At 37.0% G+C, this 127,902-nt stretch overlaps 8 protein-coding genes and 1 long non-coding RNA gene across 20 annotated transcripts; 4 read left to right on the top strand and 5 right to left on the bottom strand.

Annotated features, from left to right (window-relative positions):
- The first annotated feature begins 17,119 nt into the window (after positions 1 to 17,119).
- Positions 17,120 to 43,768, top strand: LOC127790055 (alpha-L-arabinofuranosidase 1-like). Of its 4 annotated transcripts, none has more exons than XM_052319317.1 (18): positions 17,120 to 17,259; positions 18,027 to 18,230; positions 18,763 to 18,817; positions 21,667 to 21,878; positions 22,770 to 22,891; positions 23,002 to 23,149; positions 25,486 to 25,555; positions 26,238 to 26,383; positions 26,461 to 26,506; positions 26,620 to 26,672; positions 27,258 to 27,402; positions 28,721 to 28,839; positions 28,970 to 29,041; positions 29,165 to 29,268; positions 38,956 to 39,012; positions 39,105 to 39,303; positions 41,194 to 41,340; positions 43,474 to 43,768. In XM_052319317.1, exons 2-18 carry the CDS (start codon positions 18,063 to 18,065, stop codon positions 43,621 to 43,623), a joined length of 2,013 nt encoding a protein of 670 aa, XP_052175277.1. In that variant the 5' UTR covers positions 17,120 to 17,259; positions 18,027 to 18,062; the 3' UTR covers positions 43,624 to 43,768. The 4 variants fall into 4 exon arrangements, with proteins under 4 accessions (XP_052175277.1, XP_052175275.1, XP_052175276.1 ...); XM_052319315.1 differs by lacking the exon at positions 17,120 to 17,259 and adding an exon at positions 17,266 to 17,445; XM_052319316.1 differs by lacking the exon at positions 17,120 to 17,259 and adding an exon at positions 17,481 to 17,611.
- Positions 43,769 to 46,223: 2,455 nt separating this feature from the next.
- Positions 46,224 to 47,757, bottom strand: LOC127790395 (50S ribosomal protein 5 alpha, chloroplastic). The gene is made up of 2 exons (XM_052319898.1): positions 47,568 to 47,757; positions 46,224 to 46,856 (listed from the first exon to the last, which is right to left on the bottom strand). The coding sequence occupies exons 1-2, from the start codon at positions 47,686 to 47,688 to the stop codon at positions 46,501 to 46,503; spliced, it is 477 nt and encodes a 158-aa protein (XP_052175858.1). The 5' UTR covers positions 47,689 to 47,757; the 3' UTR covers positions 46,224 to 46,500.
- Positions 47,758 to 48,669: 912 nt separating this feature from the next.
- LOC127790394 (aladin) lies at positions 48,670 to 73,794 on the bottom strand. Of its 2 annotated transcripts, XM_052319897.1 has the most exons (17): positions 73,565 to 73,794; positions 73,368 to 73,423; positions 73,091 to 73,267; positions 69,322 to 69,436; positions 68,859 to 68,958; positions 68,556 to 68,729; positions 68,021 to 68,079; positions 55,965 to 56,052; positions 55,802 to 55,877; positions 53,225 to 53,324; positions 52,640 to 52,691; positions 50,338 to 50,475; positions 49,993 to 50,080; positions 49,679 to 49,746; positions 49,473 to 49,598; positions 49,312 to 49,402; positions 48,670 to 48,987 (listed from the first exon to the last, which is right to left on the bottom strand). In XM_052319897.1, the coding sequence occupies exons 1-14, from the start codon at positions 73,620 to 73,622 to the stop codon at positions 49,684 to 49,686; spliced, it is 1,344 nt and encodes a 447-aa protein (XP_052175857.1). In that variant the 5' UTR covers positions 73,623 to 73,794; the 3' UTR covers positions 48,670 to 48,987; positions 49,312 to 49,402; positions 49,473 to 49,598; positions 49,679 to 49,683. The 2 variants fall into 2 exon arrangements, with proteins under 2 accessions (XP_052175857.1, XP_052175856.1); XM_052319896.1 differs by lacking the exon at positions 49,473 to 49,598 and having other exon boundaries at positions 73,565 to 73,793.
- Positions 73,795 to 74,975: 1,181 nt separating this feature from the next.
- On the top strand, positions 74,976 to 78,718 carry LOC127789870 (protein ROOT PRIMORDIUM DEFECTIVE 1). Of its 2 annotated transcripts, none has more exons than XR_008020679.1 (2): positions 74,976 to 76,467; positions 78,408 to 78,718. XR_008020679.1 is itself a non-coding variant. In XM_052318923.1 (2 exons), exon 1 carries the CDS (start codon positions 75,028 to 75,030, stop codon positions 76,306 to 76,308), a length of 1,281 nt encoding a protein of 426 aa, XP_052174883.1. In that variant the 5' UTR covers positions 74,976 to 75,027; the 3' UTR covers positions 76,309 to 76,340; positions 78,408 to 78,717. The 2 variants fall into 2 exon arrangements, 1 of the variants encoding a protein (XP_052174883.1); XM_052318923.1 differs by having other exon boundaries at positions 74,976 to 76,340; positions 78,408 to 78,717.
- A 654-nt stretch (positions 78,719 to 79,372) lies between these two features.
- Positions 79,373 to 85,577, bottom strand: LOC127789869 (uncharacterized). Of its 4 annotated transcripts, XR_008020677.1 has the most exons (5): positions 85,396 to 85,577; positions 81,266 to 85,277; positions 80,976 to 81,049; positions 79,849 to 79,926; positions 79,373 to 79,766 (listed from the first exon to the last, which is right to left on the bottom strand). XR_008020677.1 is itself a non-coding variant. In XM_052318921.1 (3 exons), the coding sequence occupies exon 2, from the start codon at positions 85,137 to 85,139 to the stop codon at positions 81,303 to 81,305; it is 3,837 nt and encodes a 1,278-aa protein (XP_052174881.1). In that variant the 5' UTR covers positions 85,140 to 85,277; positions 85,396 to 85,577; the 3' UTR covers positions 80,430 to 81,049; positions 81,266 to 81,302. The 4 variants fall into 4 exon arrangements, 1 of the variants encoding a protein (XP_052174881.1); XR_008020676.1 differs by lacking the exons at positions 79,373 to 79,766; positions 79,849 to 79,926 and adding an exon at positions 80,430 to 80,747; XR_008020678.1 differs by lacking the exons at positions 79,373 to 79,766; positions 79,849 to 79,926 and adding an exon at positions 80,430 to 80,742.
- A 4,387-nt stretch (positions 85,578 to 89,964) lies between these two features.
- Positions 89,965 to 115,134, top strand: LOC127789997 (protein sym-1). 4 transcript variants are annotated; one of them, XM_052319188.1, is made up of 8 exons: positions 89,965 to 90,472; positions 93,251 to 93,338; positions 105,057 to 105,151; positions 107,883 to 107,955; positions 108,063 to 108,155; positions 108,305 to 108,391; positions 110,366 to 110,446; positions 114,032 to 115,134. In XM_052319188.1, exons 1-7 carry the CDS (start codon positions 90,081 to 90,083, stop codon positions 110,444 to 110,446), a joined length of 909 nt encoding a protein of 302 aa, XP_052175148.1. In that variant the 5' UTR covers positions 89,965 to 90,080; the 3' UTR covers positions 114,032 to 115,134. The 4 variants fall into 4 exon arrangements, with proteins under 4 accessions (XP_052175148.1, XP_052175147.1, XP_052175150.1 ...); XM_052319187.1 differs by having other exon boundaries at positions 114,026 to 115,134; XM_052319190.1 differs by lacking the exon at positions 114,032 to 115,134 and adding an exon at positions 113,793 to 113,995.
- A 72-nt stretch (positions 115,135 to 115,206) lies between these two features.
- On the bottom strand, positions 115,207 to 116,094 carry LOC127789998 (calmodulin-binding protein 25). The gene has a single exon (XM_052319191.1). It carries the CDS (start codon positions 115,936 to 115,938, stop codon positions 115,207 to 115,209), a length of 732 nt encoding a protein of 243 aa, XP_052175151.1. The 5' UTR covers positions 115,939 to 116,094.
- Positions 116,095 to 118,684: 2,590 nt separating this feature from the next.
- Positions 118,685 to 122,670, bottom strand: LOC127789996 (probable serine/threonine-protein kinase PBL7). The gene is made up of 10 exons (XM_052319186.1): positions 122,553 to 122,670; positions 122,267 to 122,455; positions 121,974 to 122,116; positions 121,695 to 121,792; positions 120,415 to 120,614; positions 119,885 to 120,298; positions 119,637 to 119,776; positions 119,320 to 119,541; positions 119,078 to 119,227; positions 118,685 to 118,833 (listed from the first exon to the last, which is right to left on the bottom strand). The coding sequence occupies exons 2-10, from the start codon at positions 122,451 to 122,453 to the stop codon at positions 118,762 to 118,764; spliced, it is 1,626 nt and encodes a 541-aa protein (XP_052175146.1). The 5' UTR covers positions 122,454 to 122,455; positions 122,553 to 122,670; the 3' UTR covers positions 118,685 to 118,761.
- LOC127789999 (uncharacterized) lies at positions 118,818 to 119,891 on the top strand. The gene is made up of 4 exons (XR_008020709.1): positions 118,818 to 118,963; positions 119,070 to 119,240; positions 119,329 to 119,521; positions 119,709 to 119,891. It is a non-coding gene; the product is annotated as an uncharacterized LOC127789999 (long non-coding RNA).
- Positions 122,671 to 127,902: the final 5,232 nt, after the last annotated feature.

Genomic DNA, 127,902 nt, shown 5'->3' with positions numbered 1-127,902 from the left:
AATATTAATTTAAAATATATATATACATAAATATTACAAATTTTTAAAATTTAGAGCCTCAAAATTTTGGGGGCCTAATACCATAGCATACATGGCTTAAGGGTTAGGTCGCCCCGATAATACCCAGCTCTAGTCACCAAATCTACTAGAAAAAATTTATGATGTTTTTTATATAACATGACTTTAACCGTAATAAATTACTATTCTTAAAAAATAATTGGTCCCACTACAATTGCTATGAAATTAAAAGCAAATCACTTTATACGATTTGCATGTGTCAATTTCTGAAATTTTCTTTTATAACAGCTCAATGTATTTTGCAGATAGAAACAGATAGAATATTAAAAGTCATTTTTTCATTACCACGGATTCACACATTTATAATAAGCATGTTGCTTTTAATAAAATAACACATCTAGTCGTAAATAAATTATTTTCCTTAAATATACACATGTATTATAGTGGTGTCTACCAACTTTAGTTTTTAGTCAAATTAAAACTTCCCATGTAACATTTAATTAAATACAAAATCTGTAAATAGTTATTACCGTTTATAAAAGATCATGTCCCTTGAAGCATAATATTAATGTTTTTAAGACAAATTTCCTCAATTACTAACACTTTCTTCTCCAATTTAATAATGTAAGTCATTCCAATTAAGTCTTATAAGATCTTTATGATTTATCTGTTTGCCAGATTATTCTTTAGCATGTAGTCTTGTTTCACACACATTGTGTGCAATACCCGAGAGGCCAGAGAAATTAGTATACATCGAGAATAGTGTAAGAAAGAAAACAATACCAGCTGGATACCTTTTGGACTGAATATTGGCAAAAAACTCATAAATTAAATGTGCTTGACTTGGGGTAATCCAGGGATGGGTGACCCCTCTAGGAAGTTCGTGTAGGCCCATCAGGATAAGTTGTTTCGGTCCTTCATATCGCTCGATACGGGATGTTATAGGTGATATCAGAGCCGACTCTTAAAGAAGGCGGTCCGATGAGGGCGGGGAGTGGCGCCGGGGCTCGAGGGCCTGATTAAGGAACGGCTTCTAGCAGGCTTCTAGGATGGCAGCCTCCAAAGGGGATAAGGTCTGGGACCAGTTGTAAGGTCGCATGATGATGACGTCATGTGCTTAAGGAAGGAGAATGTAATACCCCAGAAGCCCGGAGAAGAATAGTATATATCGAGGATAAGTAAGGAATGAAACAACACTAGCTGAATACCTTTCCTGTAACATCCCGCTCGAGCGATAGGAAGGACCGGAACAACTTATCCTGATGGGCCTACGCGAACTTCCCAGGGGGGTCACTCATCCCTGGATTACCCCAGGTCAAGCACGCTTAACTTAGGAGTTCTTTGCCAACATTCAGCCCAAAAGATATCCAGCTAGTGTTGTTTCCTTTCTTACACTATTCTCGATATATATTAATCTCTCTGGGCTCTGGGGGTATTACATTCCCCCCCTTAAGCACATGACGTCCTCGTCATGCGACCTTACAACTGGTCCCACCTCTCCCCCGTCCAGTGTTCCCGGTCCAGTACCCCCAACCTTGGGCTAGTACACGGTCCCCAGTCCAGTACCCCCAGCCTTTGGCTAGTACACGGTCCCAACACACGACCAGGGTCGGCTCTGATACCAACATTGTAAGAACCCCCGCCCGGATATCCCCAACTACCAAGACTACCCGAACGGGAGCGCCTACGGGAGGAGAAAGAATGAACCACAAGACAAAAACCACCCTGGCATGCATATACGAAAATAAGGACAGCGAAAGCAAAGCAAAACACATGCATGCACTACGGGTACCTCGCTAACACAACGGTCACATGAGAAATAAATAAACACAGACTCCTGTGTCGACATACACGAGACTCGAAAATGACCTGGTACAGTAAAAATTGTAATACCCGAGAATGATTTGAGGTCATAAATAATATTTGATGAAGGGCATAAATGGACTTTGTGGAAAATAAGACTATAGGGTACACTAAAGCAACTTTGGACGATCGAATTAGTCAGAGGGAGTACCCTGGACCCTAGATAGCCAAGGAAAATGGTATAGTATCGACAAGTAATACGAGTTATGATTTTAGGCATCAAAAGAAGTTAGATCGGGAACGGTTCCCGGTACAGCTAAAAAAAGGCAATTGTGATTTAGGCTGAAATACCGAATTATCGTACGGGGCATCCGGGAAGTCAATGGAACCCTAAGGAAGTTCATATTTGGCATATAGAGTAACCCTTCAGTAGTTTTTGAAAGAAACAAAAGGGTTTGTAGCTAAAACGAAGAGTCGGGCTTAAGTGCAATTTTTTTTTCCGAAATTGACAAAGGGAGATCAAAACGATATTTTTTCGGAATTTTAAAGAGAGTGTTTTGGGATATTTCAAAGTGTTATAAAGGTCTTTAAAGAGAAGTTCAGTTTTTGAGCTAGGAAAAAATCGTAATTTTTGAGGTTGGGGTAAAAGTGTAATTTACCTAAAAATTAGGGGCATTAGCACAATTAGTCCATTTTTCAGGGACTAAAATGCAATTAAAAATTAGCCCAGGGACCATGTTAAAAAGGGTCTAAGTGCAATTATCCAAAAGTTCGGGTCAAAGTGTAATTCTTGAAATCTTTTTACTATGGGCATTTGGGAAATTCAGGAAAAAGCTTCATAAATGACTTTAGAGATAAGGATGAAGTCTCATGATAACGTTAGAGATAAGATGAAGGCTCATGATGACTTTAAGGATAAGATTTGTATAAGATTTGATTGGATAAGAAAAGATTTGATTTGGATAACAATGATTGCAGAGAATCTTAGAAGATTTTGGAATGATTACAAACGATATTAGAAGATTTACAATGATTGCAGAGAATCTTATAAGATTTTGGAATGATTACAAACGATATTAGAAGATTTGGAATGATTATAGAAGATTTACAATGATTGCAGAGAATCTTAGAAGATTTTGGAATGATTACAAAAGATATTAGAAGATTTAGAATGATTATAGAAGATTTAGAATGATTATAGAATATTTACAATGATTGTAGAGAATCTTAGAAGATTTTAGAATAATTGCAAAAGATATCAAAAGATTTGGAATGATTATAGAAAATCTTAGAATATTTGGAATGATTGGAAAGATTTTGAAAGATTTGAAATGATTGCAGAATATATATTTCTTGGTGGCTAAGTTTCCTAAACATATAAATAGGGGCTCAAGGCTAAGGATTCTCTCATTCGAAGTTGTGATACATTTGTGCTAGACGAGAGTGCTTCGGGTTTAGTGGATGGAGGGTTTTTTAAGCATACGCGAAGCATCACACGCGCAGAGCACTTGGGCAGCACGTGAGGACGTGTAAGGAGGTGGTTTGGTTAAAAGACTCGAGGAGTTACATGAAAATTGAGATTTGACACAAGATTCGAAGTGTTCTGAGTTTCGTTCAAGGTGAGTGTTTTACCGAAAAACTTGGTTTTAAGTTGTGAGTGGTTCTCCTCCAAAACTTGATTTATTGTGAGTGTTCTACCTGAAAACTTGGTTTTAAGTTGTGAGTGGTTCTCCTCCAAAACTTGATTTATTGTGAGTGTTCTACCGAAAAACTTGGTTTTAAGTTGTGAGTGGTTCTCCTCCAAAACTTGATTTATTGTGAGTGTTCTACCGAAAAACTTGGTTTTAAGTTGTGAGTGGTTCTCCTCCAAAACTTGATTTATTGTGAGTGTTCTACCGAAAAACTTGGTTTTAAGTTGTGAGTGGTTCTCCTCCAAAACTTGATTTATTGTGAGTGTTCTACCGAAAAACTTGGTTTTAAGTTGTGAGTGGTTCTCCTCTAAAACTTGATTTATTGTGAGTGTTCTACCTGAAAACTTGGTTTTAAGTTGTGAGTGTTTGCCCCCAAAACTTGATTTATTGTGCTTGTTCTATCTGAACATATGGTGATTTCATGCAAAATGGTTTTGTGCATTAAAATGGTAACCGGTGACGGTTGGATTTATGAGGGAGGTTTGTCCCTAAACGTTTTGAACTGTGCATTGTATTTTATAAATGTTGTTTATACGATGCATTGAATTGTGAATTGTGGCATTATCTTGAGTTTTATGTGTACGTATGGAATGTCAGCCTCGGATGTTGTCTGGATAGTGTAGCCATAATTCTCCAAGGGCGTGACGGAATAATAGGGGTATCTGATGCTGGTGTGCATGTCAGGATAGCCGCCTTGGTTTCCGTGCCAGACCGTTTGGTCAGGGAAATTGCACTAGGACGACTAGGTGGTCCATACTGTGTTGTTCATGTGGGATGTCAGCCTAGGATGTTGTCTGGATAGTGTAGCTGTAATTCTCCAAGGGCGTGACGGAATAATAGGGGTATCTGATGCTAGGAATGCATGTCAGGATAGCCGCCTTGATTTTCGTGCCAGGTCGTTTGGCCAGGGAAGTTGCACTAGGATGACTAGGTGGTCCATGTGAAATTTTGGAGTTGGGATTGTATGGTGGTTCCTGGATGCTTAAGGTGGGAACGTATTCTGGTAAGATGCGTTGGCAACCCCATTTAAGCTAGAATCGCGTCGCGTCGTCGTGTCGTCGAGTCGGTGTGGTGGCATTGCTTTTAGAGAGATTGCTCTTTCCCTATGGTAGGGTTAAGCACGTGGGAATTCTCTTGAGTTAGGGCTTACCGGGTGTATTGGTTTATTTCATGTCTTGCATTATTCATGAAAATTGTGTTTTGAACTCTCACTTAGATGATTCATCATTTAATTTGGATTTTGTCCCTGGAATATTCAAACGTTCCAGGTGAAGGCAGCGGTGCAAAAGGGAAAGGAATCGTCGAGGAGTGATGGCGATTAGCGGATAGTTTACATTATGTTTTTTTTCAGTTATGTTATTTACTTTTGAAAACGTCATGTAAACGTTGGTGCAACTTTATATATAAATAAAGTGGTTTCGGTTATGACTTGTTGAGGTTTCGATCTAGCTTCCGCATTTGTGTTGGTGAACCTGTCTTGGTTTATTAATGGTTCATAGTTGATATACTGAGAAGGTGTAACGGGATCTTCGGGGAATGGTTTTTGTGATGGGTTTTTGTTTGAAAAAAAAAATTTATCTCCGGAATCTTACGTTACGTTAACGTTCCCGGGAATTGGGGTGTTACAAAAATAATAGAGTAAATCCTACTCAACCATCAGAGTTGTTAGGGATTGACGGGACTATTTGTACACTATACCGACTCTGTCGCTAAAAGATGACTCCCTTGCCATGGCCCACGCTGCCACTACCTAGAATGATGAAAAACAAAGTGAGTCGAGAGACTTAGCAAACATAAGGAAAGAAAGGCTGAAGACTGCACAAAACTAATAAATTTCTCCTAGAACACCAACCCCCAAATACATACAAGTCATGAGACGCTACAACACAATAGTATAGTATAATCATAGCACATACCGGTCCTTGGGGCCCACATAAGACACCTGGCACCCAAGTCCCATACCAACTTGTCGCTGCCCTAGACGGTAACAAATACCTCCAGCATTTTGTGCGTGTCATCCCGGGTCGGTGCTCCAGCCACCCGTATGTCCGTGTCGGTACTCCCGACACCCATCCATGTCGGTACTCCCGACACCCGAGCCATAGGCTCCCTCAGAATGGTACTCCCGTCCGAGAACTAAATACTACCAGTAACCATGCAATGCACATAACAATGTAATAGCGTAGTGAGCATCAACGTGATACACCGGCGCCCATACATCCAGGCATTAGGCCATGCTCCGCCCACATAGGAAACCACATGCGATGCATATGCTCGTGCTGGATGCAACCTAACCAAGCTAGAATGTCCGTGTCCAAGTATACTCAATAAATGAATATCCCAACATGCAACCCGTACCCATGTGCATATCAAATCATGAACAATCATATAATGAATCTAAACGTGCAGTAAATCACATATTGGCAGAGCTAGTCAGCAGTGCCCGGCACCGGTCAACGGTCAGTGACTAGGAGTGTCCACCCGACGGTCTACTTCAGGGCCGTACAATAGTCTACCCCAACGTCACCAACAACCGACCCATGTCCTACTGCTCGATAGCTCTAACCGAACAATAAATAAATTCGAGAAAAACTGTAAATAAACCCGATAAAATCGTAAATAGACCCGCACGTCTAGGAACCTAGTTCTCATGCTGGTTCAGCATCATTTCCAAAAGGAGTGGGGGCGGTACAAACCCCCATAGGCTCACAACGAATAAAATTTTAGAAGCCTTAGATTTAATTTAAATTAAAACAAATAAATAATAATTCAACAAAGAAAGCTAAGCGTCGAATTAGAGTAAGAGATGTGATAAAATACGAGAAATCACGGGGTCTTTCATGGGAATTAAAGAACATGGGAAGAGGGTTAAGAACTTGTTGTTATACGGTCGTTTCCTGCCTTTCTTGCACTCCCGCTGCGAAGTAAAACATTTAATAGCGAATAATAAAACCGTAGCTCGCATTAATTAAATCTAACCGTGTAATATAAATAATTTAACCACCTAAAATCCTACATAGGCGCACCTCAAATAAAATCTCAATAAACCTCATATTTATTTTAAATTAAATAATGCCCCAAAACATCCTTAATTCATATAATTAATATGCAAAATCGAACCGAATTAAGGGAAGACAAGGGATTCACCAAATGGAAAGAAATTGTAAGGGTAGATGAGAGTTTGCCTGTATCTAATCGTTTACGGTGTTTCCCCGTTTAAACACCACCAAATTAATACACGCTGTAAATTAGAATAACTCTCAAAATTAATAAAATAAGACTCAAAATAAAATTCTAACCGTAGAAAATGTTTAATATATATTTATTTACGTACCTGATTAATTAAACCGCGATTAAACACATTAGATCTTTAATTTTTTCCCAAAATTTATCTCTTTTATTCACTGCGCGACTGTTCCTTCTTCTCCATTTTTTCCTTTGTTTTTACTGCTTCGGAGATGCCCGATTTGGGTTTAAAAATGGCCAAAAATGAGTGGCCAGAAAGCAACCACGTGGCAGCCTGTGGGCTGCGTTGGGAGGCCACCGCCTCAGGGACGAAACAACATCGTTTCGGTCCCTTATTGACTGATTAAAATCAGCCCATTTCCTCTCCCACGTGCGCCTCCCTTCGCTCGAACCCACGACCTCACCTCAGCCCTCTCGCGCACGAATCGCCAGGCTAGCCATCACCTTCATACATATAAGTGCCTTCTATTAAATTTAAGGTGATTTGCGGCCACTTTCGCAAATCACGTTTCAACACCCTTAGATTCCTTTAATTGCACACATACCCTGGACTCTAATTTTCCTTTATTGCACTTACACCCGAAAACTTTCAAAAATTAACTAAATTAATTTATTTTCTTATTTTCATAAATACTCCAATTAATAATTATTTTCCTTAAATCCTCAAAAATTTAATAATCACATTAATTACAATAATTAATAATAATTAACCATTCCCAAATAATTTAATTAATTACCTAAATTTTCTATTTCCTCAAAACATCATAAATTACTATCTTACTTTAAATTAACCCAATAAATAATTATTTTTCTTAAACAATAAACACAAATAATCATCGAGATAAAAATTAAATCAATATTTCCTTTAAATCCACAAATATTCAATAATATCCTCAAATACCGGTTTGAATAATTATTATTTATTTCTAAATTTTGGGATATTATAATTCTCCCTTCCTTATTAGAATTTCCTCCTCGAAATTCAGGTTTAATCTATCTCCTCAAGATATGCTCTCAACTCTCTTGATATTATTCATCAATACCTCTGGAACATTCCATATCATCATTTTTCAGTTCCCACAAATCTGAGTCTACTATGTATCGTACTTAACTTAATACACTAGCACATCTCTGCAATCCATCACCTCTATTGGATCACGTTATGACCACTGATACTTAACCAACTTAAGGAACATCATCAATCATATTACACACACCAATATGGTTCGCCTATTACAATATCATAATCCAATTGTTCCCCAAAGCCATATCGCGGTCTCCTCGCACTTCCGTTTGGTATTATCTCGACTACATATCCACCTAAAGGCAGGGGTCGGTTGATTAAGGAGTGGAGATCTGGTGACATTTTAGATCTCGAGATGTATTGAGTGGGGAACGTTTATTCCTTGATAGTCCTGATTGACTACCCATATTTATTAACGGGACACCTAGCATACGCGACAAATTATGGGAGAAAGTACTGTCGAGAAAATGTTGTGTACCAGATTAAGAATCAGTTGAAAAAGTCAGACTAAATGATATTGTTGTTGAATTCATGATTGACTATGTCATATCGCTTCCATGTTCTCATGCTTTGTGAGTATGTGGCAGGTTCCGGTCGCGTTACTGAGTATTAGCCTCTCGTCACGTGCTTAAGGAGGGGAGAATGTAATATCCCGAGAGACCAGAGAGATTAGTATATATCGAGAATAGTGTAAGAAAGGAAACAACACCAGCTGTATACCTTTTGGGCTGAATGTTAGTAAAGAACTCCAAAGTTAAGCGTGTTTGACCTAGGGTAATTCAAGGATGGGTGACCCCTCTGGAAATTCGCGTAGACTCGTCATGATAAGTTGTTCTGGTCTTTCCTATCGCTCGAGCGGGATGTTACATTATGTTTTTTTTTTTTCTCTTTTAAGGACTATCCAAATTACAACAAATGTGATTCAATACAAGAACAGTGCTTAAATTATATTTTCATGAAAGGAATCACATAAAGGGCTATTGTCTTTTTCTCGTGGGTTTGCACAAAATCAATGATGCGTGTGATTCCTTCTCTAACTTTATCTTTTGAGTTATTTTTAAGATCGTTTTGATAAGTTAAATAAGATAATGTGTCTAAATATAAAAAGTTAAAAATTATATATACGTCCATATAAAAATGATATTAAAATTTTATTTTATTATTCTCTTATTATAAGATCTTGTTAAGAAAGATATCGGTGTAAAAGTTTTTCACGTTATTCTTTTAAAATAAATTTATATTTTCAACAAGACTTTTATAAATTATTTGACATTGTAATTGTACGTTGTGTACACAAAACTATACATATATATGAAATATTCTATTATTTAAGCCAACAAACACATTTAAAACGAAATCAATTATATCATTACATTCAAACTCATATTCATATAAATATTATCTAAAAAGAAATTAAAAAATAAAACTAAACTTTAACTATCAAATATATTTTTTAACTTACACTAATTATATAACACACACAAAAACTGATAAGGTTTATTACTTTATATATAATTAATTAAGTTACCAAATAATATAATGGTAAAAAAGTCAAAAGACGAGTTCAATTTTGAAAATTTTAACTAAAAATGAAAAGTAACATAGAAAGGGTATTAATTTGTCCTAAACTTTATAGCACCTATATGTTTTCATTAAAATGTATTAGTTGTCCTCTATTATTAAATTTCTTTTCATTTCATTCATTTTGATTACTATTCCAAAAAGGAACCATATTCCTATTAACTAATGCTTTCTTTTAACTGTATGATAATGTAATATCCCAAAACTAATCAATGTGTAAATTATGTTAACTTAATTTAAAATAATATATAAATACTCATATACATATATATATTCATAAAAATAATAAGTGAAATTAATTAAATTAAATTAAACTAATTAAATTGTGTATTTTTTTGTGGCTGTGGTGCACGAGCTTGGAGGCCAAGCTATCTACAGGGGCCAAAAAATCTGAATTGTTCTCTCACATTGAGAGTTGTGGCCGGAAACAGAGAAGGAGGGAGGCTTGATGTAGCTTCAACCATGGAAGCTCGGCCGAGAGAAGAGAGAGAGATCGAGATGGAGAGAAAATGAGAGAGATTGAGAGAGAAGGAGAGACCGAGAGAGGGAGAGAGAGGCGAGGTGCAGGGCAGCCATGGAAGCTCCGTGTGAGCTCGGCCATGGCAGCCGAGCGAGGAAGCAGCAGCAGCAGGGGGCGGAGCGACGCGAGCAGCAGCGGCCAGCAGGTGCGCGGTGGCGCGCGGTGGTGCGCGGAGGCGGCAACGGAGGCCAGCAGCTGGTTGTTGGAGCGCGCAGGCGCTGTGCGCGCCAAGGAAGAAGGAAAAAGAACAGGAGCACGCGGGAAGAAAAAAATGAAGAAGAAGAGGAAAGGAAGAAGGAAGGGAGAAGAAGAAGGAAAAGGAAAGAAGAAGAGAAGAAGAGAAGAAGAAGAAAAATGGTGCGCAGGAGCAGGAGCAGCGGCGCGGAGGAGAAGAAGAAGAAGAGGAGAAAAGAAAAGAAAAGAAAAGAAAAAGGAAAGAAGAAGAAAAGAATAGAAAATGGGGCGATTTTGGGATTTTGTCGTCATAGGAAGTGATCAGGTACGTGGGTAAAAATTAGTAGAAGCATTACGTGTTTAAATTATAAATTTTACGCAATTAAAATTAATTAATTTGGGTCCCGGTTGTGTTATTTGCTAGGAAATGATTTAATTTGTATCGGGAGCTCGAGTGAGGTCAGAATCAGCTAGTTTCAGGCAAGTTCCAATCCCTTTCCTCATATTCTTTAATTCCTGTGAGAAACCCTGTGATTTCTCGTATTTTATACCCTCCCTTCGTCTGTTTCGACTCGTTTATTAATTATGGAATTTTGAGTCGTTGATTTAAATTTAATTTATTAAGCTGGCTTCGAGGACTTTATTAGCGTGATTTAATTTAAAATAAATATGAGACTCGTTGAGATATTAATTGTGGTGCGCTTACGTGGGATTTTAGACTGCTAAATTAATTATATTACTCGGTAGATTTATTTAATTAAAGCTGCGATTTTATTTATTGCCAGCGAACGTTTTACTTCGCAGCGGGTGCGTAAGAAAAGCAAGGAACGGCCGTGTAAAGGCAAGCTCCTAACCCTCTTCTCGTATTCTTTAATTCCCGTGAAAGACCCCGTGATTTCCTGTATTTTATCACATCCCTTACTTTAATTCGGCTCCTAACCTTATTTGTTAAATTATTATTCATCTGTTTCAATTTAAATTAAATCCGAGACTTCTAGCATTTTATTTGTTGTGAGCCTATAGGGGTTTGTACCGCCCCCACTCCTTTTGGGAATGATGCCGGACCCAGCTTGGGAACTAGGTTCCTAGACGGGCGAGTTTATTTATGATTTCATCGGGCTTATTTACAGTTTTTCTCGGATTTATTTATGATTTGGTTAGAGCTATTGAGTAGTGGGGCAGGGGTCAACCGTTTGGTGACGTTGGGGTAGACTATGGTACGGCCCTGAAGTGGACCGTCGGGTGGACACCCCTAGTCACTGGCCGTTGACCGGTGCCGGGCACTGCTGACTAGCTCTGCCAGTATGTGAATTACTGCATGATTAGATACCTTGTATTACTGTTCATGATTTGATATGCACATGGGTACGGGATGCATGTTGGGTTATTCATTTATTGAGTATGCTTGAACACGGACATTCTAGTTTGGTTAGGTTGCATCCAGCGCGAGCATATGCATGGCGTGTGGTTTACTATGTGGGCGGAGCATGGCCTGATGCCTGGATGTATGGGCGCCTTGTATCACGTTGATGCTCACTACGCCATTGCATTTCTATGTGCATTGCATGGATACTGGTAGTATTTAGTTCTCGGACGGGAGTACCGTTCCGAGGGAGCCTATGGCTCGGTTGTCGGGAGTACCGACGGATACAGGTGACGGGAGTACCGGCCTGGGACAGCGCGCGCAGGTTTGTTGCAGATATTTGTTGCCTTTCAGGGCAGCGGCAGGTTGGTATGGGACTTGGGTGCCGTGTGTCTTGTGTGGGCCCCAAGGACCGATATGTGCTTTTATTTTGTTATGCTATTGAGCTGTTGTGTTGTAGTGTCTCATGGCTTGTGTGTACCTGGGGGTTTATTCTGGGGTGAGATTTCTGGTTTTGAGTAGCCTTATGCCTTTTCTTCCTTGTGCTTGCTGAGTCTCTCGACTCACCTTGCTTTCCATCATTCCAGGTAGTGGCGGCGTGAGCCACGGCAAGGGAGTCAGCTTTAACGGCAGAGTCGGTGTGGTGTACAGGCAGTCTCGTCAATCCCTATCCACTCTGATGTCTAAGTAGAATTTACTCTATTATTTCGTACTGTGCCAGGTGTTTTCTCGAGTCTTGTGTATGTTGGCACAGGAGTTTGTGTTTATTTATTTATCTTGTGACCGCTGTGTTAGCGGGGTACCCATAGTGCATGCATGTCTTGAGCTTTGCTTCCGCTGTTCTTATTTTTTTTGTGTATGCATGCCGGGGTGGTCTTTGTCTGGTGTTTATTACTTTTCTCCTCCCGTAGGTGCTCCCGTTCGGGTAGTCCGGGTGGTTGGGGATATCCGGGCGGGGGTGCTTACAGATAACATTGTCATTAACCTTTCAATCTTTTTAAATAATTGATTCAAAATAATTAACTTTTTCTTAATATGATTTGATCTTCAACTTGTGACATGACATCATTCATATCATATGGACAGTCTTACTATAATTTCCAGTTCGTATATTTGCCTTAATTTTCCATGCATGCTGTTATTGTTGAGTTGATTGGGCATTTACAATGAGGTGATTGCCCTTTTATTTTAACGAGACAGGCACAAATATGGTAATATAGAAACTGTTTTAATTTGACATCTTCTGCAGTTAATGAGTGAAAGTAAAAACTGTTTAATTCCAGAATCCTCGTTCCGTTTGCAGCAAGGGCTGGTAGGTACGGTCCAGGATTAACAATATTCTTACTCAATTATTTTATTCCTCTTTAGTTTTTAGCTTTCCTTTTTACGTGGAGAAAGTTCAGTTATAAGTTTATTTGAAGAAGGAACTTACAAATTTATCTTTGAAGATGAACCCATGTCTTTAAAAAGTAATTTAGATTTGATTTCCACTCTTTCTCTCTACGAGGCATGTATTCGCTTATTTTTAGCAAAAGACAAAAATGTCCCTTAATTTTAGGTTAAAAAAAATCATTTAGCCCCTTCAACTTCAAGCTCAACCTATTATGCCACTTAACTTTTAATTTTGAACATTTTGTACCCCTTAATTTTCAATTTTATAATAATCACACACTTGAGTTTAGTAAGTATAGCGCATGAGTTACACACGTAGTTTGACGTAGCCCCCACACTGACTAGGCCAATGAAAAAGTGCCACGTGTCTTGATGCTGTAAGAGAGGAGGCGAGGTCGATGGCGAAGGTCAAAGCTAGCAACCCTAGCCTTGTGAAGGTCGAAATCGATTACTATAGCCCTGCGAATGTTGGAGCCGGCAACCCTGACCCTAATATTCGTCATCGATTCACAACTCTGTTTGCTTGGTGTCGCCGTCGATTCACAAACACAAATTAGGCTAAGCTACCATCAATTCACGAACACAACTTGACGTTTTCATGCTCAATGCCACAATTTTTTGTGCAATACAAATCGTCACTACAGAGAAGTAAGGTGAAGACAATGGATAAGGGACGTGGTACTCAATGTTGTCGATTCACAACTCTGTTTGCTCGGTGTCACCATCGATTCACAAACACAAATTGGGCTGAGATGACGTCAATTCATGGACACGAATCGACGTTTCCATTGCTACCCATTGTCATCTTTGATTCACAAACACAAACTTCAATTGCTCGATGCCACCATTGATTAGGTGACAAGGAAGACGCGACCAAGGGTTGGTCGACGGCAAGAAAAGACGGATCAAGGTCGGTCAACGACGAAGAAGGCAAGATGTCACATAGAAGGTGAAAGGTTGCCAACAACAAAGAAGACGACAGGTTACCAACATTATAAATGAGGAAAAAGAAAATGATAGTGCTGCCTTCACGCACGTCAATCGCGCGTGTAACTCATGCGTTCTATTTGCTAGATCCGGGTGTCTAATAAGTTCAAAATAAAAACTTGAGGGACATGTTAGGTTCTCATTCAAGTTCAGGCCACAAAACAGCTACAAACCTCAACTTGAGGAGCATGTTTGTGTCTTATGCTTTTTTTTTTTTTTTTTAAAGGAAAGAGAAAAGGAGCAGAGATATAGGGGATAGTATTATGGATAAATTTGAAAATTTTTAACAGCTATTTTTGAATGGTAAGAGATAAAATGGTACATAATTTATATAGTTAATAGAGGTCTTTATAATTTTTTAAAAAAGTAACGTGTTTGTGTTTTTTTATCAAACTTTAGTGATGTTGCGTGTAATTTATTCAAAATTATAATATTATAATAATTGAAAAATAATAATAATAATGTCGATGATAATAGTTACTAACTATAAAAATATCATAATATATAACAAAATTGTGATTTGGTCAGCTGGCGGCCTTGTAGTAAACGCAAGGGATAAGTGTTATCCACATGGGACAGACAACATCATCTGTCATCCACAACTCTTAACAAATTTAAAACACAAACACTTTGTTGTGTATCGGTATCACTGTATCACACGCACTTGTCCTTTTATTTATTTATTATTTTCTGAAGATCCGAAAGTGTCCTTTGCTGTTAGCGTGTCAGTATCATCGGCATTCTTTGTACTCCAACTCTATCTTTAGAAAATAGGTTCGTTCAGATCAGTGGCTATAAATAGAGACGGAATAATGATCAAGGCACGCAAATTCTACTTTCTTATTTTTTTAATATTTTAAATCATGTTTGTTAAATAAAATTATATTATAATAAAATTAAAATATTTTTTAAATCAAGATAAAATAAAATTAACAAATATTTTAACATTTTTATCAAATTATTTATTAAATTATTTGAGATATACTAAAAGATAAATGAGTAATTATTCTTGGTAAGGAACGAGATTAATTTATTTAGAATGAGAGAAATGATAAAATTATTTAAAAATATCTAGATAATAAATTATGTGACTTATTTTTCAAGCGTCATCAAATAAATTTAATATAAAATATTTTTATCTATAATACTTTTTATATCTATTTTTTCTGTCTATTTATTGGTTAACAAATGCTACATAATTACACAAGCAATAAGTTAGGATATGCATTTCCCAACAATAAATAAAAGTTTATTTGATTACATACTTATGTAGCATTTGTTAAAATGGATAAGATAATATTATATCAAGATAGAGTTCGAATACTTTACGGAGTAAAATATGAAATGAGTAAAATAAGATTAAAAAAACATTACAAAATTTTTATCAGACTACTTATTAAATTTTTTTAAATAAATTGGAAGAGGCATGAGTTATTTTTTCTTATTTGTAAAGTTCAAAATAAATTTATTTGAATAATTCCATATAAGAAGTCACACGATTTTTTTTTCAATAGATAAATTTAACTGATACAATGGAAAGCACTTTTATCTAAAATTCTTTTTATATTCCACTTTTTTATACTTATACATTGGTTAACAAACACTACCATAATAAATTAGAATGAGAGTTAATCTACAATAAGAGATGCCTCAGATTGAAGCCTTTTTTTAAGCATAATTTTTATTTTATGAGTCTAATTAGTCACCTATCAACAGATTATTAGCGTTATTATTCAATTTTAACAGTAGTATTATCAATCTCACACACAAATAATGCATGAACATAGTAAAAAAAATATTCATTAAACTCGGTTTTCTCAAACTTAATGAATGTAGTGAAAGTTTTATCATTCCCTCTCTATGAAAATCAACAAATAATTTTTGACATTAAAGCTGAGTCACAATAATGATATTAAAACTAAAAATCCCATGTCTCAATATCTCAAAAAAAATAAATAATAATAACAATAGTTTAAACAATAATAGTAATGTGGAGGAGGGAGAGAAGTGCACATCTCAAAAATAATGAGTACACGTCTCAAGAACAAAGTAGGAGTGCAGGAGTGCATCTTTCCTGAGTTTTTGTACAAAATGAGTATAATTAGCTTATACTTCAAACCATTAACTGCCAAAAGAATTGATTAAACTAGGGTGGAACCATGATGTGCATGGGACCTAGATGTACAACTAAGTATTTTAAATCAAAGCCTTCCCATACTATGTTGGTGGTGAAAGGGTTTCAAGTTTATTTTATGAGTTTTAATTGTGGGTTCGATTTTTGTTCTTATTAATATTTAAATCATTACATGTTATTAATTTTATCAGTGTAACAGTTAATTATTACAAATTATTAAATTTTAATCATGTTTTTCAATTTGGATTGAGTTTTTATCTTTTAGTAGCTATATTTAATTATTATTTTTTATTTTCATAATGGACTGTCATTTATTTCTCAAGTGTTATGACTTGTAAGTTTGTATGAAACCAAATTAAAAATACTATTGACGGTATTCTTACTTGCCACCTCATTTTTCAAGTAATTTATTTAAGTTTATAATATTATCATAAAAAAAAATTATGAAGGGAACAAAGACAACCTAGTATTGAAATTAAAAAATAAGTTGAATGTGAGTATTCAAAATTTAAAATATAGTTAAAATTTAATATTTTTAAATAATTACACTAAATTTAAATAAAAAACTAGTAATGTTGTGAATAAAATCATACAAAAACACGATATTTGTTATAGTTACGCTTAAATTTATTTGATAACGTGATATTTAAGTCATTTTTTTGTTTTTCAATTAAAAGAAAAAAAAAAGGTATTTCAAAGAGTAACATTTGTTAAAATAAATAAAATAAAATTGTATTAAAATAAAATTAAAATACTTTATGAATTAATGAAGATTAAAAAAAAATTAAATATTTTTATCAACTGTTTGTTAAATTTTTTGAAATGTATTAGAGGATATATGATTTATTTTTTGTAAAGTCAAAAATAAATTTATTTACAGAAGAGATAGTCTGAATAATTCTAAATAAGAAATCACGTGATTTCTATTTTTAGAATTACTTGATAAATTTAATAAATATAATAAAAAATATTTTTCTCTCAAATACCATCAATTTTTACAACCCATAACTTAATTAACAACAATGCCTAGCTAAATTAATCAAATGCAAGAGATCCACAGGAGATATTATTTGGGCATGGACAATTGGCAAACCCGTGACGATGGCTCTGTGAGCACTGCAAACCGGCGGGAATGGAGAATCAGGAGATTGGGGTCGTCAGCTTTACAACAACCGGAAGAACCAAACAGAGAATTTAAAAAAAAACAAAACAAAACAAAAAGAAAAGAAAAGAAAAGAAAAGAAAAGAAACGGTTCCAAACTTCCAAACACCTCAACGTAGTTGTCGCTGTAGCAGCTTCAGTAAAAGCAAAGTAAAAGCGGATAGGTTCGCCGTTTTCTTCTTATCGGCGCCAAGCAACCAACAGAGTCAATCGGCATCCTAGTGTGTGTGTGTGTGTCTCTCTCTCTCTCTCTATATATATGTATATTTATATACGTAATTCAATACACCACTCATCCTAGCAGTCAGTCTTCTCTCTCTCCGTAGAAGACTATCGGTTCTTCACTTCAGGTTCAGTGTTATTTACTTAGCATATGCTGGAAATTTGTTATTTGCATCTTCAATTGTCGGAGATTCAAAATGCGTATTCAGCGCTTTCTGTTCTCTCTATTGATTCTCAATCTCTTCTTAATTGATCTTATCAGTTTCATCTTGAAAGTCAACCACACTAGGTCTTGTAAGTTACCCGCACAAATAGCTTTTATCCTTGGCAAATTACAGAATTTTTGAAGTGTCACTTCTTGCTTGCTATCTGTAATTGTTCGTTTCTAAGTAGTTTAATGCAATTAGTCGAATTAAACTCTTACCATCTCCGGGCAATTCTATTTCTTCCTTTTCCCTCTTTGTTTTCTTTTTCTATTTTTTCTGTCCAAAGATCATTTCCCCCTCCCCCTCTCTGTGCTGATGTTGCAGTGTGATCTTTTATACTGTAGCTGGGTTGAAGGTTAATGAATAAATTTACACCATTTTTTTTTTAATCAATGTTGCAATGGCCATCACATTAAAGAGCTAGAAGTAGATGACACTAGATTGTTGGGGGGAAGTCAATGCTGTTTGTAAATGAATTAGCTTCTTTTTCCTCCATTTGATAGGGCCGCGGAAATAATTTGGATGTGCTGAAGGTAGCAATGGGTTCTTTCCTTAAAGTTGTACTGGCCTTCCATGTTGTGCTATCTGTTCTATATCGATGTTCTGCAACTGGGGTTGATGCAAATCAGACAGCATGGCTGTTTGTAAATGCTTCTGAAGCTTCAGCGAGGAAGATACCGGAAACTCTATTTGGCATATTCTTTGAGGTGATTTTTTCACTCACTCTGTTACATTATCTTCCCATTAAATAAAGACTGTCATTTCTTTTATTTTTAACGTTTCACTAAATAAGGGGTCATGCTATTTTTTTGTAATGTTGGTATGCAAATTGCTTCTATATCAATTGTCGTCTGTACTTCCCATCCATCTCTTGTCCTATGCATCTCTGATTGAGATGATACTCAGTCACCTTTTTGCCTTAAAAACTGTTGCCCTGTGTTGCTATCAGATAGAGTCGAGCTCCCTATCCATGTTACAAGTCCATGTCATACTTTTGTATTATTTTTTTAAATGAAAAACATACAAATCTACAGGTCTCACAAGGTCATAGATGTTGTGACTTGGGACTAATCATCCAAGTATGGGCTTAGAAAATATATGAACCCAATTACATAGAGGTTCATGTCAAATGTAGAGTTACTTTGTGGTGTTTCTGTAGAGTTACTTTGCGGTGTTTTTTGTCCTTTTCCATTTTTGTATAATTAATAGTGGAGAATTCTCTGAAATACCTTCCTGCAGGAAATCAACCATGCTGGGGCTGGTGGGTTGTGGGCAGAGCTTGTCAGCAATAGAGGTCAATTCTATTTCCTGTTACTAGTTCTACTAAGGAAATAGAAACAAAGAAATAAGAACGAGTATCTCTTTTTCGTTTGTGGTATTTATTTGGTTGATAATATCATTTGCCAACTTCTCAAGGAGCATGAAAAAAGACTATGACTTAAGTCATAGACTGCAGGTGGAAATTTTAGAACCTTTTAAAATATCACCTGGTAAGGGTACCTGCCAATGCTCATGTGATTTGGTTCACTCTGCATATTCTAAAGTTATTATTTTTTATTTCGTCTCTGAATTTATTTTTTTCATATGACATATTGGGCAATCTTGGACTTTTATTTTTCCTCCTTGGACTTGGTATTTGTGGACATAAAAAATGTGGATACACTATGATGGAGGTCAGCATTCTATTATTTAAGAGCTTTATAATTTGTTGAGGAACTTTAAGGATTATGATTTTTTGATTTACTTTTATCTTAATATATTTTAGTTTTATCGTGACTCTTAATATATTAAATGGTTGAAATTTAATTGGTAATATTAGGTAGGAGTAGTTTTATATGAGTTCCAGGCATTTTAAGAGTTTCATCAAATGTATAAATATAGCTTGTTCATGTAACACACAAAATTATGGTTTTAACTTTTGAGTATAAATAAAAGTTAAGGGTCTATTTACTTATAGAGAATGTTTTCTGTTTTCTGCCTCCAATTTTCATCTTTGTTTCTATTTTTCCATTTCTACAAAAAGCAGAGAAAAATGAAAAACGTGTTCATTTCTACTAAATATGAAATCAGTCTTAGACTTCAAAAAATGAGAGAATGTGTTCAAAATCATGCAAAAGAAGAGATGTAGAGATTGAATGACAAGGGGAGAGGAGAATGGTGAGGGTGGCCTAAAGAAGAGAGGAGTTGTTGCCGTTGCAGTTGTAGAGGGAGGTGTGGTGGTGCTGGTCGAGGGATGAGGACAACAAGAGGAGAGGAAGAGGGTGGCGAGGTAGAGGATGCCAGTGGTGCTCGTCGTTGTAGTGGCGGGGATGAAGATGACAACAGAAGAGGTCAGTTGTGCTCGCTGTTGTAGTGACGGAGGGTGGTGGGGAAGAGGAGAGGAGCGTGTGGTGAGTGGATGGGTGGGTGTGAATGAAATGCTAGGAAAAAAAGAAGCACAAGGGGAAAAAATATTGTTGACAGAATTCAAAATGGGACTTAAATTAGAAAAGCGTGTTTTCTTTAGAGAACATCTTTAAGACGTTTTCTAAAGTCTAGTACAATTTTAGAAAACAGAAAATTTGTTTTCTATTCTCCAATTTAGGAAAAAAAACCATTTTGAATATAGTCCCCAATTTTCTATCTCTGTAGAGATATTTTTTGGAAAACTACTCTAGTTTTCCATAAGTAAATAGGAATTTTTGGAAGACCTTTGCACTGTCTCTCTTCATCCCCCTCATTTTTCTCCTTCCTCTTCTCAGCTGCATCTCTTTTCTTCATGTTCTTCTATTTTAGTTTATTATGACTCTTAATATATAATATGGAAGACATTTAGGTGGTATTGGGGTATAATATTAGGTAGGAGTAGTTTTAGAAGAGTTCTAGGCATTTTGAGAGTTTTATCAAACCTATAAATATGGCTTATTCATGTTACAAAATTATAGTTTTGAGAATAAACCTAAGTTCAAATTTTTGAAAGAGCTTTGAACTCACTCCCACCCATCCCCTCTTCTTCTCACTTCCTCTTCTTTGCCCCTTCTCTTTTCTTCTTGTTCTTCTTCTCTCACCTGCTCCTTATTTTCTCTCTATTTATTTTCTTCTTTCTCACTGGTTTCTTATCATTCTATACGTCTTCTGTAATTTCTTCCTCCTCTTTTTCTCTTCTTCTTTCATCTATATCACACTCTGGACACACAAAGTATTCCTCTGTACTTCTGTATCACGCGTTCTTTACAAGGCAATTGGTAGTGATGTTCTTATTAATGTATTTGTTATTTGATCAATCCTAAATATGGTCTATCCATTTTTTCACCAATACTACAGGAACATACCTATGATAAACCTATTTGATCAGTTTGAAGATTACATCGTAGAAATTCTTAGAACTTTCATATGACACTAACTACCTGGACTGTAGACTGATGAGACCAACTAGACTTAACTGCAATGTGTGAAGTACAGATTGTAAGTTGGGATGCAGGTTTTACATTCACTTCAAGCGCACCTCTGTATCGACTGAATCACTCTAAGGGTCTAGTCGGTGGAACCGGTGAACCACGCGAGCTGGTTAGATGCGTGGGTGTTATCTCTTTGTTTGTCGGTTTGCTTGAAACAAGTAGCATTGGCCCTTCATTTACTTTCTTTTTGTCCTTCTCTTTTTTTAGCAAATGTGAAGGACCTGTAACATTGCTTCATCTGTTGTTACATTACTTTGTTGTGCTTAACATAGGGCTTTGCATACTTTCATTAGATGGAACTTGAGGGGTGGCTTGTGCTATGTATGTGCAAGGAAAAACATAAGGGTTATAAATGAAGGCTCACTTTCAAGGGTGGCACTTAGTGGTTGTAGTTTAGTTTTTGTTTCTTTTTATCAAATTTTAATTGATGATGAACCTTGGTGTAACGGTAAGGTTGCTCTTGTTCTATTGTGATCATGGAGGTCATAGGTTCAAGTTAGGAAATAGCTTCTTTGGTTGTTATGCTTTTCTTTTTTCAAGCAAAATATATAAAGGGCATTTTGGAAAAATGAAAAAAGACTTCAGAGGTTGGTAACACCAAATCTGGTGTTCATTTATAAATAGAATAGATAGATATACTTGTCTTATGTTATGTTCTCATGGAATAAAGAAACTCATGGATTTTGATGAAAGTTGAAAAATTCAGGTTTTGAAGCTGGAGGCTATAACACTCCCTCCAATATTGACCCTTGGTCAATAATTGGAGATGAGTCATCTCTTATTGTATCAACTGACCGGTCATCTTGCTTTGATCGAAACAAAATTGCACTTAGAATGGAGGTACTTTGTGGTAGTGAAGGCATCAATGTCTGCCCACCTGGAGGTGTTGGTATTCATAACCCTGGATTTTGGGGCATGGTAAGAAGTTCCACGTATTGTACAAGAATGCTGCTGACTTTTCTCCTCATGCTCTGTCTAGAAAAGATACTTGTTAAGCCATCATTGGGAGTATTTTTCATACATAAAAAGAATATATTTAAAAAAAAAATGTCCAGTTACTAATTGCTATAGTGTGCATGACGTTTTATGGATATGAGGTATTTTTGAGCATCATTTGCCATGTGGTATGAGAGGGAATGTGGATGTGTTTGACTAACCTCATTGCATGGCCTTATGTTGAGCTTATGGAGGTTGTAAGTTTATACTAGATGAGATGTTGAGTGTTAATATGTTTTAACGTAGTTTCTTGTCAACATTAGAAAATGCACAAGTTCTTGTTCAATTTTGGATGCATATTTCACAAACAATCAGTAGATCACCCAGCAAAGCCATAATGGTTTCCAGCTAGGATTCCCCTCAATATTCCATCAAGTAATTTTTCTGTTATCCCTCAAACATGATATCTGAATAAGTTCTCTTTCTCTAGAAGACTATATTTCTTTTTCCTAAAGGGGGAATTCTTATTCTTCAGTTTGTTGTCTTGAAAAGAAAGTCTATTCATTTGTGAACTGTAGCACCATTACATTGCATTTTTGTTGCTGCAAATTCCTCCAGCTTGCAGCCTTCAGCCTACATTAAAGAAGCATGTTGAGTATTATAGACAATTTATCTATTCTAAATAAGTTGACCTATTATAGACAATCGTCCAAATCTGGTTAGTTTTACGTTATACTTGGTGTTAACGATTAACATATCCAATGAGTGTTTAGGTTACATTCTGCTCTCCAGCATTTTTTTTTTTTAAATCTTGTCTTGACTGTTCTCACTAATTTGTTGCCATTTCGATCCTTCTTCTTTTTATGTCTTCAGAATATCGAACAAGGGAAGGCCTATAAAGTAGTTTTGCACATGCGTTCATTGCTGCCAGTTAACATATCTGTATCATTGACTGACACCAAAGGGTTACAAACATTGGCTACTGCTAACATTCTGTGAGCTTCGTTTGGGAAACTTTGAAGTTTGGATTTTTTTTTCTTTTTCTTTTTTTCTTTTGTATGGTTATAGTTGTCTTTTTGGATATTTAGTCACAATTGTCTTCCAGAGCCACTGATGTTTTGAAATGGACAAAAGCCAAGGTTCTTCTAGAAGCAACAGGAACTAATCATAACTCAAGACTGCAATTGACAACGACCGGAAAAACAGTCATATGGTTTGATCAAGTGTCAGTAATGCCTTTGGACACATACAAGGTTTGTGATTTTTCTTTGCTTTGACTTGTTTCTAGAAGCTCAGATACTTTGGAAAAGTAGGTTTTTGAATTGTGTGATGTTAGTAGCCTTTAATTTCATATATTTAATCTTTTTATTCTAATTTTCTTGTAGGTTTATTGCTATATCATTTTCTTCTGAGATTTTTAAGTTACAGGTTACATCTCAGGGGCTTCATATATATCTCACAAGAAGTCAATATTTTCCCTTTTACTAGAAAATATATATGGTGTTTGGACTTCTTACAGCAATTTCTGCAGTTAACTTATAATTTTCTAGGCTTTTAGCAAGAAATATTTTAGGTTTGAATGTGGGGATGAAAGGAGGTCTAACAAAAGGAGCCATCTGCTAGCAAGGGGCTTTTGTTGAATGTTCCAATCACCCCTTTCTGCAACCCAATAGCATACTTGTGCCTCACAATGCACTTTTTCCTTTTGGTTAGTATTTCCCCTTGCAATGGATTGGCCTGCAACAGCCAGAGTAATAGTTGATTGGTACAAAGTTTTATGTCAAATAAAAAAGTTAATGGGTATGACTAACATTAAACCCAAGTGCTTATGATAGTAAGTAAAACAAATCATATATGATGTACCTTTCTGATTCCGGGCTTTATCATCCTTTGATTGAAAATAAGGTATATTTCCTTTGGGAGGACAAAAACAATATTCTCCTAGCTTCTATAATTCTATGTCATATAGCTTACAATGCTATAAGAATGAAAAGAAGTATGGTGTCTGCTAGAATACTGCAATGAAAATAAAGACATCCAAGGGAAGGGGTAAAATCATGGTCTTCTTAGATTCCAAGATTCACAAAACTCTGTGACAGCACCTCAGAGCCAGCTATTTCATGAGTCCTTATTCCTAACCAGTAACCACTTCCCAATGGTGCTTTTATAAAAATATAATCACCAGTGTGATGCCTAATCCCTTTGCAGCACTATCAGATCTGAAATCCATTCCCAATCACTTAACTTTCTTTAGTGGGTAGGAATAGTTTTAGTGTCTTGGACTTGGGGAATGCGAAAAGTGCCCCATCTGCATTATTGTGATAGGGAGCAGTGCCAGTTGTTTGTTTCCAAGTCTGATACTGACATATGGATTACATTAAGTTTAATGCTTCAAATTTTAATTTTTAATACTGCACTATGATTGAGAGTAATATTTTATGCTGATAATGGTGTTCAAGGCCCAATTTATGCAAATAATTGGTGGGCCTGTCCATTTATGACTTCCTCACTTCATTAGAGTGGAACATGGTGATTTAGCACAAGTAAAGAGGAGAGAGAAAAGAGAGGAGACTAAAAAATATGAGAAGTACATTAAAGAGAGAGAAGAAAAAAGCAGCAAGGGGAATAGAGAGAACAGACAGGAAGAGAAGAGAGAGAAAGAAGTAACAATCTAGTAAGAGAAGAAAGAGATGAGAACAGGAAATTATGGAAGAGCACAGAAGCTACAGATGAAATCAGGGTAAACCAGGAGAATACTGAATTCTGGACTCAAATCATTGCAACAAGACTTAGAAAATATAGGCATTATTGTACAAATAATTTATTCTGAACTGTTTATGTGTGTGTGTGTTTGAAATTTTTGGTGAGTCTAATGTGTAACTCATCATTGTTTATTGTCAAATACAGGTCCAGTAAAATTTGTTAGTGTTTCATCCATTCTATGGTACTGAAATAACATTCGCTCTAATTAGTGTATGTTTAGTTTAAGGCTGAACCCAAACAAACTGAAAGTTCGGTTGCACAAAATGCACATAGTATGGGTATGCCTATGAGATTTTCTAGAAAAGCCAATTAGGCTTAACCTCCCCTCTGAAACTATCCATTCTGATGTTTTATGTTTATGTCTTCAACTTCTCTGTCTGCTTGAGTATTTGTTGTTTGATCTTTGAACTCATTTTCCATGCAACTGGAATTAGCTCTAAACTGATACACCTTTTATTTCAGTTATATCAGTCCGAACTTCACTATTTTGATGAGTTTCATTTAATTAAAAAATTATTATAGTACAATTCTAGTAGAAGTTATTTCCATATGAGTACTAATTGTGGAAAGGTCCATAGTTGTTATCCTAGTTGAATGCTTTTTACATTAATTTTTTTTTAATTTGCTTTGAGGTAGCCATAAGATTTCAGCTAAGCACTTGTCAGAATCTGACCTTTTACATAATACGGAAATTCAGTTGTCACAGGCAATCTGACCTTTTACACAATAAAGAGCGTAACTTTTTAGTCCTAGTAGTACATCTATTTTCTTGAGTTTTACTGGCCTTTTGATAGTTCTTTTTTTTCCTCTTTTTATATCTTCACAGGGACATGGCTTCCGAAATGATCTTTTTAAGATGCTTGCAGATTTGAAACCCCGATTTATCAGATTTCCAGGTACCTGTCTTATTTGTCTCAAGACTGTAACTTGGTTGTTTCACTAGCACCTAAAAATATATAAATTTCTGGAAATACTTTCTATGGTTTAACATTTGTAACTCTTCTCATCATTTCCGTACTGGTCATGCATCGACCAAAGAGAACACTCCCAGATGCACCTCTTATCTTCCATACCAGAGGTTGAACTCTAAGCATGTTATTGTTGTACAGAATTTTCATCCGGCTGTGTAAAAGTTTATGCAAAGATCAGTCCTTCCTAGAAGTAAATTTATTGAGATGTGCATCAGAGAATGATCTGTTTTCTTGCGATTAGTGCAACTCAAAAGGCTTGCTTTGCTGATTCCTGTGAAAAAAGAGAGCCATCTGATCACTTTGGTATCATAATAGTGGGTCCTTGTAATTCACAAGCCAGATATCTTGTTTAGAATTCTTAATGCATATTTCTTGAATGTGACATAAACATTGAGTTGCATTGTGTTGGAAAACAATTGAGGTTTGATTGTTTATGATTTTATCCGACTTGTGGTCTTGACTTTTATGCAAGTGATGTTACACTTTGAACTTATTGCTTCATTAAATCTTTTGAATCTGTTCAATGTGGCCTCATTATATTTCCGTACGACTTTGTAATGTCAAGCTAAATGATGCAGAAAGTATGGCCTAATATATATTGCATTAGGTGGGTGTTTTGTTGAAGGTGAGTGGTTACGGAATGCATTCCGCTGGAAAGAAACTGTTCTGCCCTGGGAAGAAAGGCCTGGACATTTTGGTGATGTCTGGAAATACTGGACTGATGATGGGCTTGGTTACTTTGAGTTTCTTCAGGTGTCATTTCATGCTTTTGTGTGTTTTAAATCTTGGTTTTGAAGTTGTTTTGGTCCTTTACCTTTTTGCTTCTGCAGCTTGCAGAGGACCTTGGGGCATCACCAGTATGGGTTGTCAATAATGGTATCTAGAAATGCTTTCTATTGTCCTGGCCCCCACTTTTGGTTTTTTTATTAATCAATATTTCTTTTAATTCAATTTATTTTATTTGTTATTTTGGTTTCAATGTTTGACAGGAATTAGTCATAATGATCAAGTGGACACCTCCAGTATTTCACCTTTTGTGCAAGTATGTATCACAGTTTCTGTTTCCAATGTATGAGATCTGAATTCGTAACCAACTTGACATTGAAGTTATAGAAATTACTCCTTTGAATTTGATGAGCATGAGTGTTACAAAAAATTAAGTGATCATTTATCTAATTAAGGCCAGGAAAATCAATACATCCAATTAACAGAAAGAAATGTCAAAATTCCTGCCTTGTCAAAGTAGTACCAGAAGTTTACTTGTCATTGGGTTATATTAGAAACGAGCTTAATGCTCTTTAATTCATGATAATTCTCTTTTAACTACTGATAATCCAATGTAAAAACCATTTGAGTCATCTAAATTGGTTGCTAAACTTGGGTTGGCATGGGAATGAATACTATCTGTACTGATGATGGTCAACCTGCTATATTTAGTCATGTGGCTAAGCTAGTAAGCTGGAATCTTTTTAATGTTTAAAATCATGAATTCTTTTTCCTAAACTGTTGGTGAGGGAAATGTGATATATATCATATCCAGAAACTTTTAATATTATGGTATAAAAAAGATATAGTGACCTCTTCCATAACATATTTTATTCTTCGGTATCAAATTCTCTTGATTTAGGAAATCCTGGATAGTATTGAGTTTGCTAGGGGTGATCCTGATTCAGAATGGGGTTCTATTCGAGCTGCAATGGGACACCCAGAACCTTTTGACTTAAGATATGTTGCTGTGGGGAATGAAGACTGCTCGAAGAAGAACTACCGAGGTATGCATTTTTTTGTAGTCTACCATTATTATCTCCCAACAAATTTTAGTTGCCAAACCACATCTGTGATCCATCTAATTATGAAAGATAACAGCATAAAAGATCTTTCCAGCTTAGATATTCTTTAGAAATTCATGCATAAAGTGATGATATATGAAGATAGTTTCGCTTACACCCCCCACTGTTGTTCTTAATTCTCCTTCTCTGAGGCCAATTATTTTGTGCCAACTGTGCCTGGCTTCCTTCCATCACTTCCCTACAGAACCTCCACTAGCCTGGTCTCCCTCCAACTCTGCTCAAGGGTTGTGCAGATCTTTTAGCACAAAGTTTGTAGCTTCTTCAAGGATAGTCAATGCTTTTACTCCCATTCTTTCTTAGCCTGGGGAATGATGGAAATTGCCAAGAAATTAAGTACGCATTGGTAATGGATAGGGATGATTGGCAAGCTAGAACCCATGTAGCTGATCCCACTTAGTGGGATTAAGGCTTGGTGGTGGTGTTTGTTGTTATGTAGGTCAATGTGTCTTTTGGTTTCTGAGTTGGCTTATGCCTAAACACATTTTTATGGAACAGTTTGAGAGGTTATCCAGACTTTCTCCGTGTAAACAGAGACATAGATCGATTAACTTCTTCTCTCAGAATGAGACATAGATTGATTAGCTTCTTCTCTCAGAATCTCTCTTTGTTGGCAGTATTTTCTTTTTTCTCTTTGGTTATCCCTCTCTACCTTCTTTAGTTCTTCCTCTTCCATCCTCTCTCCCCCTTCTTGTTCCTATATATTACAAGTTCTTCAGATTGTGAAGGAGACACTTTGAGAAGATTCTTTTAATTTATTCAGGAATTTTATTTTTACAGGTTTGGAGTTTATTTTTGTTTTTTTTCTATTTCCTGATTTTTTGTTTTCTCAATTTTTCTCCTAGCTGGATATGGTTTTCATTCAGTGAGAAACTAAATGTGCTACACATTCTGGTGCCCCTAATTGCATAATTTTGATATAATCTTCTTCATGCCAATAAAAAAAATTTGTGTTAGCTTATATGATTTGTTACTGTATTCATTTCTCCAACAACCTCTTTAGTGGCCACTTTAGTGCCAATAATCAACCCTCTTTAATGGAATTTTTTTTAGCAATAACTTATTTGTAACAAGTTTTTGTGAATATGAGATGTTATTGTAGCCATTTCAATCGCATTGTGCCTTGTGCTCTAATAATGATTACCATATTCCTCAGAATCAAATCTCCACTTTAAACAGTAAATGTGCAAGTATGTAAACATTTGGAAGATAGATTTTTCTCAATGTATGGCTTGTGCGTCAGGAAACTACCTCAAGTTCTATCATGCTATAAAGGATGCCTATCCAGACATGAAAATAATCTCAAACTGTGATGGTTCCGCTAAACAACTGGATCATCCAGCGGATATGTATGATTATCATGTAAGATTTTGACTTTGTCACATATGCGATAATTTCTGTTTTGTATTCTTATAGTTAAACAGTTATTATTGGTTTATTGATTTGGCTACATGCAAGGGTACTAGTCTTATATTTTGATTTTGGTGGTTAGATTTACACTGGTGCAAACTCCATGTTTTCTTTGGCTCACACATTTGATCATGCATTGCGTAGTGGTCCAAAGGTATGTTGGTCTTGCTATTGTACTTCTAACTGAACTTGTTCTGAAATATATTTGAAAAGGGAAATGAAAAGTGAAGTTCCGAACAATGCTAGTGAATAGTCTTGGCATTGAATTGATTTTCAGGCTTTTGTGAGTGAGTACGCTGTTACTGGAAAAGATGCTGGTACAGGAAGTCTTTTAGCAGCAATTGCTGAGGCTGGTTTCTTGATTGGGATAGAAAGGAACAGGTCTATACTCTTCAATTACTTTGTATTTCTATGCTATTTATTAATGGGTGCCCCTTTAGCTTAAATTGTGCACATCTGTCATAAATTTCTTTTTCGTCTTTGGCTGAAAACTTGTTCATGAAACAAGATAAGTGGGACCTATTAGATACATATTAGTTTTAATGAGTAGGACTTTCATTTTTATCTTGTTTATGTGATTTTTTTTTTTGAATTTTAAAAGTTGTATGGTACACTTTAAGTAGCATTGGGTTAACCTTACATGGGATTATTTTGAAAAGTTACAGTTGTTTTAGGAATTTTTAGCCTATGGCTGATGGGTGTAATCTGAAAATATAGTCAAGTTTGAATAAAATTGATTTTTCCTCTCCCTGATTTTCTTTTCTATCCTGGTACTTTCTCTGTGTTCTTTCCTGTCTCTTTCCTTTCTTCCCTATGTCTTCTTCTTCTTCTTCTTAGTCTCTCCTCTCTCATATTTCTTCTTCCTCTTCTTCTGCTTCTTCTTGGTCTTTCATCAAATTTGGTATCAGAGCCCACCTTCCCACCTTCAATCCATTGTCACCATCTGCTTCAGTGATCTTGCTAAAAACCGCACCCAACATTGTCTTTCCAGCATCCAGATTATGTAAAGGTGTCAATAATGCATGAAGCTCCCTGCCATGTGAGGGTCGGGGAAGGATTGTCTTTATATGTGGCTTTATCCTTGTTTTGCATAAAGGCTGCTTTCATAACCCAAACCTATGATTAGTCATAAAGGAGCAACCTTACCAAATTTATGATAGACTTTAAGTAGTTCTTAAGGATTTTTTACCTATAAATTTGGCTGATTGGTATATTCCAAAAAACATGATTGAGTTTGAATAAAATGATTTTTATTCCACCTAATTTCTTTTCTTCTGTCTCAGTTCCTTCTCTGGATTTCCTCCCTCTTACTTTCTTCCTCCACCATTATTTTTTCTTCTCTTGTCTCTCTTCTCTCAGATTTCTTCTTCTGTTACTTCCTCTTTATCCTGCATCACTTGTGAATATTCCAATTGGACATTTTCATATACACTCAATACAACATCATAGATGACAAGACAGTCTATTATTGATTGTCTGTTCTGCAAGAGCAGATATTTGACTGTGTTGTACACCATGTTTTACTCCTGACCTTTGGTTTAACAATATTGATAGTGGTGTTACAAAGATATTGATGTTTTTGCATTTTGTTTTTAAGTATTCGGTATTCAGGATTAGTATTTGTCAAAAGGATGAAAAAAATAATCTCCAATCTTATTCATTAAGGCTGAAGCAACAGTCGATATATACACATACACTCCTATCATAATAGGCAACATTCCTAAGTCTAATTAGGAATTTAGATGATATCTAGATTACATTAGGAAACATATACAAAAGGAAAAGAATATACAATTGAACAAAGCAATCAAGCAAATAAGGAAAGAGCACCTAAGGAAATCAATCACATTGATCTTGCATAATATCTGTGTGCACTAAATTAGGAAAGAAGAACAAATAGGAACATATAGGTAAGAAGAACCAATAGGAAAGAAGTAGCTGTCCGCCAACACTCCCCCTCAAGTTGGTGAGTGTATGTCATACATTCCCAGCTGAAGGATCATGAACGAGGATCAAAAGCATGCAACGGAAGCGTTTTAAAATAAAAAACGATCCTCGTATTGGTTAGAGTCTAGGAGACTTACTTTTACGGCGGATTACCGGACGGAATGGAGCGATGGGAGCTTCTTCGCGTGGAGGAGACGACGGCTGTCCTGCTAGCCTTCGGCTCCGTCGCATCAGAACTCAAACGCCCCCTTTCGATCTTCCGGAGTATGACTCGAACTCGTGGCCTCTCTTCGGTGAAGAAGAATGAAAAACGACTTAGACGAAAAAACAACTAAAGAGAGATATATATAGGGAGAACCCTAGGGTTAAAACCCTAGTGGGCCAAACCCTAATGGGCCAAATCTTTTAATTAATTTCCTAATTGGGTTAGCCCAATTAATTAATTAAAACCCTTATGAACTATTATTTTATTTTAGCCCAATGGACCATTCTAAATAAAATAATTCTCTCTTAATGTAATTCATCCAACAAGCCAAATGTATTAAAAATACATGAGTTACATCGAGCTACCCCGGGGACCAAAAGACAAATTATTCACGGCTACTAAAATGACCAAAATATCCCTGCTACCTAGTAGCTATATTTTGTCATTCTAAGTGTTCCAACTATCACCATATGGTAACACTGACCCCACGAATAATTTTGCATATGCCATGTCTTTGACCTACTAGTGTAATGACGAAAATACCCCTCTGCGTAACACCCATCATTTAGAAAGGAATATTGTACTAACACCTTTCTAAATGACTTCTACCATCCTTAGATCACTAGTCCAATAATCCGTGACTACTCGAATGTACTTGCTTATCATTGGGAGCTACCCAGAAGCACACACTCATAAGTCACGTTCCCAGGGCCCTGGATTATTCGATTATTCTTGGACAATCACAAGGGGGTGAATCACAGAAACTATCTTGTATTAGTCTGTCTTAGCTAATTAGAAACCATACTCCCAACTCAAAAGGATATTGATCTTTGATAGACCTCACCTGCAATGAATCTAAGAATATAGCTCTAGGTTCACTAGACCACCAACTAATACTCAAGTATTAGAGTACTCGTCCACGTAGTAGCAGTGATAGACTAGCTCCATGATAATTAGTACTTTGTCATTAGCTTCTATCACAGGTCCACTCTACGCATTCCAAATGCGCTTGTACAATTAGAGTAAACGGACTATTTACTGGCTAAGGCAAGCCATCCTCCATTAGGATCTATTGCACAATGATCTTATCATGATAGAATGCCCAGTTCTATCAAAAGATCAAGAGTTATATTTTCTTGCTTATTAAGTACCCATGATTCATGCCTATCTGTGAAGAACGACCCATCACATGAATCACTTACTTAATAGCATGGACACCTTTCCAACAATTAAATGCAAATAATATATGTGCCATAAACTGAATAAAAGAAACATCATTACCATAAATTAAACAAAACGTGTCTTTAGGGCATACATTTCCAACACCAGCTTGCTCAAAAGTTTGTGAAACACTTGGCTTGATAATCCTTTGGTCAAAATGTCGGCCAACTGTTCTCCTGTAGGGACAAAAGGAGTACATATTATACCACTTTCAAGCTTTTCTTTGATGAAATGTCGGTCTACTTCCAGATGTTTAGTCTGGTCATGTTGACCCGGGTTATGGGCTATGCTGATGGCGGGCTTATTGTCACAATAAAGCCGCATAGGAGCTGTCCATTTAACCTGCAGATCGTTCAACACAATTTTTAACCACAATAACTCACAAACACTTAGAGCCATAGCTCTAAACTCAGCCTTAGTGCTTGATCTTGCAACCACATTTTGTTTTTTACTTCTCCAAGTGATAAGATTCCCCCTTAAGAATGTGCTATAACCGAAAGTGGATCTTCTATCCACAAGAGACCTAGTATAGTTTGCATAAGTGTAAGCTTCCAAAGTTAAGGCTGCGTTCTCTTTGTTGTTTTCAGGTCATTTTTAGTTTTCAATTTTCTAAAATAATGAAAATGTGTTTACTTTATCATTTTCAAAAACAAGAAACTTTTTTATAAAGGAAACTCAAAACAACAAAATGTTGTTTTGGTTGTTTTCAATCAAAACAATCTCTAAATCCAAAATATGAAAAACACAATTTATTTTCCATGTTTTGCCTCTAAAAAAGAAAAGAAGGAAGAAAAAAAATTTTATTCTTAAATTTTAAAAATAAAAAAATATATTTATTTAAAATTTAAAAAATATAGTATATTTATATTATAATTAAAAATATGGAATAACATATAGTATATTATTAAATATATTACACATATTATGTATAATAATATTTAATATAAATTATTACTCAGATATCAGTAATTTATTAATTTATTTTAATAGTAAAATTTTATTAAAAAGAGTTAATTTTATCATTTAATAATTAAATTCATTAAATAAAATATTATAAAATAATTTTTCTGAAAATTCTAAAATAAATGCATTTTCTAATGATGCAATCTTTTCATTTATAATCACATTATGTAATATTAGTTCACGTCTTTAATTTTTATTTTAATGCTTCTTATTTATAATCACATTATGATCGCACTTGCTATTTTTTTTCAATTTAATTTATTTATTTATTCAAAATTAAATAGTTTTAATTTTTTGGATAATTAAATTTATTTAATAAAATGTCATTAAAAAATTATTTTCAAAATTTCAAAGAAAACGTGTTTTCTAGTTTTCTGTTTTGAGAAATAGTTTTTTAAAATGACAAAGAAAATGCATTTTCAATTTTCTAAAAATAAACTACCCAAACAAAAAACAGAAAATGAATTCAAAACTCAAAATTAAAAATTAAAAAGCAAAGAGAACGCATCCTAAGATTTTCTGCTTCTTAAACAAAATTCCTTTACCTGGTGTGTCCTTTAGATAGTGAAGGATCCTTTGTACTGCCTTTAGATGACTCTCCCTAGGATTATGCATGAATTGACTGGCCACACTTACAACATAGGCAATGTCCGGCCTAATATGTGACAAATATATAAGCCTCCCAACCAGCCTTTGATAAGAGCCCTTGTCAACTGTACCTGTGTCAAGATCAACCCCAATCCTATGGTTTTGTTCAATTCCTCCAAGTAAGCCGATTTCTTTCAATAAGTCAAGTACATATGTGCTGAGAAATAAAGATCCCCTCCTTAGATCTTGCTACTTCTATACCTAAGAAGTACTTTAATTTTCCCAACTCCTTGATTTCAAACTCCTTTTCCGAACACACTCTTAACCGATCCATCCCTTCTAGGTTGTTTCTGGTTACAATAATGTCATCAACATACACAAGAAGCACTATTATCATACTTGTAACCGAGTGATGGATAAACAAGGTGTACCTTGACTTTGTTTGAAGCCTAACCCGAGTATGACTTTGGTAAATCTCCCATACCAGACCCTAGGTGACTACTTTAGCCCATAAAGGGCCTTTTTCAATCTGCATACAACATTTTTCCCTTCTATTTTGCAGCCCAAATCCCGGGGGAACCTCCATATATATCTCTTCCTCTAACGCCCCATGTAGGAAGGCATTTTTTACATCAAATTGATGTAATGACCAGTTATAGTGAGTTGCTAAGGACAATAATACCTTGACAGTATTCATTTTTGCCACAGGGGCAAAAGTTTTTAAGTAGTCCACCCCATTGGTTTGGATATACCTCTTAGCCACCAACCTAGTTTTGTACCTATCTAAAGACCTATCAGATTTGTACTTGATTATGAATACCCATTTGCATTCTACCGACCGCTTTCCGTTTGGCAAATCCACCAACTCCTAGGTCTGATTTTTCTCAAGAGCTACCATCTCCACTTTCATGGCATCCTTCTAATTCTCACGACTTAAAGCTTCAGACATACTATTACGAATAGGTATGGCATCCAGTCTGGTTAAGAATGCTTTATGTTTAGGAGATAAATGAGAATAGGTCATAAATAAATGGAGAGGATGCTTGGTACAATTCTAGGTTCCTTTTCTAAAGGCAATAGGGATATCTAGGTCATTAAACTTAGTTTTAGATTGAGAGTTAATACCTGAGTTAGAATCTGTCATGGCTACATTAGAAGGCTGCACTTGTTGAGTTGGTTCATCATTAGAATTCTAGGATTCAAAACTAGGTTCCAGTGATTCAACATGTGTAGGTTGAGTATTTGGAGTCTTTCTTCTTGAATAAACCTTTAATGGACAAGGAGGAGACTGATGTTGTTCTTCATGTGTCTTTTCTAGTGACTTGTGCGAAATATCCCGAGGGGAAGCAGGAGAATGATTCGAGGAAGAGGGAAAAAGAGGAAGAGACAAATCCCTATTTTCCTCTTCTAAGAAACTAGTCTCCCCCTGAGGATAAGACTCTCCAAAATAGGATTTTTCTTCCATAAAACTTACATCCGTTGAGATAAAAAAACGTTTAGATGGAGGATGGAAACATTTTTAGCCTTTTTGAGTAGATGAATATCCAACAAAAATGCACTTAAGGGCTCTAGGATCTAACTTTCCTCGAGTAGGTGAGTGATTGTGAACAAAACTCACACATTCAAACACTCTAGGACAAAGACCATTAGAAGTCATGAAATCTGGAAAAACTTTAGGAAGAAGCTGAATTGGGCTATTTGATTCAAGATTTCTAGATGGCAGCCTATTAATTAGATAGGTTGCTGTTAAGGCTGCTTTTCCCCAATATTGTTTAGGAACATTATTGTGGAATAGCAATGCCCTTGTGACAGCAAGAATATGCCCATTTTTCCTCTTAATAACCCCATTTTGCTGAGGAGTATACACACACAAACATTCATGAATTATTCCCTTTTGAAGAAAGAAATGAGAAAGGCTATGACTTAAGAATTCTTTGGCATTATCAGTTCTAACCCTCTTAATTTCAGCCCCAAATTGAGTTTTAATCATGTTGCAAAAATTGGGGAAAATGGAACATATTTCAAATTCAGCTTTTAGAAGATAAAGCCAAACTACTCTTGTACAATTATCCACAAATAACACAAACCATCTAGCCCTGAACAGGTTAGGGATGGGAGATGGGCCCCATATATCATAGTGAACAAGGTCAAAAGGAAGGGAACTTCTTTTATTAATAAGAGGGAATGAAGCCCTTTTATGTTTAGCAAGTTCACATACATCACATCTCAAATTTCTAACATCAAACCCCTTGAACAAAGAGGGAAACATAAACTGAAGTATTCTAAAAGAAGGATGCCCTAACTAGAGATGATGAAGCCAAATTAGGTCTTTATTAGGTTTAACTAAAAAAGATGTAGGAGATAACTTCCCTTTTCCAAGTTGTCCACTATAGTCTTCAAGATGATAGAGACCATCCTCAACCCTAGCACGCCCAATCATCTTCCTCAAGTCCTTTACCTGAAACTCACAAAACAAGGGGTAGAAGACAACCCGGCAATTAGTATCCTTGGTTAGTTTTTGGATGGAAATTAAATTGGCGAACAACTTAGGAACATGTAAGACATCTCTCAAGATTAGGTAGGGATTGATCAATATATCCCCTTGTCCAACCACTGTTGTTAAAGATCCATCAGCAAGAACAATTTTTCTGGTACTAAGACAGGGCTTGTAGGACAAAAAATTAGTTGGTAAGGGTGTCATGTGATGCGTAGCACCAGAATCAAGAATCTAAGTTTTCCTAAGAAATAAATCTGAAGCATGAAAGTTAGATGAGTTGAAAGTAATACCTGTGAAAGCCAAATTTGAACTACCTGTTCCTGGGATTTTTTCAAGAGATCCCAACAACTTTCTTAATTTTTCAATTTCCTCTTGATTTAGCCCCATAGAATTAGGCTATTCAGAGGCTTTCTCTTCCTCACTCTGATGGCTACTGGCTGTAAAAACTTGGCCTTTAGACTGTCCTCCAGGTTGTCATCCTCTAGCTGGTTTGCCATGAAGCTTCCAGCACTTGTCCACTGTGTGTCTGGGCTTCTTGTAAAAGGAGCACCATAAGTTGTCTCCGGTAGATGGTTTCATTGGATCTAAGGGCCTCATTTCTTCTTAAACCCCTCTCTCCTTCCCAAGCCCCTTCAAAGTCAGCAGTGCTGAACTTTCCATAGAGTTTGGTTCTAGCATCACTCCTCTTCTACCTTCTTCTACTCGGACTATTGAAATGGCTTCATTTAATGATAACTCAGATTTGCCAAGTATTTGAACCCTAACAACATCATATTCTACATTGAGACCTGCAAGGAAATCATATGCCCTCTCATTTTCTACAAATTTCTTTTGGATAGTAGTATCCTCACTACACTTCATTTGGATACACTGATAGTGATCTAATTCTTGCCACAAGGTTTGCAAAATACTTGCATACTCGGTTATAGATCGGGTACCTTGTTTAGTGGCTACTACCTTAGTCCTAATTTTATGGATTTGAGCAGTATCATTTACCTTAGAATATGTCATCTTCACAGCATCCTATATTTTCTTGGCTGTGGAAAGGAACATAACTGTGTCATTGATCTCTGGAATCATTGAATTCTAGAGCCAGAACATCACAAGGGAGTCTTCATTGTCCCAAGAAGCGTATGAAGGGTCTCCTTTTTCTGGTCCCATTCCAAGCAAGTGGCTGATCTTCCCCTTACCTTTCAAAAAAGTCTTGATTAACTGTGACCACTTGAGATAATTCTTCCCATTTAACCGGTAGACAGTTTGAACATTCTGCGACTCGCCATTGGATATAGTCCCTCCATTGGTACCATTTGTAGCAAAAGCCTCGCTAGAACTTCTAGACTCTAGGGTTTCAGACATGACTCAATTTGAATGAAGGAGATTGGATCAGTAGAAGATAGGTTAGGGCACGGGTTTTGGTTTCAAACCCTAGGAGATCGAACCTAGCTCTGATACCATGTCAAAAGGATGAAAAAAATAATCTCCAATCTTATTCATTAAGGTTGAAGCAACAGCCGATATATACACATACATGCCTATCATAATAGGCAACATTCCTAAGTCTAATTAGGAATTTTCCTAATTAGATGATATCTAGATTACATTAGGAAACATATACAAAAGGAAAAGAATATACAATTGAACAAAGCAATCAAGCAAATAAGGAAAGAGCACCTAAGGAAATCAATCACACTGATCTTGCATAATATCAGTGTGCACTAAATTAGGAAAGAAGAACAAATAGGAACATATAGGTAAGAAGAACCAATAGGAAAGAAGTAGCTGTCCCCCAACAGTATTCAACCAATTTTGTTGTCTAATTAACGAGAAAAAAGGCTTCTACTATGGATGCAACCAGGAGGGAAATGCTATGACCCTTTTTTCTCCTTGCCATTAGTTTTAGAAAATATTGTGTATTTGCAAGAAATCTATTCATTATTTAAGTTTTTGTTTAGAGAAAAAAAAATTCAAAATGCTTGTGGAGAAAAAGTTTATTCTATCTAGAATTCAATTGTAAGGAAAATAAAGAAAGTTTAAGAAGAAATTCAATTGTATTTTTCCATAAGTTTATCTGTGTCATCATAAGTCATATTGTTCAATATCCTATCACTGGCTTTTAACTTATATGATGCAGTGTAAAGATATTGAAAAATTGGAATTATAAAATATTTTGAAAAACATTTGTTGGTAAAATTTTTAATTCTTATTTCTAGAAGTTAAAATGATAGATAACCTTAGCTATCCAATTCCAATTTAATAGTGACCTTCAAAATTTCAAATCATTGATAAGACTTCATATTAACATCTAGACAAGCTAAAAGACTGGGTCAACTATGTGGCTCAGATGTTTTGGTCAATGAAGATGATTGATCTGAAGTTATCTTGAAATCTTATAACTTCCACTCTTCCTTTCATTTCATCCGTAAGAAAATTACTCTGCTTGTTTAAACTGAGAGTGGCCTAGTTGTTAGTCAGTAATTCTTGACCTTGTTTTTGTGACACAGTTCTCTTCCCCCCCCCCCCCCGGGCGCACATAATGTATGTAGACATATATATATAACATGTTTTCTTTTTTTGCATGCTCTCTTGTCTTGCTTGTAAATATATAGTGCTTTGATTATTGAGGATTTGAATTTTGTCCTCTCTGCAGTGATCTTGTTGAAATGGCAAGCTATGCACCCCTATTTGTGAATGCCAACGACAGACAGTTAGTGTTTCTTCTCTCTAGAACTTGTTTCTTATCTACTCGTAGATGTTCTATTTAATCATTTTCCTGATACGGTGATATTTCTACTTAAGGTGGAACCCAGATGCAATTGTTTTCGACTCCTTCCAGCAGTATGGAACTCCCAGTTACTGGATGCAACATTTTTTCAAGGAGTCCAGTGGTGCTGTTCTGCTTAATTCAACTTTACAAGCCAATTCTTCAAGTTCTCTAATTGCTTCTGCAATTGCATGGGAAAACCCAGAGGATCAGAAGAACTACTTAAAAATAAAGGTTTAACTTTCTTATATCAAACCTCTTAACCTCTAGTGTTCTATAATGACTGAAAAGTACACATTACCAGCTGATCTAGATTTGTCGGTCTAACTCGTAAAGTGAATCTTTATGAAAAATATTGCTAGAAGTCTGCTGGTATATGATTCTTCTAGATTTTTTTTCTTTTTTTTTTTGGGGGCATATTTTCATGGTCTTAAAAATTTTGAATACCTATTAGGATGCCTATCAAGAAATGATAGATGAATTTATCCCCCGATCCACAACTATTCTACTCCAATTGCCAGAAATGCCACAAATTTTTTGTGCCTGAAATCTAATTTGTCTGTAAATTTCATTCTTCCCGGTGGTATTTTTCTCAAGATAAAAGTATTTGATAACAAATTCCTGTATGTTGCATCTCTTTTATCAGAATGTATAGATACGCCAAATACACCTGTACAACATGCACAGCATATGCCTTACATGTCAGCTTAGCTAATGATGTGTCTCTTTCACTCGAATGAATAGATTTCCACATGTCAACATGTAAAAGGGACATGAGTGACAGATATGGACAACCTGGCATCTGAATTCTTGTCTGACAGACTGAGTGCTTAGACTGTGTTATGGTTCAATGCCTTCTTAACAATCCTAATCAAGGAGGATGGAATACAAGATTCATTAAGCACTCTGGCATAAGAGCAAATAAATTATTTCACCTACTCTGAGTAGGACTAGCACATCCAGGTAGAATTGACTTTCAGGTTTTGCCCTTTTATGATTTGGGGGCTCAGGATGAAGGTCTTACCACATCGAAAGTGAACAAAGCTTTGTTACTTATACACCAGTTTGATTAGAAGAGGGAAATTTTGCCTCTGAACTAGTTACTTGCTCTATCAGGAAAGAAGCCTTTAGAAAGTATCTTATCCCTGGAAGACTGTAACATTGGCTCTACCCTATCCTTAATAGGCTTTATCACAACTAGGCTCTATGATCCTGATAGGGCTATCCCAGTTGGAGAAAAGGAGACATTAATTTCTTCACCATTCCTTCTTTTTTCTCCATCATATTGTTTCTTCCTTCACCCCATCCTCAGATTGTCTGATCATTGTACTAGTGCCTGGTTGTCCAAAATGACTTTATGGAGAAAGAGAAGAGTAAGAATCAGTATCTCTTATTCAATATTATTTTGGAAGCTGCAATATAGTTTGTTCCTTGATGGGAAATAAGTTTTTTTTTTGCAAAATGCCTTTCTAGCTATTTGATGTCTGACTCAATTCTCATTCTGTCCTTTTAGTATGTTAATGCTGTGCCTATGGTTTCTTCCTTTATATTGCTTGCCTTGCAGATTTCATTTATTGCATTTAATGTGTACACTACTTGTGATGGGGTAATAGTTTTACTGCATTAACTTGTAATGTTGGTTACCTTCAAAGATTTGGCACATGTGCATTGCATGCATTATGTTTATGAAAACAAACATCATACAAGAATTTTTTTTTTTGTGGAGGGGGGGGGGGGGGGGGGGGGGGGGAGGGGGGGAGCATAGAAAAATGTGTAAGGGTACCCAATATTAAGTGTGAAAAGGAACAGGAGCATTGAGGGTTCATGGGCTTTATTCGCATTGACGGATTGACATGTTGACTAATCTCATGTGACTGCACGTCTCATGAGTTTTCGTGTAGGTGCTTGTTCTCTGTACTTTTGTTTAAGTAACATAGTCAAGAACAATTTTATGAGTTCAATTACTTGATTCTGAGTTTTTGCATTGTTAACATCCCTCTTGTATCTACAAATGAGAAAACAGTATGCCTGCCTTCATTTGTTATTAGTTAAAGTGAACAATTTTGGTCCAATCTTTCATTTACAGGCCTCTATATTTATCTTGGCCAAATATTTGTCTTCCAGGTAGTGAACTTTGGGGGTAATACTGTGATTCTGAAGATCTCTATTGATGGATTGGAAAAGAACTCGCTCCAATCATATGGCTCAACTAAGACTATACTCACGTCAAGCAATCGGATGGATGAGAATTCTTTCAAAGTGCCAAATAAGGTACCCGAGTCATCTTAATTTAATAATAATTGTACAAAAATTGGAAAGCAGAACCTTTTCTATGTGAAGGAAGTTTTCTGTTTTTTCTCTCTCTTAGACATGTTTTGTTTACATTTGGCTTGGGCCTGTTATCCTGATGCTCCATTTCAGGATACTGGATATCTGTAGAACATCAATGATACAAGTATACTGAAGCCCTTCACTATGTAGTGATTAAACTGGTGCACTTTTATTTCCTTTTATGGCCAAAGTGAAAGTGAGTAGGCCATCTAAGACTATTGCCCTTATGATAGTTTACCTACTAGTAAGATCTTGTTGACTTCACTGATGCAGGGCTGGAATATAGACAGCAATAACCAATTCAAGTCCGCAAAGCCTTGTGCTACGTTCTTGTGATTTGAGAAAATACGGATCATCAACTGTTGCTTGTTTCTTTAAAAACTTATAAGAGAAAGAGGTAAAGGAACCATGATGCTTAGATTTCCTATTGGGGAATGCAGAGGAAAAAAGAGCTCAAGTAGCAAGACATCTTTTAACCTTAGAAACTCATTCTTACCTCAAAGATAAAAAGTTCGAAGTTGTAGGAATGATAAATGACAACCTGTCTAAATGGATCCTAATATGTTTCTCACACAGCCACAAACCAGAACCATCTATGGTTGATGAAATTCAACTGATCGCAAGAAGACTCCATATCTTCCTCTTTGCCCTAATTTACTTCTTGTGTCCACCCTTACCCTTTTCAGAACCTGTTCTAGATCATTTGCTTAACCAAAAGGCAAATGTGAACTATGAAAATAAAGGCAATAAATTGCAAATTACTATGGGGTAACATCAGAGACATCTGTTTCATCTTTAATTGGCACTACTACTATTTCTATGTGCATATTCATTTCTAACACATTATTTTCTTCCATTTCTTGTCCTGTTACATATTGCAATTAGTATTTTCATTTTTAGTGTCACTAATTTGAGATGCTTATTAACCTTGTTAAGTTCCATACAGTAAAATATAATTGACCATGTAATCATGATTCACTTGTCTCTCATTTGGTTATGTGCTGACCATAAATTAATCTGAGTGCTTATGCATTTCACTGGTCTTCTCTAATATTCACGGTGTTCTCTAATGAATGGCTAGTGGGATCCTAGAAGCAACATTCTCCCTTACCTTTCTAGCATCCCACCAGCCATTCATTTCTATAGTTTTAACTAATTTTGATATTTTCCATGCCATTTGGTATTTGCTAATTCATCAAAGAGTGGATATATGTGCCATAAAATGCTGATTACCATCCATAGTCCATGTATATATTTTTGTTTCATAGGATTGATCTCACTTGGTTGGATACACTTAGATTTGATATTAATTATATAGACCTTATAGAAGATAAGACCATAGATAGAAATGAATGGAAAGTTATAAGTAGCCAAGTCCTGGGTCACATAGTCGGATAAAGGCTTAGTATGTTGTTGGTATAGGATGAATCGCACTTGTCTGCAATAGTTGGTCTAGTTTCACAAGTACTTTCCTTGGTGATACACCCACCTAATCTAAGAAGTTCACATAGAATTCAATATGATTTTCTCTAGGGCCGAAGCTGATACTCACATTCACTTGGATTACCTAGCTCCATCTCTTTTATAATCAATGGCATTCACCCTTGTGTTATTTTGTGCTAATACTGAGAACAGGCAACTGACATGTCTTTTTATTGGAATCAGAACCATGGTTTAATTAAAGAGCTTAAGGAACCATGAAAAATTGGAAATTCTATGGAGGTGGCTAGTAGGCTGCCATGTTACTCAACATAATATATCACCTAGCAGATGAATAGCAAAATTTTGAGCTCTTGACCTCTAGATGAATAACTGTTGAAAATTTAAAATGAGTAAGCAGAGTTGTCGCAAGTGCTAAATTTCAGGGACTAAATGAGTGATCTAGTAGCACCTGCATACAGAAACAGTGATTGAGAAAGCATATTGGGTAAATCATTCGCCTGCTTAAGCCTTCTCTTTTCCAGGGACTAAATGAGTGATCTAGTAGCACCTGCATACAGAAACAATGATTGAGAAAGCATATTGGGTTAATCATTCGCCTGTTTAAGCCTTCTCTTTTCTGATCCTTTGCAGGTAGCTCCTATCCAAAGTAATTTCGAAGAGGCTGCTGAAAACATGGAAGTCGTTCTTCCTCCAAATTCTTTCACTTCTTTCAATTTGTTTATAAAATCAAACAAAATCCGTCTTCCAGGAAATAATTATGTTGGGAAATCTTCAGATTGAGAATTTGAGTGATACGAGGAGTCAATTGTAGCGACTGCTAGAATGCTTTGGCGCCTTTGCCCTCGTTTCTAAGTTGTTAAAGCTATGTAATAACGTTCTCTGAAATTTTACTATTGTCATGAAGCAGCAAATCTTATTTTTCTTATCCTGATTTGGGCTGTCTCTAAGCATATGCATCTAAACTCTGAAGTACAGCATGAGGATTGCCCCTTCTTTTCTGCATCAATTTTATTATTGCATGTTGTTTGCAATCATTTATTGGTGGCTTCGCTCAGTGGTCAGAGTAGGAGGCTTGGTGGTAAAATATTGATCTCTCTACCCTTCCGTCACTGCAACAATTAGGCCACACGGAAGAAAGTTCACTACTGGCTATGTTTGGAATTACAGGAAGGGAAAATAAATATTCTTGTATCTAAACAAAATGATATTTTCATATAAAAAAATATTAAATGACATGATAATTGTAAATCTTCTACAATTATGAATTAGTCTGATGAGTGTCTTGTTTGTCAAATCATGTTCATTAATGAACTAAATTATTTTCTATAAAAGTTCCATACACTTGGGCCGCCCAGGGCATAGGCTGTCTAGACAGCTGTCTAAGGTCTATGGCCCAGGGCATAGGCTGTCTAGGCAGCTGTCTAAGGTCTAATTTTTAGTCACTTAGGTCATGTTTATTTTAATTTTTAATTTTTAAATTAATTAAAAATAATAAATTTAAAAATTGAAAAGACTTTAAGGCCATACACATTTCAAATTATTATAAATTTTTAATTAATTTCAATATCGTCTCTTTTTTTTATCAATAATTAATCTCATCAGTATTAATATAATTTTTAATTAATCTCAATCTCTCACGTTCCTTTATTAATAATCAATCTCATTCTTATATGCTTGGCAGTGACATCCATCCCCTCATAATTATTTTATATATTTTTAATTAATCTCAATCTTTCTCTTATATAATTGTATCACAATTATTTTCATGCGTCTGCCAGTGGTTACAACTCCATTGTCTTCCTTAATTCCTTTCCTTTTTTTTTTTTTTTTATCTATCTATTGTCACTAGCATCTATCATCAATTTGTGCAGGCGTAAGTCCTTAATTTAATTGATTTTACAACTACCTCTTCTCTTCAGCAATTTCATTTTCGTCTTCATCATCTCGTTGTGTGACTTATCAAGTATATCTTTTGATTTTTTTATTAGCCCTTAAATTATTAATTAATTATATATATATATTTCAATATTTTGTATCCCTAAGATATTAGTGAATCTATACTAACGTATTGACAATAGTATCTATTGAAAAATATATGTTAGAACAAATTAATTGCTGATTTTTTATTAAAAAATTGTTAAAAGAGTAAATTTAAAGTGAAATATTAAAAATTTTATATAATATATTTTTTTATTCATATTAATTTTATTTTTGAATATTGCCATAATGGCCTCATAAAAAATTTCATTTATGGCCCTTAAAATTTCAAGGCCGTCCTGCTTGTAGGCTTGAAAATTTGAGAGACTCATCTAGCAAGGCCAACTCATAGTACCAAATCACCAATTTGCTCTTGGTATGAGTTCATTTCTTCTTCAGGCTATCATCATATAGAACTTTATGCAACTATTGCGAGTGTGCGACTATACGTAAAAGCCACAAAATAAGAAACAATATCACATGCAATAAAGTTAAAATTGGAGTGTACTAAAAATAATATATGAGAATAATAATTAAAATGGTTTAAATATATAAAAAGACTGATAAAAACACAAATGGAATCTATTAGCAAAGAAATACCAAAAAGAAACGTTGAGAGGCAAGTGGATGAAAAGATGAAATAGAAAAAAATTGTAAAAAAGAAAAAGGAAGATGAAAGAGAACTTGATGGAAAATTCTTAAAATGCGAGAAAAAATAAATTGATTTTATAAAGAATGTGACCATCGATAGAGATGGCTAAAGATTTAAATTTGTCCAATTGACTCTATATAATGGGATTAAGATTTGTAATTGTTACTGTATTACCATTTACCATACAACCATTCTAGAGGAAGTTTCTCCCTCAAAGCAAAACCCTTGTATCATCCCATTCCCTCCACCTTTCTTTTGTAACGGCAGATCTTCCCCATCTTGTCAACCACTTCTCACTAGCTCCCCATCCCATTACCAAATCCCTTCAATTCATAACAAACACACATTTTTGTTGGGGTTTGTATGATATTACAAATCCTGTGATTAATTGAACAATTAGCACATGTTTAGATACTGTCAAAGATGTTCAGGAGAGTGTTGAAAGTGATGGAGACGGTCATAGTCTAAGCATCTTAATGAGTAATTAGTATATATGTGTTACCAGCTATGTACCTCTACGTTAAAAACTGAACGCAGGTGAAATTTCCAGAAGCAACATAAGGTTATGAGAAGGGAAACTTAGCCTATGTTTGGAACTGGAATTATTCTTACATAAAGGAAACCGAAAAGAAAAAGTATTATGTTGAAGTGTTTTTGCACGGTAATTCCTTCAACAAATCCAAGTTCCAAAAAATAGTATTAATCTGTAGCTGCTACTAGCCTTTGTGGGGAAGACTGGGGAAGCTGAAAAGGAAGAAAATGGCAAAGTGTGGAATAGAATCCAGAAGCACCACTAGCACAACTAGGACAAAGAGCTGCAAAGACAGTGATCTCTTTGATTCAATTTCTAACAAAATGCACCACCTATGACAATTCAACTGATATAGCAACAAAATGATAGGTCAATAGAGACTTGATTACATTCAATTCAAAGGAGGAGAGGTTGATTCAAAGTGCCAAAAACAGTCGAATGGTCAGAACAACAGATTTGTCTGCAGACCGCACCTGGAAGAGAACTTCAGGCTAAGTTACACATTTTTGTTCTTGCTCATCTTTGAAGGTGGCCACCGGCCCTTCTTCCTCATGCGGCGCTTCCGCACAAGCTTCTTCCTCCGATGTCTAATCTTCTTTGCCAATTTCATCCTCATCTTCTGCTCAAGCTTCAGTTGCAGCTTGGACTCCAAAGGAAGATTCTCAACCGACACGGCATTATCCTCGTCTTCTGAGGGGGGATCAGCAGCACCGTCAACCCCTAAGGATGATGATGCCTTAACCATCACTGGGCTTCTTTCTTTGAAGAAGATGGACTTGTGTCTAGGCTGAAGAAGATCCAACGATATTGGGCCATGCACGCTGCTGAATTCCTTGTGCAACCTCTTAAAAACTAAAAGGAAAATACCACAGTTACACTTGTACCTTGATGACCTCCTTTACAAACACAAGAGAGCAGCTAATAAAAAGGATTCTTCAAAAGAGAAGCAATTTATCTTTGATTAAAGGGGTTCACAAACAGGGAGATTACCTGTTCGAACAAATGCCTGAATGAAATCCAAGGCAGACTAAAGCTTAAGAAATTTTTTTTTTTTTTCAAAAAAAGTAATAAAAACCAAATAGATAGGTCAGAGTCAGACAAGCAGATGAATGAAGATTGGCGAAGGGTGGTGGGGAGGGCATGCAAGATGATGAAGAGATAAGAAAATGCAGAAACAAAAATGAGACTACAATTACGATTGTGTCATATGAAAGCAAGAAAAGCCTAGAAATAAACGAATGAAACAGGGAAACCGACAATATGCATCTGGAGGATATAAATCATAATGCACAGATAGAAAAGAGGATACATAGAACGAAAAAAATATCAGAGAGAAGAAAAGGGACAGTTGTTGACGCAGTCGGAGCAAAACCCCAAACGAGTGGGAACAACAGCCAATTAATCTCAATTAGGTCAAGGAAAGCTTTCAGGAAATGGGATGAATTGCCTAAAAGACAGATAGATTCCGGTGCATACATTCAGGAACGTCTGAGGTGAATTCTGTTATGCTGGATGGAGACATGGATACAAAAGGAGAAATGAGAAAGAATCGATCATTCTTACGCGGATTCGTGGAGATCATGGCCAAAGTTGATGATAGACATAGTGACGATGATGGCGATGACAAAGAAGAAAGAAATGCCGGATGACTGCCCGTGCCGGTGCCGAAGATCAGAAGAGCCATCTCACTCAGTTCCTCCGGCTTGCTGGCGCGGATAAGATTTTGCACGGAGGAATCCAACGAAAATGGGAAGGAAAAAAAAAAGGCTAAATTGACTTCACACCCTTATACTTGCATTATTTACTCTACATCCCCTTATGCTTCTAACTATAACACACAATACCCTTAATTTCTTGCTTACCGAAATTAAACTGTCAACTGTTTCCATTCTTTCAAAGTTATTTTTATATATTTTTTTAAAAAAGATCTAAAAAAATAAAGGCTATAATCCTCAAATATAGTCTTTCTTTTTGTGAATAATTCAACATATTTTTTCCCATATTTAAATGTTGTAGCCATCTTCATTTTCTATTTTTTATCCTCATTAACATTCTTATTTTATTGTCATTTTTTTTTAATATTTTACGCATGTTATTCATAACTTTTGAAAGATTGACAAAAAAATCCTTAACAAATTATTTTGTGAAAAGTTACTGTGTTGAATATTATTATTATTATTATACAGATATATAATTCAAAATTACATTTTTATTCAAAAATTAAGCAATTTTTCTCGAGATATCCACTTTGATTCATGTAAATTACATCATACAGTAACATTGATGATTCAAAAATCACAATATTACCCAACAAAAAGAGGAAATAAAAAAATCTCATTGTGAACGTTTACATTAACTAATCACAGATGCCCCAAACCCATTCATCGGTACGTTGAAATAAACTAACATTTGATGAAATGGTTGGTATATACAAATAAAAAAAGTGATGTTTTTTGCTGTTTTTGGAAGCATAATTCATGCACTAGCATAAAGCTAGTTGAGTCACCCATGGTGGTACCATTTATGGGTTATTTAAATGAATTAACAGTTGAGGGAAAACAGTATTTAAATTAAATATTCTTCTACTAGCAACTGGCTCTTATAACATATTTTATTGGTAAAATAAATTCTATGTTAGCTTCGCTATATAACTAAACCAAGAACATGAAAATATTTATGTATTGGATTGAACTCAGATATTTACTTGCTCTGATAAGATAATATTTTCTGTCCACCGATACAAACAAGGTAGATTGACGTTTAAACATTAAGAAAGATGGGATTGAGATCAACATGCAAACAGTTGGAAAATTAGAATATTTTTCAGTTCCGATTTAAAAAATCCTACTCGCTCAAATGGACCAGCAAAATTGAAATATAATGGGGCGACCTCTCAGTGACGTAACAATATGCAACATCCAGTAGGGCAGCTGCCAAATTTGTGTTAACAGTTGCAACATTGCAATCTCTGAAAATCATACACCTGCAAAAATTGCATTAATCCAACACAGCCTTTATAAATACAAACTCCTTTGATTAAAATAAATGTACGTAAGACAAATATACAATGCACACATAAAACTGCAAGCACATCCTTGTCTGAAGCTTCAAACAGAAAACCAGAAATATTCTTTATCCCATAAAACCAATCAAAAGCATCAGCTAGTCAAAACATCAATTGGAAGAAAAAGATGAATGAAAACATCAATTGGAGAACCTATCAAAACTACGAAAAAAGCATGCATGAGAGAGAAATAAAAACAACCTATCCATCATAAAGCATCGGTATTTCTATAACAGACTTTACCTGTCTTTAGACTGATACTCTTCCAGTCTGCTTCTAGTGCTCCAAGCAAATCACTGGAAGGTATTTTTTCGGCCTTGTTCACTAACAGCATCTACAAGTATACGTGATCATTTATTATTTTCAGTAAAGACGGTAAATATGAATCAAATCAAAGTTCTTACATTAGTATATAGCACTTTCTCCTTCAAAATGCAAGAAAAACCGTACTTCAAAAGGCCAAAGGCAACCTTTCCCCATTGAAATTTAATGAAGAGCAGATGTATTTCATGTGATACCGCATCAATATGCTTTGTCGAGAACAAAAATCACGATGATAAGAAGTAATTTGATTAAGGGACAAACAACTGAAAAAGATAGCATGAAATACCTTGACTAGGGAAGAACATGTGAACGAAATATAAGAGGATAGGTACAGCAAAAGCCACTGCTCCAACACTGCAAAACGGGACTTATTAAAATCTTGTAATACAATCAATGTCCATGGACACCTCTCATACAGAAATAAAAAATCATTTGCTGAAAAATGTGCAGGTCTCAGCACAATGTAATTTACAGTTTAACCAGTTTAATCTCTTTTTTTTTTTTTTTTTTGGGGGGGGGGGAGGTGAACGCAATGACCCAACTAGCCAAGCGAAAACATAAAAACATACTAAATACTAAAGAACAATGTAAGAGATTTACCACAGACAGCAATGGTCCCTGTTTGAACTTGTTATGAAATGAAAATGAGATTGGCTTTGTATTTTCTCCAGGCCCTCTAATGAAGCCACTGCAATAATACCACAAAGAAAATAGATTAAAGACAAGTTAAAGGCATCATTCAATTATTTATCAAAAGACCTATGAAACTAAAAAAATTGTGAAAATCAGTATCTGCATGAATATAAAAATTAAGAAAATAGATTTGGTGGGCAATTTTCAGATGTGTTAGTTAAAGCTGCCCCAGCAATAGGATCAAACTTATTTAAGTGACAAACAATTTGAAAAATACCGCTGTTAGTTACTATGGTGAGAAAATAGACTCACATTAAAGAGACAGAAATCAGGCGAGTTCTTCGAACATCATAAATGGCAATCAGGCCCTTGTACAATTCGTCCCCATCTTTCCATGACAAAGCCAACCTCTCACCTGAACCATCCCATGCTATCTTCTCAATGCCTCGACTGCATAAATAACAAGAAATTACAATTATAATGACAAAGCCCCTTCATATGATCCATGCCTGTGGCAATCTGAATAAAGATAACAAACATAGCTCCCTGCAAGAAATTGCTGACTTGCTGTTCTATATAATGGATTTACCCACGCACAAGACTAGTTATAGCATGTCAAACAAAACTGCCCCAACATCTGCACATTCAGATTCTTTCTGGAGCAAGACGAAGTTGTCTCATCCAATGATATAACAATTAAGTGCACTGCCATCAAAATGGAAGTCCTAACATTCACTATCTCTTAGCCCTAACAAATGAATGGGTGGAAACACTAGATCTAGTATCCAATGGGTCACTTATTAAAAAGCAGATTTTGGAGATGTTCATCAATCTTGTGGCTGGCATTAATGGAAGAAGGGCAAAATTGCTAAGCGGGTTGCTGAATAATCACAAGCGTAGATAGTAATAGATGTAGGGGTGCCTCAATGGAAAGAAAGATGGTAATAAAATGCCCGACTATAAGTAACAAGCAGGCACCTCAGTGTTTCATCTGTCCAGAGCGACTCCTTGAAATGATATACAGGGGAGGTGTGTTAGAGGATGAAAAGGGACCAACTATGGAACCAAGCCATTTTATTACAGAGCGATCATAGAATAGGATGCTGAGACACTAGAGGAAATAAGGAGAATGAGACCTGAATAGATTTTCAAAATAAAAGCAGCATTGCTAAAAACTCTTATTAAGCCATGTTGTCTGGCTTGGATTTTTTGCAGCAACGAAGTCCCAGTATGTTCTAGATATTACCCTTGATCACCAAATAGGCCCTATCTGATTCCTCATCATTTTCCCCTAGTAGAAAGACCCTCCTGATGGTCGTTATGCCTCACCAAGCAACAGAACAATGTCCAATGTCCTAAAAGCCACCGAGAATGAAACTACAGTTGAATCATTGCATGTTCCCTTTGCAGCAAAAAGAACCACCATTATAGGAACTGAAGGACAAGATGGCTTCCAGTCACCCTCCATGGTTTTGACAGAAAGTAAAACTTCAAGTCACTCAATACTTGCAGAGATGAACTGGTAACTCAGAATCACATAATTGAGGCAAAAGATTTTGCATATTCTGCACAGATAAGATAATCTCCACAAGCCCCTCCTAAAAGGGTCCATCCTCCATACCATACCCAGTAAAAGTGAAGAATCTCTCCACCATGACCCAGCCAATCCTGAGATACCTCTAAGGGATTCCCTCCAAATTAACTTACACAAGGTGTCAGTGTGTGGGGGAACTTTCACCAAGGTGACCAATAAATTGTGTTCAAGTAATAACTGTGCAAATCTATTGGTGGCTAGATTTAAGGGTTTCATCAAGATACTTGAGCCTATAATGGTGGTATGGCAGCATATATTACAGGGGCAGGATGGCCATTCCCTGTCCTCATCCCAATCTAATCAGGGATTCTCTGTGGAACCCCAAATTTAACTCTATCCTTCTAAAACTTCCAACCAACCTGTGCCAGTAGGTTTGAGTTGTGTGGGGAACCCACCAACTAAAGTTGTATTTCCCCATCCCATCTATTGTCAGCAGCCGAACACTAATCCCCAGATGGCTCCAGCATATATTACAGGGGCAGGATGGCCCTCCCCTGTCCTCATCCTAATCTAATGAGGGATTCTCTGTGGAATCCCAAACCTAACTCTATCCTTCTAAAACTTCCAACCAACCTGCGCCAATAGGTTTGAGTTGTGTGGGGAACCCACCAACTAAGGTTTTATTTCCCCATCTATCCTCAGCAGCCTATCACTAATCCCCAGACAGCTCTGGTAACTCTCTTAAACTCTCCATAATGATGTGAGCAAAATAACAAGGTAAATACTCACTTCTTAAGATCGTATGAGCAAATCTACCAAAAAAATAGTAATATGATGACTCCAAAAAAGTCCAAGAGAAAGAAACCAAATAATATCACATAGAAAATAAAGATTAAGTTAGATAATAACTTGCCAAGCACAAGGGGCTAATTGGATTTGCCAATATGTATGAACGCCAAGCCTTCCAACATGCTAGAATTTTCTCATTGACCAAGGTCTACTTTAAGAGTGAAGTCCAAAATTTTGAAGCATTGAAAACAATAAAAAAGATTAAAAAATTAAAAATAAATATAGTTCCACCTGTGAGTCAAGGATTGTATCTCTGGTAAATCAACTGGTAAAAGGTGTGCATCTGAGAAAATCAACAGGCATAAAGAAATGAATCAGAAAACTTGAGAGGCTACTTCAGTAAATTGAGTGAATAACCATGTGCACTCAGCTCAAAGTTCAAAGCACAGAATAACATTGCAGTACCAAAGAACAGTTAAAGAATTTTTTTTTTTGGGGAGGTGGGGACAGGGCAGGTTTCTTTCATTCAGGGGCATTTTTTTATGTCCACTTATTTATGTCATACTACTTAAGTGATGACTTCAATCATATAGTACATGTCTGCATGGGCATGGGCATGGGCATGAGAGACATAGAGAGAGAGAAAGAGCCTCCACATTTTACAAATGGCAGACTTTTGATCAGAACATCCCAGAATGAAAATAGGATAATAAACTTCTCAAGCCATATATTCTCCGCCCATTTTCTAATTCAATTACTTTATATAATGAATTGCAACAATCTCTCTAATTTATAGCTATATAATCTTTTCCAAACACGCACAATTTTGAATAGCAAGAAGAACTGTCACAAAAAACAAGAAATTTGCTCACATACCTAGTGATGGAGGCTTTGATGCAAAATGAATAGAACCCAATGTCGAAGATTCAGAAAAAGCAAGAAGTATCATATGCCCATCAGGATCCCATGCGGCTCCCTGATAACAAATAATATTGTCACCCAAAACAACTAAAAGACCTCATCAATAGTATGATTCTCAGATACTACTAAATCCATCAGTAAAAGGGACAGAAGCACTAAGAATAATAAAGCATTAACAATCATAGAAAAACAAATGTAATTTCTGCAACAATAAGGATTTAAAACTCCAACAACTCAGATAAATATTTGTTGTACAAAATAGAACAAACACAAATGTGAAGTGGAATAAACCATAGGCCTCCTTTTGATTGTAATTAATTGTACATGGGTGGAAAGGTACCCTTGGTACCTTTTTCATACAATTACTCACTTATCAAGGAAAAGCATAGAGTTCAAACAAAACATTTTGGCAACAGACTTGGAGCACATGAGTTCCAAGTTCCCAAAGTTATAGTCACTAGGTTAAGCAAAACATGGTAGGCTTTACTAGTTTAACCTTCCAAACTACATAATAGGAATGATATTGAACTACTAATTAATGCTTAGAAGTTTCTGAATGGCAACAAGTGTTAGGTGACAACTACAATGACAAAGAACTGCAATGAAACCTATTACACTCATCCTGTAACCAACTTCCTGGCGATGATTCTGCTGAAGTGAGATGATGACAAATGTTGACTACAGCTAGTTGGACAACCGTTTCAGTAACAGAAGCAGCTGCTCTGTAGTGGTTGGTTGTGTATGCAAGACAGTCTGCCATGACAATGCTGTATTGAAGAGGGTCTTCTTTTTTTTTTTTTTTTAAACTTTTTTTGACATTCATGTAGCCAACCACATATAGTGGAATAAAGGCTTGGTATGTTTTTTTTTTTTTTTTTGGCTACCATTTCTGTTTCATGGTGTTCTGTGGTCATCGTGCCAGATTTGAAAGAGTTAATGGCATAAGATACATCTTAAGTAGAGATGGCAAAATGGGCCCGGCCCGGGACTGGGCTAGGGCCAGCATTTTGCTGGCCCATTTAAGGCCGGGCCGATTTGGCCCGGCCAGCTTGGCCCGCTAATCGGCCAAACCCCCCCCCCCCCAACCTCGCCTCTCGCCCTCGCCCTCTGTCGCCCTCACCCTCGTCTCGCCCTCGCCCGCGCCCCTCTCGCCCTCGCCCTCGCCCTCGCCTTCACCCCTCACTCTCGCCGTTGCCCTTGTCTCGCGCTCGCTCGCCCTCTGTCTCGCCGTCGCTGTCGCCCTCGCCCGCGCCCCTCGCTCTCGCCCTCGCCCCCGCCCCTCGCTCTCGCCCTCGCCCTCGCCCTCGCCCTCGCCCTCGCCCGCGCCCCGTTTGGCCCGTCGGGCCCGTGTAGGGCCGGGCTAGGGCCAGCAATCTGCTGGCCCGTTTTTAAGGGGGCCGATTTGGCCCGGCCCGCTTGGCCCGCGGGCCACTTGGTGGCGGGCCGGGCCGACCCGACCCGTTTGCCATCTCTAATCTTAAGGCCTTGTTAGAGAAGACTGATGTTTGCATTTGATAGTAGCAAGATTAATGTGCAGTGACAACGCCACTGGTGATCGACTGTGAATATCTGGATCGAGGGTTGCAGAGAAAAGGATGGAACGAAGTTAGGCTCTATACCAAATTGGTGTAGGACAAACATAATGAGAAAATGATACAATAAATAGAAAAAAAGGAATTAAGAGTGACGGTGCAATGACCCCTTTTTTTTTTTTTGCTAGAAAAAAAATCTAAGTGAAAATTAAAGGTCTCAACCCCTTACTTCCGGTAGCTAATTGATTAATTAAGGGTGGTAATCGAGCAATGGGTCCTCACAGACCAAGATTTAATAGAAAAAAAAATAAAAGAAAAGGAAAACTCTGGGAGGAAGGTAGAGAGGTAGTAGACAAGGGAGAAATTAAGAGGCAAAATTTTAATTATTTTGCATTCCATTCAATTATCCAACAACTACATAAAATCTTTACATTAATGAGAAATTTATATATTAACTTGACATCATAAGCTAGGATCAAAATTAAAGTAGGGAAGAAGATCAAAGCTAATATGCATAATCCATTACAGGTTCCTAAATATATTAAATTCTAAAATAACTAGAACTTCTAAAAGCCACAAGAGGTTACCGCATAAGTTAAGCCCTTGCTTAGGAAGCCAAGGAGTAACTTAGTCTGGTCATTTAGATGGACCAATAAAGCACTAGTGAATCAGACTTGTACTTCAAACATTAATAACAGAAAAACCAAAAGGGCTAGAAGTTTTTTGGAAAAAAAAAAAAGAAAAGAAACTCACTTGAGTTTATTCATCATACTATATATGTGACAAAGAAACACTGCTTGATCTGTTAAAGCAATACAAACCTTAAAAATGTCAAAACTAAGCCTAATTGAATAAGATCACTATCAGACTTGCCAAGAGAAATTTCATGCTAATTGATGACTTCTCATAGGATTCTCATAATCTCGTCACTAAGATGTTACTTGGGAAAAAAAACAGCAAAGAAGAAATAAAGAAAGAACATTGTTATCCTCTTACTAACCGTGACAAGGCCACTCGTTGATGACCATGGCTCTGATGTCCATGTGTTTGTCTCCCAGAGATAAAATGTCCCATCACTGTAAAAGAGGATGGTTATCACTTAGATATAGGATCAAGGTTAATTGCATACATATAAAATGTGTTGTGAAAGTAAATCACAGTACATCTTGGCAGAAAAAAGATAATCCCCAGTTGGTGACCACTTTAGCATTGATATGCCAGATAATCCCCGTCGAATGGGGGTGCCTAGCCCTGTTAATTACATGAATTCAGATAAGCAAATTAGAAACAAGAAAACAGCACCTGAAAACACAGAAATTGCATATAAATTTTGGCATCTGTGACTTGATCCAATTAGAAAACAAATAACAGGTCTGCAAACAGGAACATATTCTAAGGCTCAATTGAATGCTGGCACTGAAACACTACAGCACTGAACCTGGAGATTTGTAATGCTTTGTTGTTATTATTGATGGAAAATTCAGAACAAAGAGAATATAATTGGGAAAGGCTTACAATTGAGCAGGAAGACAAGGAGAAGCAGATCACTTATTAACATGGAGATGCCATTTGAAGCACAAAAGTAAAGATGAATGAGGCCAAGACTATGAAGGTGCATTACATGCGTGTACAGTGGCAGGGATGACCATATTGTTCAGTGTGTGGAGATATGCATTTGCCTGCCTGAACAATCAAAAGGCTTAATTAATCAAATTCATGGTTTGTTGCACCGTGTTGAGTAAAGTTTAGCAAGCAATAATCAGATAGATGGGCTGTTCAGGAGCAGCCGGTGATTGTTGGTGTAAGGCTGAATCATACTCTCATAGTAATCAAGAGGCACTATGCGAACATTCGACCTCATGTTGATTTTGTACCTGATGAGATCTATAATGTTGAGATATATTCTTCCTTAGTGTCATTGTTTCCATGAATTTGTAAAGCTCCACAGCAAGCCAACTTTCAGATATGTAAAATTACTAGTATATGAATTGCCACAACAAAAGCCCACAGAAAAAAGGAGAGTGGAGAAGGGATGAAAAACAGAATGGTTATACTGAAGAGAAAGTTATACTAAGATGCTACTCACGAAGTCTGAAGTATAAACCCTTTGTTGTGGAAATGCACAATGTATAGAGCATGGCTACCCATTCCTCTCCTAAGATATGGTTTCCGGAAAAGATAAGGATAATCCCAACATAAACTGGTTTGGATTATTTAATAATATGAATTGTCTAAAACTTAACCAAATAGGATTGAAGCAAGAACTCCCTAGCCAGGTCAATTTGGCTGCCAACAACTGAACTATTTGTTCAGCTGACGTCCATGGTGAAACCCATCTCAAGCCTTTGAGTCACATAACCTTACAATTCCCAATTGGTGTGTCCTGAGGTGTTTGGTATACATGTTTTCAAGGGTAGGTTTATCCTACTCATCTTTGTATTCCGAAGCAGAGTTGTTCAACTGCCAAACAAAGTAAGACACTAACCAGGCTTCTTGGTTTCCCAAAATCCAGTTCAGATAACCCTGAACCCATGCATGCCGTTTCGTGGCCATAGTAAATATCCCAATTCAAGGATGCATGTTTGGAGTTGTCAACTCAACACATAATTTTCAGCGCAACTAGCAATCAAGTGCCTACAAACAAAAAACATACTTCTCAATATAAAATTTTAAAATCATTAAACCCCAATCTCTTCATGCGCTTTCTGAAAAGAGATTTGAATTTTTTTGTCTTACATATTTTTTTTGTTGAAAGGAGTCCAAATTTCTTATATACAAGTTACTAAAGACATGTATCACAAAACAAAAATGTGTGCTAGAACATGTGGAGGAGATACTAAAACTTTTTCAATTACAATTGGATATTCCATCAAGAATCTGCTCTGAGCCCTTTCTCTTTACCCTTGTGATGAATGAAATCACCAAAAAAATCACCCTTATCTCTTTGCCCTACTAATGGATAAACTCACTAAACACATCAAAGAAAAGATTCTTTCAGGTATGTTATTTGCAGATCGCATTACCTTGCTGCATGAGACAAAAAGAAGACATGAATACCAAGCTCAAGATATAAAGGGACAATTTAGAATCTAAAGGCTTTAAGTTGACCAAATAGAAAATCAAATATATAGAATGTCAATTTAGTAAAAATACAAGTATGGATTATATTATTTTGAGCATTGAAGATCAAGTCATTTTCCAAGAAAAGATTGGTCCAAATATTTTGGATTAATCATCCAAAAATATGGAGAAATCATAAAGAATGTATCATAAGATTAAGGCAGGATGGTTAAAATTGAGAAGTGCATCTAGCATGCTATGCAATAGTAAAATCCCATCATAGCTAGAAAGAAAATTTTATTGAAAAGCTATAAGATCAGTTTTGTTATATTGTATAGAAAGCTAGGAAATAAAGCACCAATATATGCAAAATATGAGCATAAAAAAGATGAGGATGTTACAATGGATATGCAGCCATACAAAAAATGATAAAAATTAAAAAAATATACTTAAGTCATAAGAACAAAGTGACTTCTATTGAAGATATGACGTGTGAAACATGGTTAAGATAGTTTGGTCTCGTGAAAAGAAGACCAATAAATGCTCTTCTAAGAAGAATGATAACACATAATAAAATAAACTTTTAACAAAAGAGGTGGGGCAAGACTAAGAGAAACATGGTGGGTAACCCTTAGATATGAAATGCGTTAGAAAAACCTAATAGAAGATATGGCCATAGCTAGAGATGATAGACGAGTAGTCTACCCCATCTAGTAGGATTAATGATTTGTTATTTCTGTTTATATATTTTAGGGCAAATGAAAATATCCTTTGGAAAAAGATGTCCTAATATTTGGTGTGCGCGTGTTGGAGAATCTCAAATTAGTGGGATTGACAGCAGTATTTTTAGTATTTATCTTCTGGTTCTCTTTTCCTATTGTATTCAATTTACAGCTTAGTATTTATTTCCAATTTTCCTTACAGTCAACATTCTAGATTAGGAAATGTATCCTGTAGATATTACAACATCTGTTGGGTTTTTGCATGGAGTTTTCTGTCTAGAAGATGAAGATAACAGAACCTGTTAGAGGAATGAGTGCTGCTGGTTTTGTCTAAGTTAGATTAGTTAATTTAGATGTTATATTTTGAGAGATATTTTAGTCTTTGTATAGGCAAAATAGTTGGTCTTGTAATTACCACCCCTATAGTTTATAAATAGGAGGCGAGGGCTGGAAGTCGAACATAACATTTTTCATTCACTCAAATTCTGTCTCTGAATACAAGTGAGACTGCCGAGAGGGAGAAAAGGCTTTAAGTGTTGGAGAGTCTTTGTAATCTCTAGAGGAATAGGCGGTGAACTTGTGTGATAGAGAGTTGAGGGTTTCTTGTAATCTGTTTCAAGGTTTCTAGTGGATTTGCTCTTGGGATTTGTTGCTGGATGTAGGACTGATCTTTGATCAGTTCGAACTAGGATAACTTCTTGTGCCTGCTATTTGGTTTGAAGTTTCTTACTTAATCTCTTTTACTGTTCTTGCATTTTCAGTTTTACATTTTCTGTTGTGGTTGTTTTCTCGGGTGAGGGTGTGAGAATTGGCAAGAACGATCCTATTGTGCACCTAATTTCTAACAACATCCTAGAATAGGAAACCAATTCTATATATTCTATAGCATCCTAGATTTGGCAATGTCTCATGTATATATTTCTTAGAGAATAATGAAATCGTGTGAAAGTTATTCACCTCCAAAGCTTATCTTGTTCAACATGTATGCATAATAATTTGTGATGACAAGAAAAAAAAAAGAAGTTATCGTTTTCATATATGCATAAAAAAGTAAATATTTTACTTGTTGACATTGTCATTACTATGTTAGTGGGCTCATATCACGTGTCATGTGGTGTCTACACATTGTGTCCATCTATAAAAGGTTGTTTCCTTGTCCTAGTCTCACAATGTCAAGTCAAGGAGAAGAACCATGGAACTAAATCAATGTTTGCCCTTCAATCATTACAATGTCTCTTGTATATATCATGGATAAGTTCCTTAAACCAAAGTTCCCTAAAGTTTTGAGTATGGAGACTATTGATCATTGTAGGTCACATAAAATTATATGAATAATTCTCCAACGTTTGGAAAATAAGCCAAAGCCCAATCAACAAAAAACCTAATCAAAGTATGTGGACCTAGTTAAAATTCAAACAAAGCAATTACTGGCCATCATCTCAAGGTCTCTTGTAGAAGCGCTACACTACAATCATCAAAGAATTTGGCTTTAATTGAGTTTGGCATCTTATGTGACAATAAATTTTCATTAAGGCTAAAAGGAAAATGTTATAGCACGACCAACTTTGTTCCATGGCATGACATGTTGGGCTAATAGGGTTGTAAATAAGTTGAGCCGCTACTGAGCGACTTGATGTTCGGCTCGACAAGAACTAGTTCGTATTCACAAGCCAGGCTTGAGCTCCAATTTGGAGCTCAACTCATAAACGAGTCAAGCTTAAGCAAGGCAAAGCTCAACTCGATTAAGCTCGCAAACAAAGCTCATGAACTGGCTCGCAAAATAAATATTTTTTTATTATTATTTTATGACGCAGCGTGAAACGTGTGTGTGAAGAAAACACACCAAAATAAACCCTTGAAAGAGCAAACTTCAATGGCCGAAGCTTGGCTTTCAAGAAGATGCAAAAACAAGACTGTTTTGCTAAGAAAACCCAAATAGGTTGCTGAAATTTGATTAAGAAAAACTTGATTACAAATTCTAGATCCTAGACATATTTATAGTATTTGGCTAATCCAAATCCATCTAATATTTGGAAAACAAAATCCAACTAGAATCCTAATAGAAATAAATCCTAATCCAACATGAAATTGAATCCTAAATCAAGTAGAATTCTAAAACTTAAGAAGTATTAAAATATTGTTCTGGCGTGGTCGGGTTGGCTTTGGGCTGGGTCTTGATTGGTGACTGCATCATTCACCTCCACTTGAGAAGAATTCGTCATCAAATTATGATCTGGGTATGACAACTCAACGTCTGGCAAATACAAAGAAAGATCAGCAACATTGAATGTTTTGGAAATACCCATATGATTTGGCAAATCCACAACATAAGCATTATCATTGATCTTCTTTGTAATCTTGTAAGGACCATACTTCTTTGGCTTGAGCTTGTTCTGTTGTCCTGTAGGAATCCGTTCCTTCTTCAAGAATATCATGACTTCATCTCCAACCACAACTACCTTGTGCTTCCTATGCTTGTCAGCTGCTGTCTTGTACTTCTTATTCGCCTCGTGCAACTTTTGCTTGACATCTTCCTGAACTGCTTGAACGTGTTCAGCTAAGTCACTAGTTGCAACACTGAAACCTGGTACCTTTGGCAATTTTACCAAATCCAATGCATGATTAGGAACTTTCATGTATACGATAGAGAATGGTGATCTTCCTATTGAGCTATGCACGGCGTTGTTGTAGGCAAATTCCGCTTGAGCTATGACTAGGTCCCATTGTCTTGGCTTGTCTTTGCAAACACTGCGAATCAAATTTCCTAAGGTACGATTCACCACCTCTGTCTATTCATTAGTCTGGGGATGTGTTGTGCTACTGAAATTCAAAGATGAAACGAACATTCTCCACAAGGTAATCCAGAAGTGACTCAAAAACCTTGTATCACGATCCGAAGTAATAGTTTTAGGGACTCCATGTAGTCTAACAATCTCCTTGAAAAACAGTTTGGCTGTAGCTACTGCATCTGCCGTCTTCTTGCATGGGAGAAAGTGCGTCATCTTGGAAAACCTGTCAACCACTACAAAAACAGAATCCATACCTCGTTGGGTTCGCGGTAGACCCAACACGAAGTCCATAGACAAATCTTCCCAAATAGCATTGGGAACAGGCAATGGCATGTAGAGACCGGCGTTAGAAGAGTGCCCCTTAGCTGTTTGACATATATGACACATCGCCACAATAATAGAAACATCTCTCCTTGCTCTTGGCCAATAATACCTTCCCATAACAGCTTCAATAGTCTTGTCTCTGCCAAGATGCCCTACTAAGCCACTACCATGCAAATCCCGAATAATTTTCTCACAAAGAGATGTGCAAGGGATGCACAACTGATTTCCCTTCATGAGAAACCCATCATGCACATAGAAATCTCCTGATGGTTGCTGAGACATGCATTGTTCCCACACATGTTTGAAATCCTCGTCTGTCGCATATAATTCTTTCAAGCACTCAAACCCAACAATCTCAACACTAAGGGTCTTGATCAAATCCACACGCCTACTTAAAGCGTCTGCCACTCGATTATGCTGTCCCGACTTATGTACAGTTTTATACGAAAATTTATCAATAAAAGCAGACCATCTAGCATGCATATCACTCCTCAATTGCCTTTGGCTACTCAAGTACTTAAGAGCTTGGTGATCCGTGTAAAGAACAAATTCTTTGGCAATCAAGTAATGTTCCCATGTCTTAAGAGCCCTCACTACTGCATAAAACTCCTTATTATAAGTAGACCACTTTCTTCTGGCTTCACACAACTTCTCACTGAAAAATGCAATTGGTCTCTTCTCTTGGGACAACACAACACCTATACCCACTCCACTCGCATCACACTCAACCTCAAACAATTTGTCAAAGCTTGGCAAAGCTAAGACAGGAGCGGTACATAATTTCTTTTTTATCAAGGTGAAACTTTACTCTTGTTCTTCACCCCAATGGAACTTTCCTTTCTTTAAACACTCAGTAATTGGAGTCACAATACTACTAAAGTGTTTGATAAACCGCCTATAGAAAGTTGCTAACCCATGGAAACTTCGCACATCACTGACATTTTTAGGGGTTGGCCACTCTCTAATAGCTCGCACTTTTTCCTCATCTACCTTTACGCCCTCTTTACTTATAACAAAACTCAAGAACAACAAGCTCTCACTCATAAAAGTACACTTCTTCAAATTAGCATAAAGTTTGTTTTCCCTCAACACACTCAACACCTCTCGAATATGCCCCTCATGCTCATTAATAGACTTACTGTATATCAAAATATCATCAAAATACACCACAACGAATTTACCAATAAAAGGGTGTAATACTTGGTTCATTAGTCTCATGAAAGTGTTTGGTGCATTGGTTAGTCCAAAGGGCATGACTAACCACTCAAACAACCCATCTCTCGTCTTGAAAGCTGTCTTCCACTCATTTTCAGGTCGAATTCTGATTTGATGATAACCACTTCTAAGATCAATTTTGATAAAAATCACAACCCCATCAAGTTGATCAAGCATGTCGTCGAGCCTAGGAATTGGAAATTTGTACCCAATAGTAATTTTGTTGATGGCTCTACTGTCAACACACATCCTCCAACTCCTATCTTTCTTTGGTGTCAATAATGCTGGCACTACACATGGACTCATGCTAGTCTGAATGTGCCCTTTTCTCAACAATTCCTCTACCTGCTCACGCAAAATCTCATTCTCCCTAGAACTCATCCTGTAGTGTGGTAGGTTAGGCAAACTAGCACCAGGAACCAAGTCAATGTGGTGTTGAATATCTCTCATAGGAGGTAGCTCATTAGGCAACTCCTCAGGAACCACATCATGAAATTCCTCCAACAATCCCTGCACCTCCACTGGAATTTGATTCACCTTCAGTAGCTCACTTACACTCTCTCCCTTGATAACCAATAAGTGAACCTCTCAAGTATCCTTACACTCCCTCACAAACTCAGTGTGTTTATGTATAATGGTAAGAAAATTTCGCCCCTCCACTTTAGAAGTTTTGGTTTGATTCTTTTCCACTATGAGTAACAAAGTATAAGAGCATCTCCAATGTTGGACACCAATTTGGTGTCCAACAGTAGATTACACCAAATATTTTAACACCAATTTGGTGTTGTCTCCAATGTTAGAAACCAAATTGGTGTAAAAAAAAATCTTTAAAGAATATTCTATAAATAAGTATTTAATAAATATTAATAGTATAATATAATTAAAAATAATTAGTTATATTTTATAAAAAAAATTAAAAATTATAGTCATAATTTTTTTAAATTTTTTTCAAAATATGTTATTCTAATTAATTTTTTTACTAAATTTTTAATTAATTATTTTCACATAACTTTTATCAAATTAATTGTTTATCCACCTAATTATTTATCCATCTCATTTTTCAACTAATATTTTAAATCAAATAAACTATTTTTCCCATAAATATTTTTTTCACTAAATATTTCAATTAATTTTCTTATCTTCTTTAATCCACATATTTTTTTCCTATTTATTTCACAACTAACTTTACTACATAACACTAACTTTTATTTAATGTATGATAACCTACCTTTCATTAAGTTTTTTTTTTTCTAATATAAAAGACAACACACTACCATCTATTTCATCATCAACCTTCCACAAAAGTGAGGGAGAATTCATTTGGCATTCATCATCAACCTTTCATCGGTATATATATTTTATGATAATCTAATTTATATTTTTAATTATTAATCAAAATATACAAATATAATAAAAGTGATAAAGGATACAAAGGGAATAAGTTATTTTGAAGTTATACAAAGAGGGATAAAATTGGGAATAAAATGAAAAAGAAAATTTGGTGTTGGTGAATAGTGTAACACCAAATTTGGTGTTACACTATTCACTCAACACCAAATTTGATTATAGAAAATTGTGCCCAACACCATTTTAGTGTATTCATTGGAGAGACTTTCGGCGCCAATTGGCCAATTTGCAATTGGCGCTGCAATTGGTGCTCCATTGGAGCTGCTCTAACGCACACCTTCTTTCTCAAGCTGATATGTGTTCTTCCTACCCGAGTGCTTAGCATCCACATCAAATTGCCAAGGCCTCCCAAATAAAATATGGCAAGCATCCATATCAACAATATCATAATAGACTTCGTCGGAGTACTTACCAATAGAGAAAGGCACCCTGCAACGTTCATCCACATGTATGCCACCAATTTCTTTGATCCATCCAATCATGTAAGGGCTTGAATGTTTTTCAGGAGTTAACTGCATCTTTGCCACCACGTCTCTTCCTGTGATGTTCTCCTGACTTCCACTATCAATAATCAACTCAAAGATTTTTCCTTTCACCGTACACCTCGTGCGAAAAACCTTATGCCGTTGAGTAGTATCTTCATTCTTTTGAGATAGCATTAACTTCCTCACTACACAGGTATATTGCCCATGTCCATAATCTTCTTCGTCATCCTCCTCATCAGGCCCGCAATATACTTCCTCTTCCTTTTCTACAATGTTAACTGTTTTCCTCCTTGGACAATCACTAGATCGATGCCCAACCTCATTGCACTTGAAACATTTTAAAAGAATAGGCTTTGCATAAGGATTAGGGGATTTTGGAAGATTAGAAGTAGTACCTCGAATGTTTCCCCCCGTTGTAGCCTTATTAGGGTTGACTGTATGGGGTGGAGTGGAGGGTTGCGCTCCTTAAACCGACTTGCCTTTATCAAAAGCTGGTTGTTTATTTTCATTCCCACTATACTGACGATAGTTGTCATTACGAGATCTCTCACTCAACATTAACTCAGTCTTTAAAGCTAAGTTCCTTACTTCTTGCACACTCAGAACCATCTGAACCCCAATTTTATCACGAATAGCAGGTTTCAATCCATTCAAGTAACAAGTTGTTTGTTGATTGTCACTTTCTGACAATTGGTTTCTCTCCGCTAATCGTAAAAACTCAGAGGTATATTCATTCACACTCTTCATTCCCTGTGTACATCTTTGATAAGCTTCAAACATATATTGTTCATAGTCAGGGGGCAAAAACCTACCTCTTAACAGTTGCTTCATTCATCTCCATGTCTAAACTGGCTGTCGGCCTTCCCTCAATCTCGTTTCTCTTAATCGCTCCCACCAAACAGATGCACCGCCCTTCAACCTGTAAGCCACTAACTTTACTTGTCGTTCATCTAGGATCTCCATGTATTCAAAAAAACGGTCAACCTCAGTGATCCAATCCAGGAACCCCTCAATATCAAGATCTCCACTAAAGGTGGGAATATCAACTTTTAGTTTATACTCATCGTTGCCCCAGTGGTTGTGCTGATGCGCATTCCTCCTAACCCCTCTACCACCAGGGTTAGCTATTGCTTGACCAAAATCATCCTCTTCATCGCTATCTTCAATCATTGGTCTTCTAGGATTAACAAGGATATGATTAATGGGTGGTCTTCCCGCTCCGGCTTGATTCACCCCATTATTCAGATTCCTGTCATCATCAACTCGTAGTAAGGTGCCCAGTTGGTTGCTATGTTGCTCCAATCGCTGCTGGATAGTACGAGTTACTTCCCGCTGTTCTTCGATTGCTCTCCAAACTGCGGACAACCCCTGATCACCGTCACGAGGCTGGTTGCTACCGTTACCTTCAAGATTGGCCATCTGATTGGTTGATTAACTGCTCTGATTCCACCTGATGCAGCGTGTAGCGCGTGTGTGAAGAAAACACACCAAAATAAACCCTTGAAAGAGCAAACTTCAATGGCCGAAACTTGGCTTTCAAGAAGACGCAAAAACAAGACTGTTTTGCTAAGAAAACCCAAATAGGTTGCTGAAATTTGATTAAGAAAAACTTGATTACAAACTCTAGATCCTAGACATATTTATAGTATTTGGCTAATCCAAATCCATCTAATATTTAGAAAACAAAATCCAATTAGAATCCTAATCCAACATGAAATAGAATCCTAAATCAAGTAGAAACATGAAATTGAATTCTAAATCAAGTAGAATTCTAAAACTTAAGAAGTATTAAAATATTGTTCCGGCGTGATCGGTCGACTTTGGGCCGGGTCTTGATTGGTGACCGCATCATTTTAATATTATTTTTTTTCAATAGAAACGGAATTTTTTTTGTCTATTCAAATTATTATTTTTTAATTGAAGATAAGTCAAAGACATATTTGTAGACGAAAGTTTTCAATCTCTAAGAAAAAATCTATCTCTAAGCTTAGTTCAGGTTTAATCCCGAATCTCCTCATTTCTTCTCCATTTATTGATTTGTTAAGCATATCTAATAGGTCATCTCAACTGCCTCCACCATCCATCCCCCTCGCTATCAACGTTGCCGCCACTATCTTTACCATTCGACGTCTCCCTCACCGTCTACGCCTCACTCTTGCCATTCTCTTCATCGACACCATCATTCTCCACCATTCTAGCTGCCTCAGCCATCTGTCTCCCTCATCATTGATGCCTTCTCCGCCATTCTCGCCACCTCTGCCATTCGTCTCCCTCTTCATCAACGCTTCCTTCTCGCAATTGTCACCACCTTCGTCGCTGCCTCCACTATCCGTGTGCACCACTACCCTATTTTCTTCTAAGTTTCTAGCAAGCTCAAGCTAGTTTAACATGACAAACAAGCTTCTGGCAAGCCAAGCTTGAGCTCAATAAATCCTTGGCAAGCTTGAGCTCAAGCTGCCCTTTTTCCTAATAAGCCAGGAGCTCAAACTCAGCTCGACTCAATTACAACCCTATTGGGCAATACATGTGAAAAATATGAGCCTAACATGAGAATATTAAAATGGAGGTGTGGCCATAAAAGAAGGATATACTTAAGAATAAGGTTAATCATAGTATGATCAAAGTGACTCCTATTGAAAATAAAATCTGGGGTCGACAAATAAGAGCATAGATGAGATGAAAATGTTAAGGAAGATGTGCAAACCTTAAATAAAAAAGAACGGCCAAAATAAGAAATGAGATCATACATAATAGGATTGAAGTGACGCCTATGGAAGATAAAATGGGGGCATCATGGTTAAGATTGTTTGAACATATGTCAAGAAGACCGTTAGCTGCACTTGTGAGATGAGTGAATGAAATAGAGGAAATTTGTGGCAAAAAGAGAGGAAGACCAAAGAAGACTTGGTAGGAAACCCTTAGACATGACATGGGATATAATGGCCTTACAAAAGATCTGACTAAAAAGATGGTTGGAAGTCTAGTATTCATATAGCCAATCCCACCTAATGGGATGAAAGCTTGATATGTTGTTATTCTTAAGATAACATGTCATGAAGTTGAAATTTTGCACAGAAAGAATAAACAGTTCATATAATGATGAAATCCCATTGATGCTTTTAACAGACAACTACAACAGCAGAATTTGCATTTTCTAAGGACTAAACCAAACACAATTTTGATGCAAAACAAAAAGGTTGGGAATCATTTCATATACCTTGCGCAACATCCCAGATGGTGAATGATGAGTTCTCATATGAACCAGATGCCAAATATGTGAAAACAGTTCAGGAAACACTCAGCTTCAACCATTCACAAAATAATGAATTGCAAGCATAAAAAATATATAAAATAGCTCATTAAGAAATGAGAATGCAACAACACTTTACACTAGATCACGGAAAAACAATATCTTTAGCTTATTTTCTGTTTGGCAAACAAATAGTATTTATCTAAACATAGACCGAGTGGGAGCAACCACGTGATATATCCTCCAACACCTTCCAAAAGAGAAAAAATTAGAAAGGGTGCAGTATATGGCAAGGGACAGTGAAGGAAACTCAAAGTAACATTATTGGCTACATATACATCTAAAAGCAAATCAGTTGATAAAAAAAGAGATTGGTGTGATGAAAAAGCTGCAACGGAAGTGATGATATCTCAAATTCAGTTACTTATTTTCCTAGCTCCAACAATATTTGAATCACAATTAATTGATAGAAATCCATGCAAATGAACATTAGTTAGGATATCTTCCATCTGGGCTCCAGGAAAGTGCACTAATTAGTTCACCATCAGGACTTCGAAGAAAATCTACTAGAGTCCAACGAGTTCCAGAGCTCCTAGAGAGGGTGCCAGAAGCAACTCCAGATCTCACAGATGCTGGGTTGCCAGGATAAGAAGCTGACCATAAGCAGATGCCACCCCTGCTCAATCCAGTAATTGAAAATGCAACCAATAAGAATCAATACAAAAATGTCGGTAAATCTACATAAAATATACCATATTGTTGAGCAAGATGTACAATCATAATGCAGCAAAGTTATCAAACTTGCCTGCCCGCTACAGAAAGTGTCCTCCCGTCATTTGGCCTCCATTCAAGGAGTTTAACATCTCTCTGAGACTCATTTGTCAAAGTGCATGGATCTTTCCCATCTGGTAGAGAAAAAAAGGTTCAATTCACCAAAATAAAATATCATTAGGCAGCATAGAAAGGAGCTTCTGAAGTGCTCTTTGACAACGCAAACACCAAAGACAAGCAAAAATACCGTTCAAAAAAAAGGTTCAATTCACCAAAATAAAATATCATTAGGCTGCATTGAAAGGAGCTTCTGAAGTGCTCCTTGACAATGCAAACACCAAAGACAAGCAAAAATACAGTTCAAAAAAATGGTTCAATTCACCAAAATAAAATATCATTAGGCTGTGTCGAAAGGAGCTTCTGAAGTGCTCTTTGACAATGCAAACCCCAAAGACAAGCAAAAATACAGTTCACATCAGTGGAAATAGGTTACAGACCTGAATCCTCGTAATCACGAATAACAACACGATTTGGACCAGCAATAAATGCTAAAATGTGCTTATGTTGATGCCAACTCACACCATGAAGATCAACCTCTGGCAACAATTTTACCTGCAAGAAACAAAACATAATGCCAGACAATCAAAATCATTTAAAATTTAAATTCACCAGCAAGGCAGCACCTTGAAATTTCCTACCACCATATGTGCAATAATGCACATTGATAATACATATACATCCACATGTATTATATGATATAAAAATAGGAGTATGGCAAATAATCGCAAAACAAATATAGCACTGCAAGTCATTGTCATGAACAAAATCAGTTATTGATTGTGAGAGAAGGTTTGTAGACTTCATTTTATTTCCCAGCAGACAGATGAACAGAGAAGCTCTCTGCTTCTCTCCATTGGGGAAAGAGAAGCTGGGAGCCTTCTCATGAGAGAGAGAGAGAGAGCTCAGCTTGGATAAATTCAAATTTACTAAAAATTAAATTTATTTTGCTAGCTTTGTCAGTTATTTTTTTTTTGGAAAAAAAAAAAAAGATATGATTAAAGATCTTACTATTTGATTCTGGGAGAAGAAACCATAGAGCTGCTGCTCAGAAACCAAAAAATTTCAACCAAACCCAAACAACTAAAACAGAAAATTGAGCACATTTCAAAAATCTAAAACTCGATAAAAAATAAAAATAAAAAATCAACCAAAGCACAGAATGACAAAAGGAAGCAAAGAGTTGAGACAAAAAGTTAAGAACACAGAAACCCAAAATAAAACAAAAAGGAACTGTTGAGAATTTCTATTAGCTTGGTTGTATAAGGTGTGCTGTATATATTAGTTGTACCTTGCACCTAGCTTAGGTAGCTTGTACATAGCAGTTACAGTGTTTTGGCATAAATACTTGTAACCCTAGCTTAATAGAATTGAATTGTTCTTTTCCCTCCAATCTCTATTATCCTCTCTTCTTTTTTCTCAATTTTGAATACAATTTTTCAATAACTATGGGCCATAGTGTGGGTTTGTGCATACACCCTTAGGACATGAATGTAATTTAATCAGAGACATCCCAACCTCCAACCCAAACCCAACCAACAAGCGTTTGTTACCTCCCCAATCAAGACAGGGCCAAGTTAAATTACCATCCCTGCTTCTTTTGTCTCATCCTTTAAAACAATATTATCTACAAATGGCATGCACCAAGCTAACTCGGATTAAATGTGTTTAGTGAATTTATCCATCTCCAAGGCAAAGTGATAAGGGTTGTTAGTGGATAATAATTAAAGTAATTTATGTTTTTAAACCTTACCATTCTAAAAGTAGTATTTTCTAAAATAAAAGCCAAACCTACATCTTTCTTTTTATCTAACATGACAAAACAACACAGTTGCACCTCTTTTATGGCCCATGCTCTATAGTGTGTCATCATCCCCCTACATCCTAAAACAAAAGCTAGAAGCCTAGAATAGCATCATGAAAACAGCACCGTAAATCCCACCAAATCAACACTGACCTTATAGCATGAACAACATTACTAATGCTATCATACCAGTCCTTTACGATCAATCAGCAACCAGGGATGGGGGGAATAAAAAAGCTTCAAAAATTCCATATAACATTCTATCAATTAATTACTTATCAGAAAAATTACATTCGTTAATCATTTCAAAATCTATTAATTTTTAGTAAAGCCATGCAGGGTACTCCTACAATTGCCAAATAGGACAATGTTCGTAACATATTAACAAACTAATCATGTTAGAAATGACAAATTAAATCAAATGCAAGCACAAAAGAGGTTCTCAAGTAATTCCCTAAAAAATATCGCATCATTGGGGACCAATAGACTCGGATCAAATAATTGAAAACTCGACTCCAATTGATTCAATTCAGCTGAAGTGGTTACTTCCATTCAAACTTGTTGGATAGTGGATACAAAGTTCTTATATAGGGGTGAGCACTCAGTTATTTCAATCAGTTCTAGAGTGATGTAGTAACCAAACTCATTAAAAAAAAACTGAACTGAACCGGAAGTAATCCAAATAATCAACTTTTGTTCAAAATAGCCATTAATAAGAAAGTTTAGTGGGAATTTAAGACATTTTAGTAAGCCCGATTATTGTGATAGACATCAGTTTATAGTGGTAGCAATTTTGTAAATGAACTAAAATTTAGTGTACTTTTGTACAATAATCATATATTTCAGTCAATTCAATTTATTTGGTTAAAAAGCAAAATACTAGTGCTAAATCAAAATGAGAACTTTTTTCTTTTGTAAACTAAAACTAAATCAAAATAAAGTTAGTTAAAAAAAGAAAAAACTGAATGAACCAAAATTAATCTGTTTCAGAAATTTGGTTTTAACCAAATAATGCCCCCCCCCCCCCCCCCCCCCCCAAATAGAGGGATTAAGACTAGATATGTTGTTGTTTGATGCTCACCCCTACTTGCAATCTAAATCACTTAGATTAATACCAAAATACCAAGCTTTTACCCCACTATGCAGGGAAATCACAGATTGAAAATAATAACAATAAATTTTGCACCTCATATACATAATTGTCTCTTTAGAAAGTAGAAGTAATCAACACAATTTTTTACCATCAAATTTCTAAGAACTAAAAAAGATCAATTTCAATATCTTGGACTGATTGTTCAAAAAGAGATATTATGGAAAATGTTACTCACAAAATTAAGGCATAATGGTTCAAGTGGAGAAGTGCGTCAAGCATTTTTTGCACTCATAAAATCCCTTTAAAGCTAAAATGAAAGCATTATAGATTGGTTATATGAGCATCATTATTATATGATTCATTAGGTTAGACAGGTAAACTCTAACATGTAAAAAATTTGAGCATACCTAAAATGAGAATGTTACTGTGGATGTGCAACCATAAGGTTGGATAACGTCTATTAAAGATAAGATTTGGGAGTCACGATTAAGATGATTTGGATATATGAAAAGAAGACATATAGAAGCACTAGTGAGATTAGAGAACGAAATGGAGGAAATTTGCAACAAAAAAGGAAGAGGAAAACCAAAGAAAACTTGGTGAAAAGTCCTTACATAAAATGAGGTATCGTGGCCTCAAAGAAAATATGGCAATAGATACAAATGAGTGGAAGTTTAGAACTCATGTAGGCGACCCCACCTAGTGTGATTAAGGCTTGTGATTGTTGTCGTCGTTGAATTTGTAAGAATTAAAGGAAGGCATGCATAGGCACCAAACTCCTAAGAATAGGTTATTTAATTTCTTATGATCTCACAAAAGTTTAACATCTTATAATTAGTTAAAACACACCCCTTTTTCAGTCAAAACAAATCCTGCGAACTCCAAGTCATTGCTATATACTTTGAGGACTTGTCAACAGCCAGATGCTGGGAGCTCAATAAGGATTTAAAGGATTGAGATTTTAATAAATTCAAAGGTGAATGAAATGCCAAACAGACAGCAGTCAATTTCATGTCTTATTATCATCAATTCATCATATTTCACCCATATAGCTTTAAGATGAAGGTCATGAGAGGATAAGCATTATTATTTGACATCAAACTCACAAAACTAACTTAAAAAGTATATAAATACCAAAGGGAAGCGGGCAGTTCAATGTGATAAGATAGTTCTGCTGCAACTTTGAAATGGATAATTGTAGAGCCCTAGAAGCTAGTATGTGAGGACTAACGAGGCTTCCAACATTTCATTAATTGCTAAACTTAAGTAATCCCAAAAGTATTCATAATATTATATTGAAGTAATAACTCACGTGGTTAGGGACGAAAAAGCGTTTTAGTGAATTGCTCAGTAGCAGATGAAGTGGTCCTGACCAGTGATTCTGCTGACCACTCTCTTCAGTTCTGTCTTGGTGATCAGTCCCCAGTTCAGCGCCGGGTGATGATAACAGATGATCCGCCTGAAAAGAAACCGGACTGAAGACAATTCCCTGCGATTACCCAGTACCGTTCAGTATTTAAAAAACAAAAATTAACAGCGTAAAGTCAACAGTATCAAAAGACAATTAAAGACGAGAAGGAAGGACTTACGAGAATTTTGGCATAAGTGCTCTTGGCCAGATCGTCGGAGAGGGTGTCGGCCGTTACTGCATTTTATATTGCGTGAATACAAAATACATATATCTCAGTATAAGCTCTAAGTTGTGATCCAGAATCAGAAGGTATTCGATTCGATTGCAACTTGTAGAAAATACACCCAGGGAGAGAGAGAGAGAGAGAGGACATACTCAAGTCTCTGTTGATCTCGCAGATGGTGACTGAGCCAGGCTGCGGAAACGACGGCATTTTCCTAATTGATCTTTGAGAGAGAGAGAGAGAGAGAGAGAAGGGGGGGGATTAGGTTTCAGGTTTCTTTTCTTCTGCTCTATAATAATTGCTATTAACAAAATTGCAATTTCCCGCCATCGCCATGCTCCCTTTCTTAGGGTTCCCCCTCCCCCTTCCCATTTTTTATTTCTTCGAAAAAATTCTTCTTTTTCTCCTCTAAATTAGAGTAACTTAATTCTTATGAAATATATATATATATATTATAGAAGACAGAACATATATTATATTTTTTAAATTAAAAATTAATATATTAAATAATAAAATAATCATCACTTCATTCACACTTATCTAATATAAGAATAGAGACAGTCACCATATCACTCCATATTTTATGAGAGATAGAATAATTATTTCGTACATCTACTGCTAACATAAATATAATAATTTTCATTCACTTTTCTCTAACTTTCAACTCTAATTTCATATATAAATAAAAAAAATTAAAATTCACTAAATTCTCTTAAAATTTATAATTCATAACATCTAATTTTTTATAATCTTATTTTTAACTAAACACTCTTTTGAAATTATTATATGGCTAGTAAAATTATATTTATTGGTCAGAAAAAAATAAACACAATATCCAAATTAATTTTAAATAATTACAAATAAATATACTATTATAAATTAATTAAAACATAAATTTATAACTTATCGTAAGTAAAGAAAAGTAAGGTTTGAAAAATGAGGAAAAAGAAAAATGAAACCATTAACACTAAACAATTCATAAAACTAAACAAAATTTTAATTATTGATTTCCAAAAAAATATAAAGACAATCAATATATAATATAAGTGAATATAATTTATTTTTAAATCACGAAAACAAATTAGTATTCAATCTATCTATGATAGTAGAAATAAAATAATCGCTTATGAATTGAATTTTTCTCAATAAATATAATTATTTTTCAATAAATACATTTTTTGATTAAATTTTTAAATACACAATTCTTTGAATTTTCTTATTTTTTTAAAAATAAATATAATATTTTATTAAATTCTTAAACTTACTTTTAATTCCAAAAAATAAATTATTTCTATTTATCTTTTAAATTAATGGTTATATTCTCACACTTTTTTATTTTTTCATCTTAAATCATTAATTGACATAACTTTTCTTCGTGTAAAAGTAAATATGATATTTTTATTTTTAATTCATTTATAATAATAAAACTTATATAATTATTTAAAATTTAGGTATTTAAATACCTAAATTTTATAATTTATGATGATATTATGTATTAATATTTTATATTAATTAAAATATAAATACCTATCAACTTTAAGCATAGGTGTGTGAGCGCGCGCGTGTTGCTGCTCTCGAAGCTAAGCCTTCCCTCCGTCGCTGAACCTGGGAAAAAATGAGAACATTACAGAGTATTGCAGGTGCAGCCAAGGAAACTGCAAGATCGTTCGAGGAGATAATCCAGTTCGGGCCGTTCAACTCAGCGGTTCAACGCAGATGGAAGAAGAAGCCCACTGTCACTGCTCAGGTCCGCTTAGAGACTCATCGAACCAGGGACCACAAGCTCGACAAGCTCACTTCCCGTCTCAACCAGCTCAATCTCGTGCTCGGCCTCCACAAGGTCATGTCCACTCGGAAGCGAGGCCCCTTCGTCTCCGTCCAGCTGGTTTCCCGCTGGAAGAACGTCGTCGGCCTCAACATCTCCGCCGGCGCTTTCCTTCGGAAATACCCCCACATTTTCGAGACATTCACGCATCCCGTTCGACGAAATGTCTGTTGTAGGATAAGGGCGAAAATGAAGAAATTGATTGAAGAAGAAGAGGCCGTAATTAGGGAATTAGAATCGGAAAATGTAGGGCGTCTAAAGAAGCTATTGATGATGTCGGTGAACGGGACACTTCATATTCATGCCTTGAGGCTGGTTAGGAGAGAGTTGGCATTGCCTCTGGATTTTCGAGAATCAATACTCGGAAAATACGCTTGTGATTTCCATCTGGTTGATGTGGAGATTGTGTCTTTGGCCTGTAGTAGAGACGAGGATTTGGGCGTGGCTGAGGTTGAAAAGTGGAGAGAGAAAGAGTACAGGGAGAAATGGTTGAGTGAGTTTGAAACGCAGTATGCATTCCCTATCAATTTCCCCACCGGGTTTAAGATCGAGGCAGGTTCTAGGGAGAAACTGAAGAATTGGCAGAGGCTTCCTTATGTGAAGCCATATGAGAGGAAAGAGGTGGTTAAAGTCCGTACTTGCGGAGGGATTCAAAGGTTTGAAAAGCGAGCTGTTTCGATTCTTCACGAGTTCTTGTGCTTGACTGTGGAGAAAATGGTTCCAGTTGAACGGTTAGTGCACTTCAGGAAGGATTTTGGTATGGAAGGAATTAATGTGCTCGAGCTTGTTCTGAAGCACCCGGGAATTTTCTACGTATCTACCAAAGGAAATAACCAAACTGTTATCCTGAGAGAAGCATATGGTAAAGGGTGTTTGATTGATCCAAACTCAGTTTATGTTGTCCGGAGAAAAATGTTGGACCTTGTTTTCCTGGGGCGTCGGAATACTAGAGAGTTAAAAACTTGGAAACAAATCAAGGACAAGAGTAACAATGTAGTAGGCAATAACAATGGAGGGGGGACAAGGGATGGTGACTGGGTTATTCCATTGCTTGAGAGTTCTACTGATTAAAATATTGGCAATGAGCAGAAAGAAATTGTTGGGTAAGTTTATTCAATGAAAAATGACTTATCTGTGCTCAGTTGCAGCTTCTTGTGTGCTGACACCAAGAAGATTTGGTTACTGTAGTTGACTTCTCAAGAGAACTCACTTTAAAGAAGCCTAAATTTGGTAGGTGTTGTATGTGTTTATCCTTCACTGTTCTAAATGCCCAAGATACAAGATCTGCTTTAATCATGTTTTATACCTACCAGGTTACATTAATTATGCTAATATCTCCTTAGATTTATATATGCCCTCCCCTGGCTGTTCGCACCTCGGGAAAAGAGAAAGGAAATGGTCTGGAACTTTTGTGTTTTCCTTTCAATGGATTCTATTTGTGTCTGTCTATAATGACATTCCATTTGATGATTCTTCAACATAGTATCATGCATCACAGGTTAAAAGAGATTGGGGAAGGGGGACAGAAGGAAAAACATGGGTATTCGCTTAGAATCTCCTTCCATGTTGATTTGATATAAAATCTTACCTCTGCAATGTACGAATGCTAGAATATTGTCTTGTATTAGAAGAAACAACATTTTTATCATTATTAAATGAAAGCTGTAAGGTGCTCGCGAACTACAGCTTCTTCTGAGGATGGATTCATTTTGGTCATATTTAACACGTGAGTTATGATATGATTTCATATACTTGATTCATCCAACAGAAATGAACTTGTTTGATCCAAATACAATTATGTCAAACTCAGTGAATTATATGGTTGAATTCTTGGTATCGAAAATGGGGTCTATGGTGGTTCAATTGCAAATTACTAACCTTGTTAAACTGTTTTCATAAAGATCGATTATGATATTCTGTGTCTTCTCATTTAATATAAGATCCAGGAATGATGATTTTAAATCGTTTTAGTACCTAAGAAGCCTGCTATTCTGGAGGGGTTCTTGGAAAGATTATCCATTGATTGATTTATGGAAGTTACACATATCCTATTTTATACAGGGTTTTTTTGGACTAGATTTTATTATTGGTGAGCTAGTCTGGGCTCGTAGGACGTGGTGAGCACTGAGCCTTAATAGGGCTGGTGGAGCCAGAGAGCAGGAGAGCCAAGACAACCACAGAGAAAGGGAACGCCTAAGGTTGTCGGAGGATAGGATGTGGAGCTGAACTATGTTTAACTCATCACAGATTGTTACTATTTCTGTAGATGAAACCAAGCTAGTCGGTTGCTCCATAATTGCAACTGCCCATTAGTGATCTCATTGGCGGCGCTAATAGATTTGTTGGCGGCATTCCTGGATTTATCAAACATGTTGAAGATTATTGCGGTCGGTACTAGATGGATGCATAAGTACCAAGGTGAAATCCATAGTTCCAAACCCTAATCCATAAGTATATGGAGGTGGATTTGCTTCAACCTAGGTTCTTAAGGTCGCTCCATTTCTGATTGCAAATTCTCAGCATGTCACACAAAAAGTCCATTATAGGTTGCAACGCCGAGCCTTCTTATTGAGTTGGTGGTCCTGAATATTTAGTCAAATGAAATCTTAGGTCCTAAAAAATTGTGGTAGTGGTGTTGCAGCCGCCTCTTTGTTCAAAATTTGGGATTATTAACGCAGTACCCAGACTCTTTGGTCTTCGCTTAGCAGCAACTGTTAGATACTCCACTAATTGATGCTCGAAGGTTTAACTGCGCAGTGTAAAAAAGGAAGAAAAAAACAAAAAGAGTAAAAGTACATTATCAAACAAAGAGATGTTAGGTAAAAATAAAAAGATGCGTACACGGTAACTTGGAGTAAGGGCAAAGCTACCATGGCTTGTAGCTTGTTGTGGAGGGGGTTGATGATTCCCAATGCCAGCGCTGCACTTATGGAGCACAATTGTGCTTTCCCTAGTAGTGGTCTAGGCTGCTGGTGCTGTGTATGGTTATACCGCACTTTTAAACACAACTTACTTTGCTTTGACGAGAGAATTTTGATTATATTGCCTTACTACTTCGTTTCTTTTTGTGCAGTTATGATTTACTATTTGAAGAACACTAACTTAGATTATGATGGTTGAAAATATCCAATCTAAAATGTTATTATAACTGAATATACTTTTTCTTGCAGGGGCAATGCTATTCCGGGCAGAGTGCTTAGGGCCACTAATGAATCAAGCAGTTGTGGAGGTATTTGACGTTATCACCCGCGCTTAGTAGTCCTGAGATTCCAGTTCGAGTCCATACAACACTCTAAAAGAAATGAAAAACAAGCACCAGTTCAAAAAGAAATGCTCATTGTGATGCTGATTCAAAATTTGTTTGGTAGGGGTGCGCATAATCGGGTTGATTCCGATTCGGTAGGAGTGTCCGCTCAATTCAATCCGGTATGCCACTGGGTACCAACTTTTAAACCCAAAACTAAATCATAACACACAATCAAATCAACCTTGAATTTTCTTAACAAAAAGAAAATCAAATCAAAAGTAAAATCCAGTCGGCAGGGGTCTTGGATTGGAAGATGGGTGAATGATTCATTAAGAGTTTTAAAGTTGAACCACTGTAGCAACAATAGGTAAACAGGGACTTTTAAGAAAAATCGTGACAAATAGGTATACAGGAAAAAAAAAATAGTTCGAATAAAAGAAATGCTACATAGATTGGATATAGTTCAAATGCAAGAAATAGGAACATAGTGACATCTGCAAGAAAATATTATGATAACAACATTGATAAGTGAATCAAGTATCAAAGTAAAATTGATAAGTAGCATTTCTTTAATCCATGCAGGATGTGCTACATAAAATTCTTATAACATTTCTTTTATTCGAACTATGAACTATCTAAAATTATTATAATAAGTGAAATCAATTTCATGTAGCATTTCTTTTACTCGAAGCTATAATATAGTCATGAGAAACATTATCATAATCATCTACCTTTATTATTACCAAACATCTTGTGAGGATGTTTTGTTGTGGCCAAAATAACCAAAGCATAGCTTGATTAAGCTTTTATAAAAAAACCCATCGGTAAGTTTACGTCCATAAATCCTTGAAAGAAAACCCAAGCCGATTCCATTGGGTATCCCATTTTTGGACCCAAATATGAACCAAATTAACAAGAGCAGATGCCATAAAACTTTCACGAGTCAAGACCACCCTCAGATTTTGTGCATTCGGTGACTTATTAGTTCATGTTACTTTGCCCAGTGGGCTCAAGAGAGCTGCCGTCGAAAGGCATATGCTCAATGTTAAAGGGCAATCTAACACCTAATGACAAAACTGATTAATGAATCAAGTATCAAAGGGAAACCATCCTATTTCTGCTTCCAAATGTTAAATTCATCTCTCCAAACCAAAATAGGAACATAGTGAAAACTGCACGGGTGGAGCTCCGGTCCCATGCTTTTCTAGACAATCAACTCTCACAGGAAAAGATTCATCCAGGATTTTGCGTGATCACCGAGGACAACCCCTATGTCTTCCACCTTTTATCATTAAAAAGTGATTTGAAAACAAAATTATAGAAACAATTGCAAGGCAAGGGAAATCCTGTAAATGACAAGTTACCTTCCACACAACAAGCTATGATTCAGCAATTCCTGTAAGTGACAAGAGACAGATGGCACATGAAACCAAGTTGGGGTTCTGTATACCATTAGAAGAGTAGTTATAAGCATAAATTTGAAATATATTTGAACAATTTATGCATGATCAGAGTTCACTTTTCCTCTTTTTTATTTCTTCTTTTTTTTTTTCTTTTTTTTTGGGGTGGGTGGGGGAGGTGTCACTCAGTGAGAAATTTACATATTCCCGAGCAGCTAGCAGGCAATGACAAGTATCCAGTTCAGTTCAACCTCTAAGAGCATCGTATTTCATTTGTACTTCAATTAAATTGGATATTGATTATCAATATCATCAAGACAAAAATCTTCCACGTTTTCCCCCTAAAGCTCATGCCAAAAAGAATAAAATCACACCCTCCCCCATTCTGTTCTTAAGGGGAATAAAACCACCAACAATGGGTAAACAAATCAGTTAAAAACCCTAGTTTCTAGTTTGCTGAGTAACCTCGTGGAGATCAAGCAAAAATAGCATAAAATTTCATGCACATGCAAAAGGAGATGGGGATAATTATGTAGCAATGAATATAATTGCAAATTAAGAACATCATATCAATTAAAATTATACAATTCTTTTGGGGATAAACGTACAAAAATAGGGCCTGTTGATTTCAACCAAGAAAGGCCAAATATGCAACCACCCATTTCATATTCAAGTGCACTGTCCTAAGCTTTTCAGGTAAAGCAGCTGAAATGATAACGCCAGACTTGCATCTGAAATGAAACTTTGAACGGGGCCTAGTAAAGTTTTAAAGGCCATCTCTATTAATGTCCAGCAAATGCCTTGCTTTATATCATCTAGTGCCCTGCAGAGTTGGATTGCCCAAAAACAACCTGGTTCCTATACTAAAAAAACAAATATGTTTCATCATTCAGACTAACTGTCCTGTAACAATACTAGTAGATTCCACTCAAACTAGTAAGCATACACCACTAGATCATAGTTATAACAGTAATAACCAAGTTGTGCATGAGCATAACACCATAAAACATCGTATGTGCCCAAGATTCTTTACTGCAGCCAACTCCAAACAAAGTAATGCTTTGCAGTTTTCAGACAAGAGGTCAAATTACCATTTTTGTGAATCTCATTGGTTCCAAAAGCCACCTACAACTCATGAGCTGCCCTTGATACCTCTAACGTAAGTCTGCAAGAGAAATTAATAAAGGAAATTCAAGAAAATCAAACCAGAACATAGACAGTGCAAAAACAAAAATACATTCATAAAGTTCTGAATCCTCACATAGTCAGCTAAGATTTCTTAAAATGAGAAAACTAAGATATATAAAAGCCTAGAGTTTTAGACACAAGGCAGCAAGCAAAATATGGTTCAAATATCCACTCAGATAATTGTCCAAGGCACCTTTCGTAGCTTTAACCTGCATCACATAAGCTGGAACTCAGACAAACATCATCAACTCAGGCCTACTGTATACATTATGGTCCTCATTGTCCAGCATAGGATATGCAGCAACAAGTGCGTCTTGAGATCCAATATACAGCGAGTTATAGATCTTCCAGTACACTTCCCTGACCTTCCTAGCAGGATGGAATAGTCCCTGAAGACAGTAGTTGAGCACTACAGCTGCACCCAGTGCCACCCTCATCCCTTCAATGGCTTCCATAACAGCATTTATAACATGGGGCGATGTCTCAAAAATGTTTGGCCAGACATAGTTCAGCAAGTGAACTAAAGCATCCTCACATCCTAACCCAGCAACTCCTAACGCCATGTGCTTCACAGCAGAAGCAGCAGTCTGTCTATGAACCAGATCCCTGTCCATTAAGGCATCCTCAAGTAATGGAGTCACTGCATAAATATAGTCCTTCCCCATTTCACCTATATACTCAAATAGAAATGAGAGGGACTTCAGAACACCATTCTGAACATTAAGCTCTGGCACACGATACTCATTCATCAAGGCAGGTAGAACCGTAAAAGGAGAACATGTTTCTGCAACAATTGCAATTGCCACAGTAGTGCAGACACGATTTTGACGCTCTTGCACCTTGAGGTTGTTCAATAATGTTGCCAGGACATCTTGTGGCCCAATGGCTTTTGCAATGTACCCAAACGTGTTAACAGTAGCTCTTCGGATACCCTTCTTGTGTGCTTTAAGCATCTCCAGAAGCTCAAAACAGATTCTCATCCACTCTCTTGCAGGTACAAACTCAGCACCACGATCAGCAATTCGACCAACAAGGTCAATACAATTCTCCTGGACTTTCTCATGACGATTCTTCAATATGGGTGTTAATCGAGGGAGCAAATCCTTTATTGGAGGAGTCATCTTTGTCATACCAATAACGTTAACAATTGCCTTAAGCGCTCCCAGTATTGATCCCAAAACTTCTGGGTACTCCTCCCCCAAATACTCATACAAGACAACCCCGAGATGGCCCATCAGCTGCTCTTCTTGGCACTGCTTCATGACCACAGCAATCCTGGAGATGAGATCAGCCGCTTGCTGTCTCACTTTCGCACTCTTGTTGTTCAGGCGCCACTTTATAGTACCACATATCTGGGGAAGATATGGCTTCACCCTCTGCCCCAAGGAATTCACAACTGCACCAAACCCATTAAGCATCACATTTGCATCATCACTGGTTTGCTCCTGGAAGGCATAGAGAATGCCATCAATCAGAAGCTCCTCCAATCTGGCATCAATGTCAGATGCACCCAAATTTGTAACCACCTTCTCAATTGTCTCCATAACCATACGCCTATATGGCTCACTCTCATCTTTAAGGTCCTCAACTATTCTTCCCACTATATCTGCCACACCAACCTTGTTAGCAATCTCCACAGTTGTTTCCACAAGCTGCCTATAGTTTCTGCGATCCAAAGCCATTCTTCTGACCCAGAAATTCCGGAAAAACTCGGGAAGAATATCATTTCTGATGTAATCTGCCTCCACACCTTCCGTGCTCACACACTGCTTGACCACCTTCAGCACAATTTTCTTCATTTCTTCATCAGGGGACTGAAACTCCCGAATTAAAATAATCATCACTTCTTTTGTATAGTAACTGGCGTATATTGCATCCATCAGAGGGATGATGAAACCAATTGCCTTCAAGAAAGCGGCCAATACTTTCCCACGGTGTGATCTAATACCCTTCCACAATGGCTTAAGAACTGAGTCAAAGCTTTCAATACCATAAGGTGCAGCAGCCTCAGCAAGAGCAGCCAAAGACAAAGCCGTAATGGTTCTGACCTTCTGGTTCTCATCATTGAGACCGTGTTCAATGATTTCAACAAGAGATCTCAAGTGTGGAAGAACAGCACAACCAATCAGAATTGCTATCTGCTGAACAATTTTGATGCCAGTATGACGAGCTTGCCAAGATTTCTTACTTTGACACACAGCTTTCAAGAATGGCAGCAATGCAGGAATGCCAAGCGCTGAAGCAACAACACTAAAGGCTCTTGCAGTGGTGTTCCTCACATACTCATCTATGTTATCTATATCTGGACGCATAGCAGCAATCATAGTAGCCAAACCAGCTGCCTTGCTGAGATTGGAAATGATCTCCCTACCCTCTACACGAGCATAATAATCTTCATCAATCAACAAGGGCTCAATCACGACCAGAATTTTGTGCACATAAGGACGGACTAATTCATCTAACTTGTATAGCACCCTATCAATTACCTTAACCAAAAGGTGTCTCTCCTGATCCTCCAATGTGGGTTGCATAAGCAGTGGCAAAATCCGATTAAATAATGGACCAGCACCGAATTCTCGAGCCTTGTCAGTAAGCTGTCTCAGAGCTGTTTTCCTCTGAGGAGGTGTCCCATTCTTGACCTTGAGCAGAAGCTTCATGATCTTTCGCTCTTTTTGCTCTTCAGGGGACATCTCCTCTTCATTTTCTTCGTTCAACAACGCACCAAAGTACTGATAATCTTCGGGTTTCATCATTGGCAATCCACCTGGCAACTCTTTTGGAACATCAAATTGTTGACCACGGTTTTCCTCAGGAATAGAATAAAGAGGTGTTCCCAGTGGAGTTGGGGTAGCGAGAAGCTTTCTAGCAGGTGTCCTGATAGGTACATAGGTTGGTGGTGGCTCTAGAATCTTATAGCCCTCCTGTGGGAACATGGCATCCAGCTCTTCATCTGTTAAAGGGCGGTTTCTTTCTTCAATATCCTTCTCCCACCTCAACAAATTATACTGCTCGGGAGTTATGGCACCACGGAGATTAATAGCTCCAGGAGTGGGTGTAGCAAGTTCAACCCCTCCTACAGGAGTCACCCCAGGGGTATATGCAGCAGCAGGGGTAGCACCAGCTATTGGTGTGGCACTTCCCATTGTAGCCGGAGTCTCATCCCACCTTGATCTCTGACGTTTTGGGGTTGGAGTAGCAAGTCCTGCCAATTTAGGGGTGGCATCCCAGGTCATCCCAGCTGGGGTAGCACCAGGAGTAGCCCCACCGGCTGCAGGGGTTGCATCTGAATCAGCCAAACGGCCAGGCGTGGGGGTCTCATCCCACCTGTTCCTCCTAGACAGGGATGGAGTTGCATCACCAATTCTTCCAGGAGTTGGTGTCGCATCCCACCTTCCAATCCCAGGAGTGGAATCAGGCAAATCCCAATCTGAAGCAGTCTTAGCTTTCTTAGCAGAGTTATCATCCTGGGATTGATCCCACCTATTCCTCCTCTTTTGCTGCTGAGATGGTTGCAGTGACGCAGCAGCAGGTGGTGGTTCTCTTTCCTTGTCTGCAGCCTTATTCTCCTCCTCTTCTTTCTTCTTTTTCGCAATTGCCCTCAAAGTATCTTCCTTCGCTCTCTTCAAAGCCTCCTCCCTCATTACATCAGCATAGGTCCTGACAGACACGTCAGGGGTCTTATCCCCGGCAGCAAACGCATCATGACGGTCTGGAGAGATAACCCGGTTCAATCTTCTCCGCCTGTAATCATCCTCCCTATCAATAATCCTCTGAGGTTTCTTGAACCCGCCCATGGAAGCGTCCTCATCCCCACCCCTGGGCATGTCCTTCAGCAAGGACTTGGGGGCTGTGTACGATGCCAACTTTCTCGCGACCTCCGAATCCATTGAATCAAAGTTCTCGTAGTCCTCGTCATTGACGGGAATCGATTGTTCGTAGCCCTCAAAGGGGTTGTTGCCGCCATATAGATCGGTGTCGAAAGTAACTGAAGTTAGAGACGCAAGCTGTTGTTCCATCTTTTTCCTTTCTTCTTGGGTCTTCGCAATCTCAGGATCCACGGAAGCCATCTTGCTTGGATTATGCCGAACTCAATTTCTCCCCCCTTGAAAACCCTAACCCTAAAGCTCGTAAAAACTTTCAATATTCCTCCAGCCAACTTGACTTCACAAACACAGATTCAAAAACAGTAAATCAAACACCCAGTCCTGCAACAGGAGCAATCAAATCCGACCATCAATCGATAAACAAACAAACGAAAATGAATCCAAAAAGAAATCTCGAGAGCTAGAAAACAGTCTTATGAACAATATCTCAGGAACTGACCTATTTCTTCAACTGAGATGACTACGCTTCGCTTGCTAGGGAATTTCAGATCGACAAGCCCGTCGGTTCTACGCCGTGAGAAAAGAGTCTCTCTCTGATTTTAGCCGAGGACGAAGTGACGATGTGAGCCACAGGTCGGAGGCACGGAACGGAAGCGGATGATTCGTCCTATAAATATTGGGAACTCGGTCTGAAATGATCAGGGTCCACTGACTTATATTAATAAACCGACTCCAGAGAGAGAGATATATATATATATATATAATTATATATATAAGGATAAATTAAAATTAAAATTAAAATCTTAATCAATTTTATTTCAATTTGAATTCTAATAAAATTATAATTTTAAAATTTCATTTTATGGGGCGTGATTGCTGTATTTTGGAGAAACATTTAAAGGGCTAGAAGTTTGGTATGCAAATAATAGTATATAATTTAATTGTAGAAAGTATTTATCTAATTTTTTAGCTCATAAATTTTACAACAAATACGGCCTAATTCATAGTATATAATTTAATATTCCCAATTTTATCCCCACTTTCGTTGTCGTTTTACAAACTGACTTTTGCAATCAAAATTCAAAACACTTGACTTTAAAAATAATAGGGTTTATGTGAGGTTGTATGAAGAAAAATTTATACATTTGGTATTGGTATGATATATATATGTGTATAATAAGAATATTGAGATGTGTTTTTAAATTTAGTAATGTTATTGGGACATTTAAAAATAATACTTTTACCTTTATGTATTATATTATGTATTTATTCAATATAAATATACTATATCTAAGTATGTAAATAATATTATCGTTTAAAATTATATAAGAATTAAATACAATTTACCTTTTTTTAAGATGGTACAAACTTAAAATTGAAAGGCATGTTCAATCTGTGTTTATTTCTAAAATGTTATATTAGTATCTCCCTAAACGTGTTGTTTCTTCTCGGGTAAAGTTTTTTTTAGACTCGTTTTTTTTTTTTTTATAAGACATTTCTCCTAGGTATGTCATTTATTCTCAATATATAATTTTTTCATAGACAGAGTCTTCTTCCTAGGTAAGATTTTCTTCTTGAATGCAATACACTTAGCCTTCTAAGTTCTCGAGATGCAAGATATGTGACACTTTGAGGTCTCAAGGATGTGGGACACGTGATCCTCAAGAATCACGCATATAAATACCCAGCTACAAGACAGAGAAAATGACTTTCATTTTCGGTAACATCTACACTTATTTGTTGCATATATTCTACAATTATTTTCATTTAATACTGACTTAAACATCATAGGATAATCGCGGTCCATTTAACTGTTGTTTATGATCACAATTTATTAGGAAAAAGCTAATGCCTTCCCAGAACACAAAGCATTTCCTCTGAAAGCATGCATCTTACCCTCGAGTTCCCAATTTTTTTTTTTTCTCAAAATGTCCATCCTTCTTGGAAGTTGTCTTCCTAAAATGCCTATTGTTCTTGGAAGCCGTTTTCCTGGTACATCCATTCTTCTCAGGGCAAGTCGTCTTTCTCAAATAATGCATCATTCTCGGATCGTGTTCTTCCTAAGTAACATGTTATTCATAGACAATTTGCTATATATGTGGTGAGTATTATTTTCGGAATACAGCTCTTCCTCCTAAAAGCCACATTTATGGAGTCTCTTCTTTCCTCTTGGAAACTTCATTCCCAAAATCAACTCATATTTCAGTATCCATTATCCCCGAGCTTAATCTTTTCTCTCGACGAGCATGAGCACTATCGCCTAGAACCAAACATATACGTCAACTGATTGTTCCCACACTATAAATCTTCAATTGTTATATTTTAATAACAACAAAAGCAATTAAAAAACTAAATATTCTCCCAACTTACGAAACTTAAACTAAATATTACTTCATTTATGAAACCTCGAGTTTAGTAAATTAAATACTTGACACGCTAATAGTATCCAAATTTTGAAATAAAACTTAAAAATATATTTGACACTAAAAATGAAAATTCAACCCCAAAAAACGGTAAAAACAAAAATGGCCAAAGCTATGTGCATGATTAAAATGACCAAATTTTTCAATTTTTAATTATTGAAATATCAAATGTCATCTTTATGTATTAAATTGTCAGGACTCTAAAATGTATAATAGCTTATATTATGATTGAGTATAGCAAATTATGCCTCAGGAGGAATAGTTAATTTTATTAAGTTGCCAGTGATAGTTATTTTGCTTCTTGTAACTTATGGGTGTTGTATCCCTTAAATTATAATTTAAATTCATTAATTTCCTCTCTTTGCCTCTCGTGCGTGTTTTTCTCTTCTTAAAACTTCTCTTTTATCTCTTTCTTTCTCCCGATTCTTCCTTTATTCTCCATCTGCATCTCCATGTTTCTTCAATTTTTTTCTATTTTTTTCTCTATTTCTCTAATTATCTCATAATTATTCTCAAAATCAGTCTCATTCACTCGTTAAACCCTAAGAAAATCTTAAAATCATGACATGAGTCTAATATGTTATGTCTAACTAACATGGTAGTGTAGTTAATAATTTCGTTTACTTTTAATTTTAATAAAAAATTAAAATAATAATTAAAATATTAAATCTTGACATTTTATATAAAGATTAAATATTATATTTTTAATTTATGGAGTGATGTAGCAAGCCCATAAAATTATTGATGTTCAACTGGTTACCTCGCTTTTCACTGCTTCCTACATTTAATTATTTAACATTAAATGTGCCACCTTTTCATTAAATACACCATCTCCTTTTTGTTTTTTTAAATCGTGGAATACTCTATATTATTTTTCCCCTTTTGTCTCCATATATATTATACATATGTATAAATTATTTTTTTTCAAGAGGATAAGTATTGCTTTTAAAAATTTGGATAATAGTTTTCTTTAATAAAAAACTCTCTCTAAGATTCTAAAAACACCTGGGGTTAATACAACAGAATCTAATGGCATATTTGATTGGTCATCTTTTCTATAAAAAAATGATAATTTTTTATCTAAATTTTAATTTTTGAAGTGTTTGATTGATCAGATTTTTCATAAAAAATCTTTTTTCATTTAGGGTCACGTGACCCTCTTTTCTCATTTTTGCTCAAAAATCAATTCTCACAAGAGATGAGAGAAATTGTTTTTCAGGCGAATCTATTATCGTTCTCGACCCTCATTCATCCTCAAAGCAACAGTGAGTCTGCAACAGTTGGGAGATGGAATCCATCTTTAACATCGAATGGGGCGACGATGATGGCTGCTCTATAATTCATTTCAACAACAATTGAAAAATGGATATATAATTCATTTTAGCTAAGAGATGGAATCCATCTCCAGATATAATTCATTTATATTTAGGAGTTTTATAATTCATTTATGTGTGTATATATATATACACACACATATATATATATTGAGAGAGAGATTGACAGAACAAGCGAGAAAGAGCGACAGTGAAGGCGATGGGGGAGGCATAAAGAAGAAATGCGTTTGGAAGAGGGGAGAGAGAGACATGGGAAGCGAAGATGGCAACGGCGGCATTAGCCACTATAGCCAGCAATGGCTGTTGCAACCAACGATAGGGGGAGGCAATGAGGATAAGTGAGTTTGGGAGAGAGAGAGAGAGGGGGGGAGGGGGGGGGGGATAGGTGGTGGGTTTGGAGAGAAAATTATATAAAAAATAAATTGTAGTCAAACACCCTCACTTGGTAATTTTCATGTAAATAATTTATAAATAATTAAATTATCTAAAATTTATTTTATTTTCATGTAAATTCTATATTTGTAATTAAACCCGCCCTAAATGTAGCATGGAGGGAACGTGTGCCACTGCCACCCATTGATGAATAACTCTAATGTGGGGAAGCATGCCTTTGATCATCATTTATTATCTTAAAGTTAAAACTCCTCTATATTAATCAAACCATATCACCATTGAAATTAAATTGGGTCCTCAACTCAATCTTCTTCCTGCACTTGTGTAGAAGACATTATTGTTATTTGTTAAATAGTTGTTGGCAAATGTACTGTGCGTATATGTAACCATGATATTTTTAAATAAATTTATTAAAAAATAATTTTTCTTAGAATAACTATTATTGTATGATCTATATGCTGATGTTTTTAATTACGTTAGAGAAAGTAAATTTATTAAATAATAAATTTTCTTAAATTATATTTAAATATAAATAAATAATCAGCATTACACCATTTTTATTGTTAAGCATTTAATTCAATCGAATTTAATTCATTTGACCATCCATCCATCTATTCGGCATAAAATAGAATAGAAAGTAAGAAACATTTAAAGTACAAGTTAAGTGGTTAGATTACGATAAAATGAGATTTGCATTAATAGGTTATGAGTTTGATTTCTTATTTTATGTAATAAGGTAAAATATTTATCTATGATTTAATTCATTTATTAAAATAAAAAATATGGGGGATAACCACGTATATATTATAATCTTAGGAATAATAATGTAGGGTAAAAAAATAAAATAAAATTAGAATCTTATCCTATATGATTGACGCAGGGGGAAAAATAAGATTCCAACAGCTCCTTCTTTACAAATCCAGTGCGTTTGCCATTTGCCATTTGCCATTTGCGAAGCACCGAGAGCTTCTCGTTGCCCGCGTTTCGAGGCATACAAGATTACAGCTGCCGAAACCCTTAGAACCGCAGCGAAAATGGTGCCAAATTCCGCGACCATTACTCGTATATCTTCGCCCTTATTCAGGTTCGCGCGCTTCTCTTCCAGGCCCCCCCACAAGCAGGTCGAAATCCCTCCAAACCCGTTTCGGATCAGTGGTATCGGGAGCTCTTCTTCCTGGAATTTCCGACCGTTGCTTCTGAATTACAGTCGTCGTCTCGGCGTGTTTAAAGATATGGATGCCGCCGACGGCCGGTATAGATTATTGGATGCTGATTATTTTCGAGTGTCAGCCGTTTCGGGTGGGGGTTCTGGAGGAAACGGAGGCTACGGCAGTTCCGGCGGTGGAAATTCCGGTGGCAAAGGGGAAGGTGCTGCAGGCGATGGCGCCCACGGCGGCGGTAGGAGTAATTGGTCGTTTCTTTCATGGTAATGGTTGTTTGTTCTTTCCATTTGTTTTTATTTGATGGCAACTGGTTAAAATCGCGATGTTAATAAACGAACACGAGGAAAAGACGAGCATTTCTACTAGTAGTTTACTCGCTGGAAAATATACAGAGACCAAAAATCCAAAACCGAATTGTTCAATGAGGCTAATCAATGCCATGGTGAATTTTAGGATAGAATGGAAATTTCAAAATTTATTTATTAGCGAAGCCTTTTGCTTGATTGTTAAATTTATATTCCGGGTCATATTATCTCACAGTTTCGTTTTCTTCTTACTGATTGATTTTTGTTTATATTAGTGCACGAGGTGCTTTGGGGTTGCTGGTGACTATCGTTATTTAATCTGATATATGTTTAATTATGATTTTCTCTGCTATTTTTCCCCCCATCATTTACTTGTTCATTATGTTGAGTTCTACAAGGAAAGATAATTTAATTTCCGACCTCTAATGGAGATCATCCTTTAATTACATCGAGGTTACCAAGTACAAAAAGGTGTATCATGTTTGACAGTCCCATGTTAATAGGCATTGTTGAGATAAGAAAACCAGTGCCTTAGAAACTACTGCCCTGATGTTTCATTTGTATTTTCTTGGGTAGCATTTGTTAAAATGAGTAAGATAAGGTTGGAATGTTTGTTGGACTAAGATATGAAATAGTTAACATAAGTGTGGGAAGCATTTCAAAATTTTTATCAAACTGTTTGATAAGTTTTTTGGAATGCACTGGAGGTCATATGCGATTTTATTTTTTTTTTTAATTTTTAAGATCCAAGATATGCTTATCTCGAAGGGATGGGGGGGGGGGGGGGTAAACATATCTGAAAAATGTTAGATAAAAAGTCACGTGACTTCTTTTTCAATGGTCGCCAGATAAGTTTAACAAACACATTAGAAAGGACAAAAATCTGGAATATTTTTCATATCTTATCTTTTTTGCTCTATATCTTGGTTAACACGCACTACATTGAGGGGGAAAAAGTATGTATTGTAATATCCCGGGAGCCCAGAGGAGGATAGTATATATCGAGGATAAGTAAGGAAGGAAACAACACCAGCTGGATACCTTTTGGTCTGAATGTAGGCAAAGAACTCTGAGGTTAAGCGTGCTTGAGTTAGGGTAGCTCAAGGATGAGTGGTCTCCTGGGAAGTTCGCGTAGGTCCATCAGGGTAAGTTATTCCGGTCCTTCTTATCGCTCGATGCGGGATGTTACAGGTGGTATCAAAGCCGACCCCAGAGCCTTTGAGCGCAGTGGTGGGGCAAACCTCAGCAAGGACGCTGAGTCCCTAAGAGGGGTGCGTGTAGGCACCTTAGGCGAATCTCACATCGGCCATGCAACTGGGGGAGATCTGGCACCGGTTGTAAGGTCGCATGACGAGGACGTCATGTGCTCAAGGGGGGGAGAATGTAATACCCCGGGAGCCCAGAAGAGAATAGTATATATCGAGGATAAGTAAGAAAGGAAATAACACTAGCTGGATACCTTTTGGGCTGAATGTTGGCAAAGAACTCCCAAATTAAGCGTGCTTGACCTAGGGTAATCCAAGGATGGGTGACCCCCCTAAGAAGTTCGCATAGGCCCATCAGGGTAAGTGGTTCCGGTTTTTCCTATCGCTCTATGCGGGATGTTACAGGTGGTATTAGAGCCGACTCTTGGAGAAGGCGATTCGATGAGGGCGGGGAGTGGCGCCGGGGTGTGAGGCCTGATCAAGGAGCGGCTCTTGGCAGGCTTCTAGGATGATAGCCTCCAAAGGGGAGAAGGTATGAGACCAGTTGTAAGGTCACATGACGAGAACGTCATGTGCTCAAGGGGGGGAGAATGTAATACCCTGGGAGCCCAGAGGAGGATAGTATATATCGAGAATAAGTAAGGAAGGAAACAACATCAATTGGATACCTTTTAGTCTGAATATAGGCAAAGAACTCCGTGGTTAAGCGTGCTTGAGCTAGGGTAGCTCAAGGATGGGTGATCTCCTGGGAAGTTCGCGTAGGTCCATCAAGGTAAGTTGTTTCGGTTCTTCTTATCGCTCGATGCAGGATGTTATAGGGTATCAATGTAATATCTCGGGAGCCCAGAGGAGAATAGTATATATCGAGGATAAGTAAGGAATGAAACAACACTAGGTGGATACCTTTTGGGCAAAATGTTGGCAAAGAACTCCCAAGTTAAGCGTGCTTGACCTAGGGTAATCCAAGGATGGTTGACCCCCCTAGGAAATTCGCGTAGGCCCATCAAGGTAAGTGATTCCGGTCCTTCCTATCGCTCGATGCGGGATGTTACATGTATTATCTCGAGTGGTTTGTTCTTTACACCCTTTATTTGGTATAAGTTCCTTGTACTACTGACCACCTGGTCCTGGTCCAATTCTGCTGCTAAATAAATGTCTTGCATGTTGCTTTCAGTAGGCTGTTGGTTCCAGGTTCTCTATTGGCTGGTCTCTACTTAAATTTTTTTTCTTAGTATGGTGCTGTATTTGGGCCTGTTACGGGATTATATAACATCTTATTATTTTAACTGGAACTTATTTGGAATTACGAGGTGTTAAGAGTACCTCAGTCACCATCCTCTTTTATCTGCGTTATTTGTTTCGTTAGTGGTGCTATCTGCAATGAATACTGTTTTCTGGTTGAAGAAGAAATAACAAAAATATTGCTCTGCTTGATGTTATTTTATCCCATGCACTTTGATGGGGTTGGGAAAATGATTCCTGCTCTTCTTCCCAACTTGGTTTAGTCTTTTGTCTCTGATTTTTGTTTCAGGTATTTGACTCTTCTTGAGAAGCACCCTGTGTTGACAAAGGCCATTACATCTGCATTCCTTACTTTCATTGGAGATTTTATCTGTCAGGTAGATCTGTTTTAAGTTTTTATTTCTTTCTCCTTCCCTTACACTTCTTTTCATCTCTTTTTTTTTTGGGGGTGGGGGGGGGGGGGGGGGGGGGGGGGGATAAGTTGACATTTGGATCAATGTGTGGTTTCACTTTGGATGATCAATATGTTGTATAATGAAGGATTTGTTTACATATTTGATCATGCTCTCAACATCTGGAGGTTTGCACATCACATGAGCTTTGTCATTTCAGTTTTTGGTCTTCTTTCTGTGTATTATGTATAAATGCTTTAATCCATTGATGTCCGGACTGTTTTTGAGGATGCTGCCTACAAGCTTCTCAGCATTGTAGTGTTCAAAGGTTTTGGATGTCTTTCCCTTTTTGTAAATGCTAGCATTGTTGCTCATGTTAGTCCTTTCAGCTTAGTGGGAAGCTCTTAGGGATTATGGTATACTAATAGACTTGCAGTCAGTGGTAAAAGAAAGTTTGATCTGCTCTTAATGAAAGTTGATGGAGGTTGGAATGTTAAGTTCCTATTATGATGTTTATTAACTGAAAGGCAATATAGGAAGTATAATTCACAATCTCTCCCCCATCTTCTATAAGGCCATATATATTTCATGAGATAAGGATCTCATGTAGTCATGTTTTTCATTGCATTTGGTATGAATCTTCCATGACCCTCTCTCATGCATATGGGATACACACTCACGCACATGCATGACCCTTTTCTCATGCATATGTAATTGGATGGCTGATATCTTGGGATATAGGGGGCTTGATTCAGCAGAATTAGCATATTATCCTCATATGAAACCCTGAATGATCAAAATCCTCTGGTATGTAGTATACATTTATAATATGTTATTACATACTAGCATTATTATACTACTGCATGTACTATATCTCCTGATATATTGTTTGTCCAGATCAAGGGAGGAGATTGTATCTTACCATATTCCAATCTTGTTAATCAAACGCTCTAGTGCTTGCTAGTCACTTTTTATCCACTTTGTCAAGTTATTAGGCTAGTAGGCCATGTAAATAAGACTGTGTTTGGCATAGCTGGAGGAATGTTCTAGCGTGTCAAGTGGGGTAAGTTGTATTAATCAAGTGGGCAAGTTGGGTAATTGTTTTGGCGCCCAAACCAAGCTATGGATCAGTATAAAAAGCACTGACCAAAGCCAATACCCACACAATAATTGAATTGAAGAATTCTGTTTTCCCTCCTCAATCCTCTCTTCTCTCTCAAATCTTCTCCCTCAATTCCTAATTCTTTCACCTCAACCCTTCTCAACAATTGAGAACCCACCTTGTCAAATCGGGGATCTAACAACTTGGTATCAGAGCAAAGTCCTGGTTGGTGATCTGTGGGGAGTGATCAGACACCATGGCTGACGATACCTGGATGAAACACATGGAGACTTAGTTGCAGCAAATGTTAGTTTCAATGGCAGAGATGCAAGCAGAGTGGATTCAATGGAAGGGAGGTTGGAGTCAGTGGTAGATTAAAAATTGGAGACAGTTGCAGAAAGGTTGTGTGCTGACATGCACGAGCAGATACAGGAGGAGATGTAGGAGCAGGGGAATTTGCTGCATGTTCAATTGCAATAGTTCATGCTTATGTTCTCTAGCTAAAATCAAGTAAGGATCTCTCCTGATTTTTCCCCCTAGAGATAGGATGGAACCAATCCTACCCGGGACTGGAACCAACAGCTAGAATGCTAGATCTTCAGAATTGGAGGGGGATCTGGCAATTGTGGGAGAGAATTTGGAGGATATAAGGTGGGAGGCTCAGATTCTCCCGCACCAAGCTGGTTTCCCAGTACCAAAATTGAAATTACTAGTATTCGAGGGACAGAAGCCTTGATGGTGGATAAGAAGATGTGATAAGTTGTTTAGTATCCACGGATGATTAAAGGGTGACCTTGGCGTTGGCCTACCTTAATGATGTTGGAGATGTGTGGTTTCAAGGGTGGTCTAAGGTGAGAGACAACTACACTTGGGATGATTTTACGAAGGGACTATGTGAGAGATTTGGTGAGTGGGGGATGATGGACATAGTGGACACAGTGGAAGAGTTTAATAGGTTGAAGCAGGATGGTACAATGCAAGAGTATCAATTGAAATTCGAAGAGTTGAAGTTCCTGATGTTGAGTAGGAACCTATTCATGACTGAAGAATACTTTGTATCTAGCTTTGTGGGGGGTTTGAATGATGAGATACGATCTGCAGTTAAGATGTTGAAACCACAAATTGTATAAGAGGCGGCTAAGGAGGCCTCTTTGCAAGAATTAACGGTAGAGGCCTTAATGAAGAAACAGAGGGGGCAGAGTAGAGGAGGAAATCCAGGTGTAGTACTATTTGGAGGAAGGGTGCAAGGGAAGGATGTCCTAAAGGGAGGAACAAGAATGAAATACCAGTCAACAACACCATCTAACCTGAGCCTATAGCCGAGGGATAAGCTCATAGAGCAAAGGAGACATGTCGAGTTGTGTTTTAGATGTGGGGATTGATGTTCTGCTGGACATCAATGCAAGAAGCAGCTACTTCTATTAGAAGGAGAGGAAGAGGAAGAGGAAGAGGAAGAGGAAGAGGAGGAAGATCTAGTCATAATCGAGGATGTGGAAGAATAGGACAATGCGACTATTTCCTTGCATGAAATCAAAGGAATGACCAGCAGCAAAATCATTAAGGTGAAAGGAAGAGTTAAAGACAACACCCTTATGGTCTTGATAGACAATGGAAGCACCCACAATTTTATTGATGAGTGAATGACTAAGAGGATGAAATGCCAATTGGCTAGCACTCAACCCCTATTCATCACTGTGGCTAATGGGAATAAAGTGGTCAGGAGATCCGCTTGTTCGGGGTTCTGTTGGGAAATTCAAGGTGAAGATTTCCAAGCTAATATGAGACTGCTTAAGTTGGGGGGCAGGGGGGCTTGCCATATCGTATTGGGAGTTGATTGGATGAAGGGAGTTAGTCCAATCAGCTTTGATTTCAACAAAATGGAGGTGACCTTAGAAAAGGATGGGAGGAGGGTGGTGTTACAAGGAAACATGGAGGTGGGAACTTGCAAATTAATTAAGGGGAAGAAGTTACAATAGCTATTCAAGAGGAAGATATCTCAAGTGGCAGAATTGTTTTCGATTGAGGCCACTGAGCACCTTGAAATAGGGGAAGGAGAAGGCTCTAGACCTAATTGCAAGCCACCTACAACCACTTGGTAGCTACATGAACTGACCCTACTTGATTTATTACACGTTGAATATCAGGACCTCTTTGTAGTGCCTAAATCACTAATCTCGAAAGGTCTTTGGACCACACCATACCCTTTCAACCTAATGCTAAACCAGTAAACATCAGGTCCTATAGATACCCACCCAAGCTTAAATCTGAAATTGAAAAACTTGTGAAAGACATGTTGAACCAATATGTTATCAGACCTAGCCATAGCCCATTTACTTCCTCCGTCCTCTTGGTTAAAAAGAAAGATGGCACATAGCGTTTTTGTGTTGACTGCAGACAACTTAATGAAATTACCATAAAAGATAAGTTTCCAATCTCAATCATTGAAGACCTACTAGATGAGCTTAAGCATGCTTTTGTATTCTCTAAACTGGACCTAAGGTTGAGCTACCATCAGATCAAGATGGACCCAACTGACATACCCAAAATAGCCTTCAAGACACACCATGGCCATTTTGAATTCACCGTTATGCCTTTCGGCCTAACCAACGCCCCTGTTACATTCCAAGCCCTTATGAACCAAATTTTTAAACCATACCTCATAAAATTTGTATTGGTCTTCTTTGATGACATTCTAGTCTATAGCCGCTCGTTTGATCAACACCTAGAACACCTTAGGACCACTTTTGAGATCTTGAGATGCAACCGATTGTATATCAAACGGTTAAGATGTGTCTTTGCATAGAGATAGGTAGAGTATCTTGGGCTTATCACCTCTAGGGCCAGAGTTGGCACATATCCCAAGAAGATTGAGGCCATTTTGGCATGGCCTACACCCATCAACATCATGGCACTAAGAGGGTTCTTCGGGCTCACCGGGTATTACCGGAGATTTGTGAAGAATTATGGGTTGCTTAGTAAGCCACTAACTGAATTATTGAAGAAAGATGGTTTCAGGTGGAGCCCTAAGGTTGAGGAGGCCTTTAAACAACTGAAGAAGGCACTAAGTGAGGTGCTTGTGTTGGGCTTGCCAAATTTTAGCAAGCCATTCACGTTGGAGACAAATGCCAGCAACTCAGGAGTAGAGGTGGTTCTTTCACAAGATGGCAGGCCACTAGCCTTCTTTAGCCAAGCCCTAGCCCCCAGGCACCAAGGACTTAGCATCTATGAAAAAGAATTGATGGCAGTCCTAATGGAAGTGGAGAAGTGGCGACACTCCTTAGAAGGGGGAAAGTTTATCATCAAAACATATCATGAAAGCCTGAAATTTTATTGTAGCTGAGGTTGCATACCCAACTAAGAAAGAAAGGTATGACTAAACTCATGGGTTTGGATTATGTGATACATTTCAGGAAAGAGAAGGAGAATGTGGCAGCAAACGCATTGTCTCGCTGCCGAAAGGAAGGGATGATTACAACCATTTCAACAGTAGTATCGGATTGGCTCCAAGAGGCAACAAACAACTATCAAAAGGGAGAGTGGACGAAGGAGTTATTGGAACAGTTGAGCATTGATGTTAATAGCCGGCAAGACTATGCCCTGATCAATGGAGTGATAAGGTACAAAGGAAGAATGGTGATTGGGGATTGTGAGGACTTGAAGGACAAAATACTGTAATGAGTACATGGATCACCTATAGGAGGCCACTCGGGTATACAGAATTCCTACTGTAAGGTGAAACATGTATTCTTTTGGCCTTAGCTAAAAAAGTATGCGTGGGATTATGTGTTGAATTGTGACGTGTGCAGACGATGCAAACATGAAACGGTGGCTCATTTCGGTCTCTTACAACCCTTAGCCATTTTGGAGCAGGTGTGGACTAATGTGACCATGGACTTCATAGAAGGACTCCCAAGGTTAGAAGGAAAGGATTGTATTTTGGTTATAGTAGACCAGTTTACTAAGTTCAACCACTTCATGGGCGTATCCCACCCGTTTACAGCACAAGAAGTTACTAGAGTGTTCATGGAGAATGTAGTGAAGATGCATGGAATCCCTCACTTCATAGTATCAGACAGAGACAAAGTATTTACTAGCCTATTTTGGAGAGAACTTATGAGGTCTTTAGGCACTAAACTGCATATGTCCACTTCATATCATCTTGAGACGGATGGTTAGTCAGAACAGGTCAATCAGTGCTTGGAATCCTACTTAAGATGCCTAAGTTTCTTGCAGCCAAGGGGTGGGCATAAGTGGCTGGCAGTTTCTCAATGGTGGTACAATTCGAGTTTTCACAGCTCAATCAAAATGACCCCATTTAAAGCTCTTTCTGGCTATAAGCCAGCATTACTACCTGCTATTGGGGGGCAGACTATAGTGGCTGCGGTTGGGGCATATTTGCAATAGAGATAAAACACTATACGGCTAGTGAAGGCAAAATTGGCTATGGCACAAAATAGAATGCAGCAATTGGCTGACAGGAAGTGCAGTGAGAATGAATTTTTAGTAGGGGAGGAAGTCTATTTAAAACTAAGCCAGCAACACCTCAAGGCTCTGACCCACCAGCCAATATTCAAACTAAGCCCTAAATACTATGGACCATTTACTATCCTGGAGAAGATAGGAACAATGGCCTATAGATTGCAATTATCGGAGGAATCACACATCCATCCAGTCTTTCACGTTTCTCTCCTCAAGAAAGTTACTGGAACACAAAGGGCCAGCCCAACACTTCCTCCTATCGTGGGGGAAGAGATGGAAGAAGCAGTGCCTACAACTATCTTAGACGGAAAGGTGGTTCACAAGCATGGGGTTCCTCTCACTCAGGTACTGGTCAAGTAATCGTCCCTCCACTCGGACAACAACACGTGGGAGTACTTTCCGGACCTTTTAAGACAATTTGCCAACACGGCCACCTTACTACACATTTCTTGAGGACAAGAAATGACTTAAGGGGAGGGGATTGTCACGTTATTAGGCCTTGTAAATAAGACTGTGTTTGGCATATTTGGAGGAATGTTCCAGCATGTCAAGTGGGGCAAGTTGTATTAACCAAGTGGGCAAGTTGGGTAATCGTTTTGGCACCCAAACCAGGCTATGGACCAGTATAAAAAGCATTGACCAAAGCCAATACCCACACAATAATTGAATTGAAGAATTCTGTTTTTCCTACTCAATCCTCTCCTCTTATCTCTCTCACTCTCTCTCTTTTCTCCCAAATCTCCTCCCTCAATTCCTAATTCTTTCACCTCAACCCTTCTCAACAATTGAGAACCCACCTTGTTAGATGGGGATCTGACACACTCTTACTAAGGTTTAATTTCTGCTAGTTTTCTATAAGATTCAACTTGTCTCACTTACTAAACGTGGGAAAAAGTTAATATTCCACACATTTCTAGATATATTATTCCCAGGTCTGAGGAGATTGTATCCTACCATATTCCAGGTTCCTAATTGTGAGAAAATAATTATGAGAGAAAAACCTAAGAGATTAGTTTCTTAGTGTGTTATTTATAATAGGCACAATGGGCCTAATAACCTACGGGCTTAGCCTATGGACTTAGCCTAATTACACATAGTTGTAACAAATAAATAAATAAATATGTAATATATCTAATTATACTAATAATTCTAATACTCCCCCTCAAGCTGGAGCATAGATATCATATGCACAAAGCTTGTTACATATATATTCTATTCGAGAACCGTTTAGAGACTTGGTGAAGACATCGGCAAGTTGATCACTGGAGTTAACAAACTCTGAAATAATAACATCTTCAACCAGCTTTTCTCTAATAAAGTGATAGACGATTTCAATATGCTTAGTCCGCTCATGAAACACTGGATTGGAAGCAATGTGCAAGGCAGCCTGATTATCACAAACAAGCTTCATAGGAGACACTTCACAAAACTTGAGTTCCTCTAGGAGTTGCTTAAGCCAGAGAGCTCACAAGTTGCATTAGCCATAGCCTGATACTCTTCCTCTGCACTGGATCTAGCTACTACATTTTGTTTCTTACTTTTCTAAGAAATCAGATTTTCTCCCACAAGAACACAATATCCAGAGGTTGACCGACGATCAGAAGGAGAGCCGGCCCAATCTACATCTGCATAATAACAAATATATGTGTGCCCCTTATCCTTATAGAGTAGCCCTTTACTCGGTGCTTGTTTGATATATCTCAGAATCCGGATAACAACATCCCAGTGAGAATCACATGGAGAATTGAGAAACTGACTCACCACACTCACAGCAAAAGCAATGTCGGGACGAGTGACTGTGAGATAGTTCAGTTTGCCTACCAATCTTCTATACCTTCCAGGATCTGAGTAAGACTCCTCCTGGCAAGAGTTTGGCATTTGGGTCCATTGGGGTGTCAATCGGTTTGCAGTTCACCATACCAGTTTCTTCTAAGATGTCAAGTGCATACTTCTTTTGAGAGATCGAGATCCCATCTCTTGATTGAGCAACTTCAATACCCAAGAAATACCGGAGTTTGCCTAGATCTTTAGTCTGAAAGTGCTGATGGAGATGTTCCTTCAGATTTTGTATACCAATCTGATCGTTTTCTGTGATAACAATGTCATCTACATAAACAACGAGGTAGATACATAAAGAAGAAGAATATTGATAGAAAACTGAATGATCAGCTTCGCTTTGAGTGAGACCAAAGGCTTGAACCACAATGCTGAACTTGCCGAACCACGCTCGTGGAGATTGTTTTAGGCCATAGAGAGACTTCTTGAGTTTGTAGACTACATTGGACTCCCCCTGAGCAACAAAACCAGGTGGTTGCTCCATATAAATCTCTTCTTGCAAATCACCGTGAAGAAAGGCATTCTTAATGTCCAATTGATAGAGCGGCCAATGACGCGTGGCAGCCATAGAGAGAAATAGGCAAACAGAGGCCATTTTAGCAACCGGAGAGAAGGTATCACTGTAATCCAACCCATAGATCTGTGTAAAGCCTTTGGCAATCAAGCGGGCTTTAAGACGTTCCATCTGTTCGTCAGGGCCCACTTTAGGGGTGAACACCCACCGACAACCAACGGGAGTCTTTCCTGGTGGCAAAGGCACCAAATCCCAAGTGCCAGTAGAATGCAAAGCACCCATCTCATCTAACATAGCCTGGCGCCAACCAGGATGGGACATGGCTTCACCTGTTGTTTTAGGAATAGAAACAGAAGAAAGGCTCGAAACAAAAGCACTATAAGCAGGTGACAAACGGTCATAACACAAAAAATTATAAAGAGGATGTGGATTGCGAGTAGACCGTGTATCTTTGCGGAGTGCAATAGGAAGGTTGTCGGGCTGAGGATCCATGGCAGGAGTGACCACTGACGGAGAGAGTGAGTCAGGAGAGTCGCAGTCAAGAGGAATGTCGGTGCCAGGAGCAGGATGAGGACGGCGGTGATAAGTAAGAAGTAGAGGAGTCGGGGAGTGTGGCCTGGAAGATGGAAGTGAAGGGTCCACCGAGGAGGAGACAAACGGATCTGATAAGGGCAACGGAAGAGAAGGAATAGGCAATACCTGGTCAAGGCGTTGTGAATCGGGCTGAACAACCGAGAAGAAGGATTCTTGTTCAAAGAATGTGACATCAACAGACATAAGATAGCGGTTCAACTCAGGAGAGTAACACTTATAGCCTTTCTGCAACCGGGAGTAACCGAGAAAAATACACTTGAGGGATTTGGCAGCAAGTTTATCATGTCCCGGTGAAAAGGAATGCACAAAACAGATACATCCAAATATACCAAGGGGAACAGAATAAAGGGGCTAGGAGGGGAACAAAAGAGAGTGAGGGATGTTGTCCTTTAACATTGAAGATGGCATGCGATTGATCAGATAACACGCAGTAAGAATAGCATCTCCCTAGAATTTGGTGGGAAGATTGGCATGTAAAAGTAGTGTTTGTGCAGTTTCAATGAGATGGCGATTTTTACGCTCGGCAACACCATTTTGTTGAGGTGTATAAGGATAAAAAGATTGATGCAGAATGCCACAAGTAGTCATAAAAGTAGTAAATTGAGAAGAAAAGTACTCAGGGGCATTATCACTACGTAAAGTACGTATAGAAACTCCAAACTGTGTTTTTATTTCAGCAGTGAATGTCTGAAAGATAGAAAACAACTCAGATAGACTCTTCATGAGAAACAACCAAGTGCAGCGAGAAAAGTCATCAATGAAAGTAACAAAATATGAGAAACCAAGAGTAGTAGTGACACGACTGGGCCCCTATACATTAGAGTGCACAAGAGAAAAGGGAGCCTCAGCCCTATTATTGACACGATTGGAAAAAGAACTACGTGCATGCTTACCACGCTGACATGACTCACAATCAAAAATAGACAACGATGACAAACTAGGAACTAATTTCTTCAATTTGGAGAGGCTAGGATGACCAAGACGAGAGTGGAGGAGATCTGGGGAAGCAGTACTTGTGCAAGCCATTGGCACAACAAGATAATAGTGACCCTGTGACTCACACTCGACGCCAATCGTCCGTCCCGTACCCTGGTCCTGTGCACAAACAGAGGTAGGAGTGAAAGTGACTGAGCAGTTAAGGGTTTTAGTAAGCTGGCTAACTGAAATCAAATTGAAAGGATTGCCAGGGACATATAAAACCGAATTTAAAGATAAAGACGAAGTAGGCATGGTTTGGCCTATCCCTTTAACTGTAGTTTTGGTGCCATCAGCCAGGGTAACTGTAGGCAAGGTATTAGAATAAGTAAGTGAAGAGAAAAGAAGTTCATTACTACACATATGATCAGTGGTGCCAGAATCTATAATCCAAGGACCAAGAGATGGGCTTTTAGCAATGCAAGCAACGGGATTACTAGGATGAGATTGTTGGGTGGTCTGAAACTTCAAAAAAACATCATACTCAGCTGCAAACATAGGTATCAATTGTGAACCCGGTGCAGATTGGGTAGAACTAGGATCACTCTGGAATGCATGAGCGGCACTGGGAGATGATGTAGGCGGAGCAGCGGGCCGACCATGTTTCTTCCAACACCTGTCCTCAAGATGACCCAGTTTCTTATAGAAGGTACACTGTGGACGTGTTCGATTATTATTACGGCCTCTATTTCCTTCTGAGGGAGAAGCCTGAGATACAAGGGCTAAAGATTCGGCTGGAGGAACAACATGAGAGGAAGAGGACATATCATGTGTACCGGTCATGTTCAACAACCTTTTAAAAGAGTCCTTCATGGTAGGATTAGTGGAGCTGGTCAAGATTTGATGTCTAATGGTGTCAAACTTTGGGTTTAGACCGGAAAGAGCAATAACCATAAAAAACTTCTCTCTTCGAGCAACCTGTTCGGTCTTGGTCATAGTAATGGGAAGAAGAGCATCAAATTCTTGCATGAGAGCTCGAACCTGTCCCAAATAAGATTCCATAGACGACTCTTGCTTCAAATTCTTGATATTAGAGACCATAGTGTACAAACGTTGGATGTCATTCGTATAACATTCTTCAGCTTCCTTCCACACATCAACACAAGTTTCAAATGGCCGAAAGAGCTGCATGATGGATGGATCAATGGACTGCCATAGGAGACTGCATAATTGGGCATCAACTTGTTCCCATCTAGCCCGATTGGCTTCCGGCACACTTTCAGCATTTGTGGTAAGATGATCGACTTGGTCATGCCCTTTGAACCACATTTTGACAGAGGCTGCCCATGAGAGATAATTGGCAGACCCTATCAACTTAACCGTGGTGATATTCGCTGTTCCGAAATTGGAGACAGTAAATGACTGAGAGGCAGCAGGAGTAACAGGTGCAGTTGCGGGAGTAGCACCAATAGAAATTGCATCACTGAGGTTAGACATAGCAAGGATTTGACACCGGGAATAGGCCTAGGGAAGGGAGGCGAGTTGAGCTGGAGAAGCCGGAGGAAAACGAACGACGAAAGCGCCTTCACGCGCCAGCGCGTGGGGGCGGACGGCTGTGCGTGGGAGCTCCGGCGGCAACTCGGCCTGAAGGCAGCGAACCCTAGGGTGGGGTCAGTTCTAGCAAACGACAGCTGGAAAGTGATGTTCCGGTGTGAACAGTGACGGTGAAGGGAAACTTGGGTTTTTTTTTTTTTTTTTTCTGCGTGAACAGTGACAGTGAAGAAGAAAACTAGGGTTTTTAGGCCGCTGGAAAAAGATACACGGCGGTGACTTGGGTTTTTCTCACCGGTGGCTCTGATACCATGTGAGAAAACAATTATGAGAGAAAAATCTAAGAGATTAGTCTCTTAGTGTGTTATTTATAATAGGCACAATGGGCCTAATAACCTATGGACTTAGCCTAATTACACATAGTTATAACAAATAAATAAATAAATATGCAATATATCTAATTATACTAATAATTCTAATACTAATCTTGTAAATCAAACATTCAAGGGCTTGTGACTACAATATTGTCAGTTTGTATTTTCCCTTGGTCATCTTATCAATTTTAGCCTGTACATACAAATTATTTGTCTTGGATTATTGATTTGAATTGTATTTTATTTGCTGCTTTGTGGTTTACTACTTATGTGCTTTGTTTTCTTTTGATGAGTTAGCCTTTCAGCATAATTTTATGTTCTCTAAACATGTGGCCCAGGTTATGGTTGATCAAGTACCTTCACTAGATGTGAAGAGGATTTTTCTATTCACTCTGTTGGGGCTGGTTTTGGTGGGTCCTACACTACATTTCTGGTAATTACTATGTATTTGGTATTTGTTTTTTCTTAATTTTTGTATGTATGCTGGACTTGTATGTTTCATCATTTTTGCATATCCATTTTATCATGCCAAAACATAGGAGGTGCTTAGTAGTAGGTCTATTTTTTATTTTTTTAGGTTTTATTTTTCCCAGTACTTTGGGAACAAATATCATAGACCTATCTCTAAGAAGGAAGCAGGGGATTCCTCCAAAACAATAGGCTTGATCTGGATCAGTTTTCAGGTTGGTAAGTTTGTTAGTGCACTAATTCCCTTCCCTTGATCAGACTCTTTGAACTTTCAACAAGGGCTCTGAGGGGAAAGCTCTGTATTTGCAATGGTTTTCTTTAATTTTATTTTTTATAATTGTGATGGTCAGTTCATAATCAGTTTTTACTTTTAATGCTGTTGTTGCTAATCTCTAGGATAATCACCAGCCTCAGTAAATGCCCTGAAGCTCTGCTTTCAAAAACTATTGTGAAAATAGCTTTTTGCCAAAAAAAAAAAAAAAAATCAAAGAAAAGTTTGTGAACAAATATGACCCTCTTTTAACCCTTTTAAAGCTTGGAACCTTGTGCACTGGGAATGTCCTTTTTAGACTCTTCCATCGAGGTTCTCATGTCATTCTTGTTCCTATATTCACCACTTGACCCCAAGAAGAGGGCATTCTTCTCTGTTGGGAATCGGGATCAAAAGATATTCCTAGTCTAGATTTTCAGTGTGATGACGTTCAACTGCTCCAACATATTGAATAACTTGATTAAGAGGTGGAACTTCTATTCAAGTAGTTTTTCTTTCCTATCCCATGTATCCTTATCTCAAAAGGTTGGAGAAGAGGAGGCTATATCATTACTTAAAGAATGAGAAGGGAAGTCGGAGAAGAGGGTGTGGGGCTTCTATTCTCGTAGAAGGCAGGTTAGGTGAACTGGGGGTCTGGGAAGTCCTAAATGTTAACTTTCAATGGCTTCAATCCCCATTGGGCACTCATTCTGCTTCTATCTGGGTGATTTGAGGATGAGTTTTGGCTGGTAGAGATCTCCTTATCAATACTGCATGTCTGCATCCCTATCTTTAGGAGCAACTGTTGGATCTGATTGCTGCTCTCTGTATAGTTGATTCTTGATGAACCAGCTTTGTTGATTAGCTGCTGGGCCTACCTGGGCAGGGTTTATTTTTGATTTACATTATTATATCTTATCAGTGAAGTCCATATGGCCCTTAGGCCTAACCTGTTTATTTCTTTCATGTCGTGCTTTTCTCTGCCTTCTTTAAGCCATTGGCTTGTTATTGTTTTGGATAACCAGCATGTAGAGATGGTTGGAGGAGGTCTGGAATTTATATAGTTGACAGGATTAAGGCTTGTAATTGTTGTTGCTATTGGATAACCAACATGGGTGGGCCTTAGCCCAATTGCTTTGTATTGCCCTGACATTTTTTGATTTGGAGAATATTGCTGCCCCCACGAGTCATTCACCAAGCATGTGGTTTCTTAATGTTCAAAACATGGGAGTCAATCATCTTCTGTAGCAAGGAATTTCTCAATCATGGTAGCTCTTCCAATTGACATACCTCCCATAGGATTTTAGCTATGATTTTCTGTTGGAGCCCATTTCAACTATCCTCTATCAGTGACAGCTTCTGTAGAGCACTTCATTTCCATCTTTATGTTATGTGATTTACTTAGGAGATATTTCATATTTTTATGCCTTGTATTCGTTTACTCTATTCCAAATTCAGTTTATGATTCTATATCCTGGGGGCTGCCAGAAGCTCATCATTAGTCAGGGCTTCTCAGAATAGGTCCCTTTGCTTGGATGGGATTCTGAGCATAATGATTCCACTCACCTGCGAAAGATCTGCCTAACTCATTATGCAAAGTCAGGTCAGTGATACCAAGCAAGAAAAATCCAAGAAAAACCTAAGGCCTCTTATACTTCCTTCTGACTTTGTAGGCTAAAATGCTACCAAGGGAAGCATCAATCCTTTTGGACACTATGTAGACAATAATCTTAAGGAAATATAACCTACAAGAACCTCTACATCTGGAAACTATGCTTCCTATCCCTGAGTTCACCATGACTAAGAAGGCATCATTCTAAAAATAATAATTGAACTACAGCCTCCTCCTTCCAATCTTTGATAATTTGTTAGTTGCTTCTACTTCATCATTCTATTAGAATGAGCCTCAATGACAATGTTATTGCAGAAATTAATGTTCTCTCTCAGTGATCCAAATTGTCAAAATCACATCAATCTTTGGCAATAGCAGCCTTCAGAGTAAAGTTGGACTGTTAATCTGTCATTTGGTTTTCCAGTGAACATTCTAGAGTTGAATAGTGTCTTTTAGCTATTCAAATATATTCCTCATCTTCACTTTTTCTTTTGTTTTCTCCCTGCCTTTTGCTGTGATTATCTTGATGTAGTTGGATGTATGCTCAGTCATTCTTTCAGTTGAGTGCTTTTGAAAGAGATGTAGAAAGGAGATCTTTGTTGATGTTGTTGACTCTGAAATCCTTAACATGTGCAAATTATTGGGTGGTATAGATCTATGAGCATGAACTTCAAGTGTACTGGTTGAAAACCCAAGAATGTCACTCCACAAAGTTCTGTTATCATCAATGGCATTATCTTTTCTTTATTCCTTTCCCATTCTTGCTTCTCTGTTATGTATAATTATTTGGATTGTCTTTTGTATGCTGGCTGACCCCACATTGCATGATATTAGGTATTTGTATTTGAGTAAATTGGTAACGTTGCCAGGAGCATCAGGTGCTTTTTTGCGCCTTCTGCTAGACCAGGTGACTTAAACTGCCATTTAATTTTTCCTGCTTCAACTAGATCTTGTGATTCATCCACTGGGCTTTTCTTTTACTGATAGTGGTTCATTAATTTGAATTTGGAGCAGTTCCTATTTTCTCCGGCATTCATTGGAGTTTTCCTGTCTACATTGGTAACACTTGAGGGGAGACCGTCACAAGTGGTGCCAAAGCTTCAGCAGGTACATACTAAGTTCTAATTCTGTTATTATTATCTCTTGAGGCATCAGTTAACAGAAAATTGTCCTGTTTACAGAAATTAAATATGCTTATGTTAATAATGATTGTCATTTGTAAATATGCTTATGTTAATGATGATTGTCATTTGTAGGAGTGGTTTTCTGCTGTGCTTGCAAATTGGCAGCTGTGGATACCTTTCCAATTTCTCAACTTTCGATTTGTACCACAGCAATTCCAGGTTTGGATGACATAATCAATTTTGTACTTGTTGGGATTTTATCCTAGAGTGAAAGAGGAAAAATTTTGGTCTTGTCATTTATGACTCCTGACATCCACATAGAATTGCATTAAGTTTAGAAAGAGTTCCAAATTTGTATTACAACATGTTTTATTCATGAAATAAAATGAACTAAGAGCTGAACTGTGCAATATAAAATTCATATTTTGAGCGTTTACAAAGTGACTTGTTAATGCTAATTGATATAGTTTTGTTCTCTTCATGATTTCAGATTGTTTAATTGTTTTTGCATTTTATTCGTTTAGTTCTTTGAAACCAACAAACCATGGATAGATGCAGGGCATACATGTATTGCCTGATCACTTAACATGAGTGCTTGTGCCTGTTTGGGATACCTAAGCTAGTTTTACTGAAACAAATTATGGAGAAAACTTGACTTCAGAAAAACTATGGATTCAAAAGGAAAGGTATAACTACCAAGATAACGAGTATGAAGCTATTTCCATGAGAGGATGAGGTTAGTTGAGTTGTAGCATAAGTTCTTAACCTCCTTTGCCTATATTCTTTTTCACCATAATCATGAACTACACTTGATCCTAACTAAGTTAGGGTTGGGGGAATGGCATTTATAATGTTAATTGATTTCTAAAAGTCACATTGACAATATATCCATGCAAAAGAATGTGTCAAGATTTTACTCGGGATGCCCTTCCTGATGCAACCATCTGGCGAGGGAATGATGAGGTAAAATTCCAACACTATCTTCATATGGAAAAATTTTATGAGATGGTGCTGAATAAAGATAATTGATATGTCATGTTCCATCACATAGTTGATATTTTAAACCAACTTATACAACATGGAAAGATGTATCTTTTTCCAAATTCTATACTATTTTATAGATTGATTGTAATTGAATTTCTATTTAGTTTTCTACTACCTACAAAACTTGACCAACTCTAGTTTGTTTCTAAATATTTGAAGTTTGAAGTTTTTTAAAGCAGTCAGTTATTCTCACCTGTCTTACATTAATAAAGATTGGGATATTGATAAATTGGTTCTCCTTTCATATGCATAGATAAAGATTTATCTTTTATTGTCTCCTTGTCCTGTCTTGTACCTTTGATTTTCTGGTAATTGTTCTGTTGGCATGCCTGAGGATCCTTGGTTGCAATGGTAAGATGTTCCTTGTGTCTGGGAGGTTATAGGTTCAAGTTGTGAAAACAACTTCTTTACAAAAAACCAAGGGGAAGGCTATGTACAAATACAACCCTCTTCTCTTGACCCCCTCGTTAATTGGGGAGCCTCATGCTAGGAATGCTTTATTTTGTTTTTTTGCATTTTTATGTAGCCCAATGACATCCTTGCTTCATAACCTTAAATTTATTCTTTGAAATATTTTGGTGTTAAGACAATTGCATTTGGTGTTAAGGAACACTCCAATCTACCACAGTTGTCATATAATCCTGATTTGGATGTTTGGGACACATTTCATAGCCACATTCCAGGATTTGAACGTTAGTGAGACTTGACTTCTTAACTTCAAGCAATAACAAAACTACAGTTCTGCACATTGTGAGAGGTAGGCGCTGTTAGGCATCCAATTGAGTCTCCTACCTGCAGCTATATTGTTACTTTGATCGCTTTCTGCATCTATTTGTTAAAAAGAACTTGAAGAAAGATGACCTGACATGCCAACCATCATTGGGGGCAAAAGTTTTCTCAATATTTTCTTGGCTTCTAGGTAATTGAACTGATCTCTAGTAGTGTCATGTATTTACTTTCAGTGTAGACCTCATAGCCGGCTCAACTAAACAGTAACCTCTACTTTGTCTATTGTCATGATGTGTCAAATGTCTGATGATGATGTCAGTCATCTAACATTTTTAGTATCTTTCACTCCTTTCTCAGCACACTTGTCTTTCATTTTTTCCTATATCTAGTTGCCAACTCTTCCTTCATTTTCCATTTCAGGTCCTTGCCGCTAATTTTATTGCCTTGATATGGAATGTGATTTTGTCATATAAAGCCCACAAAGAGGTGCTTGCAAAATAGGTATGTTTATAGTGCAAGGGGATATTGATGGTTTTACATGGATACTGGAATTGGAAAACTAGACCACATAATGAATGCAATGTGAAAGTAGAATATGTATGAATTTGAGAATCAGAAATTCATCAGTATAATTGATGGAAACTGCTGAAATTGCAAATTCACCAAAGCTATTTGCACTATACTATTTCCATAATCAGAAATAGGACCTTGATGAAAGATTGGCTGTCATCATATTTAAGGGTCTGTTAGTGTTTGTTTGGGGGGCTCATCCGCCATAAATTCCATATTTAAAGAGATGTGAGACCCTCCAAAAAATTTAGCAGAACAAAGATGAAAAACTACTAATGCTACAAGACAGTAATTGCTTGTACAGATGTCTGGCAATGCTGATGCTACATATGGAACTAGAATTGTGAAAGGAAAAGAAAAAAAAAAAAAAAGATGTTCTTATGTGGATATAAAAATGCAGGTTTATAAGTTATGCCATTTTTTCCCTTTTGTTGAAAAATCTTTGTTCCAAATATAGCCCAAAGCAGAATTTGGTTTCTTAGATTAGGACTGCTTAATAAGTAGAGGGTCAGCCTTGGTAGCAATGAGAAAGTTACTGATTTTTTATGTAGTCTTTGATACACTATTGACACAAATGAATGAGCTAGATGTGAGGTGCAGCATTTATTTGTGTGAACTAAAGAAAAAAAATGAATAATTATCCATAAAGATGAAATAAAAATGAATAATTGGACAAGTACTAAATTTACAAGAAAATTTTTTTAATAATTGAGAGGGAAAAAATCACAGGACAAATATGAAGTCTCCACTAGTAACAAAATAATGGATATAAAAACTTTTCAGAAATTAGATAAAAAATAATCTCTCCCAAAAGTGGATACAAAGCCATCAGAAAAATTGAAAGCAAAACTGATCTTCATGAACATCGGGAGCTCCCTCTTCATATTTAGGTGCTGTCAGTAGCATTTGTTGTCAGGATGCCTTGACTAGTGCCCCTTCAACTGATTGAAGGCGCAATTGGCCAATGGATCCACCCGCCCCTTTTATGAGTACGGACTCATCAAATATCTTTTTATCTGTTTTATGGTAATGGCTATGATTATGGGAGGGAGCTGGTATAAGATCTGATGTGCCAAAACTAGATGTCCCATACGGTGTTAATGATGAGTGTATTGAGTAGGAGCAACCCCCTTAACTTCAATGAAGAAGATCAACTACAGAAAACATATGTCACCAACCAGGGATCTCCTCTTTGAACATAACTTGCTTACTAGGGGGGAGGGGGAAGTTTTAAGAATTTTTAGAAGGTCAAATTTCATAGTCGGATGAAAATTATGCAAGATAAGCTGAATTTCTTGCCAAAAAATAGTACTTATAAGTTGGTGGAACTTCTTGCGGGTAGAAAAGCACTGAAGGACAAATGAATTCTCAAGTTAAAGAAAGATGGCAGTGGAAGTCTAATGAAACAGAAGACTCAGTTGTTAAAAATTTTGGCACAATAAAGGTACTAACTTGACTAGATCTTCTTGTTAGTTTGGAAAATCAAATTATTCAACTGGAAGAAAAAAATCACAGTTAGTGTTGACAGCTAGCATGATTGAACTGAGCAGTTGATGTGAAAACTGTTTTTCTCCATGGTGACTTGGAGGAAAAAATTTATGGAGCAACAGAAAATATTTGAAGTTAAGAGGAAAGAAAACTTTGTTTACAAATTGAAGAAGAGTTTTTACAACCTTAAACAAGGGCCAAGCCAATGGTACAAGAAATTAGATGAGTCATTTGTACAAAACAGCTGTAAAGAGAAGGTTTCTTGATGGTAATTTCAGTGCATTATTATTTTATGTTGATGACATGCTAATTATAAGGGTGACAATTAAGCATATGCCCTGCAAACATGACACGAACTTGACCCAAAGTTTGTGGGTTTAGGTGACATAAATATGTTCATGTTAAATTTGGGTATTGCCCAAAGTAGCCACAAAAATAATCGAGTTAGGTTTGCATTGACTTGCTTAACCTGAAGATGACATGCATTGGACTTGTTTATTAAATGTGTGAATTGTGTGAATCCCGATTCATTTAGCTTGTTTAATTTGAAAAATTCTATATACTTGGATTTAGATATTTGACTCAAATCGTTTATAACATTAATGATTTAGTTTTAATTGTAATTGTTTAATTGCTGAGCTGACCTAACCTAACATGACTTATTTATAAAATTGGTTACGTAGATGATATTATATCTACCTGACCTAATATGACTTATTAAATGGATTATATGGGCCTTATCGTGTCAACCTGACCTGACATGACCCATTTATTAAATTTAAATAGGTTGTGGGGGTTGTTCTGTGTTATTTGTTTAATAAATGAATCATGTTCAAACTAAGGTATTTGACATGATTATTTATTTGGGTCATGTTCAAGTTGATCTGATTACTATGATATTCCTAGATTGAGATGACCCAAAGCCAGTCTATGAACACGAATTTATCGTTCTTAATTAATGGACAAAATTTTAAAATGATTGTTGACTTGAAAAGGGAGTTGTTCAAGTCCTTTGATATTTAATACGAAGGATTTGGGCCCAGTCCAACAAATTCTGGAGATGATAATTTGTGACAGAAAAGCTAGGAAGTTTTGGTTGCCATAGGGGAATTGCGTTGAATCGATAATTGAGAAGTTCAACGCGAAGAATTTTAAGACAATTAGCAAATCTTTAATTGGTCATTTCAAATTGAGAAAAATATTGTTTTCCTTTACCAAGGAATGAAAAATATTGTTATACTTTAGTCTTTACTCAGCTGTTGTAGGAAGTCTAATATACGTCAGGGTATGTACTAGTTTAGATATTGTCCATACAGTTGGAGTGATGAGAAAATTACTTACTATTTTATGACAAGAACACCAGGTAGCAATCAGTCAAGTGGATCCTTGGATATTTGAAATTGTATTTGTGTTTTGGAGGTTCAAAATCAGTCGTATAAAATTATTTGTCTACCTAATCCCTCGGAAAGTTTCTGTACGCATTATTTTTTTAAGAATAAAGAGTTTTTGTGTGTATTATTTTATTAATTAATAGGGGAGAGAATTTATATTTGCCCTGCCCTGCGATCTCTCTCTAAATTACTGGAGGTTTTTCACATAAAATATGGTAGTAAAGTTGTTCAATTATTCATTTTTCTTGCATCTTTATTGGCACCTAACAATTTCTTTTGAGTTCGCTCACCACCCACCCCATTTTCAGCACTCGACACATTCAAGTATTGGTGGTTTGAAATGATCTGCAAATATTGCATTTGAAATGCTACTTTTTAACGATTAATGCTTCCTACAGTGACTTGGGAAAGGGTGTTCAATATTGTTGTTCATTTGCTCATAAAAAGTTGGGATTATTGTATTTCTCTAGACGATGAAGCATTCACCAAAGCTTATTTTGGTGGTTTGGATGAACTTCCTTTTGAGCTGTTACTTGGAAAAGCAGAATAAATAATTTTAGCAGCTTCAGCTTTGACAGATTTAGTTCATTCCTATATAATATGATGAATTCATTGTGAAAATTCTTTGAAGATGTAGGAGTGCAGCCCCTCTAGTAATCAGGCTTTTCATGCTGCTGCTAAAAGAGTTTAGGTGTTGGTCGGCCCGCGAACCCAGAGACGTGCAAACTACTGTGTAAGTGTTTTGTTCTGGTAAATGATCCTTTAAGGTAGGTTTTGAAGGTTTGAGCATGGGGGTATGGGATGAACGATGAACGTGATATCACACTCACACGCCTTATGAATTTTGTAGATTTTGTTTCTCCTGCTTTCCCTTCCTGTAGGGATCCTTTGGATTATTCTCTAGACAGCGTAAAAGCCCACTTTGTTTTGATCTAAATAGTTACCAATTTCTACTGGGAAGATTTTCACGCAAATGAAAATGAAAATGTGAGACTTGGGCCTGTTCAATTGTATCTTAAACATTTTATATTTATATTTCAAAAAGATACGTTATTCATTTTTAGAAAATTTTTAAAAAATAAAAAATAATGTTTATATATATATATATTTTAGTATTTAGTAAAAATTAAAATTATAAAAAATGTGTTCTACATTTGTATACACCCACACCCTGCCCTTGATTTCATAATTTTATAAAAGTTTAAATTTGTTTTTTCTCCGAATTGGGAGAGAACGAATAGGGAAGGAGTGGTGGCTTCGTCTTTGGTTTTTGCCTTGGTATCGCTAAAAGTAAATTGTTTTAAGTCGTCTATTATTCACTGTCTGATTTTTGGGAAGCCAAAATAAATAAATAAATAAAGAGTGAAAAGGGGTGGTCAGGTTGGATCAAGATGGCAGACAAAGCCAAATCGAAGGACGATGGCGATGGGAGACGGGCGATGGGTAAGGGATGACGTACTTACTGAAGAAGATGGGGAAGCGACATGTAGGTGTCACACCGTCGTCATTGAACTTTATGATTATCTTGCAAGATTATTTTTGATTTTTTTTCTAGGAAAAATAATGAAAATTAACGAACATTAAAAGAAAAAAGAAAAAAGAAAAAAGAAAAGGTGAGCCAAACAAAGGTGGAATTGATATGCTGCTGCTGCATGTACACAAGCAATGAGATTTCGGCAGGCATCAACAGATTCTCCTGAGCCCCCTCCCATTGCGTCCCACTAAACCCAACCCCCTCCCCCCTCCCAAAAAAGAAAAAGAAAAAGAAATTACATAATACTTTTAAGATTAAAAAAAGAGAACGATATTACATTACATTACTCTCCCAGACTCCAGAGTGGGAAAGCTTGAGAACGAGTCAAAATCGAAGCCAATGCCACCGTCAGCCAACAGTATCGCCTGATCTCCCTCCGTCGCCCCCACGACCTCCGAAGGAGCCTCCCCCTTAGTCACCTGCGGCTGCTGGTACTGGTACTGGTACTCGTACTCGTACTGCTGGTGGTGGTCCAGCACAAAAGCCGAGGTGTCCAGGGTGGGTAGACAGTAGGACCCATTCAGAACCCGCTTTGCCGCAGGCCTCTGTGGCTCCGGCTTCACCACCATCGGCGGCGCCACCTGCTCCGGCGCGTTTCCGCCGAACCTCACGCCCGTCACCTGCTGCACCATCTGCCGGAAATTGGTGGGATCCGCCGCGATAAACGTCGTAGTCGTCGTGCTGCTCCGCTTCGACTTCCGCTTCGTCCTCTTCGCCCCGCTGACTGGGGTATCAGTATCACTCCGGCGCCGCTTCGAACCCATCCCTTCTGCATCGGAGGCCGAGCCCCTGGGACTTCCGGTCGCCCCCCCAAAAGCCGAGAACACGGGAGCCGCTGCGACAGCTTGAGCTTGGCTCCCGGTGATCGAATCCTGGAGGGCTTTGGTGAACGAAGCCTCGGTGTCTCGGGCCAAAGCTTCCAGAACCCAGGAGTCGGCTAATGGTCCCGACCGGAACGCCCACGGCTCCAGGCTACCGCCGCTGCTGCCCAAACTGTTCGAGGATGCCATGAGTCGCAAAATTTTCTCGAGAAAAACACCAATTCACAGAAAAACGATCAAATGCGAGGAATACCACATTTTCTTGTGTAAATAAATGTATTATTATTCTGAGTGAATGAGAAAGATAAAGGACTGAGAGAGAGAGAGAGAGAGAGAGGAATTAAATAGGACGGTGGAGAGAGGTGGGCGTTGGCAAGGAATCGGATTACAGAGGGATGGACACGCGTCCGCTAAATGTGTACGGAGGCGGTTAAGACTTGACCATGGTTAATTCTTTTACTACAGACTCTGGTTTACTTGAGAGAGTCAGACAGACAGACACTCTGGTTTACTAGGGGCAGTGCAGTGTGGTAGAGTAGTAATTAACTGAGGTGGCACCTGTTGATTGACGGTCAAACCGCGTTGTCTCAAATTGTCAACGCGTTAACTCGCTTCCCAACCAGCTGATGATTCTCTTCTCTCTGCCCCTTTCCGACATTTCATCCCCTCGTAAATTGCATTTTTCTTTAATTTATTATTTCTTTTCTTGGACACTGTAATTGTTGCCTAACATTTACATTTACACGATGCCAATGGGCTAAAACTAAATCTAAATGCAATTTATTTTAAAAGAATAAAAAATTTATTGTGCAGGCTCGATAATATAATAATATAAAATAAAATTTAGTTATATAAAAATATAGTATTAATTTTTTTTAAAAAAAATGAGTTTATATAAACAAAATAAAATGAGAAAAAAAAAGTTTGAAACTAGCTTTTAGGTAGGACAAAAATTCAGGACACTACTACTACATCTATATATAGGACTGTTTGTTTTTATGATTTTAATTTATGATTTTATAGATTAATATTTATTGCAGTTGCAGGAGAGAAAGGAAAAAAGAAAGAGAGGAAAAGTTTAATGAACGGGAACCGAGTTTACGCGTGATTGCGTTAACTCGGAGAATCTTTTTTTGAACTTGGTAGGGCCCAGGCCCAGGGTCAAATCAGCCCCTCTGTAAGGCCTCTCTGCCTTTGCGGTCGGAATGGGGCCTTGTTTATGACTGGATTTACTGGCGGTGCCACTAACTTTTTACGGAAGAAGAAGAAGATGATCGGAGTCGGAGGTAACATTGGTATTTGGTAATGATTGTAAATTGGGCGAAAATCATGGCGGGAGATGGTGGAGAGAGTGAAGACAAGCGGTTACTTTTAGGGGTCGGATTTCAAATTGGGCAAATGCTGGGCGAGTGGGGCGTGTGGCGTCATGGGTTACGGAGGCATGGCAACAGCGTGACGCACGCACAACCGCGATGGAAGAATTTAGGGATGAGATTTGCTCCTGCGGTGGATGAGTGGATGGATGCACCGAAAGCTGCACCCACTCAGATCACTGAACTGATCTGATATTCTGATTTCCAAACACGCGCTCAAGCTAAAAAGCTTTTGATCCCTCACTTCACTTTTCTCTTTTCAATCTTTATTTTTATTATTATTATTATTATTATTTTAAATTATATTAAATACACTTTATCGAATATAAAAATATTAAAAAAAATTCCTATTTTAAAATTTGGCCTTTTACTCTACTCTACTCTACTGTACAATTTTACCCATTTTTAATACATTAACTTCATTTTTATTTTTTTAAAAAAATAAAATAAAATAAAAGTATTTTAAATTATATTCTAAAATTAGAAACATTATTAATGTAACCTTTTTATATAAAAATAATGTATATATTTAAACTGGCAGATTTACTAGTGTACATGAACATAATACGTAGATCCATCAATCACTTATTCGCTTTCCACTGGATTCTTATCTCCTAGCCATCAACGCAAGCGAAGCAAACCAAATCAATTCTCCTTCTAGAAGAGGCTTCTCTGAGAGATTGAGAAGACAATAATGGAAGCAAGCCGGAGACAACAAAGCTCCCCCATTATTCATTATTATTGGCTTGCCTCCCTTTTAACAATTTTAATTCAAATAGCAATTGTATATCCATCCACGAAAGCACCCTTTCTTGGTTTGATTTCTAGCGCTATGCGAGGCGATGGCCTCGTACTTGGGCGACACTTGTGGGCCGCCGTAGCCATTGGCTTTCGCTTTTGGGCGTTTTTTTATAATCACTTGGACAATCGGCATGGGATTTGTTGTCGCTGTGGAAGCCCTTTGGCCATTCAATCATCGGCGTCCAATTGTGGTCCGGTGTCTTTTTATCATTATCTCCTTGAGATCGCCACGACTCAGCATCTCTTTTTAAATGTTGATAGCGACTTCGATTTTGAAGGACAATTTCATGATTTAAGCAAGAAAGTGGTCTCCATCAAGTTCAGTTTGGCTGCAGAGAGGACAAAGACAAAACCTAAGGTGAAGGCTAGGGTTTTGAATTTGGTGTGGATTTCTTCTTCTATTTTGCTTAACTTGCTTCTGAAACGTTTCCTCGAAGCAGAGTAGCAGAGTCTGGATATGAACCATATTGAAATTCCCTTTTGATCTCTGGAAGAATTTCCCAGTCGATGTTACTGTTCCCATTCTTTTTTCCGCTTGGTAGAAGCATCAATTCGCAGCAATAATGAATCTCAACACACAATCAAAGAAATAATCAAACAGTACTGCGTACTTAAATGGAGCATTATTTTAGGCCACCTAATTTATTTCCTTTTACAGAAGTAGCCTCTAGCCACGAGTTCTGAAAATTAGACAGTGTATATAGGGCACGAGTTTATATATATTATCACAGTAGCCTTTCCAGACAGATAGAATTGTGATTATTTATCAAACTCTGTAGCAGATCGCCGAGTCTTCTGTAATCTTACTTGGCTGTTTGATCATCGCTAGCTCGTCATCTTAAACAGATTCAGGGGGAGAGAATTCTCCAATGTCGAGACCTTGACTTATACGTGTTAGACCAGCCGCCACCTGCAGCATTAGAAGCTCCTGTGAGGAGAATGATGGAATGGGGCATTTATCTAGGAAATTGAAGGAAGAATAAGAAAAATTGAACTTGGGTACAAGGGCGTTATAAATAAAGCCATAAATTTAAATAATTGTAAGCTAAAATTCATCTAACTGACCCTCAGTGGGATAAAGCCTTGGTATTAAAGATTGTTGTTTATTTAGAAGTTTTATTCGCTTTTTAATTGTTTGTTTAACAGGCTCATACCTTGTCTATTGAGAACCTTCTATCAGGATCCCAGCTGAGGCATTTTTCCACCAGATGGACTAGGCAAAAGAGTTGGTGAAGATCATGCGAATCCATCACCATTGGATCGATCAAGTCTCCATAGATCTTCTTTTTCACCAGCGGTCTTGCCTGTAATTAAGAAGTAAGATCAAACACTAATTGTATCTTGATAAAGTTTTTCTATGAAAGAACATGAATAAGATGCATAATTTGTTCATTACCCATCGCAGGAAACTGTGGCCATTTGTATCTTGAGTAGTTCTTCGGCCAGTGATAAGCTCTAGAAGAATCACCCCAAATGAGTAAACATCACTCTTGCTTGAATCTTTCCCGGTTTCTGCATACTCAGGCGCTACGTACTCAAAAGTTCTTCTGGCGTCACGCCCTAGTGTCTGATCAGCCGGTTCATCGTACTGATGTCTTGTGAGTTCAAGATTCATAAGCTAGACAAATTCAAAAATGGGTGGAATGAGATTATCATTGCTTTTATATCATTCTGCCTTTGATTAACTCAGAAGTTCAAGTTTCAGATTCTTACCAAAGGGTGGTGGTCATGTGTTAGGAAGATGTTGCAGGGCCTCACGTTTCCATAAATTCTCTTTGTGTGCAGATACTGCAAGCCTTTGGCTGTTCCGGTGGCTATTTCCACTCTCTTGTCCCATTTCAGCTCTCTCTTGTCTGGGGCAGTTGAAATGAAAAATCATTTCATTTGGCAAAACTGATCTAGCAGTAACACAGAAAGGTGATGAATATTGAATATTACTGATCGGGAAAGATGGTCTTTACTTGAGAGATATTGTTCCAGAGAACCATCGCAAACGTATTCATAAACAAGCAGCCTGTGACCATCTTCTGAGCAAAATCCCACCAGCATAGCGACGTTCTCATCTCTGATTTTTCCAAGGAACCGAACCTCCGACTTGAACTCTTTCTCTTTCGGATCTCTTACAGCATGTTTTCTGACCATGTCAGAGAAGAAGCTGTGCTCTTTCACAGTAATCAGCATTCCATTAGCTAGCTGTCCCATGTGGATGTCCTTGCCACTGCCCCCGCCGTCAGACATCAAATTTTGAGGAGAGAAAGAATTTGTCGCATCCTTGATGTCCTTGAACTTGAATTGTTTGAAGAATCCAATGCTGGGCCGTCTGTTGTTGCAAACAGAACAAACCAAGTTCTCGAATGCCCGTTGTTGCGGTTGCCCTACAAGTCCCTTGTGTCAAAAAACTTCTCACTCGTGTTGCTAGATGATTAATTGATTAAGAAGCTGCAGACTCATGATGTCATGTTATTCAAGAGCTAAAGTTGCTGCTGCTTACCTCTAGAAGAAGTTCCTTCATGGATTATGTGAGAGCAATCACAATTGCTGTGGCTGCTTTGGCCTCTTTCAGTATTGCTTATACTGATTCCCAGTCCCCTTGGCTGCCTCAGATACTCTATGGTATTATCAGTTTTCAGCCTTAATATTCTGCTGCATGAGAGATTCTCCATGACATATTTTCCATCTTTCTTCATCTGTCTGTCCAAATACAAATCAAGCAAAGTTTAGTTTCTATTGGATGCTTTGAAACATTCCAGGTATCAAATATCCAGGCCATGTGTTTTAGAAGCCATCATATCTTTATGTCAATAATTATTCTCGGTGTTTTTGACAAATGTCGGGCAAAATTATTTTCATAGTTAGTGAGTTACATTGATATTCTTCTTCTACACATGCTCAAATTATTTTAGTTGTGTTCACATATCTTATTGATTAGCATTCATTAATCACTCTTGAAGTTTGATTTGAAAACAAACAGTACCTATAGGACATGAGAAGCCATAATGACTCTTGTTCCACTTTATTTCTTATTGTTAGTTAAGCTTAGTTAATTATTTTAAAATGATTAAAATGCTCTTGCATTTTAAAACTCTCTCTCTCTCTCTCTCTCTCTCTATATATATATATATATAATTGGAAACCAAGGTTGAACCATTTGACTATATATGGGTGAAGCGGAAGAAGTTCATCGACAACAAGGCATCCATAAAAAGTAGAGGTGGCCAACTGAAACCACTCTTTTTGTGTGTGTGAGATAGGTTTATCTTCCTCTTTCTTTCCTCCCTTTTCTCTCTTGCATCTGACAATCGACAGAATCCCATGAACTTTGATAGAGGTATCGTACTTTCTCATACCTTAGAAAGGTACAATAATCTATGCTAGTTAAGAGGAAAAAAAAAAAAATTATTATTGGAATAGAATATTGTTGCTGTTCCATAGGTACTTGCAATTTGCTGGTTAATTGAAAATACCTATGATGATGAATGAATATTCCAAGCTCTTCGCCTAAGCATTCTTGTGGGGATTGCATATTCCTAGGATTTCTTCAGGGCTGGTTCATGGAGATCAGTGGTCCATAGCCACCGGGACCTAGACGAGTATCTGATACTATTTGTTCGACAATTTTATAATTATGAATCAAGTTAATATACACAAATTTATATAAATTTGTGAAGTTATAAAGGAGATCACTATAATTCTTTATCATCATGCATGTTTTCTTTTTTTTTTTTTTCTTGTTTCATCCAATAAGTAGGATAACCGTATTGTACGTAATACCTGTCAAGGATAACACAAGTCGCTCCTATTTTGCTCGCAGCTTCCACTGTAATATCCTTCAACGAGTAGCCTATTTGCACGTGCACATCGAACTCGATCTGCAACCCAATGCAAAAGTTAAAAACTAGGGTGTTGCAGCTGACATATTGATCATTTTTCTCATTTGACTTTATTTTTGAATAAAGATATATCTAAAGAGTACTTGAGAATTTGATCAGATCAGATCAGTTTTAATTTATATATATGAAGAAGAAGAAGAAGAAGATGATGATGATGGACCTGTTTCCTTCGGCAGAAGTCAGTTATTTCCCATACTTCATCCTTGTTCCGGTACGCATCCATCTTCCTTTCCATTTCTTGGTCCGAGAGTTCCTCTTTCTGTTTTATAGTCGAGCTGGAGTCCAGTTTTCGCTTGTATCTGGCTGTCAAAAACAAAAAAAAAAAAAAAAAAAAAAAAAGAAAAAAGAAAAAAGAAAAAAGAAAAAAGAAAAGAAAAGAACAGAACAGAACAGAAGGTTGATAAATTGATCTCAACAAGACTCAAATCCACAACCTTAGACTCGCGGTCTTACTTAAAAATCCACAGGCCATTGAGGGAGGGGTGGTTGCCGCAGAACGCAGCGGTGGAATGATTCCCAGAAGGGTAGTCTTGTCGAGGGGCCTGAGGAAGAGGCCATGCAGCGCCGTTATGATTGCAGTTGAAGGGAGCTCCTTGGACGCGTCCAGGCTGATCATCACCTTCTCAACTTTGCCCGCCATTTCTATTATCAAACCACCCAATAATTAATTAATTGATTCGGATCTCAAATGAATTAGCAGAAGCTAAGAAACATATACAGAATTAAGCAGCATACATACCTAGCTAGCTTGGAGAAGAAATTAAGGTGACAACAACTGATGAAGTAGGTAGTAGTGAAGCACACGGGGAGGAGGGTATAACTTTAGCGGCGCTAGTGGAAAAGGATGGGTTTGGTTTGGATATGTTGAAGCTGCTAATCAAGGGGGTTTTGGGCCAACCCATGTTTATAAAACCAAGTTAGGTACTGCCTGTCGATATAGACAAGGCAGGGATTTATATATTCTCCTAGCTTTGTCCAATAACAGTGGCCGTACAAATTAAAAGACCCATATATGTGCTTAATTGTGGCGACGGAAACTATTAGGCCAACTCTCTTGGGTCCTGTGAAAATTAAGTGTGTGGATGCTTGGCCTTTAGTTGTGCCCAGAATCCCTATGCCAGTGTGTTTGGCTTGGCATAGTGCTCACTCTCTCGTTTTGTTTTGATGCTAGCAGTTATATATATATATATATATATATATATAGTGCTGATATTTGTTCCACACCTAAGCCAAACTCATTTAGCCTCTTTCATGAGCTTGGACTAAGATGTGTCCTTCAGCTTTGTTTCCTTCCCTGAGAACAAGGCAGCAACCTCATATATATCTCAAAAGACTCGGTCACTCCCATTCACATCATCACATATCACCTATGTATATCTATATATCACACCTTTATTAATTATATACAAATATGCGTAACCAAAATTGCAATGACTTGTCCCCTCTAATTTCGATTAATTATTAATTGCAAGCTCAATAATTAAATGTGCTTTTCTTCTTCAAGAATTGTTAATTTCACAATTGTATATGTGGATGCTCTCTTCCTATATGAATCTTTTGTATTGCTCATAAAATATAATGTATGTGATAATGGTAGAATGATTGTTTGCGATTATTTGGAATAAACAACTTGTGATGTAAATCATATATGCCATGGTGCGACCGAGCGACACGGTCATTTATTCTTCAAGTGCCCTTACTCTAGTTGTATGGTGGCTATTCTATGTCGTTTCTCATGGCCGTGGCATAGTTGGAGACAGGGTATTCTTTGGGCAGTGGCATGATGGAGTGGTAAACTGCCTTGATAGGTTTCTCATCGGTTGGTCCTTCAGGCCTTAGTATATTTTTATGGCAGGAGTGTTCTTAGAGATGTTTTTCGAATTTGGCTCGGTCAGAGGTTCAAGTGGCCCAGCTATGCGGTGCAGTTTGGATGCGTCTCTCTAGTCTCTCTTTTCCTTGCTCCCTCCAAGGGATGGCTTTGGTGCGATGCTGGATATTGCCAGAACACTCTTTGTCTTGATATGTTGTTTCTAACTATGCTTATAAGTTAAGTAGTCGGACAAATAATATATCAGTGTTAGTTCGGTGGATCGTGAGTTCGATTTTTGCCCTACGCAGTGAGACGAAAGCTCACATATGCGATTTACCTTCCTTGACATAATAAAAAATACGAGCGCCGAGGGCCATGTAAGGACGTTTCAATAGTTTTTATGTTTGTTTCTGTTGATTAGTTAGTGAATTTGATATTTCTAATTTGTTTTATGTGCCGATTGGGCTAATTTTTGGGTAGCTCAAAATATGTCTCAGTCGAATTTTGTACTTTTTATTACCTGTTAATATAATTGTTTGTTTATTTAAAAAAAAAAGTGGTCAATATATTTGGGAGAGAAACATTTTGTGATATTTCACATTTCTAGTTTCTTCTATTTTCCTTCCCTTGCTCCTGACCTTTTTATGATCACTCATTGATGGTAAAGAAGATGAAAGAAAAATATATACATATATATACAAAAAATATTAAAAAATTAAAATTAAAAATCTATAGTTACTAACTACCATATTAAGTTTTATTCTTTAAATGAAAACAAAAAATTCAAAGTTAAAAACCCAAACCAAAAAAATATTGGCTCTTCCCCTATGTTGTTAAATGATTGGCTAAAGCTTGGCTTACAAACAGAACAATTTGAATCCACTTGGAAAAGCGAACATTGCAAACATCTTGGAAAAATATTATTGTTAGATCATAACTCACGTATTGTACTATATATTATAATTAAAATATTTAAAATATTCTTCATTTAAAAAGATAAGGTGGTGAGACTCATGATTAAAATATTTCTCATATAAAGGGATGAGGCAACGCAAGATGGTGAGACATGAGAGGTATTTATATCATTACGATACATTATATAGTTTAATATGTAACTCAAAAAATACCAATAAAATGGTCCAATATCTTATTATTGTGCTTGAAAAGCCTTAAATTAGCTAGGCTGTCTTTATCCAATCCAATATAATTGTTGAGGAGTAATACTGGCAACCTCGTATCTATCTATATCTACTTAGATAGATACAATTAAGTTGGAGAAAGGGTTAGTCGTTAGAAAGTTTCTTGTTGGTCACGTGGCTTTATTATTGAGCATTATTTAGTTTTTTTAATTGGGAAAATTTTGTTTTTTAGTTTGTTTATTTTACACTATTTAGTAATTAATTAATTAATAACGAACATAACAATTAAGGGTGTTGAATAGAGACACTCAAAATATTGTTACTTATACTATTACCGGAGTTATTTGATGAAACACAACACATGAGAGCACTTCAATTTTTCTTTTGGTCCTTTTTCTCTCTAGCTAATTTTTTAGCAACCATTTTTGTTGTACATATTGCATATATATATATATATATATATATAGTAGCATACACGAACGAACATGCTTCCCTGCATTCAATTGTCCAATTACAGCTGTTTTCCTTATAATTGCACATAACAATTGTAGATCCAAATCTAGATTTGGATCTGGATATAGGTTTTGATTAGAAGCATATTATGGGTGGATTGACCCGAGTGCATAATTCAGATTTACAACAATTAAAAACAAAGTGTTATTATTGCATTAATAAAATAATTCACTACATTTAAATATTTATTTATAAGTACATATAGGTTATGAAAAAGTTCGTGAACATATTAGTGAAATCTATTAGAATACCTTAAAATAAATATACTTAAACGATAACAATGAACATTGTTATGTCCATGATCTCACTTTTAGAGTATCATCGTAACCCACGGTTATAACCACGCCTACTGATCGAATTTGAAAGTTGATTATGTCCCTAAAGGTTTGGGTGTCCTAGGTGGGATTCAAGTTTCTCCGCCTTCTTTCGTCGAGAACTCGAGTCCCAAAAGAAAATAGGCAGCAAAAGGCATTCGAAACTTAGTTAGGCAACACGCTTGGAATGTTAAAACTATTTCAGAGATAAGATGAGATCATGTGAGTAAAACTTACATAAAACCCATTATTTTCTAGCAAATAGTCAAAATCCCAACATTATAATTATTATTCGATCACCTCACACAAACGTATTACAAACCAAAAATACAATCATATAACTCATGTCCAAATGACAAAATAAACAATTATACGAAACCTCAATCATTGGCAACTAAGTTGCTGGGAACAAGATACCATATCGGCCTTTCATTATTGTCAAACGGCGATGCATTCACCATTATCGCCATTTCCTTGCTAAGTCTCGGGCTATTTGTAAAGTTAGCTATGAGGGGGTGAGTCCTAAAATTTAGTAAAAACAATATATGTAAAATAGCAAATCACAGTTCATAACAAATATGGAAAAGAAAACATGAAGTGATTTATACATGTAAGCCCATCTATCTCATCCATTTTGGACTCTTGTGGCCCCTATATGATTTCCTATGGACTCTAACATGAGCTTGTTTAGTCCCCAAAATTTATAACCTCATGTCTAAACACTTTCTTGTCATCACATGTAAGTTGTGATAAAAAAAAATTTGAACATAAAATATATATTGACCCTTACACTTGTTTTTCTTTGATATCTTGAAGGACTTCTTGAATGGATCTTTTTAAAGTGTTAAAACACCATTGTCACCTCTCAATTTTTTTTTAAAAATTAATTATAATAAGATAAAAAAATTATTTACATAAATATCACTAAAATTATCTTTCATATTTAAGATGATTCAGATTTACCTTGCAAATTTAGCTCGCCATTATTTCTTCCTTAGTTTCACTATTTCTTGCGTATTTCTCCTTTTACAAAGTGTCTTATTTATAGATGATTTCTCCTACCCTCAAGCCTCCCAAAGGGTTCCTCAATAGAAAATTTTCATGTGCCTATTATGATGACTCTGCGTAGTCGTCAAATCAAAGTAAATTGATATTGCCCCCCCAAGGCACAACCGAGTTGGCAAATGCTGAGGTGGGGATAAATCCTGCTAGGTTGATGGCTACCAGCGTGGGTTCAAACCTTGGGGGCAGCAACAACTGCTTTCTGGTGTTGAGACTTGGCAAGTGTCAGTATGCGTAACATTTCAGACTTTAGTCGGTTCGAACATATCCCGTGATTTACCTTCGCAGTATTGTCTCATGGGCGGGGTGACTGCGAATGCTCGTAATGGTGCGAAAACTAAAAAAAAAAATAAAAATAAATTGATATTCTCCCTTATCATTTGGTTAACTTCATGTTTCCTACATTTCTGGCGATTCCTCACCCTTATTTAATGCTATACCATCTTCAATTAATACCCTTTAGTGCCGTGGCTTGCTCCCCTAATTGCGGCTGACACGTGGCGAAACGGGTGCCTTCTTGATCGACACGTGGCTCGTAGGACAGCTCATAGCCTTGCCTTCCCATTCCTTGCTAAAACGACGATGTTTTGGTCCCTGGTTGCTTCCAAAAATTCAACCTTCACCTCCCCAACGATTTGAATTGGCGACCCTTGCGCCTACATGTCCGCACGCCACGGCTTGAACTATATGCCACCTCATTTAATTATATGCAACCATTAAATTTATACAAATTCGGCTTTCTAGTTTCTAGAATTACACCTGTATCCCAAAAATTTTCAGAAATTCAATATTTTCGTATTCCAAAATATAAAATTTTTTAATTTCTCCCCTTAAATTTCTCAAATCCACAAATTATCAATAAATCATAAATAAAGTGTCTCAATTATAAAAATTAATTTTTTTCAAAATATCAGGATATTATAAACATGATAAAAAAAAATTATCAACTTTCATGTGCTTCTAGTTGTGCAGTAAATATCTTACGACAGCTTGGACTTCTTGTTTATCCATAAAATTGACGCCTGCATCTTTTCAGCTCATTGACCATGTTGGTCATTTTCCTAAGGTGTTGTCTCATGTTATCAAAGTTGTTAAAATTAGAATTTTAAATGGGATCGAAAGAAGATTTATATAATCGAATTGTAAAATTATAAGATTTTAGATATTATTAAAAATATATTTTAATTTTTATAAATATATATTTATAATAAGAAATATATGTTTTCAATTGTTGTTGGATGATTACAACAA

This window comes from Diospyros lotus, chromosome 14 (genome assembly GCF_014633365.1).
Source record: "Diospyros lotus cultivar Yz01 chromosome 14, ASM1463336v1, whole genome shotgun sequence".
In the NCBI taxonomy this organism is placed as follows: domain Eukaryota; kingdom Viridiplantae; phylum Streptophyta; class Magnoliopsida; order Ericales; family Ebenaceae; genus Diospyros; species Diospyros lotus.
The sequence above is the reverse complement of the archived record's forward strand: the minus strand, read 5'-3'. Positions and strand labels throughout refer to the sequence as shown.

Coding starts and splice junctions, on each gene's coding strand:
- LOC127789996 (XM_052319186.1), bottom strand. CDS start 122,453: ATGGCGGGCAAAGTTGAGAAGGTGATGATCAGCCTGGACGCGTCCAAG. Junction 119,228..119,319: donor GCCACAGTTTCCTGCGATGG/GTAATGAACAAA, acceptor TCTTAATTACAG/GCAAGACCGCTGGTGAAAAA. Junction 118,834..119,077: donor GAAGGTTCTCAATAGACAAG/GTATGAGCCTGT, acceptor CTAATGCTGCAG/GTGGCGGCTGGTCTAACACG.
- LOC127790055 (XM_052319317.1), top strand. CDS start 18,063: ATGGGTTCTTTCCTTAAAGTTGTACTGGCCTTCCATGTTGTGCTATCT. Junction 23,150..25,485: donor TGCCTTTGGACACATACAAG/GTTTGTGATTTT, acceptor ATATCTTCACAG/GGACATGGCTTCCGAAATGA. Junction 25,556..26,237: donor CCGATTTATCAGATTTCCAG/GTACCTGTCTTA, acceptor ATATTGCATTAG/GTGGGTGTTTTGTTGAAGGT.
- LOC127789997 (XM_052319188.1), top strand. CDS start 90,081: ATGGTGCCAAATTCCGCGACCATTACTCGTATATCTTCGCCCTTATTC. Junction 93,339..105,056: donor TTGGAGATTTTATCTGTCAG/GTAGATCTGTTT, acceptor CATGTGGCCCAG/GTTATGGTTGATCAAGTACC. Junction 107,956..108,062: donor TGCGCCTTCTGCTAGACCAG/GTGACTTAAACT, acceptor AATTTGGAGCAG/TTCCTATTTTCTCCGGCATT.
- LOC127789869 (XM_052318921.1), bottom strand. CDS start 85,139: ATGGCTTCCGTGGATCCTGAGATTGCGAAGACCCAAGAAGAAAGGAAA.
- LOC127789870 (XM_052318923.1), top strand. CDS start 75,028: ATGAGAACATTACAGAGTATTGCAGGTGCAGCCAAGGAAACTGCAAGA.
- LOC127790394 (XM_052319897.1), bottom strand. CDS start 73,622: ATGCCGTCGTTTCCGCAGCCTGGCTCAGTCACCATCTGCGAGATCAAC. Junction 68,730..68,858: donor ACACTTTCTGTAGCGGGCAG/GCAAGTTTGATA, acceptor TGGATTGAGCAG/GGGTGGCATCTGCTTATGGT. Junction 50,081..50,337: donor CTGATTTCTGTCTCTTTAAT/GTGAGTCTATTT, acceptor GTATTATTGCAG/TGGCTTCATTAGAGGGCCTG.
- LOC127789998 (XM_052319191.1), bottom strand. CDS start 115,938: ATGGCATCCTCGAACAGTTTGGGCAGCAGCGGCGGTAGCCTGGAGCCG.
- LOC127790395 (XM_052319898.1), bottom strand. CDS start 47,688: ATGGCTCTTCTGATCTTCGGCACCGGCACGGGCAGTCATCCGGCATTT. Junction 46,857..47,567: donor CATGATCTCCACGAATCCGC/GTAAGAATGATC, acceptor TTTTCCTTTTAG/TTTTTAAGAGGTTGCACAAG.